At 35.9% G+C, this 144,179-nt stretch overlaps 5 protein-coding genes across 7 annotated transcripts in view; 1 reads left to right on the top strand and 4 right to left on the bottom strand.

Moving 5' to 3' along the window:
- The window catches only part of LOC141390767 (uncharacterized), a 116,885-nt gene extending 77,629 nt beyond the window's left edge, over nt 1–39,256 (bottom strand). The window contains exons 1-2 of the mRNA XM_073963733.1: nt 38,645–39,256; nt 37,331–38,396 (exon numbers count right to left, since the gene is read on the bottom strand). The gene's annotated coding sequence lies outside the window, so the exon portion shown is untranslated. The remainder of the gene's footprint in view (nt 1–37,330; nt 38,397–38,644) is intronic.
- Nucleotides 39,257–51,821: 12,565 nt separating this feature from the next.
- On the bottom strand, nt 51,822–53,511 carry LOC141390768 (uncharacterized). The gene is made up of 2 exons (XM_073963734.1): nt 52,643–53,511; nt 51,822–52,537 (listed from the first exon to the last, which is right to left on the bottom strand). Exons 1-2 carry the CDS (start codon nt 52,976–52,978, stop codon nt 52,040–52,042), a joined length of 834 nt encoding a protein of 277 aa, XP_073819835.1. The 5' UTR covers nt 52,979–53,511; the 3' UTR covers nt 51,822–52,039.
- An 18,307-nt stretch (nt 53,512–71,818) lies between these two features.
- LOC141399106 (uncharacterized) lies at nt 71,819–72,406 on the bottom strand. The gene has a single exon (XM_073977242.1). The coding sequence runs from the start codon at nt 72,404–72,406 to the stop codon at nt 71,819–71,821; it is 588 nt and encodes a 195-aa protein (XP_073833343.1).
- Nucleotides 72,407–76,940: 4,534 nt separating this feature from the next.
- Ccm3 (programmed cell death protein 10 Ccm3) lies at nt 76,941–81,247 on the bottom strand. Its single transcript, XM_073963735.1, has 5 exons — nt 81,011–81,247; nt 80,704–80,881; nt 80,506–80,638; nt 78,263–78,427; nt 76,941–77,894 (listed from the first exon to the last, which is right to left on the bottom strand). Exons 1-5 carry the CDS (start codon nt 81,230–81,232, stop codon nt 77,810–77,812), a joined length of 783 nt encoding a protein of 260 aa, XP_073819836.1. The 5' UTR covers nt 81,233–81,247; the 3' UTR covers nt 76,941–77,809.
- Nucleotides 81,248–95,990: 14,743 nt separating this feature from the next.
- LOC141404893 (cullin-5-like) lies at nt 95,991–112,184 on the top strand. 3 transcript variants are annotated; one of them, XM_073988727.1, is made up of 8 exons: nt 95,991–96,075; nt 96,236–96,420; nt 96,546–98,017; nt 98,770–98,890; nt 98,970–99,327; nt 99,402–99,577; nt 99,649–99,798; nt 109,952–112,184. In XM_073988727.1, the coding sequence occupies exons 2-8, from the start codon at nt 96,412–96,414 to the stop codon at nt 110,087–110,089; spliced, it is 2,424 nt and encodes an 807-aa protein (XP_073844828.1). In that variant the 5' UTR covers nt 95,991–96,075; nt 96,236–96,411; the 3' UTR covers nt 110,090–112,184. The 3 variants fall into 3 exon arrangements, with proteins under 3 accessions (XP_073844828.1, XP_073844836.1, XP_073844820.1); XM_073988735.1 differs by having other exon boundaries at nt 96,038–96,071; XM_073988719.1 differs by having other exon boundaries at nt 96,045–96,149.
- Nucleotides 112,185–144,179: the final 31,995 nt, after the last annotated feature.

The following is a 144,179-nucleotide window of genomic DNA, read 5'->3' on the forward strand; positions in this document are numbered from 1 at the left end:
TCAAAAAATTGGTGGTGAAGACTTTTGCTACCTAAACCATGAATATTGTATATCAAGATGTTCAATGTATACGTTTCATTTTGCTTAGAAAATTCTGTATGATATTTTGTTAAAATTTGATTGTCTTTATTAATAATTGTACTTCTAGTTGATATGTTTCTTGTTAAAAGTTTTTTGAACCTAATTTAGCTGCAAGATCACTGTAGTTCAAGTTTATATTCTGAATACATTCCCCGAAAATATTGTTCAGTACTTCCATGCCACTACTTTTACCACACATTAGCTTATTTTCAGCATCCCAGTGAAAGGATCTTCCCTCAATTAGTAGCTGTTCTCCTCTTACGGCAATCTTTTTATCTTTGCTGATTTTCTGTAATTCTTTCTTCACCAAAAGCATAACTCTTTTTTTCTGTAAACGACCACCAGATAAATCGCGTTCGATGTAAATGGATGTGCCAGCCAACATTCTCGTAGACTTCATAACTTCTATCACTGACTTCGTCGAAGTGAAGTCAACCAAAACTGTCATTTTATTGTTAATTTCATGGACCTTTTTTACTTTTTCAATTTCTGACTCCAAATTCAGTTTCATGGTCTTACGTAGAAGGTTGTTAACGGCTCCATATAACGAATTCTGGCTTGGCAATCCCCGAATAATTATCTTTTTACGTCCTATCTCGTCTTCCAACCTTTGCAGTCTTTTGGAATCTTCTTCTTTCACTTCTCTCAGCATTTTTATTTCCGCCTTCAGCTCTTCATTTTCTGTTGACAATCGTTTAACCTCTTCTTTAACGCCTGTAATATCTTCTTTAATGTCAGCTATATCTGATTTCGTGGCTAAATTTTCTAGTTTCTCGTCTAAAAGTTTTGACATAGACTCATGCATAATTTTCATTAACTCCATGGTTGACATACTTCCTACCATAACTGAGTTATCTGGCGATGTTTCCACCAGTTTGCGTTTTACTTTTTGTTCGACATGTCCCATTGTGCTGGTACTGCTGAAAGGAGAATTAGCTGCCGAATTTGACATACTTTTAGGCGGTAACAATTATAAGTTTGAATTTAACTGATATATGTCGTTCTTCTTCTTCTTCCTTATTTTGCTTTGTGAGATGGTATTCCAATGTGGACGATGTGGCAACTTTTCACTTCTCCCAGTATTTGCCAGAAAGAGTTAATTTAATCCAAGCTGAAGTGTTCTTGATTCATCTGCTAAATGAGTTTGATATTGCCTTCCCATCACCAGTTATGATTTCGACATGTACTCCAACAGCACTCCATTGGGAAATTTTCTTACCGAAAAAATGTTCGCAAATTAAATATTTTTTTATATTAACAAATTTTTGGAAATGTTAACACGCTTATCTCTTTTTGGAAAATGCCGGATGTTGTTAAAATGTGGCAAGTGGATGTGATTCTTTGGATTGCACCAAATGCAGTTAAAATGTGAGGAATGGAGTGCCTTTTTCACGACTCCGTTTGAACTGCTTCAAAACATGCCGTGAAAGAACTAGTCCACATTGTTCTACTTCCAATTTATTTTGCTGGGAATGTATGCTAAAAACTTTCAAAGCTTCTTGTTTCACCAACGAAAATAGCATATACTTAAAATTAGGGATCCGTTCATTGTCCATGTAGGTCCACCACTGAGGGTACTTTCCTAAACCGATTGATTTTTTTATGTTATAATAGGGAAACCTTATCGGATAGTAGAATCGTCTTAGTGGTCAAAACTTCAATCTAAACATTCGGCTTGTTATGTTAGCCTTATACCTTCTTAGCATGTCGCTGAAATAATTTCTTCTTTATTCAAACATAAACCTAGGCCAACACCATAACGAATCCTGCGACTTATCCATCTGATGACTACAAAACAAAATAAATAAATATGCATGTTGATAGATTTTATTCCAAATAAAAATTTTCCATTTAATTTATTTGATAACCACATTTGCCAAAAAAATGAAACAGCCCCAAAGAAGCAGCATAAAAACCAGAAAATGGGAAAAACACGAAAACGAAAATTAGGTTAATAGTGTATAAAGGCGACGACGGCGACGACGACGAAGAAAGCAATGACTCAAGTAGAATCTAAACCAGGAGCAAAGGGAGAGATAGAAAGAGGGAGAAAAGAAAAAAATGAGAAAGATTAATAATAAAGCAAGCAGGCAAATTGTGGGCCTAACGCCATACCGAAAAAATGAATAAATATAACGACAAGAATGAATGTCGATGACGTTGAATGCTGTCTAAACATGTCGATGGAGTGCCTATGTGTGTGTGTAATTGCAATACATTCAACATTGAGTTAGTTGTAAGGGGCTCCTGAATTTTTTTACTTGCCCCTGTGTTTGTCTGTTTGTGTGGACAGGATGAATTAAGCAACCAAACAAGGGAGAAGATGATGACAAAAAAGAAAAAGAAGAGAATGCTTAAATAAATGAAATTTCCATCATGACACTTCAAAAGTTTTCAAGGAAGGCGTATAACAGCGTCAAATTATAACCATAACATTGTCCACAAAACGAACACAAACACACACATATACATATTTATATACCCGTCAAGTGTGTCTTTAGGCCCTCTGAGCCCTTATAAAAAAACACTTTGGGCAAATGACATGGCATCTTGAAAAGTCAAGCTAATCTCTGTATAGTCCGCGACAGATAGAAGCAACAACAACAGCAAAAAGCCTAGGAAATTGCGGAAAGAAATACTACAAAAAAAGAACCACAATCATAAATGATATGATAAAGTTATTTTTTTATCGCGAACAGGCAAACAACCGATTCAAGAGTCAAATGAAGGAACGAAAAAACGAAGAATGTTGGAGTAATTGCTTCTAATGCAAAGTGCCTGTTTTTTCTTTCGTACTTTGTAAGTAAAGTAAAAAAACGCCAACTTGTTTATCAGTTGAACATGTGTTTTTGACTGGTATTTTCCCATGCCCCTACACACAGGGAATGCGATGGTTATGTAAATACATATATCTGTTTTTGTGCGTGTGTATTGCTTAAAGTAATATCAATGAAATATAACAATTATGTTAACTGGAAATGAGTTATTGGCGTACTTTATTAATCACCAAGAGCTGCAATATAGCTGCCATGGAACCCAATAATCTACGAATGTAAAGAGGCATAGAATTTGTTAAGACAATATATCATACAATATATGGTAACATGGGGCGCCTTCGCCACGTTTTTTTCAAAATGTTCTCATATCGACATCATTAAATTTTTTCCAAATATTATTTTTGGTAAGAATATTAGCATGTCTTAACTATAAGTTTTGATAAATAAATGATTATAAGTTTGTTTTTAAAATGTTATTTTTGAGCATTTACAAAATGTCTAAAAAGTGGCGAAGCCTCCCCACCCATGGGGTAGCTTCGCCATCGACATAGGACATATATCAACGGACTCTAAAAATGGCATTTATCATACTTCCTCCCTAAATATCAACATTATGCATAAAAGGAACATGTTTTCTATTTAATAATCAAAAATGATTCTAAAATTTACAAAAAGAAAGATATTCTAGCCGTTAATTGAAGTAGGTACCTTGAATTTAGGCATAAAAATGAAAATTTTGCCAAATTAGATAGGTTTAGCACAATATTTGATTTCAACTTCACATTATAGCGTGGTATATCAATAGCATAAACAATTTAAGTTAAACCTGACATATTTCTCACATTAACCCACAACACCCCTATCATGGTGTAGCCGCCCCACCCCCTACATAGTTCATAATATGAATATATTGACATTTATAATTACTTTTATCATGCAAATTATTTGGATTTATATTCTTCAGTAGTTGTCTATTAACGGTATAAAATATAATTTTGATATCACAAAAGGTATACAAGATATCACAAAATATACCTACCATAAATATTTTTCGCAATACCCCAAAAACATGAAACCGCGTGCATCAGCAATCATATATTTGATAGAAATGCCAATTTTTGGGAGATGAAAGATCTTGGTTAAACTCACAATTTTTCCTTTAACGGCATTTCTGTAGCAGTTATAATTATCAAGAAAATCGGTGCTGGCGAAGGCGCCCCAGTGGCGAAGCCGCCCCATGTTACCATATATACTGAATGTCCGATTTCGATTCAAAGGCCAGGCAACATCAATTTTCCACGGTGGCAAAAATACCCCTCAGTAAAATGTTGGCTATATTTCCTGAATATTTCAGCCATGTAAAACTTCTCTACAAGTGGTTTCTTAAGACACGCCCTTAGGACCCAGCCCTAAAAAGTAGGACCCATGTCATTGACCAAATATGAATAGGGGTGTACTCATTGGTATGAGAGAAGTCTCCCTTGTTACTTTCAGGATGTTTGTGGAACGATTATATTATGCTACACAAAAACCAAATGATTGCAAATGTAGTGATGATTCTACATCGTTGAAAGCAGCAAATTCGATGGTCAAAATTGACATAAGACAGATACGAATAGGTAGTGGGCCAACGTGTGCCACCTGTTCACTAGGGTTATGACTTTTTGACATTTTTCCTCAAAAATGATTTCCTGTAGCAGGGATGAATGAACTTTTGCCTATTAATCACTATGCTATCGTTTATTCCATTGAAATATAAAAAAAGTTCACGCACAAATCGATTTTAAAAAAATAATTTTTTGAAAAAATATATGAAATGAAAAAAATAAATTTTTCAAAAAATTATTTTTTGTTGCACAAATTAATAAATATAAGCCTAATAATAACTATAATAACGTTTATTTCATTCAAATATGAAAAAAGTCGCGAAAAAAGTCACTTTGAAAAATTTTTAAATTTTTTGTTTTTTGTTAAAAAATTATATTTTTGAATAAAAGCGTTTACGACATTTTTACGATTCTCAGAATTGAAGAAAAATAGTGAGAAATAAATTGTATGTCATTTTAATTATCTCATGTGGCTCTAAAGCTTATTTTCAATTATATATCTGTTTTCAGTGACTTAAAAAAATTGTCCATCATTTTGATAAATTCAAATTTTAAAATCATTTTGTGCGTGAGGTTTTTTCACCTAATCACCTTATAATTAAGATTTTATGTAATCTTATGGCAAAACTCATCACGCTATGATACAGGGATATGAGGTTGTAAAAAAGTCATAACCCTACTGTTCACCCATAAGAATTATAAAAACTTGGACAGAGCATCGGGTTACTAACAAGGAAGAAGAAAAAGTTGACGACCCCCCAAACTTTTTTAGGGTCATGATCTGCTAATCTGAAGCTGGAATTTCAGGCTTGTAGTTTGTTGGAGGATTTGTCAGATTTGTAGTTGGTTGGAGGTTAAGATATCTAGTCTCGAGCTTCACCATGGTGAATGACCAGGAGTGTAGTGCTGCTACCAACGAAAACAAGTAAGAGCGGTGTTAAGTTCGACTGGGCTAAACTTTTTTTACCCTCCAGCACGAACTGTATTGAAGTATATAGAAAAAATTGGTTTCCTTTCGTTTATGAAAGTATGTACTTTTCTATTTATTCATCAACACACAATATTAAATTGCAGCAACCTCGGTTCGAAAATTAGAAGAAAAAAAACAAATAAAAACGTATCAGTCGGCTTTGCCGAAAGAGGCATACCCTCAGCCTGTGTGAATTGAAATACCTACTTCCCAAAACAACGTTTGTATTTAGGGGGTCTTCAGAGTTTTGGGGCCTATGAACTTGCCGTCTTATCTTATTTTGGAAGTCATTCCTCTTCCATTATATCACGAAACATGGACTTGCCCACGAAAAACATCGTATCGCTGTAAACAGGGCTACTAGGAGAACCTTCGGTAAAAATTTGCAAAGGATTCTCGCACTGACTTTTAACTGCACTTGTACAAAAATGCTGCTCATTTGTGTGGGTGGTACCCTAAAGAATGGACCGATAGGGCCACTTTTGAACATAATCTAAGTTTGGACAAAATATTTCGAGATCCAAAGTTTGGACCAAATTCTTTGATCCGTTTATGATATATTGCGCTTACCATTTTAGCGGATATTTTCGAACTTTTGTGGGGGAGGTACCCGAAGGAGTGGACCTATAAGCACCATCTTCGAATTTCATTCAAAGTGTGGATCCACTACACATGCTGCCGTAGGGTTATTTTACAGTTTTCGGGTCATTTTCTCAAGAAGTATGGACTTGCACTGAAAAAACTTGTACCATCGTAATAGGGGCCTTGAGCGCAACCTGTTGCAAGAAAAAATCAAAACTATTCGAGAAGAGGTGCTAACCCGCACTTTTCCGAAATTCTAACCTGATCGATATCTCGTAAAAATATTACGATGCCCAAAGTATGGACCAAATCGGTTACTGCCTTCGAGAGTTATCGTGCGCACCATTTTAGCGAAAAGTTTTGAACTTTTGTGGGAAGGTACCCAATGGAGAGTTGAACTTTGGGCAAAATATTATGATTGCCGAATTTTGGATCGAATCGGTTCATCCGTTCGAGAGTTACCGCGCGCTCCATCCACAACACATGGTGCCATAGGGGGTTTTTACAGCTTTCAGGCCATTTTCTCAGGAAGTAGGGACTTGCCATTGAAAAAACTTGCACTGTCGTAATGGGGGCAGCGATTGCATGTTGTTAGAACAATCAAAAGGATTCGAGAGGAGATCTTAAACTTAAACTGACGGAGTAATCCATATAATACATATTCGAACTTAATCTATGTCTAGTAGAAATATTACGATATGCAAAGTATGGGTCAAATCGGTTACTCCTTTCGAGTTATGGTGCGCATAATTTTTGCGAAAAAATTTGAACTTTTGGTTCAAAACTTAGTTTGGACAAAATATTACGAAAGCCAAATTTGATCCATATCGGTTTATCGGTTCGACATCCAGAAAAACAGAAAAACGGACAGACGGACTTACGGACTTACGGGCATGGCTGAATCGATTTCAAATTGTCTGAAACGGATTTTGTCCAAACATACTTGGGGTCTAAAACCATTATTTCGATTAAGCACATTTTGCCCGTATGAAAGTGTATATACCCTCGTTAGCATAAATGCTGAGGGTATAAAAACCTCAAAATACGTAAAATTGGACAATAGCGCCTAAACTTAAACCTGAAAATACATATATGGATAGTTTTTTTGGGAACACAAAATTCCAATTAACAATCAATTCTGTAGAAAAATGTGTACCGATAAATTTCTTGGGGAAAGTTTTGTAACTGCAACGAAGACTTAATGCCAAAATTTAATAAAAGTTCGGATCTGTTAGTCATTATGTAACCCATTACAAAGTAATGTAAACAAAAATAACTCCTTACTTACCCAGCAAAAAGTTTGCCTCCAAAGAGGCAGTTAAATGATATGTACAAGTGATCTGGAAGTGCATCAAATTATGCATTTTCACTCATGATTTTTACAAGAGCGTGACTACGGAAAGAGGCACTCCATTGCACTGCATTTTAACTGACCCTTTGGCACTGCATTTTAACTGACGCTCTGGCACTGCATTTTAACTGACCCTTTGGCATTGCATTTTAACTAATCCTTTGGGGTAGAATAGGAGGCAGTCCAAAGCACGTGTTTTGATACAGGCATTCTGCGGAAATTGTACAAGCCATTACAAAATATCCCAGAACAAATAAAATGCATTTATTATTTGTGTAAAACAAAAATATTAACAACTTTATTACATTAACACAAATTATGAAAATTCTCCATTGAATTCAATCGCAAGCATGCGTGTTTCCTCCGCTTGCATTTGTTCCAAGCTGAACTGTTTTTGCTTCATTTGCTAAATGGGTTGTCTTCCCATCACCAGTTAAGATTTCGACACGTACTCCAACAGCACTCCATTCGGAAATTTTCTTCTCGTGAGTTGCCGGAAAAATTGTCACAAATTAAATATTATTTAAATATTAAATATTATTTAGTTTGTATTAACAAATGTTTGGACATGTTAACACGCTTATCTCTTTTTGGAAAATGTAAGCCGCTGCTTGTAGAGATTTACAATCTGATTTATGTACATGTAGGGATCTCTAACAACTGCTAATAAAATGTAGCGAACGGAGTGCCTTTTTCACGACTCCGTTTGGACTGCATCCGGATGCTGTTAAATTGTGAGGAATTGGAGTGCCTTTTTCACGACTCCGTTGAACTGCATCCGGATGTTGTTAAAATGTGACAAGTGGATGTGATTCTTTGGATTGCATCCAAATGCGATTAAAATGTGAGGACTGGAGTGCCTTTTTCATGACTCCAGTTGAACTGCATCAAAACATGCCGTGACAGAACTAGTCCACATTGCACTACTTCCAATTTATTTTGCTGGGTAGTTATGAGTACGGTGGCACAGAGCGTGTGTGTCCGACTACAAATTCTAGGGTTGTGTGTTCAACGCTCACCGTCGGCACGCAAGCTTTTTCTTGACAAAATAAAGAACAGATGGTGGTGCACATGTTAGCGTTTAAACAACCCTTAATCTGCGTACGCGTGGCCGAGTGTGTAGTGTGTTCGGCAAGAAATCAGAAGTCTCATGATCAAATCCAGCAGAGAGCGAAATAAGAAAATAAAATAAAAATATGAAGTGTGTTGAAATTCCACCTCAACTGTTTTAAAAATAGACATTTTATAACTTAGTGTCCACAGAATAACTAGTAATTCAGTGCGACAAGCCCTTGTTAAAATAATGGGTTAGTAGGGGGTTTTGTAAGTAGTAACGGCTACCAAAAAGTGCTATAAAAACCCCATTATTTAGTAAGGTTTTTTAGCTGGTATAATGTGGCTAAGACCTTCAAAATGAGATTACCGTTGTATGGGGGACAAATTTTTGGTGGAAATTATATAACCCCAACGAAAACTAAATTCCAAATTTCAGCCATTTCGATGGGATCTTGAGGCCACAACCTTCAACATACCGAAAATCGGGAGATACCGTTCTATACCGAAAAAAATCAGGTGGAAAGTCTAATACCTCCAACGAAGGCTAAATACCAAATTTTAGCTATTTCGATGGAGAATTGAGGCCACACCCTTCAAAATATCTTTCTGTGGGGGCTATATGAAGGCGTCTACTGATATAGACCCTTTTCAATACCAAACATCCTAGGAGTAATGGAAACTTTTATAACAAATTATAAAGCTCCACCTAAAAAATTGCGAGCTGTATCTTGATTTCAACAGACAACGGACATGGCTATTTCGACTTAGAATTATATACTGATCAAGAATATATATATACTTTATAGGGTCTCCGGTGAATATTTTGATGTGTTGGCCTCTAAGATGATCGGAAGGTCTCTAAGATGAAGCCAACTTACTACGAAAAACACATCAGGACCGACCATGTCTTAATTTTATATTACCGCACAACGCATTTGCCTTTGTAAGATATCCTGGTCCTCGGCTAAAACAAGAAAAAACCTCACCTTAGTTCGCCTTATAGAACAAATATTCTGTAGAGAGGCAACTATGTGAATAAGAAAATATTTGTTCCAGACATAGATCAAGTTTGAATTTGAACTATATCGTTTCACTCCTTTGAGTACCTCACACACAAGATTAATAAAAGATTAGCAGAATGCAGATTAGCAGAATGCAGATCGTTTTGAATTTTTTGCAGCATGTAGTAGTACTTGCACCCCCTATTACAATAATATAATCGTTTTGGGAGCGAGTCCATAATTTCTGAGGTAATAACCAAAAGCTCCCGCCACCAACTAAAATGACTGATGAGCACAATAACTTACGAATTGAGTATCCGATTTGGCCGATTCGCACATCATAAAAGTGGTTTGAAACGTACATCAAGTTCGATGGAGGTCTATATCGAAAAACATATTCGGGTACCCCCTTCACAAACATTCAAATTTTTCGTTTAAGTGCAGTTTAAGGGCTGTTCTAGGATCATTTTTTACCGAAGATACTCTTTGTGGTACTGTTTCGTGGGCAAATCTATTCTTCACAACAGGTCCAAATGCTCAAAAAATTCCTATGGTAACCAATAAAATTGTTAGTGGCACCATAACTATCGAAAGGAATGACTAACTGACGTTGCACAGTGGATACGCTCAACGACAAAAATCAAAAAAAAAATCATATCATTTAAAAAAAATGAGGATGCAAATCGCTTCTAAACATTCCAAATTTTCAAAACTCAACTTATTTTTACCATTTTCCCGGTACTTCAGAAGAAAAAGGCTTTTAAATATGACTAATTTTGGAGAAAAAATTGATTTTTAAAGTGAAAAAATGGTAATATTATAAGCGAGTTTCTGAAACAAAGGACTATTATTTCGCCTTAACTTAAGGTGAATGATTTAGTAAATATCCTGAGCTTTGTTTTCCTAATTATAACAATTCCTCTAATTTGCAAGGTTTACCAAATATTTTAGTTATAATATTGGTTGAAATCAAAATATTTAATATAGATGTATGGATTTCCTTAAAGTTTTAGTAATTTACCAAGCATCTGCAAACATCGCCACCAGTACCAAAATTAAGCCAAGAGTTTGTAGATTTTAAAATTGTTTAGACTTTTTGCGGACTATATAGTTCGATCTTTAGGTGCTGAATTTATATTTTTTGGAATATTTTTAAGTAGTTTTATTATCCTTTCTGATATGTTGTATATTCAATACAATGTTTTTTGTGCTATTCTCATGGTAACTGGAGAATAGCGCTGAAAACTAGTGAAAAAAAGTTTTGGAGATAATAAATAATTTTTCTTTTTCGGGACATCCTAATGTTGGACCACGCCAAAGTGGCGATTTTCCCCGCACTGAGAACCAAAATACATGATTACAGGTAATTCTCCAGAAAAGGGTAATTAAATCTTCTAAAGCACCGAAAAATGGATGGTAACCCTACATGGAGGCTGTGGTCAAAAGTGGTGGTAACAGCACAATACGGGAAAAATTGGACCTTAAACTGCAATATTTTTGTTACAACGTTTCTAGGACACCGGAACCCGTTGATAAAAATTTCAGTTCGATAAATTATCTAGAAGTATTTTTGTTACACCTGCCCATGTAAGTGCCAGCACAGTGCGTTGGTCCAACCTTGCCAAATCGTTATATTTCTCTCAAACTTTAATCAAGTTCTATATTGAGTCCACATTAGACAACTCCTTTATGTACTTCTTTTACAAAAGTTTAAAATTTCGCTTAAGTGCAGTTTAAGAACTATTCGAGGATTGCTTTGAAATGTTCGTAGAATGTAGTCCCTGTGTTTTGTGTTTACAGCGATACAACTATGTTCGAGTACAAGACCATGTTTCTTGGCCTACTGACCCACAAACTCTTAGGGCGACATAATAAAATGGCAGATGATCGCGACAAATATTAAAAGGAGTGACCTACATTGGTCTGTAAATTTTGATATTTCCCTAAAAAACTTAAAACACTTTTGAAAATAGACCATAGCAAACAACGTTATCACAAAAGTTCAAAATTTTATTTTAAAATCAGTTAAAGGGTTCTTCGAGGGTTGTTTTGATGATAGTGCTTGTGATTCAAATTACAACCATATTTTTTCATGACAGGTCCATGCTGTCATAATGGCTCAAATAAGAGACAATATGTGTGTCCATTTTTTCAGGCATCGCCTCCGCAAAAGGAGCCTGAAACAGCCGCAGTTTAAAGTCACTTCTCGCATCGTGTTGAAATTTTATCAGCGGGTTGTTGTAATTATGTCTACAATACAATTTTTTATTGTGGAGCCAATACTTCCTGAGATATGGACCCAAGAAAGTCCCAAAATTTGTGGTCACTTCATAGTCTTTGTGCTATAATTTTATTCTACATATTTCTCTTGACAATGTGCCTAAAGCTCCAAAAACCACTCCCAAGTGTCATTCTTGCACTTGAGGTTTTGTTAATTGGGTCTGTCAGTGGAATAACTAGGTCCAGTGTTTATAACACCTACTCCACAAGTCCATATGTAGAATGCGGCTTAGCAGCAGATGTCCGGATCGATTTCATAGACGTACGACCTATGGGCATTGAGATTTCAAGAATACTGATAATGACGAGTGTCGTGAACCGAAGTTACAGGCAATAAGGAGAGCGAATGACTCAATAATACTCATAGAAATTGAGGATATGTCGCAGAAATGACGTCAAGTATTTTTTGAACAACGTGTCACTATCTCATTTCAACATCGATATAACAGTAATGACCTGTTCATCATATAATGGCAGGGAATACCAGAGCAATGTCATCACTACACGCCCCAACGTGTTGGGCAAGATTATCCTATCTCGCACTCCTTTTCCAGATTTCCAGAAAATTATTTATTTGGGTGAGATAATCCTGTCAAAATTACTTTTCACGGTTATAAGTTTGTAAAGAATCAACCTATAATTTACTTCTTCTTTACCATTTTTAAACTTACCTCTTCCCTATTATGTGTTCTTAGGTTTTCGATGTGCTAGACATAAGTAATACCGATATAGCAGAAATCAGGAGCTACTAAAAAACTAAAACATTTTAAGATGGATTTATCAAAAATTAGTTGGATATTTTTTTATTCTCTCTACTCCCAACTCAATTACACTTCTAAACGTGGCTCTAAAGTCTATTTTCGTATTTTTTTCAAATTCTGAGAACTAATACCTCCCTCTAAAAATGCAGTAATTATCTATGATGGTCCATTATTTGTATAATTTATCGATAGGCGTTACAAAAAAAAACACTAATTATTTCAAACTTTTTAAACATTCAAAAGCTAAACCCATTACTCGGAATATTTTCTTACAATCACGGAGTAATTTCATGCTTTAAAAGTAATAATCCAACTAAGTAGCTCAGCAACCAATATTTCTAGTCCACCTTTAAAAATAAACTCGACGTCACATCTGCTCCATTTGACATGGAATATTAAAAAAGGAGTGAGTGAGCGTCATCAATATGACACAAGACTACGTGACAGCATTTGAGAAACTATCTTTACAACTGGCGTTGTTCTTTTTCTTCTATTTTGAGGAGAGCTGAGGGGGCGTCTTTTGATTTAAAACACGAATTTGATTGTATGATGTTTGCCATGTGACTGGTTTTCAAAAATATGTATACATACGTATATACAGATTAAATAATATTAGAGTGGGTTGGAATGAATTATAAAGAACATTACTTTTTTATACAAGAATGTGAGAACTGATAACCATGTGTAGCTACGATACGTCTGAAACTATTATCTTCTCTACCTCCGCTCGTAGTTATACCAGAAATCGGAACTTGTTAATGTAGCGCCAAAACTTAGGTCTATTTTTGTTGAGGTATCCTTAGAGTACAGGTTGCCACCATGGTGCAATGATATGCACGCTGAATGTCGTGAGTTCGATTCCCCGGCCAGTCAACATCAAATTTTCAACGGTGACAAAATACACCACACCGAAATGTTGGCGATATTTCTTGAGTATTTCAGCCATGTAAATCTTCTCTAAAAGTAGTGTCTTCGGACACGCCGTTCAGACTCGGCGATAAACAGAAGGTCCCATATCATTGAGCTAAATATGAATCGGTGTGCACTCATTGATATGAGAGAAGTCTCCCATGTCCCGTATGGAATGTCTGTGGAACAATTATTATATTATACTTAGAGTACAGAAATTGAATCCAAAAAAAATTTTTTCAAAAGATTAAAGATGTACAAAGTGACAGAAAAAGCATATTCCTTTATAAGATGGGAATTTGGGTTCCATGGTGCGTATAAGTGTTGACAACACTTATACGTCACCAGAAATGTTATGAAATTATTAGAATATTAAATTTCCTAATGCAATGCCACATCTTCCACCAGCCATGCGGTGGAGCCTATTTCCTAAAATATAAAAATTAGATTCCATATATTTAATCTATGCTTCAAATCTCTCTTTTCACTACCACCCAATACACATCAATATGTCTAACTCGTGTTCAATATCGTGGGAAGTAAGTTTCCTTTCTTTTTTTGTGGGTATTACCGAAAACACTTTTCATTTCTTTTTCTTAAGTTGCTAGCTTTGCATGATGCATTTTGGGCACGTAATAGGGACATAATATATCAAACATATAAACTTTTTTCTTCGGCAAACATATCACACGCCTCTCATATCAAAAAAAAAAAAAACCTCTACGAATCGTCAAAGTCTACAATGTCTTGGTTTAAGAAAAAGAAACCCCATAAGAGGAGTGAAATGTGTAAATGGTACCAAAGAAGAAAAAAGCGAAGAAAGTCAAGAAGAAAAAATATTCTTTGTATATAAATGGCATGACACGGTTATATAAATATAAACAGCCTTGTGAAATATGAATTTATGGTGTTAATAAAATAAAAAAAACGAAGAAAGCTACGTAGGCAAACAAGAATAACTTTTATCGCCACCATCACTACATACCACCGTCATTACCAACAACTAACGCAAAAAAACTCTGACAATGAGTAAAAAAATATTTAGAATTTTTTTATTCTGTGCATAAATTATATGAATTTTATACAAAATACACAATCATACATACCAATTCTTTATAAACAAAAAAACAGGACCCCTCAACATGAACAGAACCTGTTCAAATTGTATTCACAAAAAGAAACCACACATACCTTGGTAGACTGAACGAACGCCCACTATTTGGATATTCATTTGAATTTTTTGAATAGGTTTTATTTACGTACAAGCCCTGCACGCACGCACTTGCCACTGGCATAGCATACCACCACAACCGCATTCGCCTTAGTCTCAAAAGCAACGAAGACGTCAATAAGTGGCATATTTTACTTGTAATGTCATAAAATGTCTATGCTCGAAAAAAGAAGCACTGAATCTTAAGTATAAAACTTAGTGGTTATGCTTGAAGTTTTTAATGTTAATATTTTTTAATGCTGGCCACCACAGTGGATAATCTGCTTTTGATTAAGTCACAGCTGGAAAGCGATCATATTTTATTGGTCGTTTAGTTCGAAGTGTATTCATTTGCTGTAATCCTCCAAGTGTACTCAAAAACGATTCCCCTGATTAAACAATTAACAATTTTAAACAAAAAATCTACAAAAATTTGAACTTATTTCTGTTTCAACAAAAAAAGCAAAGAGAATTGATGTGAAACATTTCACCTCTCTGAGCAGGGCTGTTCAAGAGTCATGATTATGTAGGGAGAATAGTATTATGAGAATGCTCCGCATTCCTTAAAAAGGGATGACGGGCTTAACGACCCCGCGGACCCCACGTGAATCCCGTGTGCGACTGTCTCGGAGCGAGCGGCTCATGGTTCAGCCTCTGTTTTCCCATGATGCAGCGTCTGTCTGCCATGTTAGGTGCAGCTGGCAGCAAGCATCTGCTTCGAATCGAACGGCCCGTTATAAAATATTCAAAACGTGTCTTTGGACTCATCACCCATCGACTTAGAATACTGATGTTTTTAAGCATGGAAAGAACAACTATAGAGAATATACTACTCCAAGGGGTAATCGTATGAGAAATCCCCCTGCTTCGGCAGCTGGCACAAGGATTTTGGAGGTGTCTAATATATGCAAAAACATTTCGATGAATAAAACCGAACAGGCCCTATGCTCCACAGAGAGTGAAGGATAACAGAAGAAGAGTCATCCAAAGGCAAATTAGTACCATGGAGCGTATAAGTATTGACACTAGTCATATGACACCAAGAATTCTAAAAAATGTATATTATTTGGAAGTAAGACAAATTCCATTATTGTATTAATAGAAACATGTTTTGAAACAAGTAAAACGGATCATTCGACACTCATCTAAAAAAAACTATGCACGGTTCCCTTATTTTAAAAGTAAATAAGATTTTTGTAGATGGCAAAAAAAGTTTTGATAGTTTCCAGCGTATCGTAAGAAGTGGTCCCAAATATTCCACAGACACACAGCCTACACAACAAGTAAAAAAGTATCAGTCGACTTTGCCGACAGAGATATACCCTCAGCCTGTGTATATTAAAACAATTTTTTTTCCCAAAAACGTATGTATTTAGGGGGTTTTAAAAAATTTGGGCGTTTGAACCGACAAAAATGATGATTAGGATTAAAGATCAAAAGTTTTGCGGAGGAGATACTAAAAGGAAAGGATCGACATTGACCATTATGGAAGTGGATCTCCAGCCACTACATATGGTGCCATAGGGGGTTTTTACACCCTTCGAGCTGTTTGCTCAAGAGGTATGGACTTGCCCCTGAAAAAACGTTTACCATCGTAATTGAGGCAGCGATTGCAAGTTGCCTCTACAAAAAACAAAGTGATTCGATAGCAGGTCTTAAAGTGAATTTATCCGAAATTTTGTGTGGGAGGTACCGGATGGATTGGACAAATATAGTCCATATTTGAACCTTATCTATATCTAGTAGATATATTAGGATGTGTAAAGTATGGACCAATTCGGCCACTCCCTTTAAGAGTTACCGTATGAACAAATTTTCCGAACATTTTTGAACTTTTGTGGGGGAGGTACATGAAGGAGGGGACCGATATGGCTTATCTTCAATTTTAGACTATGTTTGGACAAAATATTACTAAGGCCAAATTTTGGACCGAATCGGCAGATCCGTTCTAGAGTTATTTTGCGCTCCAACCACCTCACACGGTGTCATAGGGGTTTTTTTACAACTTTCAGGCTATTTTCTCAGGAAGTATGGACTTGCCCCTGATGAAACTTGTACTGTCGTATGGCGGGCAGTGAATACAAGCTGCTAAAACAAAAATCAAAGCGATTCGAGAGATGGCCCTAAACTGAACTATTCCGAAATTTTGTGTGAGAGGTACCCGAAAGAGTGGACCGATTGAGTCCATATAGGAACCGCATCTAAGTTTGGTAGAAATTACACGATGTGCAAAGTATGGACCAAATCGGTTATTCCCTACAAGAGTTATCGTGCGCACAAGTTTTGCGACAATTTTTGAACATTTGTGGGGGAGGTGCCTGAAGGAGTGGACCTATATGGCCCATCTTCGAACTTAAATCGAATCTGGACAAAATATTTCGATACTCAAAATTTGAACCGAATCGATTGATCCGTTCGAGAGTTATCGTGCGCACCAGCCTGCCAGACAGACAGACAGACAGACGGACGGACATTGCTAGATCTACTCAAAATTTTCTGAAACGGATATCGTACAAACATACTTGGGGTCTAAAACCATTATTTCCATGAGGCACATTTTTGGTCGTATCAAAGTGTAAATACCATCTTTAGCCTAAAGGCTGAGGGTATAAAAAAATACATACACATGTTCCCACAACAACCCCGAAGGGACATGGGAGTCTTCTTTCATATCAATGAGATTCATATTAGCTGAATGTCCTACTTTTTATCAGCGAGTCCGAACGACACCTTTTGTAGAGAAATTTTCAATGGCTGAAATACTCAGAAAATGTAAACCAGCATTACACTGAGAAAATGTTTGATCTTCCTGTCAGGGATTGAACCGCAGACCCTCTGACTGCAAGGTAGACGTTATGGCTCCCAAAGAACACTTCTTCTTATATTGCAAGAATACCACTTGGACGGAATTGCAGGGATATTTGGGCCAATATCGAGAGATGTGTGGAAGTAAATTTATAGCGTTTTGACACAGACAACTCAAAGCTTAAGTGTGAGAAGTGTATGACAGATTGGACCTAAATCTTGGGACATTTCGTAGCCCAAATCACAATGAGTATTGGCTTCCCTTAAAACAAAAATTATAATTTTGTAGTCATGATAGTCATAATCCCAATGACTACCCGTCATTAACATTTCAACAAGATCCGAAAATTGGTCCTAAATTATTATGGATTAAAGTAAAAGACTGTTGAACTTTTGCGGAGGAGGTAGCTGCAGAAATGGACCGACTAGTCCATCAGTCCATCGTGAAACTGGATCTAATTTTAAGAGTCAATCTTTTGTTTTCGTGCCAACAAGCCATTTGAGTTAATCACGGTAGGGTGTTTTAGATCTTTCGGATTATTATATCCGATAGCATGCTCTTGCCCAAAAAAAGAAAGTATATCGTTGGACTACCTTCAATGAATATTTCAAAAGTGTCCTATAGCAGCCCTTAATCTGCACTTAAGCGACAATTTTAAACTTTAGTGAGGACTTGTCCGATGGTTCACATTTCACATCGAAATATTGCTCTCAAACTTAAATCAAGTTTGATGATGTCATACATTGGACAACTCCCTCCGTTACCTCCTTCACAAAAGTTCAAAATTTTCTCTTATATGCACTTAAAGGCCTGTTCGAGAATTATTTTGAAATAGTAGATAATCCTGGTGATTTAGATTACAACGATATAATTTTTTTGTGGGCAGTCCATGCTTCCTGACTTAATAACCCATACGTTTCTACGGTGACCGACTAAAATGGCTGGTTGGAACGGGCCAAAAAAATTGAACTTTTGTGAAGGAGGTACCGAAGGGAGCTGTCCGATATATGCCATCTTCAAACTTGATTTAAGTGTGAGAGAAATGTTACGATATGAAATGGTTGGACTAATGTGAGCAACTGCTTTGCATTGATGAACTTAACTTTTTGTATGGCGATGAAGCGCCATCCTTTAGCACTTTGAAAAACTGGTTTAATGAATTCAATGGTCTACGTTCGCTCAAAACTGGCCATTGTGCCAGTGAACACTGATGCCGTGCATGAACTGATAATGCAAAATCGTCATGTGACATACCGTTATTTAAATTCAGTTTTGGGAAGAGGAAAATGTTAGTAGGGGCCAAGTCCGGTGAATACGGAGTTTGATAACATGATAACGGTTCTGTTTTTGGCCGAACCAGCATCGATGTGTAAGCTGGTGCCCTATCATGGTGCAAACTCCATTATTGATTGTTTTTCCACAATTCTGTGGGTTTCTGACGAATTTATTCGCAATAATTCAGATAAAGCTTTATAATTTGGTACAGAAGTTTATATTACTCCTCACGGTGTGCCTTAACCAAATTTAAATGGAAGGTGCTTACACCTGGGAAGTTTGTGCAGATTCTGAAACTACAATGCTCATAGATGAGAAATATCAAGAAACAAAAAAATCGCCGGAGGGATTTTCAAATAAATCGCGATTTAAGTCCACATTTTAGGGGTTCTTTACGTTTTCACGATTTTGCTTAGAAACCGCAAGTCCCATGTAAATGGGCCTAAAAAAAATGTTGTAGCTGTGAAAATTCTCCACAAAATTGGCCTTTATGATATTCTCGTAGGTTTTACCGTTTTTGAGATATAGAAGTTCAAATTGAGGTAATGCACTGACTGTATCGCCTCCTTATAATACAATATTATGCTAAGTGCGCCTTAACTAACTTTTGATGAAAACCGCTTACACATGGGAAGATTTCGGGGATTCTGAAACAGCAATGTTCATAGATAAGAAAAATAAAAAAAAAAAAAACAGAAAAAATCGCCGGAGGGATTTTTAAATAAATCGCGATCAAAATTCACAATTTTATGGGTTTTTTAGGTTTTCATGATTTTGCTTGGAAACCGCAAGTCGTATCGACATGAGCCTAAAGAAAATGTTGTAGCTGTGAAAATTCTCTACAAGACTGACGTATAGGTTTTTTCGTAAGTTTTACCATTTTTGAGATATAGAGGTTCAGTTCAAATTGTTAGGTTTTTATCTTAAGTCTTCAAGATTTTGCTTGGAAACCGCAATCATATCAAAATGGGACTAAAGAAAATGTTGAAGCTGTGAAAATTCTCTACAAGACTGGATGATTTATTTTTTCCTAGGTTGTACCTATTTCAAGATATATAAGTTTAATTTAAGAAATTGCAGTAATTACATTGTTTTATAAGGAGGCGATACAGTCAGTGCATTGTCTCAATTAGAACTTCTATATCTCAAAAACGGTAAAACTTACGAAAATACCGTAGAGATCAATCTTGTGGAGAAATTTCACAGCTACAACATTTTCCTTAGGCCCATTTACATAGGACTCGCCGTTTCCAAGCAAAATCGTGAAAACCTAAAGAACCCCTTAAATTGTGAACTTAAATCGCGATTTATTTGAAAATCCCTCCGGCGATTTTTTTTTTTTTTTGTTTCTTGATATTTCTCATCTATGAGCACTGTAGTTTCAGAATCTGCAAAAACTTCCCAGGTGTAAGCACCTTCCATTTAAAATTATTTAAGGCGCACCGTGTCCTAGGATGTTTGGTATTTAATGGGCTATATCAGTCCACGTTTTTACATAGCCCCCATAGAACAATACGTCCCGATTTTCGGAATTTTGAAGGTTCTAGCCTCATTATCAAACCGAAATGCCTGAAATTTCGTATTTAGTCTTCCTTGGGGCTACAAAACTTTCTCACAGAAATTTGTCAGTATAGGTCCACCTGTTGATATATATAATACAAAGTGGCGCAAAAGTAATCCTCCTATCAGAAAATGCTATAATTGTTGCGATTGGCCCCTAATGTCAGTTCTGTTTTGACATTTTTGTAGTAAACACATGCAAAATACACGTTAATAAACAATGTTACGCTTCACTGCTCCAGAACGCGGAATATTGGTCACTATTTATTTGACCAATAATCGGTCGGTGACTTTGGCACAACGTGAATTTCGTCGCAGATGTTTAGCCGCTCGCCTCGAAGAAACTGGCACAACACGAGATGCTGCCAGGCATGGCAGACCCCGGAGTATCCGTTCGGCAGAGAATATTGCTGCTGTAGCCGAGGATGTCATGGAAGCGCCGTCGACATAGACCAGACGACGTGCCACGCAAATGGGTATCAGTTGACGGTCTTTACAGCGAATTTTGGTACAAGATTTGAAGATGTTTCCGTACAAAGTCCAGACGGTGCATCAGCTGTTTGATGCTGACCGCCAATCGCGTCTAACATACGATCAAGCCATCCTTAATCACCACCAAGAGGAAGATGATTTTTCATCAAAAATAATCATGAGTGATGAGGCTTTTGAAGTCGCTGGTTTATGTCAACAATCCTCAGACTCTTTCAGCTCTTTAAGACAATATCCGCCAAGAATGTGAGGACCTATCGCCGGAAGTTTTGGCCAAAGTGATGAAAATCCCATAAAAAGGGCTCAAATGACAATAAACTGTGGCGGCGGCCATTTATCTGATATCATATTCTCGACTTGATATAAAAAAAAATTAAAAGACTAATAAAAATAATCCACAAGAAGAATCAAACTTTTTCATCTTTTTTTTTTTTTTAAATTACAGCCAAAAAACATCGGAAGATTACTTTTGCGCCACCTTGTATAATAGTTCCACAAACATCCCATAAGGGACAAGGGAGATTTCTCTCATATCAATGAGTGCACCCCGATGCATATCAGCTCAATGATATGGAACCTACAGTTTATCGCCGAGTCCGATCGGCGTGTGTAAGACACCACTTTTTTTAGAGAAGTTTTCCATGGCTGAAATACTCAGGAAATGTCGCCAACATTACTGAGGGGTATTTTGCCACCGTTGAAAAGTGTTTTGATCTTGCCTGGCCGGGGAATCGAACCCACGACCTAATGTGTGCAAGGCGGGTGTGCATACCATTGCAGCACGGTGGCACCCAACCTGTTGATATAGTACCTCTCGATTTTCGATATTTTGAAGTTTTTAGCAGCATTATCTCACCATAAATGACAGAAAGTTGGGACTACAAAACTTTCTGCCAGAAATTTGTCAGTATAGCCTAACCACACAATCTTACCAAAATGGTTAAAATTTGATATATAGTCTTTTGTTATAGCCCCTATAGAATGGAACATTCCGATTTTCCGTATTTTGAAGGTTTTAGCCTAGCCACATTATCTTAGCAAAACTTTTCCCCAGAAACTTGTATAGTATAGGTCCGCGTGTAGATATAGATCCCATAGAACGGAACCTCCCGATTTTCTGTATTATCAAAGGTTTAATCACATTACTTTTCAGTATTTTGCAGGACTTAGCCGCCTTATTCCACCGAAATGACTGAACTTTGGTATTTAGTATTCGATATGGGCATAAAACATGCCTACAGAGAATTTTGGATATAGATAAACGCTTTAATAGACCCCTCCTACAAGTGGTATTGCCGTACCAATTGATGTGAAGTTTTTGAAAGGATGTGAAGTTTTTGAAAGGATTATTTTACTGTATTTTTCAATGGGTAGAAAAGCTCCACGAAAAATAATGATTAATATATTCTCATATTTTGGTATATTCCCCCCAATATGATGGTACCTTAAGATTTTATGTCAAAAAAGAAATTGCTAAGAAAGGCAATATTCTTCTGTTAACGTGGCACAAGAGCTTAGAACGAAAGGAAACTACTTTTTCCATTTTACTTGAATACAACTCATGGTGGAGGGTATAAAAAGTTCGAGGCTCGGGCTTTATGACATGAGCTATTGTTTTGCGTCAGAGTTCAAATGTTTTTCAAAATATGAACATGAAAAAATGAAACATTATCCTACCGAAATGACTGAAATTCGATATTTAGTATTCGATATGGGTACAAAACATGCCTAAAGAGAATTGTGAGTATAGATGTGTTTTAATATAACTCCATTTGAAGAGGTACATATAGCGGGTTCTCAGATTGGAGGTACTACGATGCATAGACTTTTAAAGGATTGGACTAAGGAACTGACTGTAACTTGCCATTTTAAACTCTCTATGGGTAGAAAACCTCCACGCAGAAGTTGAACAATACCTGCAGATTTTACGTTGTATGATGGTTGTACACGCATAGTCCAAATGGAATGACTGTAACATGGTATTTCAGATTCTGTAGTGCGATTCCCTAACTCATTTTTTATGTTACCGACAAAAATCGATAAAATTTAAACTATTATAATTTCAGTAATTAATGAAATTTGTCCTACCGATTACAACATTGTCGCCACTTTTTAGAACTTTTCTTTCATAATTTTGGGTTTTAATCGAAATAAATTGTCCCATTTTACTTCAATACTCGTGGTGGATGGTATAAAAAAATTCGGGCATGTCGAACTGAACTCTCTTCTTACTTGTTAATCATAACTCATATCATTTTATCAATTTCAAATATAATAAATAAAATAAATAATAATTTTCTATTTAATGATTTTACTAGTTAGTTCGGCAGATGATTTTTTTCAGCATACTATAATCCTAGTTCTTAACATATTATTTCTGGCATGAATTAAGCAGCAGTTTTCTTAACGCCTTTGCGTCTATATGTTACAAATTTCCCATAAAAAATATGCAGTAATTTATCTGCATATCTAATATTTACAAAAAAATTACCACAAATTCATGGAATTTACATTTACAGCAAATGTAAGAAAAGTAAACAGAAAAGAAGAAGCCCTTTCGACATTATTTGCACCGTTTTTTTTATATTTATACAAATAAAACCAAAGACCAACACCATAAAAGGACCACTGCTAATTTACCTAAAAAGGAAAGAAAAGAAGAAAATAAATAAAAGCCAACCAATTTGGCCTACTAATGCGTGACTGACTGTTCTGTTTTGGCAAACGATAAATGTAGGACTCAGGTTGTTTTTAGCCATTAACAGCAAAGGTTCAAAAACCTTATGACTTATCTTTAGCCAGTTGTGTTTTTTTCTTTATTATGTGGTTACCTCTCTTCCGTTCCCTCAGTCTCTGTGTGGCAATTTTTTTTTACTGCAAATTCCGTCGATTGTGGGTAACCTGTATTATGTTTTGTGTAATGGAGGGGCGAAGCTCTGGCATTTAATTACAAGAAATTATTATACACTACCATTCGCTTTTGCACCCCTTTTGACCCCCATTATCAACACTACATACTGCCATCACCGCCACCAGTTCCACCTCCACCCCCAACTACCAATTTCCACTTTTGACATTTCCACTTAACTTAATAGTCGCGTGTCTCAAATTTATGTATGAATTTTGTTGTTGTTGTTTGTTTGTTGTTTATGCAATAACAATACGCCATCGATAAGGTATTGAACTAATCATTACGCATTTAGTAGTTTTCTATGTAGAGCAAATAGTTTGATTATGTTTTTCCTTTTAATTTTCATCATTCGTTTTGCTTTAATTTTATCTTTTTTTTTTGTTCATTCATTTCACATACATACATCGAGGAGTTATTCATTCCAATGGCAAAAAAAAAGAAAATATGACACGCACATAAGACCCCTATTTAACCCCCCATTATAGTAACTGGATAACACAACACACACGCGCGTACATACGTTACACAGAATACAAAAATAGTGTGAGCATTACAGAGATACAACAAGGCACATGAAATAACTGTTATCTCTCTCATATGGACAAGCAGCGCCAAAAACAAAACGCATAACGTCAGTCGCCAGTACGATACAAAAAATTGGGGTAGCTGCCATAGAAAAAAAATCATTGCATATCTTTGGGGGAGGAAGTCATCTAATGAATGGGTGTGTGAGTTTAACTTTAACGGAACAAGTGTAGTGTGTTGTTCTCTTTTCGTTTTTCTCTCATTTATTCAATGTGCCAACTAAGAGCACATGTATTTTTGCATTGAGGGTTGCCATAACAATGGTTGCTATTTTGGGCATTTAAATAACGTGTTAGTGTATGTTGTTTTGATCAAAACTCTAAATCTTCTATCGACTAAATAGAACACACGTGCCCTCAGAGAGAGTTTTTATCTCTGTACATCCAATTCAACTAACTAAAAATAATTATGCCGTATTTAAAATATATTTGTTTTAAAATTTTTACGTACCGTAATGTGGGGCTGTATATTTAATTACGTTAAACTAATTTTGGAAAAAATGTTGAAAAAGTTTTAGAGTTATCTTGCATAATAGCCATTTAGATGTGTGGCAGGGTTTTGGAGCTTTTGGGACATTATCTCATGAATTATTTACTTACTCCGGAAAAAATTAGGCCGCTAGAACAACCTACTGAAAAAGAATCAAAACGATGCAAGAGGAGCTCCTAAACTTAACTTTTCCCGAATTTTGTGTGAGAGGTACCCAAAGGACTGGACCGATATAGTCCATATTCCAACCTGACACATGACTGGAAGAAATAATACGATATGCAAATTATGCACCATTCAGAAACTCCCTGCGAGAATTATTTTGCGGATTTGCCATTTTGGTTGGTGACGTTAGGGTTTCTTAGAGGTTTTATGCCAATATCTCAGGAAGTATGGACTTGCGCAAAAAAAAAAATGGTACCGTCGTAAAGGGAGCCGCAAGGACAATCTACCAAAAACAAAAATCAGAACTATCCGATAGGAGCTCTTAAACTTCACTTTATTCGAATTTTGTGTGGAAAGTACCCGAAGGAGTGAACCGATATAGTCCATTTTGAAACTGATCTATATTTGAAAGGAATAATACGATGTGGAAAGTTTGGACCACATCGATATATCAGACAACACCTTCGGATGTTAAGATAAATATCCAAAAAGTCTCGATATTTTATCGGAAAGTTCATACGTTCAAACAAGCCCAAAACATTCTCAGAACTCTCTAAATACATAAAAGGACATCGGTTGTGTAACTGTTGTTCGATCCATAGACGTATCAATTCACACAGGCTGATAGTGTATCTCTTAGTTAGTTGTCTGGCAAAAGTAGTGTTGAGAGTAGTCGTTGACTGAATTTTTTTAATTTTGTCCAAACATAGTTTATGTTCAAAGATAGGCTATATCGGTCCACTCCTTCCAGTACCTCCCCCACAAAAGTTCAACAATTTTCGCTAAAATGGTGCGCACAATAACTCTCCGAGGGAGTAACCGAATTGGTCATAATTATGCATATGGTAATATTACATTCAGGTTTGAATATGTTCTAAATTTGTATATTCCTTCGTCTACCTTCCACACGTAATTTGGAAAAAGTACAGTTTAACAGATCGTCTCGGATGGTTTTGATATTTATTGGCAACAAGTTCTTTTTGTGAGCCCTTTTACGACGGCGCATTTTTTTCGGAGGCTAGTCCATACTTCCTGAGATAATGACCCAAAAGCTCCAAACTTTAAAAATCGTATTATCGTATTATATTTACTCCTTCGGATCACTCTTTCGAATACCTCCCACGCAAGGTTTGGAAAGAGTACAGTTAGGGGACTCGCCTATGATCCTTTTTAAATTTTTTGGCAACATGTTGTGTATGCGGCTATAAATACGACGATACAATTTTTTCGGGGGTATGCCCATACTTCCTGAGAAATTGAACCAAAACACACACAAAACCCCTACAGACTTCTGACGTCGGTTTACTTATTTTCTTTAGTTCCGAGGCTGAGGGTATATTTCTGTCGGCACAGCAGACTGATACATTCTTACTTGTTATGTTACTGTCTTGGTTGTTATAGCTTTCATTGTTATTGTAATATCCGTAAGGACTTTAAATGTAGTTGGCCTCGAGTTAGCATTAATAAAGTTCAGACACTCTGTAAACGCTTACTGCTCTCCCAGAATTATCTTGTTGTGATTCGCCAGTGGGAGAGAGATTTTCCGGGTTTTCCTATTCTCCCCCTTGCATCTACCCATCAGTGTAATAGATATTTCCAGCAGGAATTGTGCTAGGGATCAGTTAATTAACTGACTCTTTTCTTTGTTCTAAACATAAATCATGTCATGTCATGATGAAGAAAAGAAGAAGTTGAAGGTATTATTTTTTCTGAGACAATTGGCATCAACACAATGATCAAAGGTTTATCCTTTGCAATAACACTATGCAACACTGAAAATGTAAACAACTTCAGGTATGCATTTTTTGAAAGGACATATTGAGACTACAAAAACACTAGTTGGGGTTTGTCTCATCTAAACCGGGCTAAAATTAAATTTTTTGCATTTATAGGGTCTTTATCTCAGAAACGAATAGGAATTTGGCCTTGATGTCTTCAGCAATACTGTAGCCCTAAAGAAGTAGAAATTATCTGGTGAAGAGATAGCATAAGAAAACCCCCCATTTAGGTCATCAAAATCGATAAAAAAAATAGAAAATGTTACACAATTTCGGTAAAATTAAAATTATTATAATCTCGGTAACTAACTAATGTTCGGTAAGTTAGCGACCAAAAATATAGTCGTAAAGTTCTACCGATAGCAAGAGTGCTGTCAAATTTTATTTGAAATTTTCATTCATAATTTTGCGTTTTTATTTTACCGAATTTTGTCGGTAAATCAAAAAATGAGTTAGATAATCGCTCTACCGTTAAAAGAATAAAGAACGACCCAGCCAAATTTGAACTAGGTTGCCCCTCGCCTTTTTGTCCTTTACCTGGGAAATTTTGTTCTATGAAAATTGTAACTGAAAAATATTTTCTATATTATTTTTCTATATTCATTACATAGACATTAAACGACGTAAAATCACGAGTTCTATAATCCTATTACGAGTATGGAATATTATCTTGTTGCGCGTCCGCATTATTAAAAAAAAAAAATCAAAAAACACCGAAATTCCGGCTTCAAAATGTCAGCATAAATTGTAGGTGGATGCAGTGGATATATCGAAAAATCATGCACTAATATCATGTTGTCTATGGAGTATTCTGTGATTCTTTCTTTTGGCATAAGTCTTTAAAATGTAAGGTTAAGCCAGAAATCGGAAGGGAACATAAAAAACTTGTTGGCTTCAACCCATTTTTACTTTCTACATTGACGCCAACACAGCTTCCACGAAAATTAATTTTAATGTTCAACATTATGGGATCCCTCCTAAAACACTTCATTTTAAACAATTTCAGGCATACTATATAGAATATGTTAACAGTTCGCTAATTCTGAATGGGTGAAACTCGGATTCATCGATTGTAAAACATTTTTGGTTTTTACCATATAGTAACCATAACCACTATAGAGTTCGCAGTTGTAGTTTAATACTGACAAATTTTTACACAAGGTAAGAATTTTGGTCAAGGAAGATGCCAACAATTTTGGATAATGAGCGGATAGTTCTTTGCAGGTGAACATTTAAAGGAAAAATATCCAAATTCAATTCTTGGTCTATTTTTTATTTCGGCAATCTACGAAAATAAACTTGAAACCCAACATGAATATATCGGTTAGATAACTGAACTACTACCATGGCACAATTACCCAGGTAGCGGTATCGTAAAATTTTGAATATGTTATGTCAAAATGTTCTTTATGTTGTTGGGGAAATTACAACAAAAATAATTTTTTATAAAGGGAGTTGACTTTTCATATTCGAACAGCTGGTGTGATACCACTACCTTGGTAATTGTGTAAAAAGTAATGTAATAGTACCACGAAATATTTGTCTTTTTTCATTGATCGATTCGATAAAAATCACCGAAAACTATTTCTCAATCCATTTCCATTTCAGACAATTTGGAGTCGATTTACTTATGCCCGTCTGTCTGTCTGACTGGCTGGTGCGCACGATAACTCTCGAAGAATCAACCTATTTGGTTCAAATTGTAGGTCTCGTAAATTATTCCCAAACTTAGTTTATTACTTCCATAGACTATATCGGCCCACTCCTTTGGGAAAAGTCTAACAGCTCTTCTCGAACCCTTTTCAATTGGTTTAATAGATGTTCGCCTTGTGGTCCCTTTTACGACGGTGCATTTTTTGGGGCACTTCCACATACTTCCTTAGACGACGCACAGTGGTTCAGAATCGTTTTTTCCTGGTCAAAATTCTGTAACTTTTGAACGGATAGAGATATTTTCATAATTCTTTTTTTGTTAGACAGATAACACAATCAACTTTCAGAAAAAATTATAAGCGTTCAAATTCGGTCTGATAGTTGCAGAGAAATTCAAGGACAAAGTTAAACTTTTGAGTTTTTTACATATTTTTCATCAAGTGTTTTTGTGGTTTCTATATCTTCCTATGTATTAAAGATGGTCAAACACCAATAAATAAACAAAAAAAAAAACTATAAAAAACTAAAAAAATCGAAAAAAATTTCGAAAGTATTTTTATCAAAATTTTAAAAAAAAAATTACAACAAAATTTAAATTTTTTCAAAAATTAAACAAAAAATTCTCCTTGGGTTTTCATAAAACTTGTATAACTTGTATAAAAACTCATATGCTCAACAAAAATTTTAATTTGTGTCAAAAAGCTGTAAGTCGTATGGAAACAGTATATAAAAACACACATTTTTACCCATATAATTTCAATAAATTGAAAAAAGTGTTAAACGGACGGAACGGGACGGGTACAAAAGTATATATGGACTGAAAGGGGAGACTCTCGGGCATATTTTTGGGAAACAGAACTTTGTTCCATGTTGTTCCACAAAAGTTCTAGTCCACTAAATTTGGTATTTCATAAAATTTAGTACCTGAGGAAAAACGCTACGTGTAAACGCTACGGTAATTTACTAAAACTATTTTTAAAGGCCACAATCCTACCTACCTCACAAAAACAATGGACACAATATCTGTTATAGTTTCCGAGAAATAGCTTCGTCTTTCTCCAGAAATTTGCAAAAATTACGTATTTCCCAAAAATGGGGAAAATGTTCGTCTTTAGAGGCACACCACACCCACACCTTCCAATATTTGCGCCTAATTTTTTGGTTTCCTTAGTTTCAATATGTTTACTATCGAATCCTATATAGAAATTAAATATCTTTGACAAAACAAAGTTTTGATTTTTGGCCAGGAAAATCGATTCCTGAACCATTGTGCGACGCCAACTAAACTGACTAGTGCCTAGAGATGGACAGTGGGTAAATACCCAATGGGTAAATACCCGGTAAATTGGGTAAATTGGGTAAATACCGGGTAAATACCCATTTGTGGGTATTTATTTGGGTATTTACTATATTGAGTCGCTAATACAACATCTTAGACCCTATTTCTGGGTTTAGGCTATGAAATCGATTCAAAATGGATAGTTTTACAATACTTTAAACAAGTGGGTAAATACTTGGGTAAATACCCGAGTATTTACCCAAGTGTTGGGTAAAAACTCTTTAACTGCCGAACCACTTGACGTAGGCTGACAAAATTTGGCTCAAATCTTACTTATGTCAAGAGAATATCTAGCATTGAAAATGGGGTCTCTGGATCCATGTTTTGATATAGCGCCCATATAACCGTACCTCCCGATTTAAGGTATTTTTTGTCTATTAGCCTCATTGTACAATCATATTGGCTGAAATTTGGCATAGTGAGTTCTCAATATGTAGAAAATACCCTTGCAATAACTTGTCAACATAGGTCCACATTTTCTAATAGCCCCCATATATGGGTACCCCGATTTCGAGTATTTACCCAAATTTTGGGTAAAAACTCTTTAACTGCCGAACCACTTGACGTAGGCAGACAAAACTTGGCATAAATCTTTCTTATGCCAAAAGAACTTCTGGTACTGAACATGGGGTCTCTGGGTCCATGTTTTGATATAGCCCCCATATATCCGTACCTCCCGATTTAAGGTATTTTTTACCTATTAGCCTCATTGTACAATCATATTGGCTGAAATTTGGCATAGTGAGTTCTCAATATGTAGAAAATACCCTTGCAAAAACTTGTCAACATAGGTCCACGTTTTCTAATAGCCCCCATATAAGGGTACCCCGATTTCGAGTATTTACCCAAATTTTGGGTAAAAACTCTTTAACTGCCGAACCACTTGACGTAGGCTGACAAAACTTGGCATAAATCTTTCTTATTTCAAGAGAACTTCTAGTACTGAACATGGGGTCTCTGGGTCCATGTTTTGATATAGCCCCCATATATCCGTACCTCCCGATTTAAGGTATTTTTTACCTATTAGCCTCATTGTACAATCATATTGGCTGAAATTTGGAATAGTGAGTTCTCAATATGTAGAAAATACCCTTGCAAAAACTTGTCAACATAGGTCCACGTTTTCTAATAGCCCCCATATAAGGGGACCCCAATTTCGAATATTTACCCAAATATTGGGTAAAAACTCCTTATCTGCCGAACCACTTGACGTAGGCTGACGAAATTTGACTCAAATCTTTATAATATCAATAGTAATAAAGGTATTGCAAATGATATAGCCCCCATATAGCCGTACCTCCCGATTTAAGGTATTTTTCATCCATTAGCCAAATTTTACAACCAACTTGGCTGTAATTTGGCACAGTGAGTCCTCAAGGAGTATAATATATCCTTGCACATATTTGTCAACGTAGGTCCAAGCTTTCTTGCAGCCGCCATATAAGGGTATTGAAAATGGTTCCACTTTTTGATATAGCCTCCCGATTTCAGAAACCCATATTGGGGCTACAAGAAAACGTGGACCTACGTCGAAAATTTTTTGCAAGGATATTTTATACATATTGGGAACTCATTGTACCAAAACTACAGTCAGTATGATTGTAGAATGTGGCTAATAGTTAAAAATACCTTAAATCGGGAGGTACGGCTATATGGGGGCTATATCAAAACATGGACCCAGGGAATCCATTTGCAATACCTTTATTACTATTGATATTATAAAGATTTGAATCAAATTTCGTCAGCCTACGTCAAGTGGTTCGGCAGATAAGGAGTTTTTACCCAATATTTGGGTAAATATTCGAAATCGGGGTACCCTTATATGGGGGCTATTAGAAAACGTGGACTGACAAATTTTTGCAGGGATATTTTCTACTCCTTGAGGACTCACTGTGCCAAATTACAGCCAGTTTGGTTGTAAAATGTGGCTAATAGATGAAAAATACCTTAAATCGGGAGGTACGGCTATATGGGGGCTATATCAAAACATGGACCCAGAGACCCCATGTTCAGTACCAGAAGTTATGTTGACATAAGAAAGATGTAAGCCAAATTTTGTCAGCCTACGTCAAGTGGTTCGGCAGTTAATGAGTTTTTACCCAACACTTGGGTAAATACTCGGGTATTTACCCAAGTATTTACCCACTACATAGTTTAAAGTATTGTAAAACTATCCACTTTGAAACGAATTTACAACCTAAACCCAGGAATAGGGTGTAAAATGTTGTATTTGCCATTCAATATAGTAAATACCCAAATAAATACCCACAAATGGGTATTTACCCACCGTGTGGGTATTTACCGGGTAAATACCCGGTAAATACCATCTCTACTAGTGCCTAAGATAACCCTCAAAGGGAGAAACCGGTTTGGTCTTAATTTTGTACATCGTATTATTTCATAGAGACTTGGATTACGTCCGAATATTGACTACATCGGAACACTCCTTCGAGTGCCTCCCACACAAATTTTGGAAAGAGTGCCGTTTTGGGACTCGACTCGAATTGTGTCAATTCGTCCATTATTCTAGGAAAATTGGGCCAACATTTAAAAAAACCCGTAGATTTAGAAGTATTGAGTTTACTTATTTTCTTTGTGTGCAAGGCTAAGGGTATATCTCCGTCGGCACAGCTGACTGATATTTTCTAACTTGTTTTAATAATATGTAGCGAAAAAGTCCCTAGTGGTCATTATAAAATACGGAAAATAATACCTTACGTTTCCAGTAAAGACGGTGTATATATGTATGTATGTTCTGTATCTCTGGCATGTTAGCATGTATATCAACTTATGACCGGACGGCTAAAATATGTCGCAATCATACATATAAAAGAAATCCTTGGAAAATAGTGCCCAGGTGCCGTGTCCGACTATAACCATCTCTTACTTGTTTTTATTTATTGTTGTTTGTTCGACATTTTTATTGGTTTCAAATAAAGCAAATATTTTTTGAGCCGGGGTGTCATGGTTTTGTTTTATTTTTTCCAATATTTCGCAATTTCTCTAAATTGCATCTTCAGGGAAAATATTTATAACTTATAAAGTGCAATGACAGACAGATGACAGAGTGCAATATTTACACTCGACGACGACGATAGTGAAATTTTAGACACTGCAGATATTGATATGAGTAGGGATTTTTAGTGCATCTAGAGGATTAGTTTTTGAGAAATATGTGGCTCTTATGTCTTGAAGATGTCCGTCACTTCAAGACATAAGAGCAACATATTTCTCAAAAACTAATCCTCTGGATGCACTAAAAATCCCCTAAATGTTCAGATGGTAGGTAGTTAAAGTTGATCTATTCCAGAATTCGCATATTAGTGGTAGGATTTGATGAGCAACTATGCTCAATTAAAAGTAGTCTTTATCAATGGTAAAACTGAGATTAAGGAAAAGGTCACCTGTTTATCAAGTTTATGGTGCTTTAGCAAATTTTAGTTTCAATAAAAACAGTTTAAATGTGGCCTATTTTGGTCCATATTTTGATAAACCTCCTAAAAATAGTAATAGCATCATTTCTGGTATTTTAGAACAGTTGGTTAAACTGCTGCTTGCAGGAAAACATCATTAATGGACCACGTCTCATGGTATCCCATATATTATGTAGCTATATCCTCGATTTCCTTGATTATCTTGAGATTTGTCCTCTCTGACAAAATTGTACTTTTTTCAGGTTATGCAGCTATTTTTCATAAATGCAACTATAACTTTCGACATATAAAATGTAAGGCCGCGAATATTAACCGTTATTCTTTTCCTTTTTATTCCCTACACCACACGGTAAAGGGTATTATGTCTTTGTGTATTAGTTTGTAACAAGAAAAAAGGAAACGAGATAGACCCATGTTCCTTTTAGGGATATACACTACCGCTCACTTGAATAGAACCCCCCTGCAAAATTTTTTTCAACCTCCATTTTTTCCAAATTATGCAAGATATGAAATTATTAAGTTTTATTATATTTTGCTTCATGTGTTTGGAGTAAACTTGTCATTCATTTGCATTCAAATCTAATTTTTATAAGAATTATGCAAGGAAAACAAAATAAAGTCAAAAATTGAAGTAAAAAAATTGGCTCATTTGAATAGAACCCCCCTTTAAAACTTGGGAATACAGAAAGATTGTAGTAGAATATCGATGCAAATTTACTCTATATTGAAAACGAAGTACTTTCAGTAATATTCAGTAAAAGTATATCCCTCCTGATTAAGGATACACCCGTATATCCTGCTTTGGCAAGGATTCTTTAAATAATCAGGTGTTATGCCCAACAAACCTTGCTTTTTTCATTCAACAAGTTTATTTTTGGAAGCGTGCTGTCTCCTTTAGTCGTATATTTTACGCATAAATCATTCCCATACATTTTAGAGAATATTTACAACTGTAGAATATGGCGGTCCAGCAAGGACAACCGCATTTCTTTTCAAAATTTTAAGTTTTTATGACTCGAAGTGTACAAACGTTTATAAAATAGTGATGAAATTTCCACACGGGATATCCAAAAATGTTACTCACTACTGGATATGTCTGTTTCAGAACTCCTTTGTAAATTGTCGTGCGCATTTAGGGTGAAAGAAATTGACGCCCAAGTCCTTCATAATTAGTAAGGACTATCCTTATTAAGTAAACAATTGCATAACTATATAACTATTTTTTTCGCGTCTATTGAATGGAAGACCATCTTCTTAATTGTTTCTGTAGCGATGAATGTGCTTTTATGGTGCTGGAAGGCATTACTAATTATTAAGGACATGAGCGTCAATTTTCTTCACCTTAATGCGTACGGCAATTTATAAAGGAGTTCTGAAACAGACATATCTAGTAGTGAGTAACATTTTAAGATATCCCGTGTGGAAATTTCATCACGATTTTATAAACTTTGGACACTTCGAGTCATAACAACTTAAAATTTTGAAAAGAAATGCGAAAATCCTTGCGGGTCCGCCATATTCTACAGTGGTAAATATTCTCTAAAATGTATGGGAATGATTTATGCGTAAAATATATGACTAAAGGAGACAGAACGCTTCCAAAAATAAACTTGTTGAATGAAAAAAGCAAGCTTTGTTGGGCATTACACCCGATTATTTAAAGAATCCTTGCCAAAGCAGGATATACGGGTGTATCCTTAATCAGGAGGGATATACTTTAACTGAATATTACTGAAAGTACTTCGTTTTCAATATAGAGTAAATATGCATCGATATTCTACTACAATCTTTCTGTATTCCCAAGTTTTAAAGGGGGGTTCTATTCAAATGAGCCAATTTTTTTACTTCAATTTTTGACTTTATTTTGTTTTCCTTGCATAATTCTTATAAAAATTAGATTTAAATGCAAATGAATGACTAAGTTTACTCCAAACACATGAAGCAGAATATAATAAAACTTAAAAATTGCATATTTTGTATAATTCGGAAAAAATGAAGGTTGAAAATAATTTTGCAGGGGGGTTCTATTCAAGTGAGCGGTAGTGTATATAGAATCACTTTCGGAGTCGCTTTATGCATGTCTGTCCGTCCGTCCATGTATTTTTGTGATCAAGATACAGGTCGCATTTATTGTCCGATTGAGCTGAAAATTGGGGAAGATCACTTTTTTAGCCAAAGGAAGAAAGCTACGAATTTGGACTAGAAATAAGTGTGCCAAATTATACGGAAATTGGTTCAAAATTGGATATAGCTCCCATATATATGTTCGCCCGATTTCATATATTTGGTTCAGTAAACACCCAAATTCTGTCCAATTTTGATGAGATTTGGAAAATATCACCGAATTCAGACTAGAAACAAGTTTGTAAAATTTTATGGAAATCGCTTCGAATTTGGATATAGCTCCCATATATACATTCGCCCGATTTCATGTATTTGGTGAACCAAACACCCGAATTCTGCCAATTTTGATGAAATTTGGAAAATGTATTTGAATTCAATCTAGAAATAAGTGTGCCAAATTGTACACAAATTGGTTCAGATTTGAATATAGCCGATTGCCGGATTTGAGATATTTGGTGCACCAAACACAAATTCTGTTCATTTTTCACTTGGTTTTTCGGCTGATTTCATGTATTTGATGCACTAAACACAAAATTATACAGATATTTTGAAGAAATCTGGTAATATAGTCTAAAAACAACTAAAAAATATCATTCGGCTTTACCGACAGAGATATACCCTCAGACTGTGTGGATTGAAAACTTATGTATTTATGGGGGTTTTCAAAATGTTGGCCGTACGAACCAAAAAAGTATGGATAGGATTAAAGCTCAAAAGCTTGCGGGGATATCGATAGAAAGATACCATTGGTAAAAATGTCCAAAGGATCCTCGAACAGACCCTTAACCACACACAAATGTTGAACATTTGTGTGGGTGGTACCACAAGGATTGGACAGATAGCGTCCAAATTTGAACATAAGCTAAGTTTCGACAATATTTAGATATCCAAAGTTTGGACCAAATCGGTTGATAAATCTATGAGATATCGCGCGTACCATTTCAGCGAATATTTTCGAACTTTTGTGAGGGAGGTACCGGAAGGCACCACCTTCGAATTTCATTTAATATTCGAAGAAATAGTGGCTTTCCGGCCACTACATTTGGTGCCATAGGGGCTTTTTACAACTTTCGGGCTGGCTTCTTAAGAAGTATGGACTTGCCTCTGAAAAAACTTTTACTGTCGTAATTGAGGCAGCGAATTCAACAAAAATAAAAGTGATTCGACAGCAGGTCTTAAAGTGAATTTATCCAAAATTTTGTGTGGGAGGTACCCGTAGGGGTGGACAAATATAGTCCATATTCGAACCTGATCTATATCTGTTAGATATATTAGGATGTGTAAAGAATGGGCCAAATCGGTCACTACCATCAATAGTTATCGTGCGCACAAATTTTCCGAACATTTGTTAACTTTTGTGGGGGAGGTATCTGAAGGAGTGGACCGATATGGCTCATCTTCGAACTTAAACTAAGTTTGCACAAAATATTACGAAGGCCACATTTTGGACCGAATCGGCAGATCCGTTCGAGAGTTATCTTGCACTCCAACCACTACACACGGTGTCATAGTGGTTTTTCGTACCTTTCAGGGTACTTTCTCAGGAAGGATGGACTTTGCGGACATGGCTAAATCAACTCCAAATTGTCTGAAACACATTTCGTCCAAACATACTTGGAGTCTAAAACCATTATTTCGATGAGGCACATTTTTAGCAAAAATGCTGAGGGTATAAAAATGTCGTCAAATTACGTGGTGGTGTAGGGTATTATATAGTCGGCTCCGACCTACTTTAATGCTGTCCTTACTGTTTTGTTATGTGTTTGGGTTTTCAATATGTCAGAAAAACCAAATATTTTTTCAAAATACATTTTTTATCCGGAATTTAGCAGGTATTTACCCCGTGCAAAATCCCATCAATACAAATGTTATTTTCTTGATATTTCAGATAAAGCTATTGAGAAATTATATTTATGATAATATAACGTGGTAACACTGGCAAAGTCCTCAATATTTCATTATCACAAAGTTGTTGTTTTTCTCTTTAACATATAATCTCTTTCATTTGTGTTCTCTCTTTTAACAAGACACATTTGTGACAGAATAGTATAACTGTGTGCGTAAATGGAGCACAAGAAATTTTTAAAACAAATGTGATTTTAAACTAGATAGAAAATCCGTATGAATTATTACTTACTGTTCCCTCGTTTGTAGATGGAGAGTATGTTGACAATGTGGTTGGTTGTTTCCTTTGTTATTTTTTTGTAGTTTCCTAGCTTTTTGGGGTTGGTTATACTATTTGTTGTCCGTGTTTAAAACTGTTGACAATTCTACTTGTTTTTGTTCATTTGACGTTCACGTTGACGTTGGATGACAGTTTAGTTATGTGATTTGTGTGAAATAATGACAAAAATGTCAACGACATTTGTGAACGAAACACTCATACACACGATATACACGATGACGTTTTTAATAACAGTAACCGTAATATGAGCGGAATATGCTTGTCCTCCAATATAACATACATACGAACATAAGCGAGCATTTTGACATGTTTCTCTCTTTTCGTTGCTGCTGCTCCTGCTGCTGATACTGACTGTCAATGGATGTTTATGAGCACGGCGGCCATGTGTAACACGACGACGAATTTAGCGAATTTTCTTAAGTTTCGGTGTGTATGAGATAGAGAAATGTGAGTGATTTCTCAGAGTATGTAAATGTGTGTGACAGAGAGCGGGAGCCCGAATGGTGCATTTGTGAGAGTGAGTGTTCCTTTTTGTATTTCTTTTGAAGAAGAGATGTGAAAATATTAGTGTAATACTTTTTTCCTGCTACAGAAGGAATTGGTTCTGCTGCTGCCTCTTCTTCGTCGTCGTCGTTTTTACACTTTTATCGATATGTTTTTCAAACACGAAAGGAATTTTTACTTTTTTTTAAAGCTACTGCTTCTGCTGCTTCTACTAACTTTGCAAAATGACTCCTTCTTCTTCTTCTCTTCACACACTTTTGTTTCGTTTCACTTAATTAATTTTTACACTATATTAATTAATTATAACGAATATGCTTCTTTTTCTTATTTGTATTTAGATTTTATAGGTTACAATACATTTAATACTATAAATGCAATTATTTTTGTATTTCATAGCTTTGGTTTGAACTACTAACTACTGGATATTGAGAAGATTTCCTTTTTTAATTTTGGATATTTTTTGAGTTGAGTTGTTGTTTTATTACATTTGTTGTTTGTTTTTGTTAATTTTTATCTACAATATACACACCCGCACACAAAGAAACAAAAAGGTGGAATATTATTTCACGTTCACTGGTGGCTTGGATTGTTCATCAACCTTTTAAGGTTCTCGTATGGGGGGTGGGGTTTTCACAAGATTTCATATTGCGTTAACCCACATCTGGATCTGGATGAAACTCTTTTAGATTTTCACACACAATTCCTATCATGGAATGCGTTTATCTTGATGTCTCGAAAAAAATCAGTATACCAACCAAGCACCTTCAAAATCCGTACTACAATAAATGTTCTGCTGCTCCGCCTCGTTTCCGTTCCATACTTGAATCATTTGCCAGCAGCTATTGTGACATATACACACACACGCATATTTTATTGGGAATCCAATGAACGAACCAACGAACGAAAAAAACTCATCCAAGAAAGTGTGCCAATATTCCCGTTATGTTGAAGGGCCATAAACCTCAATGGTGACAAGGAAAAAAAAATAACTAAGCAGACATCAATAATTGTGGAGCTTTTTCACTTTTTTACTTTTAATATTTGTGTGTAGATCGAAATTTTTTAGCAAATTCCCACAGTTTTTCTTTCTTTTTTCACACCTTTTATTGTATATCACTCTTTAAGTTATAAACTTTTTGGTATTTCATCTACAATTTTCTTTTTCTAAATACAATACAAATTGAATTATTTTACAGAAAACTTTTCACTTTTTCACTATTCTTAACTGGTCACAATTAACTTCTTTTCTTTTTTCTACTATGTGTGTTTCTTTTTTTCTAATTAGAAAAAAATTATTTTAGTTGAATGCGAAAAAACCCCAAAAGTGGGTCATCTTCGGTCGTTCGGTTCGGTCTACTTGTATTTTTCATCTACACTAGCCAGCACACACAGCAATCGATTTTTGCTGTATATGCCTTACATTTTGTGGCAAACAGCGTACGGGCATTCTCTCGCTCTCTCTCCGTATTTCGCAGTGTGTCACTGTTAACATAACTGTTATGGATAACGGTACAATTGTTTGTGTAGAAGAGAGCATTATTGTTACTCTTAAATGTGTCAATGGAATAGTTCCGTTGGGTATTTCACATCCGTTTTGTTTCACACTTGCTAAAAGTGTTGCCTACCTTCAGGCGTTAAATTGTAAACAAATTTTATGTCAATCATTGTTTGTGGCAAACAACAGTGGGGGGTTAACAGAAAATCATAACCTATGATAAAAATAAATCACAAAAATTATTTCGAAGGAATTAAAATACATTTTGGAAGGACTGACAGAGTTGCATGTTTACATTTACATTTAATCTCTTTTACTAAATTCAGTGAAACCAAAGGTTTATAATATAACAATAAACATACAGTTAGTCAACTAATTTATTGCAAACGATGAAGTTTTGAGAATTTAGATTTTCAATTAGGAATTACAACAATAAATTATTTCAATAATGTTGGGATTTTTGTACATATGGGTTGATTTAATTGTTTATGACACCTTCAAAGCAATAAATGCATAAATCGGTCGGACATAACAAAAACAACAGACACAAAAGATAAGTACATACCTATTTTTTTGGTGTGAACTAAAAATTGCAAAATGAAATCGCGTAATTTCCGCGATTTTTTTTTCAACTAAGGATTTTTATGATTTTAATTGTATATGGATATGTAATCTCTTGACGCGTGATAATGTGTTGTCATTAGTAGTGTACATATATTAGAAACACCCAATGATGGGTAAACGCGCTTCGGAAAATTTGATACATATTGCCCATTCCAATTACACTGTACAACACTGAAAATGCAAACAACTTATAATTTGCATTTTCTGAAAGTACATATTATAATATAATAATTGTTCCACAAACATCTGATACGGGACAAGGGAGACTTCTCACATATCAATGAGTGCACCCCGATTCATATTAGCTCAATGGGGACCTACTGTTTATTGCCGAGTCCGAACGGCGTGTCTTAAGACACCACTTGTAGAGGAGTTTACATGGCTAAAATACTCAGGAAATGTCGCCAACATTACTGAGGGGTATTTTGCCACCGTTGAAATTGTTAATGTTGCCTGTCCTGGGAATTGAACCCACGATTTTCAGCGTGCAAGGCGGGTGTGCATACCATTGCACCACCGTGGCACCCAAGTACATAGTACATATTAAGAATACAAAAACCCTAGTTGGGTTTTGCATTGTTAGATCGGGTATGGATTTCACAGCCTCATCTAAACCAGGCTAAAACTACCATTTTTCCATTGTTCGAGGCTTTATCTCAAAAACTAATAAGAATTTTGCTTTGTGGTCTTCATCTATATTATAGCCTTAAAGTAGTACAACTTTTGTGTCGAACGGATGAACTAGGAGAAACTGCATCTAGCTGGTGAAAATCGATAAAATACATGAATGTGTACATAATTTCTGGAACTCTGGTCAGTAGCAGCTAAACTATTGGGAGTCGAACCAAGTAACCTGTCGGAAAAACTTTCCAAATAATGTGCTCAACATTTCTTCAGAACATTCTGAAAGTCTAAAATACTTATTTCATTTGTTTATTCGGTATTTCATATTATACTTTCTACAACATATATTTCAAAGAATGTTCACACTGCCTGTTTATTTTCATATTTGGGATTTCAATGCATTGTTAATATATTTATCAAACTGTATTTGAAAAATATGCTAGAAACAGCCTGATAGAGGCATTTTACAAGAATGCAATGTTCTGAAGACTTGTGAATAACATTCCAGTGGCTAATTTTACTAAAGATAAGTCAACGAATAATGTAACAGTTTTGGAGATATGGTGCGATATATACAAAATAATGGAGATTTCAGATATATCATGGATTTTGTGGCAATAAATGCAGTTTTTCGAGTTGACTATTTTCCTAAATATTTTCGTCATGCTCTTATCTACAAGTTTGCTTAAGACGTTTAGACAAGATTCGAATTGGTTTCAGAGATATTGCCTCGATTTGCTATAAAAAGTCAATATTTAGCCATGTTTAGAGGATGCCATAAAATTTAAACCCGATGTAACAACACAAAACCCAAATATGGTTTTTGTCGACTGGATCTGTACTTTCATGAAATTGGTATTAGAAGTTGTTTGCACACAATTACCTTGAAAATGTTGCGCAGTGTTTTAAAAAGGTAAATCCACCCGAGTAATCGCCGAAATCACCTCCCTTAAGCTGAGGAATGTGTAGAACATCATATGCCGCGCCTGTCAGACCAAAAACAGTGACCCCACTAATTGAAAGAAGAATAATTAAAGAAATCAACGATAGACCCAAACCAGCCTCAGAAAATTGGCTCTTCAAATTGAAAACGATTTTTGAGTAAGTGTGTCACATGAAAAAGTCAGAAAAGTGATGCATGACATCAAGTATTCATCACGAGTGCCTAGGAAAAAGTCATTACTCTCCCAGCAATATATAAAGAAGCGATTCAGATTTGCTACGGAGAACATTTGACGTTCACTGGAGTATTGGGATGAAGTTATGTTTTCTGATGAGACGAAAATTATATCATACTATCACGATGGACTCCAAAATATATGGCGAAAACATCTCACTGGGTATGGGGTTGTATGTATATCAAGCAGACGCGTTGGTAACATGTGATTTTTGGAATAATCAATGACAACGGATGTTTATTTGGATGTTTAAAAAACGGTTTATCCAACAACGTCAAGAAATCTGGGTTTGAAAGTGAAAGTGAAACAAAATGCAATATAAACATAATTTTTTTATGTAGGAATTGGTTGTTTTACAACTGCACCAAAGTCATCGATACCCACCTCGAAGTCTAGATAATAACCCCATCGAAAATTTATGGGTACATTGTGGAGACGCATAACAGTGGGAGTAGTTAATTTGGTTCGCATATGCGACTACGAGAGTTTTTGAATATTTCTGTTGAATTCGCATTTAAATGAGTTCGTCGGTCACATTTATTCTTGAGTTCGAGTCGTCATAAAATTGGAGAAGAGTTCTTTGCTTCAATGCAAGGAACTAAGAGAACTGATGATTCCATGAGTCCAAATTTAAGAAAATTTGTAGTAAAATTTAGCTATTTTCCTGTTTCATTTTACTAATAAAATTGTGTAAGAATTAAACTGTTAACAAATATATTAATAATGTTATTCATTTCTAATCTTCTTCATTTCTTTCTAACGTTGTTTTATTAAAAATTTTGTAATAATTTTGGTTTTGCGATAATTTAGTTGACTAACTGTATAAATAAAGTTTCCTAGAATTTTAGAAGAATGCCCCATAACGGAAAGATTATGCGCTCTAGAAAAAAGTTATTTCTTAGAAAATGCTTAAAATCTTTAAAATCTAATTTTTATACCCTCAGCATTTATGGTAACGAACTTTCATACGGGCAAAGTGTGCCTCATCGAAATAAAGGTTTAGACCCCAAGTAAATTCCAATATTTAAAAAATGTCACTTAAATGGTATGCACGATATCTCTTGAACGGTCCAAAAGTGATACGATGACCCACTGAAATGACTAATGGTCGCGATATCTATCGAAAAGATATGACTCCCAAAATAAGATCAAATTCCATAATGGACGAAGTCGGTGCATTCTTGAAGTACCTCCTCCGCAACACTTTTGAACTTTATTCCTAATCCACATTTTTGTCGGCAAGCTCAAATGTCGAAAAAAGGCCACAAAATTCTGAATAGACCCTAATACATTCGATCTGTCCGTAGATGAAAGTTTCAATTCACATAGGCAACTGGCCGACTGATACTTTTTTACTGGTTATACATAATTTAAAGTTTTCACCAAAACGCGACACATAGTGTGTCTTTGTTCGGTTGAGGCATTTGTTGTTGTTTAACACAATACAAGCACAATGTTTAGTTTTCACTTGTGAGGTTGTCCGATACTGGTTTAGTCACATTAAGGTACCTTCCGATTTTCGGTTATTTTGAAGGTTTTAGAAAACTGAAATTTGGTAGTTAGTTTTCTTTGGAGGCAACAAAATTTCCCCCACTGAAATTTGTCAGTATACGTCCAAGTGTTGATATAGCCCTCATAGAACGGTTTTCGGTATTTGAAGGGTTTAACCACAATCAATCTTACCAAAATGGCTGAAATTTTGTATTTAGTTTTCTTTGGAGCTACAAGAAATTTATTTTCTATGGGGCTACAAAATTTTCGCTACCCAAATTTGTGAGTAGAGGTCCACTTTTTGATATAGCCCCCATAGAACGGTAACTCATGATTTTCAGTATTTTGAAGGTTAATAATATGGTTAATTATCTAAACGAAATGGCTGAAATTTGGAATTTAGTCTTCTTTGGGGCTACAAAACTTTACCCCAGAAATGTTTCAGTATAGGTCAACGTGTTGATATAGCCCCCATAGAAGAGTATCTCCCGATTTTCGGTATTTTTAAGGGTTTTAGCCACATTATCATACCAAATTGGCTAAAATTTTGTACTTAGTCTTTCAAAAATCATAGTCAGTTCCTCACGGAAAAGGATGAATAGCTTAATCACCTACCCAAGACATAAATACCACGTCGACGGGTTCCTTGACGCCGGGTTGACCCGGAACCACATTACATCAACGTTCCGGCCAGCTCCTGCGAACCCATTGTATATGCCTTTGAATTGGTTTTCCGTGTTGAGAGCAGCATATCCCGGAATGCCAGTTCCGGATACTTTTGGTCCACGCCGGGACGGAAGATAACCCAACACCAATTTGGATGTGGTCGGTTTGTCACATCAAGGCTCCAGTGAGTCGTCGTCGTGTAATTGCATTGCAGACGGAATAAGTATATTGTAGGCCACGCATAAGTCCTCGCTTACGTTAAACGACAATTTATTGAGCGCTTCGGGAATGAAGGCGAAGGAAAGAGCAGTACGTCCCATTATATATATTCCTGTTATTCTAATAATTGTATTGTGAATAGTTCTCTCCCACCCAGGATCTCTGTGATCTAGTGATAAAAGTCCAACTTTACAAGAAAAAATCCCGATATCAGCATTCGCAGATGCCGAAAATATCTATCGTGTAAATACGATCCTCAGAGTATTTCCTCTATCTCCGCAGCTGAAGAACGTCAGTTAGCAGAATAGTTTTGTCTCATGCCGTCTAAATTCTTATAGGGAAAGATTTGATTACACTTTAACCCAAAACATCTGTCCAGCTGCGGTACAGGCCCGCACAAGTCACTGGGCCTTTTCAACTGCCTTGCCAAACGTACTTAAGTAACTCCAGTAGCTCTGTGGCTACAGACGTCGTAAGTGGAACGTCGGTCGGAGCCGACAGACTTGTTCTTCCCAAGCAGGACGCCTTGGAGGACGAGGATGTGGATGAAGAGATGGATCATTCTCTCATCCGCAGCACCCAAGAGAAGAGCTATTCCAAATTTGTGGATAAATCCCCGGTGGAAATCTCACAGGCTGAATTCCGCGAGATAAGGTTGAAGCTTCGCTTCGTGAAGCACTTTGAAAGGAAGTACACCCACGTCGAGACACCGTCGCTACCTGTCGAGCGGTTTCCGCCACGGGGGCAGTCACCTGTCCCAAGACTGCGTTGACTACACCGGAGTCAATCAAGTTAAAAAAAGCCGGATCCTTTCCGAACATCGAAGGTGTCCACGGCAGTGCTGTCAACCTTTACTCCATTGACCCCAAGACACTCTAGGACTCCACCTAGGGGCACAGACGAAGCAACCACACAAGGCCCCAGCTAGTGTAACAGCTCCACCTGTGAATGCTCCTAAAGCCATGCCGTTCGCTGATATTGTTGAGGTAACGAAGTTTTTCGGCAAATCACACACACGACCCGAATGCAAAGAAAGAGCGTGCATGAGAGAGCAAATGTTTTGATTTGTTTTTGTTTTGTACAAACTTACTAACACACTGTCATAAATTGCCAATGTTTTAATACATTCACATTTTTATCTTCCCTCTTCTTGGTCGGCATTGTCCTCAAACCGCTGGAGGAGACAGAATCGGTAAATGTTCCGTAGCTCCGAATTTGCAGAAATCTGTCCAACAGTTATATGCAAACTCGACGGCAACGAATACTAACAACTCCTCGGGAAAAACATTTCGGACTCGAGGACAGTTGAGCTCACTTAACTAGGACGGCCTGTTAAGGCAGCCCATGCCTGCGAGGGTGGCCGCACCAGATGACCTTCTGTTAGCATACATCGTCTGAGAAAGGTCATAACTTCTGACGAGTTGGAGAGTAGGAAGACCTACCAGGATAAGGAGTCGAAAAATTTCCTTATCCAAACAGTGAATGGCTCTGACGAACTTTGCGAGGGCTTCAAGCGAATCCTACTGCCGAAATTCCTGGCAGAGTTGCAGTCGCACCTTGGGTGCCACCTTCAAATTCGGATGTGGCAGAGGTGTTGAAGCTGATCCGTAAGCACAATAGAGGCCTCTAACCCGACAGTTTGAAGCTGATGAACTCCTTCCGGTTTGGAAGTAAGCTCAAGAAGGGCCTTTGTGCTAGCCTCGGTCTACATGCCGTATGAAGTACCAGACCCACCTAATCATTTGGTACGTAAACTAGTGGACGAGATATCGGGCAGTTGCAGTTTGATAATGGCTCATCATGGGGTGAATAGAGTGGCCTTAAATTTAATGGCGGATATTTGCATATTCGTCGTGTGGAAAAAAGTTTTAAGATCAGTCAAATAGGAGTTCAGGCTTTCACAAATGACATCAAGGAAGATACTTGGCTCCAAGATCGTGCAATTATCCGCATACGTTACGATCTCAATGTCGTCCGGAGGTGGAGAAAAAAGAGGTAGAGATCAAAATGTTCCAGAGATATCACCCCACCCTGTTTCACTCTACGGGGCTTGGACTTCTTGTTCCTGAATTCCCCATACAACTGCCCTCCACACATATAATTGATTATCCAACGTTTCAAAATTTGCCGGAGAGTAGACTACTCAATGTCCTCAAATAGCGTGGAGTGCTTGACAGTATCAAAGGCTTTTGATAAATCGAGCGCCAAGGGTCTTTGCTACGGGCGACAAAAGCGAAATCGGTCTGTAGCATTCGCCTTTACTGGCATCCTTGTCTGGCTTCAGTAGCTGGACCATCCTGTCCGTTTTCCAAACTTCGGTGGCTAGCGGCACGTTGAGAACTTTAGTGAGATACTCGATTCCCGGTTTATTTATCTGTTTGAGAATTAACATGGAGATTCCATCAGGGCCCAATGATTCGGATGATTTAGCGTTCCTGATGACATTCGCAACATCATCCATTGTTAATTGTGATGGTTCATGCTCGGCAGGAAGAAATCTAATGCGACGTATTACTCTTTTCTTCGCCCTGTAACTTGCGCTTGCCAAAGGAGACAGAGGTCCTGTCTTCCTTCTTTCTTGGGTTCGAGAGTGACTAAATCGTTGCCCACAATACACTTATTCCGGCTCTAATGTTGAAACTCTTCAGATGATTTAACCACTTGTTCCGCTTATGCTCACCGACCAATCTGTTAACATCCAGCTCATTGACTCGGGTCACTGGGGTTGGCACGACGTAGTTCATCACGCTCATTTGCTTATCCCGTTGCCTCTGCTGAGAAATTTTGTCCCACTTCGGGTATATGATGGGCGGCTGCAGCAGTGATGATGTCTTGGAACATCCTTTCTGCTACCCGAACAGCAGAAGAGTTGGACAGGTCTCTAAAGCGATGATTAGTGAACTCTCTTAAACTCAGCCAATTAGAGTTCATAGGTGATGAAACCGAACACTCTGCTAATGTAGACAATTATGGGGAGATAGTCTAAATCGGCGTCAGGCACCATACTTTTCTATTGCATACTTTAGGGGGTGCCATTGTGTGAGTGCATGCTTTTCAATTGGTTGAATTGTGTGTGTGGAAAGAACAACGTTCAATGAACGCACGTGGGCGCTTTCTCCCCTGACGCTGGTCTAAATCAGTGTTAATCACCACCGGGCTCGCGAGTCGTGTCTGTGTGAACACACACAATCTCAATTGTGGTGAGTTTGAACGTTGCTCTCACCACCGATCATCTTCTTTGTTTTAGCAATGAACTAATGCACACGATGTTTATCTAGAACGGAGCGGTTGCTTTTGTAGTTGTTGGTGAACACTGCTCTAAATCAAATGTGTTCTTCTTTGACACAGCGGTGCCGAAGTTTTTCGGCAATTTACACACATACGACCCGAATGCATAGAAAGAGCGTACGAAAAAGACACAATGTTTTGATTTGTTTTTGTTTTGTAGCGTGCGTGCATAAAAACACACTAACACACAGTCATAAGTTGCCAATAGTTTGAATACATTCACATTTTGGGCTGTTCTCTTTTTGGTCACGTCTGCTCTAAATCAGTGTTCACAAGCAACAACAAATTCAACCGCTGCGTTTGTGTTAGCCACACACACGAGATTATCTATCCCTCTCTAGATAAGCATCGTGTGCGTTAATTCATTTCTAAAACAAAGAAGATGATCGGTGGTGAGAGCAACGTTCAAACTCACCACAATTGAGATTGTGTGTGTTCAAACAGACACGGCTCGCGAGCCCAGTGGTGATTAACACTGGTCTAAATCAAGAGAAACGACGGGTTGTCATGTGGCGTCATTTACCAGACCAGGTGACACGATGGTTATATCCGGCGGTAGGGTGCCCTCATTGACCGTGCAAAAGGTAGAGCTATCAATCTGCTCAACCAGCACTATACCCCTCTGGTCGTTTCCGAGGACCGAATGCCATAACTCATAACAAACATTAAAGTCCCCCAGACCAGACGGTTATGGCCTTCCAGAAGCGGTCTAATGCTGGGCCTCTAACCTGAAGTAAAGCTATTTATCGGCGTGATGTATACGTTCAGCAACTCTACCTCGGCATTTCCACATCTGACTGCTACCCCCATACATTCCATGTACGGGTCATTAGAGCCAGGCTCCAGCGATATAGGTCTGTATTGAACAGAATGGTACAATAGGAATGCTAATACCCCATCTCCACTTCTAATGCTTCAGTACGTTGTAACCATCACAACTCTCTAAGCTGCAGTTGTTGTTGAGCCGCGACCGGTGACCGTTGCCATTAAATTGCAAAAAGGATGCATTGTCAGAGATTGAGTGCTGCGTGTGCGGCTGCTGGTGGGGGGACTGTGGGGGAGCCGCGTATTCTGATGATGCAGCAACATAGTTAGGGTGTCCAAAACCGAAACCGGTTAACCGGTTACCCGGTTTTGAGTTACAAAACCGAAACCGGTTTTCGCCAAAAGCGTCATTTTCGGTTAACCGACAAAACCGGTTATTTGTGTCGGTTAACCGGTTTTAAAAAATAGTGATATTTTTAATATTTTGTTTTTTTCAAAATAGTCTGGCTTAATCCCATTGTTGTTGTTTTAATATTTTAAAACAACTATTTTATTAGTGTAAAAGATTTGGCATTGTTCGCCAAGGGGTAAGGCAGGGAATACTATAGTTTCGATCCACGCCACTGGATCTCATCAGTTCCCTTGTTTCTTGTTTGTGGATATTCTCCACCGAAGTTATTTTTCAATAACTTCTTCAACAAGAAACTTTTTATACCCAAACATCAATCGTCAGCTCGAAGTATAAAGATAAGCAAAGAAAAAAGTTCAATGAGAAGTTTTTCCTTGGCAACCTCATACAACTCCGACGAAAGTGTTTGCGAAAACAATTCAAACCTCTTCCACTTGTGTGTGTCGTCGAATTTCGACAAATGGACACACCAAAATTTGGTTGGTCTGCTTTACAGCAAAAACAACACACGTCGTGCCAGTGTCTTCAATTTGAAGCATTGTGGCGTTTTTTTATTGGGATAGCGTATAACGAGTGGTTTTGTCTAAGGCTGAGGTAAGCTCAGTCGTCTCCAGGGTCAACTCAAGGACCCACAAACCTTAAGTGATAACACGAGTTGTATAAGTTTCAATTCTTTATTTAACTCCTTGGTGTTATTAAGTAGAATAGTATGTAAGTGGAATTTCAGATATAGTTGGATATTTCAGATATAGAATATAGAATATTATGGTTGGGTATCAAATATTTATATGTATATATATGATGGTACAAATCCGGTGGAAAATCGGACCCTCGGTTCTTCTAATTCGGTGTACGGATGCGTTCGGGGAATTTACACGGGCCTTGTTGAATATTCTGGTGCTGTAAGCGTACTGACAGTGAGCTGGTAGGATATCACAAGCTGCTGATTATGAACACGGCGATGGCTGCAAGCGAGTAGCTGGCCGCGAACGTTAGTGGGGCGGCAAACTGAATGTGGACGAGCAGCAGAATACGAGCGTTGAGCGAGTGCCTGGCCACAAGCGTTGTCAAATCAGGGCAGCGAGCGGACGGCAAGCGGGTTGTCGACTGCGCACGTCAAGCTGACTGCGAGCGGCGGGCTAGCTGCGGACGGTAGGCTGGCAGCAATCGTTCGGCGGCAGGGTGGTCACAAGCGGGCTAGCTGCGGACGGCAAGCTGACTGCGGACGACAGGCCGGCTGCGAGCGGCGGGCTAGCTGCGGACGGTAGGCTGGCAGCAGAAGCTGGGCGGCAGGCTAGTCACAAGCGTGCTGGTTGCGGATGGCGAGCTGACTGCGGACGACAGCGGGCGGTGAGCTGGCAGCAAGCGTTCGGCGGCAGACTGGTCACAAGCGAGTAGCTGGTTGCAAGCGTTGTGGCGGTGAGAGGGTACTAGGAGCTGGCATCGAGCAAGGAAGCTGGCAACGAGCGGGTGAGCTGGCAACGAGCGGGAGAGCTGGCAACGAGCGGGTGAGCTGGCAACGAGCGGGAGAGCTGGCGACGAGCGGGAGAGCTGGCAACGAGCGGGAGAGCTGGCAACGAGCGGGTGAGCTGGCAACGAGCGGGAGAGCTGGCGACGAGCGGGTGAGCTGGCAAAGAGCAGGTAGCTGGCTATAAATAGCTGGCCACGGTTATTATGGAGCTGGCTAAGAGCAGGGGAGCTGGCAAAGAGCAGGTAGCTGGCTATAATTAGCTGGCCACGGTTGTTATAGAGCTGGCAAGAGCAAGGGAGCTGGCAACGAGCAGGTGACTGGCTACACAATTAGCTGGCCACAGTAGCTGGCTATGAATAGCTGGCTACGGGGTCGGATGACTTAAGATCACTAACAGGCAACTGGGATTGCGGACAAGCCACACATCACTATGCTTGTTTCACGGTAAAGTCTCTCGACGACCCCTCTATGATGGAAAACTGAACATCTTATATATATGCGGTTACAGAGTGAATGAGAAGTACATGTGCCGCGAGATGTCAATAAACACACCAGAATCAATATTGCCATTAGGGCTGTAGTACGAATGGTGGTGTTAAATTACAATTCGTTGTTAAGCCAGTGATGTGTGGTGTGTGTTTGTATGTTGTTGCCTTTGACTCAAACGTATGCTAGGGTGGGCAGTGTTGACAAATGAATAAATGCTTATGCTTGTTGTTGTCAGTACGAGTGGGGAATATTGTGTGTGGTTTTGTGTGTAGTACCACGAACGAATTGAATATTAGGATGGGTAGTGGCGATGGAGATAAAACCACTATTGGTTTTATTTCGTAATTACTATTGTAAATCACTATTGTTATTACTGATATTATATTGATATTGTTATATTATACTGGTAACATTTTATTATATTATTATATTTTATTGGTATTATTAGATTATACGGGTAACATTTTATTATATTATTTTGTAAATGTTATGTTAATATTGTATTATATTGTTATTATATGATATTATATATTGATAAGAAGGAGTTGTTGCTGGTTTTAGTAAAAAAAAGAAAAACGGGCGTGTAGGTAGGTGGATTGATTGTAACGGTCACGTTACAACTCCCCCCTCACTTAGAGAAAAAAAAGAAAAAGAAAAGAAAAAAAAGGAATTTTCCCATCAATTATTTTGGAATACCGCATTGTTTGAGTTTTGGCCTAATGGCCCGCACCACCTATTTAATAGGTGAAGTTTACTCCTCATAGAAGAGCTCATGTCAACTTTTTTTTTTTTTTTTTTTGTTTTATTATGCCATAGTGAGGTTGGGTTCTAAGGCTGTCCTACAGCTTTGACTTACAAAGTAAATATATTTTTTTTATTGTTTTTTTTTTCTTGTTGTTTTTTTTTTTTTGTTTTTTTTTTTTTTTTTTTTTTTGTTATATGGAAGTTTATTTTATATATTTTTTTTTGTATTTTTTAATATAATTCTAAGGCTGTTCTACAGCTTTGACTTACAAAGTGAATATATATTTTTTTATGCTTTTTATTTCTTGTTTTGTTTTGTTTTTTTTTTCCGAATTATTTTTGTAATGGAAGTTTATTTTTATTTTTTTCTATAATAATTTTTTTTTTTTTTTGTTTTTCAATATAATTCTAAGGCTGTTCTACAGCTTTTACAAAGTTTTTTTTTTTGTTTTTTTTTTGTTAATGTATTGTTATATATATATATTTTTTTTTCCTAGTTATACAATACATGTTGGTATATAGATATTTCTTTAATCCTACTTTAGGCGGTATTTTGGGGCTGTCCTACAGCTTGTGTAAATCATTACGGGAGAAACTAAAAAGTAGATGAGATCCTGCTGTTCTACAGCTTTGAAAAAAAAAATCAAATATTACTGTTCTACAGTTTTGCGAAAGACAAGATAAACAAATGGACCTAAGAGTTACGTCCCGGACGGTTCCGGGGGTCGTTCCTGTGTAGTAGGGGAACCAACACCGAAACACCTCCACACTGGAGTCGGGCCCTTCCCGATATTAAAAATGTGACCTTTACCGGGGGTCGGTTGGGAAAGTGCATTACGGTTTGATGCCTGCGTCCCCGTGGTCGTAGTATGCGCAGTGAACTCAACCATCGCGCCATTTCCTGCTCTCGGCTGGGAGCATGAAGGAAGGCTGCTGCTGCTGGACGCCAGTTCGCCACCGCTGGTTGCCTAGCTGCCCAGTTGTTGTTCGGTGGGGGCATTCCACGTTGTCGATCCAGAGTTGGTGGCCGCCTGTTGGTATCCCGGAAATTTGCGGGTGGTTGACCCGAGGTGCGGGCTCCCTCGTCCAGCGGTGCTAATGCTCCACCCTCCTGAGCTTTCTGTCTACCCATGGTGCCGTTTCGCTGTAGAGAAGGGGGTGGTGGCGGCGATTCCGGACTTTCAATGGCGACCTGCCGCTGGGAAGATGGCCCTGGTGGTGATGACCCCAGACCTTCTATGTTGCCCTGTAGCTGGAGAGATGGTGGTGGCGGCGATTCTGGACTTTCCATGGCGACCTGCCGCTGGGAAGATGGCCCTGGTGCCGATGACTCCAGACTTCTCTGCTGCTGGAGAGATGGTGGCGGCGATTCCGGGCTTTCCATGGCGACCTGCCGCTGGGGAGATGGCTCTGTTGTTGATGACTCCTGGCTTGCCATGGAGACCTGCCGCTGGGAAGATTGTCCTTGTTGCGATGACTGCAGACTATTGCCCGTTCCGGCCGATGGTCCATTCCCCAACCGGATCACCCGGTTTGATAGAATTCTTGGTCTGGCCTCGAATGGTGGTGCATATGGCTGTGGTCGTTGAGGGGTTGAGGATACCTTCCGTGGTCTCGTCGATTTGCGCTCCATCCTTGCTGCCAGCTACTAACCGAATGAATTTATGTTGATGAACAACTGACCATGAAACCTCGGATTTAGTTGTGATGTTAGCCTTGTTCTCTTTTCACTCAATCCTTGAGTACCCACTTTCGAGTGTTCTGGTGTCTGGATCTCACGTGTATTATCTCTCTCTCTTTCAGCGGGGCAAATGGATTCACTGAGTATGGACGGTCTCTCTCTCGAGCGGTTTATCGGTTAACGGTTTATTTCTTTCCGCAACGCAGAGAGTGATCGTGGTTGTCGAATGGAGCCGGTTGTGCTGCTGGTTGAAAATTGCAGAGTACGTTTTTCCCCTCAGTCGAGTGAATTACTGCGTGTTAGGCGGCTTACTTGAGTGGAGTTTGTGAATACGTCTCGATGTGTTTGGCTTGATGTTTGAGTGAGGATTCCCACTCATGTAATTTTAGAGTTTCAGGACAAATGAGAATTTTGTTGCAGAGCGCGTTTTTCGTTTCCTCAGTTGAGTGAATTACTGCGTGCGGGGCGGCTTACTTGAGTGGAGTTGATGTTTCGATGTGTTTGGCTTGACGTTTGAGTGAGGATTCCCACTCATGTAATTTTTGGAGTGTCAGGACAAATGAAAATTTTGTTAGGAACAACTATTTTGTCAGCCTTCCTGGCGTTTTGTAATTTAAATGTAGACGATTTTTTTTGTCGATTTTTGTAATTTTAAGGGAGACGGTTTTGTTTTGGTACAATACTTCATTGTGACAGTGTTTTCGAGTTATGACAGGGTTTTAGATCCTGTATATTTACCCTTTTTACTTTTCCCATTTTATCTTTCACCTCCAAAATATTCTGGTGTATAATGGAAGAGATAATGTAAGGACCGGAGTATTTGGGCGCAAGTTTCTGATTAAATTTATCCACTGCTGACGAAATTTGTCTCTCCCTTACCCAAACCTCACTTCCAACCGTTGGGGACCACTTTCTGCGCCGGAGGTTGTAATACCGTTGCTGTGTGCGGCTTGCTTTTCCGCTATTCTCCCTCGCGTTTTCCCAAAGTTCTTTGAACATTCGGTTAGTCCTCGGTTGATCTATACAGGGTATAGGTATCGCTTTTGGGAAAATGGGATTGCGGCCGAAAACTATCTCGGCGGGCGAGTATCCGGACGACTCGCTGACCGCGGTATTTATAGCATACGCAATTTCTGGAAGGTGTTGATCCCATAGCCTGTGGTCGGAACCCGTATTGTGGGCAATCATTGTTTTTACCACACGATTGGCACGTTCGGTGGGATTTTCATGTGGGGCGTATAAGGCTGTAGTTCGGTGTTCGATGTGATGGGAATCTAGAAAGGATTTCAAAGCATGGCTCATAAACTGGACACCGTTGTCCGTCAGCAGAGTTTTCGGGCATCCAAATTTGTACACGATCCGCTCCTTGAGAGCCTTGACGACGTCCTGAGCCGTGGCGCGTCTGGTGGGTATCAATTCCACCCACCGGCTAAACTTATCTAAGAGGACCAGTAACGATGTATTCCCAAGTTTGGATCGAGGAAGAGGTCCCACGAAGTCCGCGCACAGGAGTTCCCAAGGGCCGGCGCATTGCATCGTGTGCATGTATCCGTAGGGCGCCTTTTGTTCCACCTTATACTGTGCGCAGGTTGCACAGTTCCGTATGTGTTGTCGAACATCTCGTGACATTCCTGGCCAATAATAATTTTCCTGTATTCTTTTCAGTGTTTTGAATACACCTAGATGTCCGGCGTGGAGGGAGTCGTGGTTGTCCTGAAGAACGGCGGGGCGCATATCTGGAGGTACGCATTGTTTCCATTCAGCTCGTGGATCGTACGCATTCTTGCGTGGAAAGTGTTTATAGAGATGTCCGTCTATAATTTGCAGGTCTGGACATTTGTGACAATCATCGGTGACCTTCTCCAACATTTTCTTATACCAGTCGGACCGGACAGTGGAAATTGCGAAGCACTCCTCCGTAGCTGGTAACGGGGCCCTGGACAGTGCGTCGGCTACCACGTTGAGGCTGCCCTTCCTATGCTCAATACTGAAGTCGAATTGCTGCAATTCGAGCGCCCATCGTGCTAATCGACCGGAGGGGTTCTGTAGGGAGTGTAACCATTTTAATGAATGATGGTCGGTGATTACCGTAAATCTGTAGCCCTCAAGATAGGGTCTCATTTTCCGTATGCCCCATAGAATTGCGAGGCACTCCTGCTCGGTAGTCGAGTACTTTTTCTCGAGATCGGTTAGGGATCGGCTGGCGTAGGCGATAACGGCTTCATGGTCGGAATGTCGCTGAAAAAGGACCACCCCGAGACCCTCACCGCTGGCATCGGTCTGTAGATAGAAGGGGCGATTGAAGTCCGGGCACACTAGGACTGGGGCCTCGGTTAGGATTCGCTTCAGGTTTTCGAATGCTTCGGCTTGCTCAGGACCCCACTCCCACTTTGCTGACTTCTTCTGTAGGCGGTTCAACGGGCTGGTAATTTTCGAAAAGCTTGGAATGAATCGTCGGTACCACGACGCCATTCCCAGGAACCGGCGGAGTTCTTTAAGGCTAGTTGGGGGAGGGATCTTTTGCACCGCTTCGACCTTGTCGGGATCGGTTCTAATTCCGTCTGGGGTCACGACGTGTCCTAGATATTTAATTGACTTCTGCACGAATTCGCATTTATCCACGTTCAATTGCATCCCGGCTTTATTTAGTCTTTCAAAAATGATCTCCAACGTCTTCAGGTGCTCAGGGAAGGTTCGACCCAGGACGATTATGTCGTCTAAATACACAAACATCAGAGGATACAGATCGGATCCTACAATCTGGTCTAATGCCCTTTGGAATGTGGCGGGAGCAGAATGCAGGCCGAAAGGCATGACCTTCCACTGGAACAGGCCCCTACCGGGAACGGTAAATGCCGTGCAGGGCCTCGAAGCTTCTTCCAGGGGTATTTGCCAGTACCCGTTTTTCAAATCAAGAGTCGATATAAATTTGGCCTCCCTCAGTTGGTCCAGAATGGGATTAATTTGTGGTAGAGGGTAGGCGTCCGGTTCGCTGGCTTCATTCAATTTCCGGTAGTCGATACACATCCTCCAGCCACCTTGTTTCTTCCTCGCCAGGACAATGGGAGAGCTATAAGGGCTTCGAGATGGTTCGATCTTGTCTTGGGCCAGGAGCTTGTCGATTTCTTCGTTGATCACGCTCATCATGGCTGGGTTACGCGGGAAATATCGTTGTTTTATGGGTTCCTTGTGTTTCAGTTTGATTGTGTGCTTCGCCACCAGGCACCGTCCATCACTCTGAGAGAACTTTTCGGTGTACCGTGATATTAACCTGTCTAACTCGCGCTCCTGGTCCTCGGTGAGAAATGTTCGAGCTGTTATGGAGTGTACACAATCCATGGTTCGACCAGCTAGCGGTTCGACTAGGGAACGGATGACGATTTCCCCATCTAGACTTAATTTGCAGTTCCTGTCCACAAGAAAATCCATCCCCAAGATCATACGTTCCGCCAAGGTCGGGATGACGGTTACAGATAGACTCGACGATTTACCTTTGTATTCTACCTTTACTTCCAGCCCAGATTCACAATATTCGACCCGCTGATCGGCCATTTGGATTTTCCGGGTGGTAGTTCCTCGCGGTAACCCTTTTGAATGGAGTATCCTCCCCAAGGACTCATCGATGTAGCTTATAGTAGCCCCTGTATCGACGAGGGCATGGACTTGGACTCCTTCTACGTTAACCGGTAGGAAATAACGGCTGATTGGTCCCGGTGTTGGTGAAGTTTTTCCTTTTGCGCATTTTACGGCGCAACTACAGTCACGGGAATAGATGTTGTCCTGGCCACAATGGGAGCAGAATATACGGGGGGTTTCGTGGCACTGCCATCGGACGTGACCTGATCGCTTGCAACGCCAACAATGTGTCTCCCTGGAATACGGGAAGTCCGGGGCGTGTAACATGTGAGAGGTGTGCGGTCTCTCCAATCGAGATTCGTCTCGCTTCAACAACTCGAACTCATCTGTCAGATCTATGAGGTCATCGAGGGTTTTAAAGTCGTGCCTGCGGACGTAGTGACGGTATTCGGGGCGCAGGCCATCATAGATTCGGTCTAAGTGGTTCATGTTCCTCAGCTGCGGGTGTCGACGGGAATTTGTTAGCATAGTCAGGATATAATCCTTAGCTTTTTCTCGGGGGTGTTGTCTACGGTTATAAAAATTTAGCTCTATCTGGCTTAGGTATCTTTTGGGGAGAAAAAATTTTTCGGCCTCAGCCCGGAAATCGGCCCACGTTTTGATATCGGTCCGTTTGACCCGGTACCACTTCAGCGCGTTGCCTTCCAGTATGGTGAGCAAGGACGGGAGGAGACGGTCCGGATTGATGGAGTGACACTCCGCCAATTCCTCGAGACGCTCCAGGAAGTCGGTCAGGTCCTGTTCACCGGTATATTTTAGCGACCATCTGTGGACGGTGTTCATGATGTCGGCATCGGGGGCCATGGCTGGCTTGGGCTGGTTCTGCACTGGGACGTCGATCGTAGTTTCGGTATAGAACTCGGAGGTCGAGGCCTTTACTTCCTTTTCTAGTTCCAGGAGCAGGTTCTCGGCAGATGCTCTGGTTCGTTTGTCTCTGATATGTTTACTGAGTTGCTTCCGGAGATGTTCCACGGTCAACCCTTCGGTACTTATTCCGGCAGCTTTGCACCTTTCTATTAATTTGTCCTTCCGGAGGAGATATATCCAACTAAGAGACTCAGGTGTTAGGTAGTCCTCTGTTTCCAACTTTCCACTACTACTATTCATGGACCTCGACGAATCTTCGCTGGCGGTGGTTGAATTTTTTCCGCAATTCGTGTCTTCGTCGGGTCCCTGCTCGGGCGCCATATATAACGAGTGGTTTTGTCTAAGGCTGAGGTAAGCTCAGTCGTCTCCAGGGTCAACTCAAGGACCCACAAACCTTAAGTGATAACACGAGTTGTATAAGTTTCAATTCTTTATTTAACTCCTTGGTGTTATTAAGTAGAATAGTATGTAAGTGGAATTTCAGATATAGTTGGATATTTCAGATATAGAATATAGAATATTATGGTTGGGTATCAAATATTTATATGTATATATATGATGGTACAAATCCGGTGGAAAATCGGACCCTCGGTTCTTCTAATTCGGTGTACGGATGCGTTCGGGGAATTTACACGGGCCTTGTTGAATATTCTGGTGCTGTAAGCGTACTGACAGTGAGCTGGTAGGATATCACAAGCTGCTGATTATGAACACGGCGATGGCTGCAAGCGAGTAGCTGGCCGCGAACGTTAGTGGGGCGGCAAACTGAATGTGGACGAGCAGCAGAATACGAGCGTTGAGCGAGTGCCAGGCCACAAGCGTTGTCAAATCAGGGCAGCGAGCGGACGGCAAGCGGGTTGTCGACTGCGCACGTCAAGCTGACTGCGAGCGGCGGGCTAGCTGCGGACGGTAGGCTGGCAGCAATCGTTCGGCGGCAGGGTGGTCACAAGCGGGCTGGCTGCGGACGGCAAGCTGACTGCGGACGACAGGCCGGCTGCGAGCGGCGGGCTAGCTGCGGACGGTAGGCTGGCAGCAGAAGCTGGGCGGCAGGCTAGTCACAAGCGTGCTGGTTGCGGATGGCGAGCTGACTGCGGACGACAGCGGGCGGTGAGCTGGCAGCAAGCGTTCGGCGGCAGACTGGTCACAAGCGAGTAGCTGGTTGCAAGCGTTGTGGCGGTGAGAGGGTACTAGGAGCTGGCATCGAGCAAGGAAGCTGGCAACGAGCGGGTGAGCTGGCAACGAGCGGGAGAGCTGGCAACGAGCGGGAGAGCTGGCAACGAGCGGGAGAGCTGGCAACGAGCGGGAGAGCTGGCAACGAGCGGGTGAGCTGGCAACGAGCGGGAGAGCTGGCAACGAGCGGGTGAGCTGGCAAAGAGCAGGTAGCTGGCTACGGTTATGGAGCTGGCAAAGAGCAGGGGAGCTGGCAAAGAGCAGGTAGCTGGCTGTAAATAGCTGGCTACGGTTATGGAGCTGGCTAAGAGCAGGGGAGCTGGCAAAGAGCAGGTAGCTGGCTATAAATAGCTGGCCACGGTTATGGAGCTGGCTAAGAGCAGGGGAGCTGGCAAAGAGCAGGTAGCTGGCTGTAAATAGCTGGCTACGGTTATGGAGCTGGCTAAGAGCAGGGGAGCTGGCAAAGAGCAGGTAGCTGGCTATAAATAGCTGGCCACGGTTATTATGGAGCTGGCTAAGAGCAGGGGAGCTGGCAAGGAGCAGGTAGCTGGCTATAAATAGCTGGCCACGGTTATTATAGAGCTGGCTAAGAGCAGGGGAGCTGGCAAAGAGCAGGTAGCTGGCTATAAATAGCTGGCCACGGTTATTATAGAGCTGGCTAAGAGCAGGGGAGCTGGCAAAGAGCAGGTAGCTGGCTATAAATAGCTGGCCACGGTTATTATGGAGCTGGCTAAGAGCAGGGGAGCTGGCAAAGACCAGGTAGCTGGCTATAATTAGCTGGCCACGGTTGTTATAGAGCTGGCAAGAGCAAGGGTGCTGGCAACGAGCAGGTGACTGGCTATAAATAGCTGGCCACGGTTATTATGGAGCTGGCTAAGAGCAGGGGAGCTGGCAAGGAGCAGGTAGCTGGCTATAAATAGCTGGCCACGGTTATTATAGAGCTGGCTAAGAGCAGGGGAGCTGGCAAAGAGCAGGTAGCTGGCTATAAATAGCTGGCCACGGTTATTATAGAGCTGGCTAAGAGCAGGGGAGCTGGCAAAGAGCAGGTAGCTGGCTATAAATAGCTGGCCACGGTTATTATGGAGCTGGCTAAGAGCAGGGGAGCTGGCAAAGACCAGGTAGCTGGCTATAATTAGCTGGCCACGGTTGTTATAGAGCTGGCAAGAGCAAGGGTGCTGGCAACGAGCAGGTGACTGGCTACACAATTAGCTGGCCACAGTAGCTGGCCACAGTAGCTGGCTATGAATAGCTGGCTACGGGGTCGGATGACTTAAGATCACTAACAGGCAACTGGGATTGCGGACAAGCCACACATCACTATGCTTGTTTCACGGTAAAGTCTCTCGACGACCCCTCTATGATGGAAAACTGAACATCTTATATATATGCGGTTACAGAGTGAATGAGAAGTACATGTGCCGCGAGATGTCAATAAACACACCAGAATCAATATTGCCATTAGGGCTGTAGTACGAATGGTGGTGTTAAATTACAATTCGTTGTTAAGCCAGTGATGTGTGGTGTGTGTTTGTATGTTGTTGCCTTTGACTCAAACGTATGCTAGGGTGGGCAGTGTTGACAAATGAATAAATGCTTATGCTTGTTGTTGTCAGTACGAGTGGGGAATATTGTGTGTGGTTTTGTGTGTAGTACCACGAACGAATTGAATATTAGGATGGGTAGTGGCGATGGAGATAAAACCACTATTGGTTTTATTTCGTAATTACTATTGTAAATCACTATTGATATTACTGATATTATATTGATATTGTTATATTATACTGGTAACATTTTATTATATTATTATATTTTATTGGTATTATTAGATTATACGGGTAACATTTTATTATATTATTTTGTAAATGTTATGTTAATATTGTATTATATTGTTATTATATGATATTATATATTGATAAGAAGGAGTTGTTGCTGGTTTTAGTAAAAACAAGTAAGAAAAGCGTTAAGTTCGGTCGGGCCGAACAAAATAAATGTTGGATTCAGACATTTCACGATAACTTGAGGTTGGCAAAGCGAGACGAAGAATCCGGACTTAATGAAATGTAAACTTAATTCTTTTGGTACACAATTTTATATTTGTATGGTTTACCATTGTTAGAGCACAATTTCTGTCTTAATTTTGCAGCACCCATTTCGAGGTTGAATACCAAATAAAAAGGATATTTTGAGATAATTATATAATAACGAAGTCATTATGCTTAATTTACCCCTTGTCGCGTATTTTTAATCAACTATTTATAAATTATGAGTAATTTTGTTCCTATTTAACAAAACAGGTTTAAACCGGTTAACCGGTTTTGGCAAATGCTGAAACCCGAAAACCGGTTTTTGAAAAAATTTAAAATTTCGGTTCACCGAAAACCGTTTTGTTTGGAAAAACCGGTTTTTTGGACACCCTAAACATAGTCCCTCGCATGGACGATTCCAGAACACCCCTGACAAAAAACTCTTCCGACATCTATTGCATCCCACCGAAGTTTGAGTGTGATGGATGCGTGACAAACTAAGCATGAATATATTGGTCCTGGATTTTTTCCTCCGACCCGGCACTGGCCAATAGAATCCGAAGCAGGCATTCCGGGATATGCTGTTCCCAACACAGAAAAACGATACAAATACAAACATGTGCACAAACATGAACACCGATGTTTTGTGGTTCCGGGTCAATCCGGTACGAATGCATGAAATAAGTCGATCACCTGACTCTTTAAAACATTGCAATTGAATGGCAGGCTTTGGAATGAGATTTCTTCTGTTGAAATGGAGATTATGGGCATTGTGCACTGCATCTAGAAGAATAGGCGAGTTGCCAGTCAAACACCGACTCAAATCAAAATACTTCCGGTTAATACAGCTGTCGCTGGGATGACAATCCCTGGCAAATGTTCCTCCAGGTGTATAGATCCGACTGTCGTCGAAACGAATTGTTGCAAACAAAAAAGGAGCCGACTACACGGCAGATATGTATTAGATATTCTTACTTTCTTATCAGACAAAGATGCTATTGGTGTGTAGAGGTGAGATAAGGCCGGGTTTTTTTAAATTCGAACTTGAAGGGTACGAAAATTACTAAATATAGTACCCTTTATATTAGCAAACGGGAAGAGCTAGAATTCTGAAATTTTGAATGAGGGTCACTGACGGTGAGTTAGAAAGATGTAGCAAAGGGTTTTGGAAATTCGAACTACAAGTGTACGAAAAGTACTAAAAGTTACTACATTTGGTACATTTGGATTTGTAGGCGATATAGCTAGAATCTTGGAGTTTGGTATGGAAATCAAAGTTGAAAAGTGGTGTTAATATATGGAAATGGTTTTGGAAATTCGTACTAATGTGTACGAAAATTATTAAATGGTACTAAACTTAGTACAACTAGGATTTAGGTGAACGGATAGATCTGGAAACCTGAAATTGGAATTTAGATTACTGTTGGAGTGTAGGAGTGAGATATGGAGGTAGTTTTGGTATTTCGTACTTATGTTTACGAAAAGTACTAAATGGTACTAATTTTGGTACAGTTTGGATTTGAGCGAACGGATAGAGCTAGAATCCTGATATGTGGAAGTAAGATTACTGTTGTAGTGTAATATTGAGGAAGTTTTGGAAATTCGTCCTTATGAGTACGAAAATTACTAAATGGTACTAAGTTTGGTACAATTTGGAATCCAGAAATTCGAAACTAAGAATACCGTTGGACTTTTAGGATTGAGGAAGTTTTGGAAGTTCGTACTTATAGGTATGGAATGTACTAAATTTGATACAATTTGGATTTGAGCGAACGGATAGTGCTGGGATCCTGAAATGTGAAAATAAGATTACTGTTGTAGTGTAATATTGAGGAAATTTTGGAAATTCGTACTTTTGGGTACGAAAAGTACTAAATTGTACTATGTTTGGTACAATTTGGATTTGAGTGAACGGATAGAGCTGGAACTCAGAAATTCAGAACTAAGAATACTGTTGGACGAAAAGCACTAACTGGTAGTTAATTTGATACAATTTGGATTTATGTGAAAGAAAAGTGCTGGAACCCTGAAATTTGAAATTAGGATGAAATTTGAAATAAATTTGGTACCGTTTTGGTGTTGCATAAAGGGATATAGCTGGAATTTCAAATTTTTGTATTAGGGTCTGCATTGGTGTTTGGATAAGGAGTTTTTGAAAGGGATACAAATTCGGAAATTAGGTATGGAGGTCGCATAGGGCTGATTTATTGACATAGTGAAACAGAACCTAAGTGAACCGATAAATAAAATTTGTTATGACGATAATTGTTAAGATTGGATCAAAATGTTAATGAAAATCCGCCTTTAAAATGTATGAAATGTTTATACATGTAATACCATTGGCATTGGGTGAACAAGTATAGCTAAACGCGAAGGCGGTTTCTTAATAATGCACTAAAATCAAAAAGTCAAACAAGCGTACATATCTTTTTTTATTCTGAATTATGTACTAAGTAAGTTCATTTGAAAACGTACAACTATTGTTTTACAAGAAGGTTTTTACCCCTAGAGCCCTAAATTAAAATGTCTCAAAACATTAACTGTTGTATAGAGGACATGTCAAAGCGTGCGCATTAAGTAAAAACGCAAAATTTAATGTATAAGGGACAAAGAGCGATATAAGTTATTGAAGACAACAAACAAGGTGAAATTTGAAATTAATACCCCGGTTGCACCTAATCGTATTAACCCAGTGGTTTTGGGTTTCAAATGTCAATTTCATAGCGCCAATGTCAAATAAATCCTCATGAAGTGGGTTAACCCGCAAAAAACTAAAATGTAACCGTACTATAATATTACTGTTAATGTGAAGGTTTGAGGTAGTTGTGGAAAATCGTAATTATTGGTACGAAGGGTATTAAATGGGATTAAGTTTTGTACAATTTGGAATCCTGAACTTTGGAATTAAGATTACTGTTATTATTTAGTACTATTGTCAGTGTATGGTTGAGACATGTGGTTGTCGAAATACGTACCATAAGTATATGAAAATTACAAAAATGGTACTCAATTTGTTACTGGGTGTAGGACAGAGCTGGAATCTGTAATTTTTATAGTTAGAGTGAATATTGCTTTGTAACGTTGGTATATGGACGTGTTTTCATAAATACGTACCATAACACTGTGCAACATTTTTAAGGTGATCTTGTGCAAACAATTCGAACTGTGGATTTTTTGAAAGTACAGACCCAAACGAAAAAACCCCTAGTTGGGTTTTGTTGTGTCAGATCCAGCTCGGATTTTATGGCCCCATCTAAATATGGTTAAATATTGCGTTTTTAATGAAATTCGGGGCTATATCTCTGAAACCAATGCGAATCTTCTTCTGACCTCTGAAGCAAATTTGTAGATAAGGACAAGAATAAAATATTTGGAGAAATAATAAACTCGAATAACTACATTTATTGCCTCAAATTTCAAAATATATGCCAAAATTCAACAATTTTTATACATTTCGCACCGTATCTCCAAAACCGTTAATTTTTTTCTGAATATTTTCTTTTGCAAAAATTTTCCCTGGAATGTAATACACAACTCTTCAGAACATGTCATTGTTGTAAAATGCCTCTATGCCGTTGTTTTCAGTACATTTTGCAACGACGATTTAATAAAAATGTCAATTATGTAGTGAAATCCGAAATGCGAGAATAAACTGTTGGTGTGAACTGTGTTTGAAATACGTGTTGTAAAAGATATGATGTAAAATACCGCTGAAACAACATGAAGTAAGCATTTTAGAGTTTCAGAATGTTCTGAAGAATTGCTGAGAACATTATATGGATGATTTTTGCAAAAGGTTACTTGGTTCAACTCCCAATAGTTTAGCTGATACCAACCAGAATTCCAGAAATTATGTAAAATTTTCCATATTTTATCGATTTTGATGCCCTAGATGAAGTTTTTCTAGTGTAGTGTGTTCAACTAGTTAAGGGCTACAATATTGCTAAAGCCAGCATGGCCGAATTCCTATTCGTTTCTGAGATAAAGGCCTGATAAATGCAAAAAAGTGTAGTTTTATCCCGGTTTAGATGAGGCCATAAAATCCGAACTGGATCTGACAGGACAAAACCCAACTAGGGTTTCAGTAGTCTAAACATGTACTTTCAAAAAATCCATATTAAAAGTTGTTTGCATTTTCAGTGTTGCATAGTGTAATTTTACGAAAAGTACTAAATCGCTCTACCACTGCAATCCCACCGCAGCGGGTTCTTTCGTACCGCATTGACCATGAACCACACAACATCAGAGTTCCGGCCAGCGACTGCCACCTCAGTGTACATGTGTTCGTATTTGTTTCGTTTTTCTGTGTTGGGAGCAGGAATGCAGGAATGCCTGCTCCGAATTCTCTTAGTCCGGGACGGAGGAACACCCAGGACCAATTTATTTGTGCTCAGTTTGTCACATTCGCATCTTCACCCATATCCAACCTTCGTCATCGGATTACGAAACTCCCTCGTCGTCTGATTATGAAACTCCCCCGCAGTCCCATCGACAACATGAGTCAGAAGAACATCAAGGTCGCGGCGCACTGTGGTTTAGCTTGTATGGGAGAGAGCGACAAAAATATTTCTAATCAAGATATCGATCTGAAAAATTTCCGTAAACTCGTAGTGACTAGAAGATAATTTTCCCCAACAACTTCAGGATTGGTCCACTTTTAGGTATAACGGTACTTCCAGTTTTTTAATAATTTCAATATTTTGTCTATATTTTCAAATTTGTGAATTCGCTGTAATTTGACATTTTGTGTTCTTTGGTGGTATTAAATATCTTGCGTAGGTCTATGGTCGATAGAGGTCCATGTTTTGGGAGATATAGACGTACCACCCGTTTTTTTATTATTTCACGATTTTGGCCATATTTTCCAACTGAATGTGCTGCAATTTGACATTTCGAGTTTATAATCTGTATTAAACATTCTTGCCAATTTGTAGACATCGATTTTTGTATTTTTGTCGCGGGCTGGGGCCACAATGCGGCGGTGCAAGAAACCAAGCTCAACAACAACGGTAGCTTACAACGTTGTGATGGTTACAACGTGTTAAGGAAGGATCACACCAGATGTGGAGGTGGGGGATTAGCTTTTCTATTGCACCAGTCTGTCCAATACAGACCTATCTCGCTTGAGCCTGTCTCTAATGGCCCGTACATGGAATGTATGGGGGTAGCAGTCAGGTGTGGAACTGCCGAGATAGATCTGCTGAACGTATACATCCCGCCGAGAAATAGCTGTATCTCAGATTACTTTGGAACGTCATAATCGTCTGGTCCTGGGGGACTATAATGCGCATCATGAGATGTGGCATTCGGCCCTCGGAAACGACCAGAGGGGTACAGCGATGGCTGAGCAGATTGATAGCTCTACGTTTTGCACGGTTAATGAGGACACCCCTACCAGAATTAGAAGAGAGTGTCACAGTTCGCCAGACATAACCATCGTGTCACCTGGTCTGACAAATGACGTTACCTGGCAACCCGTCATTTCCCTTGGATCAGACCATCTCCCCATAATTGTCTCCATTAGCAGACCACCCGACTTCATCACCTCTGAACGCCGCACGTTCGTCAATCATAAAAAAGCTGATTGGCCGAGTTTCAGAGAGTTCACCAATCACCGCTTCAGAGAATTGCCCAATCCTTCTGATGTTCGGGTAGCAGAAAGGACGTTCCGGGACATCATCACTGCTGCAGCCGCTCGCCATATCCCTGCTGGTCGAATACCCGAAGTAACACCAAATTTCCCAGCAGAGGCGACGGGATTAGCAAATGAGCGTGATGAGCTTCGTCGTATCAACCCCAATGACCCCAGAGTCAGGGAGCTGACACTGGAAGTTAACAGGCTGGTCGGCGAGCATAAGCGGAACACATGGTTAAATCATCTGAAGAGCTGCAACATTGGAGCCGGTATAGGTGAATTGTGGGCAACGGTTAAGTCACTCTCGAACCCTGGAAGAAGGGAAGATAGGACCTCAGTCACGTTTGGCGACGTTACGTTGACTGACCCGAAGAGGTGCGCAAGTAATTTCAATCGACAGTTTGTCGAGCATCCCGAGAGTGACAGGGCGAAGAGAAGAGTATTACGTCGCATTAGATCTCTTCCTGCCGAGGATGAACCACCACAATTTACCATGGATGATGTTGCCAATGCCATCAGGATCGCTAAATCATCCAAAGCGTTGGGCCCTGATGGAATCTCCATGGTAATGTTGAAGCAGCTGGATGAGCCGGGAGTCGAGTATCTCACCAAAGTCTTCAACTTGTCGCTAGCCACCCTCGTTGTTCCCGAAGTCTGGAAAATGGGCAGGGTGGTCCCACTACGGAAGCCAGGCAAGGATGCCAGCAAAAGTGAATCGTACAGACCGATTTCGCTTTTGTCGCCCGTAGCAAAGACACTTGAGGCCTTGCTCCTCCCCAGTATCAGAAATAGCTATCAAGTTGCCGATCATCAACATGGATTCCGTAAGCAGCACAGCGCGACAACTGCGCTGCACGCCATTACCACACATATTTGTCGTTGGATAGTCAACTACATGGGGCCACCGTGGTGCAATGGTTAGCACGTCCGCCTTGCACTCATAAGGTCTGCGGTTCGAATCCCAGGCCAAACAACATCAAATTTTCAACGGTGGCAAAATTCCCCCTCAGTAATGCTGGCGACATTTCCTGAGTATTTAAGCCATGAAAAACTTCTCTACAAGTGGTGTCGTAAGTCACGCCGTTCGGACTCGGCAATAAAAAGTAGGTCCCATATCATTGAGCCAATATGAATCGGCGTGCACTCATTGATATGAGAGAAGTCTCCCTTGTCCCATCGGGATGTTTGTGGAACAATTATTATATTATAGTCAACTACATGTGCGGACGCCAGTCGTACGTGGAATTCAGGAATAAGAAGTCCAAACCCCGTAGAGTGAAACAGGGAGTTCCCCAAGGTGGGGTGATATCTCCGGAACTGTTTAACCTCTACCTCTCCTGTATTCCACCCCCTCCAGACGGCATTGAGATCGTGACGTATGCGGATGATTGCACGATCCTGGCGTCGGGTACCTATCCTGATGACATCTGTGAGAGACTGAACAACTAGTTAACCGATCTTACCACCTTTTTCCATTCGAGGAATAATCAGATTTCCGCCACAAAATCTACAGCCACTCTGTTCACCACATGGACAGCGCAGTTTGGAAGAGAATTGAATGTCGTGGTCGACGGTAGCAGAATTCCGACCACAAGGTGCCCCAAAATTTTAGGGGTCACATTCGACACTCCTTTCAAGTTGTGCGCGGTCCTCAAGTCCCTAGCCGGCAGCACTTGGGGTGCAGATAAAGAAACTATGTTGACCACATATAACGCGATAGGTCGTTCTGTGGTAAGCTATGCGGCACCAGTTTGGTCCCCGATATTGTTTGACAAGAATTGGAAAAAGATTCAAACCTGTCAGAATGCCGCCCTGAGAACAGCAACAGGGTGCCTCGTCAAGTCTTCAGTGGACCATCTACATGAGGAGACAAAGATTCTTCCAGTAAAGCAACACAATGAGATGCTTTCGTTGCAGTACTTGCTTGCGTGTTACCGTGAGAGCCAATCCAATCAGCATCTGCTGGCTAGGCCCGACACATTCAGGCATATCAGGAAGGATATTCATGCTCTAGACAGGGAGGTCCAACAATATAGGAGAGAACCCCTAAATCCAATTTTGTTGCGGCTCTGTAGATCGCAATAATAGTCTGATCAACGCGAAATTTTATGATCGAAAGGTGTGAAATGGACCAAACCCACAATTTTTACCCGACTTTGTAGCTGTCCTGTAGATCGCAGTAATATTCCGATCGGCGCGAAGTTTAAAGAATGAATTGAATTTAAGACAAAGAAGAAGCTTGTTTTAATGGATCAAAACTTTTGGGTGAAATCTTATATATAAAAGACAATGCGTGTATGTTTGTATGTCCTGCATAGACTCAAAAACGGCTAAACCGATTTTTTTTTTGAAAATTTCAGAGAATATACAAAAATTTACGAACGATTCCGTTTCCACAATCCTGGGTACATATTTTAGCAATAAGACCCGACCACTCCCACTTTCTTAAATATGCTACAAATCAATGGAAATACCAGATGTTATGCATAACGAAGCTTTTGTCTTATTGGAAAGCAAGTGTTTAGATTAGAAGGGAAAATATCGATAGCTATAGTTCCATCAGGTATATAAGATACATTATATAAATGTGGACACAGTCGGCATGCCTCAAGTCATCAGTTATTTGGCGGTATGTAAAAATTGCATATCGACACCAACATTTCTGAAGATTTTTATAAACTCCACCATAATATGGAGGGTATAATAAAATTGGTAATTCAGTTTGTAACATATCGATATATTCAGCGGAGACCCTATAAATTATATATATTCTTGATCAGAGTAAAATTCTAAGTGGGTATAACCATGACCGTCTGTCCGTCTTTTGAAATTAAGATACAGCTCCCAATTTTTAAGATAGCTCTTCGTGATTTGGTATAGAAGTTTCTATATCTAGGATGATTGGTATTGAAAAGGGTGTATATCGGTCCACGTTTTGATATAGCCCCCGTAGAACGGTACCTCCTGATGTTCGGTATTTTCAAAGTTTTAGCTTCATTATCCCATCAAAATGTCTGAAATTTGGTATTTAGTCTTCCCCTAGAATGTTGTCTATATAGGTCCACGCCTTCATATAGCCCCATAGAACGGTGCCTCCCGAATTTCGGTATTTTGAAGGTTAGCCACATTGTTTTACCGAAATTGCTGAAATTTGATATTTAAACGAAAGGAAACTAATTGAAGTGAAATTCAATATAACTCATGTTGGAGGGTATAGTTCGGCCTGGCCGAATTTAACGACGTTCTTACTTGTTATTGATAGTCACTTGCCTATCCCAACTAATTTGCGATGCAAAAAATAAAATTGACATAAGAAAAGGTAACATAAACTCTTTCAAGGGCCAGCAACGTGGACCGGTTCGGCTAATATTTAATATAAAACATGACACGTTGTACTTACGACCTTGTATTTTTGCTTTACGACCTTTTCCTTCAATTAAATTTCATGATTAATTCCGTTAATGTACGTGGTTTCTTAGATACATTGTAATCCCAAATAGTGTCCTTTTTGCCTTCAGTCAAAATTCATACTGCTCTTTGTTAGCAAAAACCATGATGTCTTCTTAGTTTAATAACATTTCAATCAATTATTATTTTAGAATCATTTAATAATATAAACATTGACCTTACCCGTCCGTTAGAAGGTATTACTTTATTGAATTCAGAATACAAACTAATCTCGTTATGTGAATAAATGTCCCTAGAGAAACCACAAAATATATATATATATATATATATATATATATATATATATATATATATATATATATATATGTCCTTTATTTACATCAGTATATCTTACATAAAAAAATTGCATTAATTACATAAAAAGCAGATGTAAAAAGTTCAGGTAGAACAAGCTCTCTCCATCTCCTTCTATCATTGGCCAGATGTTTTGCCTGGCCCCAGGATATATGGGCTGATTCAAGCTCTCTTTTTGTACAACGGATCCATGTGTTTCTTGGGCGTCCTCTCTTACGTTGTCCTTGCGGATTCCAGTCTAGAACTGTTCTGGCGATGTCACTGTGTGGTCCCCGAAAGATGTGCCCTATCCAAGTCCATTTCCTCCTTCGAATTTCTACCTCGACAGGGCTACAATTGGTTCGGAGTAGTAGTTCCGAATTTGATATTTTATTAGGCCAGAAGATTCTTAGAAGTTGGCGTAGGCACCGATTGATAAATACTTGGAGCTTTCTAGTGGTCGCTTGCGTAAAACTCCAAGTCGTACAACCATACAGTAGAATAGATTTGACACTGCAGTTAAATATCCTAATTTTAGTTGTGATTGATATGGAACTACACCTCCAGACTTTATTGAGTGATCGGAACGCATTTCTAGCTTTGTTAATACGATCGTTGATATCTGCTTCTGATCCGCCGTCTTTGGTAATCTTGCTACCTAAGTAACAGAAGTGTTCTACGTCTTCGATAATTTGCCCGTTTATTGAGAGTGGCGTTTGACATGTTGTGCCTAATCTCATAAGCTTTGTCTTTGCGGTGTTTATTTTTAGACCAACTTTTGAGGCATTTCGGGTAAGCGATTCCAATTTGGTTTTGATGTGGTCGAAGTTGTGAGCGAAAAAGCAAATGTCATCTGCATAATCGATGTCGCCAAGGAAATCATTTACATTCCAACGAATGCCATGGGGGGCCTCGATGTTTGTTGTCTCTAGAACAGAATCTAGAAGTATAAGGAAAAGTGTGGGGGACAAGAGACATCCTTGCTTTACTCCCTTACTGGTTTCGAAGGGTATACTTTCTTTGCCGTTGAAACGGACGGACGTTTTGGCATCTCTATAGAGTTCCCTGATTAGGGATACAATTTTAGGAGGGAGGCCTTTATTTATAAGGGCGTTCCACATAGCATCTCGGTAAACGGTATCAAAAGCTCGCTCGAAATCCACGAATAAAAGATAGAGAGGTGAGTTTAATTCAGCAGACTGTTCTATAATTGTACGTAAGGAGTTGATGTGATCTGCACACGATCGACCAGGGCGAAAACCCGCCTGTTCCTTCCGTAAAATTGTATCGAGCACTGGAGATATGCGGTGTAGTATAAGTTGTGCCATTACCTTGCTAATTGCGTTTAACAATGTTATTCCTCGCCAATTTTTACACTGGGTCAAATCACCTTTTTTTGGGATTGTAACAATTGTGCCATTTTTCCATTCGTTGGGAAAGACATTTGTTTTCCACACGTCTCTTATAATTGGGGTGATAGTTTGCGCAATGGGTTCCGCTCCATACTTGAGTAGTTCCGAGGGTATGTTATCCGGACCAGCTGCCTTTCCATTTTTGAGTGACTTTAGAGCTCTTAATACTTCTTCATACGTAGGTGGATCTGTATTTACATCTCTCCTCGGGTTGCGGCGTAATGTAGAAGTAGAAGTATTTGGCTGTGTCTCATTATCTGAAAGATTTTCAGTGCTGAAAAACCGACGCCAGCGATCTATTTGCTCATCAGGGCTGCTTAATTCCTGTCCGTTCATCCTTGATTGTTGAAATAGGCCTAATATTGTTGCCACTCATTATCTTAATTGTTTCGTATACACCACGAATATTGCCAATATTAGAAGCTTGTTCTGCTTGTTCAGCTAGCTTATTGTAATATAAACGTTTGTCTCTACGAGCTAAACGCTTAACAGTATTTGCGGCGGTACGGTAGTTAGCTTTGGCCTGTGTTTTTGCTTCATTTGTTTTGGATTTTAGGAATATATTGCGTAGGCGCTTACGGTGTTTTATTGCCTCGAGAGTCTTGCTTGTTATCCATGGCTTCAGAGTTTGCTTTGCAGTTCCAATGACGGTGGTCGCTGCTTCTCTGCACGTTTCTGCTATATTTTCCCATGTATTCGAGTTGCTTCCTTGGAGCCTTTCAGTAAGCATTAGCTTATATCTGTGCGCGACTTCTGGGTTTTGCAGTTGCAGAAGATTTAGTTTATTGCGCTTTTGATGTTGACGCTTTACAACGGCCGGGCGTAAACGTAGAGTAGCAACTAACAGCATGTGATCACTATCGATATCGGCACCGCGTCTCGTTTTTACATCCATCAGCGATCCCAGGAAAAGTTTGCTGATGAGAATATGGTCAATCTGGTTTCGTGTGTGACCATCTGGGGATTCCCATGTGTATTTGTGAATATTTTTATGTGCAAACTTTGTGCCCCCAATAAATAAACGGTGTCTAGCACAGAAGTCAACCAGTCTATCGCCGTTTTCGTTTCTTATGTCCCCAAGGCCTTGTGTGCCCATGACAGTGCTTAAATTGCTGTTATTGCAACCCACTTTTGCGTTAAAATCACCGATAATAAGCTTGATGTCCCCCTTCGGTAGAGAGTTAATAACTGCATCAAGCTGAGAGTAGAATAGGTCTTTTGATTCTTCATCGTCTGCTTCCGTTGGGGCATAGCACTGTACGATGGATATCTTGCGAAATTTTGAGTTAAGCCTTACCATGATTATGCGCTCGGATATGGTCTTATATCCAAGGAGGGCTTTGTTCGCCTTTGGTGATAATATTATCCCGACCCCATTTTTTCTGCTAATAGCATTCCCAGAGAAAATGAAATTGTATCCGTTTTTGAGTGATAGTGTTCCGGAATTCGTCCAGCGGACTTCACTTAGTCCAAGAACATCTAAACGGTAGTTTGACATTTCGCTCTGGACTTGGTAGAGTCTCGATGTTTCAGAGAGAGTTCCTACATTCCATGTTCCAATCATAAACCGGGTTTTAAATCCATATGTCGTCATCGAGGGGTTATCAGTTCTTATATTGCTTGTTGATGTTTCTGTAATCTGGTGTTTTAAAGATGGGTGGCTGATTGGGCCATCGCATCCGCACCTAGCCATCGAAACCACAAAATACCAGTTGATAAATTAAGTAAGATATACGACAGTAAAAACAGTAAAAATTTTGATGTTTTTTAAAATTTTTTCAATATATGAGGTATTTGAACTCATACAGCATCCCAATTTGTATCAATGAAAAGGCCAGAAGTCCATCTTTCATAATCAGTTCGCTTATAGGGGAAAATAAATTTCAAATGTAAATTTTCGTTGCAATATACAAATTATCACATTTTTGTTCAAAAGTTTGGTCCACAGGCTCCGCTAAATATAATCCGATTATCATCCAAAGGTATAGGCTAGTTCTTTACATTGTACCCCAACCATGGATGACGTTAAACATTATATGTATCTGAACTACATTAGCTGTAGTGTTCTTTTAAAGTATACTTTTTCCTGTGGACTTACGACCTTTTCGTACTCAAATTTGTACGTTTTGTGGACTTACGACCTTTTCCGACAGGGGCAAAACATATAGAAAAACGCGACATACTACCATTTTCTTTGTATCATACGACGAGTTTTGACTTGTACTATCATCCTGTAACAAAAACGCGATTTCCAAAAAAAGTGGACTTACGACCTTTTCCGACGGAGCAGACGATATATACTTTATAGGGTAGCAAATGATTATTTTAATACGTTACAAAGGGAAAAACAATAAATAGCAAAAACGATGTCCAGCAAAGTTAATAACTCCTCTTCTGTAACATTATACCAAATGTAGAGAATGCTGTCTGAACAAAAATCATGGAGTTTTATATGTTGTAGCATTTTGTCAGGAAGTAGCAAAATGTTTCTGAAAGTTGGATCCTGACATTGTTTTTTGAGATATTTGTTATGTTTTTGGCAAAGGCCAAACATGAGTTTCGTAGTCTCAAACAGTACTGCGAGTAGGATTCGGAGTCATTCAGGTATGTGATGAATTTCGAATCGATTTGGTATGAAAACGATTTGTCCAAAACGAGTGAATTGTATTTAGATGTGATGGGAACCGCATCGAATTTCAATTCCACGTTGTTTCAATTTCATTAAATTCCCACATACTAAATACGGACTAGTGATCCCGAAACTCCAGCTGAAAGCGACATAAAATACTTTTTGTTTTGGCGAAGGCAAACGCCGAAGTAAAATTTAAGCTAATGCTTGGTTTACATTTACGAAATCCACTCGATTTCATCTGTCAATTCCATAGCTCAAACGTCAAATGAAATCCCATCTGAAATCCATTGGATTTCATTTGACGTTTAACCTATGGATTTGACAGATGAAATCGAGTGGATTTCGTAAATGTAAACATAGCATTAATGGAAAATAAATGTGTGTTCTTATTTACATTGGCCTATAGTGAGGAAATTTTGGTGCTATTACATGATGAGAACTACAAACAGCGCATAACAACATATTAAGCGGGTGTCTTCACCAATTTGGAGAAACTACGGATGTTAAAAGTAGATTTTTTGTTCTGTGCTTTTTTTATAAAAATATCAAATATTTTGTTAACAAAATATTCAAAAATAAGGAAAATAAATGTTAATTTATCTTTTTATTTCCGTTCTTACAGTTCAAACTTTTTCTCATAAAAAATCTATCCAAATTTATTACATCGTTTTTCAATCGACCACAAAAATATGACCGTTTTCAAAACGAGAAAAATAAACGATTATCGGATTGCATCACACGTCTTTTTCTATCAATTTTTCCATAGAACAAAATGGAATATGAAACCGATATCGAAAACAATTCGATGTCGGAAAATATACATGCATCACACCTACAGTCGTTTTTGACTCGTTTTGAGCTCGAAATCGATTTTCGTCACATACCTGTATGAACCGTAGTCCTTTTCTCCCGTCTCCGTGCATAAAACATTCCTATTTTTTTAATGTAAATTTGTTTATTTTTTTTTAGTTGGCTTGCACGGACTATCAATTCTAGCAATATTTTGGTGTTTTGATGCATAAAAGAGTATTATTTTCTTACGTTATCGACACAATAGGTGTGTCTTTTTACGTGATAATTTGTAATAATTATTACGAAATGTTAGTCCATATTTACATTAGGCAATTTTCCTTGCGGCAATTGTCAGTTTGAAGAAGAGAGAGGTGAGGCATATGGTAACCCTTTGCCTCTCAACACCCTCTCTCATCGACAAACTGACAATTGTCGCAAGGAAAATTGCCTAATGTAAATATGGACTTACTAAACGCTGTCTTTTTACACAAAAGTTCAGTAAAAGAGAGCGAAGTGAGAGAAGAATTTTGACAGTTGTTTGCTGAGAAATTGCTAAAAGTTGCAGAAAGAATTTTTCCCAGCAACTTTTAGCAAGTTCGATCAGCTGTTTTTTAATCATCTGCTAATGGTCAGCTGCTCAATGTTTATCTTATTTTTGTGGAAAAATACTATAAATATTACGATTCAGCTACATTTATTGATTATTTTATTAATATATTAATTATTTTTTATTTATTTTGCTCAAAATTGAAGAACTTTTCATTGCTTTGGAGTTAGTTTTTCTTTCATGCATTGGCGCCAATGTTTTTGTTTTGGTTATCAACTGTTATCTTGCTAAAGTTTACTAAATGCTGTCTTTTTACTTTTTTCTCTATTTTCGTATCAAAGAGTAAAATCTCTCTTACTCTCTGAAAAGAAGTTACTGAATAATTATTACTGAAAAAGTAAAAAGACACAACTAATAACTGGAAATATTCAATACAAGTCCAATCTGCATTCGCGGATTCGAATTATTCAAGTTTTTGGTGGTACCTAATTCTAAGAAGTCGTTTAGGTTGCATCCTTGAGTTGCATCTGCTGAGTCTATTCAGATAAATATATAAAAATATATAAATAAAATATATAAAAGTAGTTTATAGAGATAAAAATACTGAGTTAATAAAATACCATGTCGGATTAAACGGTTATAATCATTAAACGGTTTATAAGATGGTAGTAATGGTTAAATGTCGAAAATTTGTTCAATTAAAAACTTTTTGAAATAAGGCACTGGATATGAACTTTAAAGAAGAAAAACCGAACATTTTATAACCTCTATGAAATCAATCCCCTTTGTAACTCTATTCGACATATTCGTGAATGGAATTATATCGGGATTGCATTTAGATTCTGCAAACCGAAAGGAATCCCAAAATCCGTGTTATAGCCGATGTTCTTAAAAAATTGATTAAGGTCTTCGAAATACTCAAAATCTTGCTATAGCGAAAATAATGACAATTCTCTGCTGGAATTAGAACATAATATGCCTATTAAGAGCGAATGTGTTTAACAATTTTGGGATACATGTATGTACCAAGACGAGAACATATATGGTTTAACATTTCAAAATACCGAAAACCGGGCAGAACTTTTTTGTATAGGGACTGTACCGTGGTCTGATATGGTTCATTTTCATTTGGTACAAGTTTCAAAATTGTATCTTAAATATTGTTAACTTTGTCTTTATTGAATTTATATACATTGTATCAATAATTCATATAAAATCAACTAACTACACCTTAAAGTGGCTTTATGTAACGCTACACAACGTTTTAAATTTTCATGATTTTTGGTCAAGTTGGGGCCCCCCCGAAATGAAATCCTGCGTACGTCCCTGACTTCCTACACATCAATAGCCCGGAAATTTCTACCTTCACCAAAACAATTATACTCTACAAACCTTACCTAATATTCTTACCATGGTCTTTCATCGCACAGTTCTATATAAAGAAAAATTTGACTCGTTGTTTGGTTATAAATAGATGTTTATTTGTCTTTATCAATTTTGTTATGTAATTTTTCTTTTAGTTATTGTTTAACATAAAAACAAAATAATGAAATACATATTATGTTATAAATGTATGTATAGATTTCTACATGTATGTATGTATAATAATAATGAGTTTATATTTAGTTTGTTTCATTCTTTAATACAGTTTTGAATTCATTCTTTTCCTTTAGTTTTTTGTTGCTCTTGTCTTCTTCTTAGTCAATCCTGATGTAGATTTAAACGGGAAATTTCTATTCAATTTGGAATATTTATTTTTTTCGATTTTACAAAAACAAATATTGATAACAAAGAAAAAAATCAATCAGTAGGATGAAACAACAACAGAAAATGTATTAGAAACAAAAGGAGAAACTAATAGATATTTACATTTTTTATAAAATGGTTATTTAAGGTGTTTTTTTTTATTTCTAAAACTACATAAACAATTTGAATAAACACAGAGGTTTATAAGATTTGTTGTAATAATAAACTGTTGTGTGTTTTGATATTAATCAAAAATAACATTGTTTGTTGTTCTCTTTGTTGTAAAACTTTAAATGAAATAACAATTCACTGATTCTAATTTTGTTTTGGCTGTTGCAGCAGCTGCTTCTGGATTTTTTATTTCAAATTAAACTAAGTCACTTTTTTATTTTCTGCTATTAGTTCAGATTTTCGTTTTGTTTTTTTGTTTAAAGAAGGAGTGTGTGTTAGTTTGGAAAATAAGTTCGCTTTCATAATACAATTATAGCTTTTTCATTCAATAATAAAATAGTTAATTTATAATAATTAAAAAAAAATAATAATTATATAAAAAAATGCCACTAATTTTAGCACAAATTGTTCTATTCGCATTTACTTTTTACCGTTAGCATAATTTGATTTGTTTGTCGTATTAAATACAGGGCACTTATGAATACTGCATTGGGCCTGGAAATGAATATAAAAAATAGATAAATCAATTAAAGGTATTTTTGTAATTTTTGTTTAGTGTCATGTTAAGGAAAACAACTTTTAGTAAGAAGGTTTTATGATTGATTCCCCTTTTTGCTAGTCTCCCGAATATCACAACCTTAGAAGATTAGCCACAAAACACCTCTTAATGTTAATAATTAAATATCAATCAAATATGTTTTGTGATTCACAACAGAATTTCAAATATGTATCTACATAAAGATAAGCGCACACACACACCAAATAGTGTGTGCTTATCTCTAGTATTTCCCCAATTGACCGGCACGTGATAAGATTCCATTAAATTTTATATCAAAACTGAAAACAAGCTATTCAATACTTACTGTCCTTCTTTGAAATATTCTTTAAGTGTTGTACTGAACTTTTTCGAATATTTCACAAATTCCTTTTTTCGCTGTTCGACCGCTTGTTTGCCAGTCACACCGGGTATGAAATTTCCTATTTCATTAACAACATCCAAGAGTTTTTTAATGGCGCTGGCAATTTCTCTGGAAAAGGAGGGGAATGAATTAGTTTACGTAATATTTTGTACAATATTCGATTTCTAAAGGAGGTGTATTATTCGAAATCTGTATTTCTATGCACAAAAGTATTATTCAGTGTTCCGGAATGTAGTAACGGATGAGTTTTATCTAAACTTAAAAAAGGACTATTTTAATCCCATATCTCAATTGTGGAAAATTATCTGCCCGTGATTTTATCAGAGGTAGCTACTTCTAGGAAAAAATAATGTATGCCGCGTTTAAAAGCGTTGTTGTTTTAGCCTTGTTGTTGTTGTAACAGCGCATGACATGTTTGTATGGTCGTTTTCAGTTCAATCAGCCTCTATATCTTGGTCTTGGAATGCGGCTGTTTCGATGGGTTATAACTAGACAGCGGAATCTTATGCAACCCCTATTTTTGGTCCGATTCATTTCAAATTTTGGGACTGGGCATATTTTTGGCTCCTGACTAAATTGCAATCGAAACATATGACATATGCAAAATTATGCAAAATGCATAAATGCAAAATGTATGCATTTTACATATTTTCTTATGCAACAAATATTTCAATAATAGGTACAAAAATGCTTGTATGTAAATTTTTCTGATTAAAATTCTTTTCAGACAAGTCAATAAAATAGAGAAATGTATAACCACAGCTTCAACCTTCAAAATACCGAAAATCGGGGGTTTCGTTCTTAGGGGCTATATGAAGGCCTGAACCTAAACCGACAAATTTTAGGTGGGAAGTTGTTTACCCCCAACGAAGACTTAATACAAAGTTTCACCCATTTCGGAGGGATATTGAGGCCACAACATTCAAAATACCGGAAATCTGGGGGTACCGTTCTATGGGGACTATATGAAGACGTGGACTCATGCGGACAAATTTTAGGTGTAGTTTTATACCCCTATCGAAGACTTAATACCACATTTCAGCCATTTCGGTGGGATTTTTAGACTAAAAATCCTTGTATATATTTTTGTATATGCAAATATGTCAAAATATGCACGATATGCAAAATATGCAAACATTTCTGGGGCTAATTCGTTTTATTTTGTGATGAAACGAGTTTCTGTCTAATCAGATTTTCTCTACGACCATCCTAACCATATATGCATTTGCATAGGATTCCGCTGTCTAGATATAACCACAAAGCTAGTGGAGTTAGTTGAGTAGGACCGTTGGACCATCATGACCGTAGTTGAGCCACAGGAGAGCACGTCATTGTTTTGCCGGACTGGAAGAATCTTCGTTTCCTTATGCAGATGATCAATTGAAGACATATAGAGGCACCCTGTTGCAATTCTCAGGCTAGAGACTTGAGGACCTTCACCCTACATCCCAGCTTGTCTCAGATTGATGTGGCATACGCGAACGACGTGAGCATGCAGGCAAATGTTACAAATGCAAAGCATTGGGCAAGTATACAAATAAAGCGAATCTGATATTGAAAGAAATTGTCTCAAGAAATAGTCAAAAAGGGGAGGGGTATGTACATGGTATGTACACCCGCCTTGCACGCTGAATGTCGTGTGTTCGATTCCCCGGCCAAGCAACATATTTTCAACGATGACAAAATACTCCTCAGTAATGTAGGCGACATTTCCTGAGTATTTCAGCCGTGTAAAACTTCTCTACAATTGGTGTCTTAAGACACTACGTTCGGACTCGGCAATAAACAGTAGGTCTCATATCACTGAGCTAATATGAATCGGGGTACACCCATTATTATGAGAGAAGTCTCCATTATCCCTTGTGGGATGTTTGTGGAACAATTATATCATTATTAAAGTTTCGAAAAAAATATTGGCTAGTTACAATTTAAAATATTTTGTATGGCCGACATGGCCAGTTGAAACAAGTGTTAACTTTCTGCAAAAGATGTCATTGTGATTTAAGTACCACAGTTTTCAGATTCGATAGTGAGTATATTATTTCCAAATACCTTGATGGTAAAACCTATAAATTTCGCTATTATAGGTAGGTAATCTCTTATGGATAAAAGCTTTCTCGATTACTGATATCTTTTGTAAAACATTTTGACTGTACGGGTGTGAAGAAAACATATTAATCACTTACTTTATGGTTTCTAAAAATGTTTTTCTATCCTGGATTTCATCCGGTATGCGACTCAATATCACTTTAAGTGCCACTGATTTACGATTTAATTCCTGGAATGGTTCTTCTGTACGGGTTAAACGATATTCATTTACTGCAAAACAAAACAAATTATTTCAAAAGGAACACATTGAATATTATTGCCATTTCTTTCCCTACAGTCTGTTTCCGGCAAATTTCCCTGTAATCTCAGCACACATTCATTTAAATTAACATTCAGTTCAGCCCTTCGGACTATGGCCATAATAAAATCATAACAAAATCCTGGATTATTTTGTTCTGTTTTTAGAATTGATGAACGCAGAGATTGTGCTGCTCCCACATCACGTCGTTCCAACTGCAACGAAACCAAGAAAAAACACACATTATGCAAATTAGATCAATTGAATTTGAAAGCCACTGTTTGTTGTTAATCTTTATAACTACAACAACTTTCTTTAACTTCAATGAATACCGTCCAACTCACCTGTGCCAAAATAGGTCTCAATATTACGGGCAAAACAAGAGCTGGTGTTGGCATTTCTCTCATTTCTCCCATATTGCTGATGTTACTATTGGTGTTGTGGGATAGATATGATGGTATTTGCATAGAATGTTTGAACAAAATTTGAAGGGATATTGAATTGATTTCAAACACGGAAGAACAATCAAAGAAAAAAATATCTTTCACACAGAAATAAAAAACCATACAAAATACACTTATCAGTTCAAGATGAGTAACTTCTAATAAGAGGAAGCATTTATGACGAGTAGAGTTGTACAATCTAGTTCATTTGAAAGATCTAGTTCAATAGTTCAGCTCTTTTAACTGAACTAGTTCAGTAATCTAGTTCATAGTTCACTATCCAGTTCATTCGGATCATAATCGGTCAATCAAACGCACACATACACCAAATAAATAGAAACAAACAATAGAATAATATGATTTAAACAATAGAATAATATAATTTATAAATGGAATAAAAAACGTAAATGTAATTTTTTTTGTTCTGGTGTAGTTAAATCATATTATTCTATTGTTTGTTTCTATGTATTTGGTTTGGTGTATGTGTGCGTTTGATTGACCGATTATGATCCGAATGAACTGGATAGTGAACTATGAACTAGATTACTGAACTAGTTCAGTTAAAAGAGCTGAACTATTGAACTAGATCTTTCAAATGAACTAGATTGTACAACTCTAATGTGAACTAGATTGTGAATGGTTCGTTCGTTGATCGTACGGTCGCCGACTGATTATAGTTCAGTGAACTATTGAACTATAATGAACTATATCGACTGATCTAGTTCATACGCTCTATTCAATGAATCGTTCAATTGAACTAGTTCGTTCATGAACTATACAACTCTAATGACGAGCACTCAATTCAATGTGAGTAATACGCACAAAGCTGTGTTTAGTAGGTTTATTCAATACGCCCATACCTAATATTCAACGTATCGTACTTAAATAATTCTTGGGACGTTACCCAAACACGATATGACCGAAATCCCGTTTAAAACGCAAAACAGCGATTAAACATATTATAGCTCATTTAGACTAGCCATAAATCCTCGACTGGATTTAATAAATCCAGTACAAATCTCATTGCATTTAGATCATTGATGTCCAAAATAAATGAGAGAGAATTGATGGGAGAGTAATGTGCCTTTGTTAAACAATGGCTGACATGGCTCTCATTTGAATTCGTTATTCTCTGTTGTTACGACAACGTGCAGGCGTGTACATCATAGATTTAGATATATGTACATTTTGGAGGATTTAAATGGCAGTCAGCTGATTTTTGTTCATAGGCCCGTGTTTAGACACACGTGAAAGTAAATTCAGTTTTTAGGCAATAGGGGGTAAGAAAGAGTATCGAAGAGCTCTTTCCTCTCCGCTCTCTCCCAAAAACTCAATTTACTTTCCCGAGAAATTTGTGTGTCTAAACACAGACTAGCACAATTACCAAGGTGGATGCATCAGCCCATCTGATCGAATTTGAAACGTTTTTTGTAAATTGAATTCGTCTCAAAAAACATACGTCAAATTACATATTTATTGTTTAATACTGAAAATGTTAGCACATTATGCTACTAATGCTAACTAACGAGCAAATAAAGAATTATTTTATCGCAGTTTGCCCATCTAAAATAAATAAACTAATTATTTTTATCGTTTAGACATCGTAAATATTAGTCTTGGTTGATTAAAATCAACTTTGTACATCAAAACAAATTTAATTTTTCCGCCTTGTTTACAAATTTTTACATTTTAAATTATTTTTAGTGTAGCAATTCACCGATGCATCTACCTTGTTTCTTGTGCCAGCTTGCAACTTTTTGTATTTTCTAGCAACATGTTGCAAAAAACAGAGTTGTATACGAGAATTTATGCCAGAGTTAAAACAAATCCACTCAATACGAGGATTTATTTTTGTACGGGAAATCTGGTAGATTTTGGCTGGTTTTAGCAAATAAAACCTGATAATGTGCTAAATCCGGCTAATGAAGTCATATCTAAATGGGCTATTAAACCCTTTTCCATTCGTAGACACAAATGATTTTCCTTTACACTAAATTGATTTTCATGATTTGTTTGGCTTTTGTTTTCAAAATAAAAAATCACACATACATAGACTAACCCCCTGTTTTTGTAACTATTTTTTTGTTCGTTCGTCTATATTCGTAGTAATTTAGGCATCCACAGCTCAGCCCCCAGATGACATACGGACCTAATTTTCCGTAAACGCGTTCCATATGTAGTTAAGAAATGCTCTTTTAAAAATCAGAGCTCTACATTTGCAGTGATGCGAGTAAATCGATCTACAAAATTTGACAGTTCGTGTGAGAAGAATAAAAACTTTTACAAAAACAGGGGGTTAAGGTACATACGTGTATATGTCTGTTCCAGAACTGCAAGAAACTACTAATTTTCACTATTTTTCCAACAACATAAAGGAAAAAATGTTATCGTAGTAAAAAATAGTAGCTTCTTACAGGTTCTGGAACAGAAATCGAGTGGATTTCAAGTGTCAATTCTTTTGTCGAAGGTCACACTAGAGAGTTTCATTGAAACAATTTCATGAAAACAAGGGTTCCTAGGTCAAGTTTCACAGTAGAGTGATATCATTAAGTTGCTGTAGTGGGGAACTCGATCTATAAATACCTAAAAGTTTCACGAAAACCACTCTATTGTGACCTTCGACTTTGCGTATACGTCAAATTAAACCTCATCTGAAATTAATTGGATTTCATTTGACGTTTAAGCAAATGAATTGACTGTTGAAATCGAGTGGATTTCGTAAATGTAAACCAAGCATTAGTCTTATGCCAGACTATGAACATTTTCATTAGAAAATTATTTGTTATTCTCTTTTAAATTTTCATTGAGGTCCACACAAATATATGAAATCATATGAAAAATTTGACATTTTCATTGCTTTGCATTGGTTTGAGAGTTATAGTACGGTTACACTACAGTTTTTTTTGCCGGGTTAACCCACTTCATGAGGATTTATTGCTTAATCTGGTCAAATCTGACCAGATTTGCCACACAAAAATTAAATCCTCTCACGACTGGGTTTATTTTAAATCCGGCACAAATCCACCAAAAATACAGTGTTGTATTCGGTATTTGTGCAAAAAAATCCAACTCTACTCAAAAAGTACCAAAAATTGCAACTGTTTTTGCAACAGAGTTTGTCGTGTTTTACACGTATACGATTGGTCGCATGAGATTTTATGGAGTTAATAAATCTAAAGTTATTTGAAAATCATAAAATTATTTATTTTTTTACATTAGACACTTTTTTAACAAAAAGTACGCTTGATACCATGATATAAAATGCATCCCTGTGTGTAAAATATACCAATATGAGCAAAGAGGGGACGATATCTCATACGAGAAATTGTAAAAGTGTAAAACACGACTTTATTAGTTATTTTGTATGTATACGTAAACAAACATCAGCTGACAGTTTATATCCTCGAAAAGCTAAGTGTAACCAGCAAAGATTAACCCACTGGATCTATTAAACCCAGTGGGTTAACCTTTAATAGTGTAACCGGGGTATTACGAATTTAAACACAAAGAATAATTTCAGATTACAGAACCTTGTGTACAGAGTTTCACCCCCTTCACACCTCTAACACCCGGTCCACACTAGAGTGATTTCATTGACAAAATTTCATGAAATTATGCATTTCTAGATCGAGTTCCATAGTCCCCGTCCACACTAGAGTGATTTCATTGAAAAAATTGTATAAAATTATGTGTCTCTAGATCGACCTCCATAGTAGAGAAAAATCATAAAATTGCTGTAGTGGGGAACACCTAATTTCATGACATTTTTTCAATGAAATCGCTCTAGTGTGGACCGGGACTTACCTATAAACTCATTTTCATGTTAATGAAAATTATCATAGTCTGACATAATACTTATGAAACTTGTACAACGCAAGGCATCTTTATATAAGGTAGAAGTGACAATCAGCTGTATTCTTACTTTTTTTGTAAATTTAGTTTTCAAAATGTAGACCCTATCTTATAGTACGGTTACACTACAGTTTTTTTGCCGGGTTAACCCACTTCATGAGGATTTATTGCTTAATCTGGTCAAATCTGACCAGATTTGCCATACAAAAATTAAATCCTCTCACGACTGGGTTTATTTTAAATCCGGCACAAATCCACCAAAAATACAGTGTTGTATTCGGTATTTGTGCAAAAAAATCCAACTCTACTCAAAAAGTACCAAAAATTGCAACTGTTTTTGCAACAGAGTTTGTCGTGTTTTACACGTATACGATTGGTCGCATGAGATTTTATGGAGTTAATAAATCTAAAGTTATTTGAAAATCATAAAATTATTTATTTTTTTACATTAGACACTTTTTTAACAAAAAGTACGCTTGATACCATGATATAAAATGCATCCCTGTGTGTAAAATATACCAATATGAGCAAAGAGGGGACGATATCTCATACGAGAAATTGTAAAAGTGTAAAACACGACTTTATTAGTTATTTTGTATGTATACGTAAACAAACATCAGCTGACAGTTTATATCCTCGAAAAGCTAAGTGTAACCAGCAAAGATTAAACCACTGGATCTATTAAACCCAGTGGGTTAACCTTTAATAGTGTAACCGGGGTATTACGAATTTAAACACAAAGAATAATTTCAGATTACAGAACCTTGTGTACAGAGTTTCACCCCCTTCACACCTCTAACACCCGGTCCACACTAGAGTGATTTCATTGACAAAATTTCATGAAATTATGCATTTCTAGATCGAGTTCCATAGTCCCCGTCCACACTAGAGTGATTTCATTGAAAAAATTGTATAAAATTATGTGTCTCTAGATCGACCTCCATAGTAGAGAAAAATCATAAAATTGCTGTAGTGGGGAACACCTAATTTCATGACATTTTTTCAATGAAATCGCTCTAGTGTGGACCGGGACTTACCTATAAACTCATTTTCATGTTAATGAAAATTATCATAGTCTGACATAATACTTATGAAACTTGTACAACGCAAGGCATCTTTATATAAGGTAGAAGTGACAATCAGCTGTATTCTTACTTTTTTTGTAAATTTAGTTTTCAAAATGTAGACCCTATCTCATGAAACTTCGAAATTTGTTACCATAAAATACTGATTTTCATCCTAAACGTGTAATAAAAATTACCTACGAGAGTTCTGAATGCGTTATATTTACATTTTAAATTTTAATTTCTTCTATTTTTCAAAATGTATTAATGTTTTCCTGAACAACATTTTGAAACGACCCTATTATGCTTAGTTTACATTTGGCGTCATTTCGTGATTTCGAAGACGTTTCGTGATTTCGCGCGGAATCAAGCAAAATTTATCATGATTTTGCATACAAAAATGAAATCATCTCATTTCGTGATTTTGGCGAAATCAACATCAAAATCACAGTACACATGATATACAACCCTGTTTTTGCCTAAAAAATTACCAAAAGTTGCAACACTTTTCACGTATCACAATAAACAAGGTAGATGGTCAATTGCTGCAACAAAAAATTTTGGTATCAAAATTTGTAAACAATGTGAAAAAATATTAAATTACTTTGTTACAATGCTATTTTTCATTGTGTTCCCGTACTTTTGTAATGGTAATGTTAGAAAAAAGAGCGAATTGTCAAATATTGCTTCCCCATACAAATTTCTTAAAAAATACAGGAATGGAAAAATTACGGAAATTGCAAAAACAACAGCATAAATGTCAAAATCAACGTATCAGCTATCATATTAGATGCCAATGAACATGCTTGCTGCTATTTTCTACTAGGCCAAAATTGTATGGCAGAAAACAAGAGAAGAGGGTGTTATTCGGCGCTATTTTTGTTTAATGAGAAGTGGAAGTCTTGCTAGATTTCGGAGCAAGGGAACGCATTTTTAACACTAAACGGGAAAACTACTACAAGTAGTAATATTTTGCAGGTTCTGAGCACAACTTTTATCTATCAAAATTTATTATAACGAAGTTTTAACGATAAAATCATTTTTTTTTATTTTTTCATTTGTTAGTACTATACACAATTAATACGATATATAGATAATTTTACGATAATTTTCCATATAAAGTTGTAAAGTTCTATATTGTCGTATATTTTTGATGATTAATTCAGTTTACAACAACTTTGAAAATTCATGTTCGATCAGCTGCGCATATGCATCTACCTTGATCATTGTGATATGTTTGAAATCAACAAAAAATAAGTGTAAACACCAGGGTGTATTTCAGGATTTCGTGAAATCCAGTGGATTTTGGAGCGCAAGTGTAAACTTGGCATTATTCAATATTTTCTTTGACGATTAATTTTCAATAATGTCGAAACCTAAAACATTGCGTGTTGCGTATGCGTTAAAAAAAAAAAACAAAAAACATATACTTGAAATTGATATACATGTACATATTTTGTTGTTTTGAACGCACACGCAACACGCAATGTTTTAGGTTTCGACCTAAAGCTGAAAACACATACAACGTTTGGGTAAAGTTTTGTGTCGTTTTGGCCGTTTTTACACTGTTGGGCATGATGCCGAAAAATTCAAATTCATTTGAAATATATGCCGGCAAACACATCAACGCCGGACTTTGGTGTCGGCGTCGCCCTGTTGTTGTTGTTTTTTGTCAGCGCCCAAGGGAAAAATTTACTCAAACGTTGTATGTGTTTTCAGCTTAAGAAAAATGTTGTTTTTTAGCCGAAGCGCTCGGCACATACGGTCCGTTTAGTGACACGTTGGGACACGCGTTGTCCCAAAACAGTTAAATTATGTTTAACTTTAATGCGTCAGCCATATTGTTGTTTTTCAAAAAACTTGGCTTCACTTACACTTTTTTCATGTGGTTGTTGTACCGCAACGCTCAACGCATCGTATGTGCCATAATTTAATTGGGGAAATTAATATGTATTTACATTTAAGGCTCTTTAGGCTGAATACTACTGGTACCTATGAGGGAGATGTAGTTTGCCGTTAAACAGAGCTCAATTTTTTAGACACTCAACATTAGAATGAACGAGGGTGATAGATATAAATTAAAAATAGTTTCTGCTCATTAGATGTGTTCTACTGTTCCGCAGAGGGAGTTGTAGATATACATATGCTGAGCTGAAGGGTTCTTAACAGGCACAAGTAGTTTACAGAACAAAAGATTCTAAACTAAGTTACTAAAAATGTTAATACTACATTAAAGAGGATTGGCAACCTGCTTGTTCATACATTAAGAATGCAATATTAATTTTTTTAAAGTATGTCATGGTAGAACAAGAAAAGGTAGCAGCAATACCCAGCTGACTGAACTGGGTTGTAGTGTTAGTGTCAAATTTCATATGACATTTTATACATTCATTTCTATTTCGATGTACATTAGGTACATATATTTTTTGAGAAAAAAAATATATCATTCGGAAAAAACCATTTCCCAGAAAGACTTCTTCATATCAATGATATGTAACCTCCTCCAAGTTCGAACGATAAGCCGCGCAGTAAATCACCGCTTGTAGAGGCGATACAACGTTTGTTAATATGTGAGGTATTTTGTTAAAATTTAAAAAAATAAAGCCCTAATAAACATGTGCTTCTTTGATTTCTAAAACAAAACATTGAAACAGATTCTCCTTTTTCTATGAATTTCCAGCGACCCCAAACTTTTCTGCAAGAATTCTACTTTCTGCGAGAATTTATGCATTTAGTGGAATGATGTGGAACCATAAAAATTGAAAATGTAACGAATTTTCATTCATGTTTTCCAAAATATTCAACCAAATGTGAAAAATTATTAGTTTTTTAAATTCCAATAATTTATAGACATTTCCTTGTTTTGTTTACAAATACAACTGGCAGTAACGTTACAAACAAAAACAAATTCCTTTGTGGTTGTTGTTCGAGTTGTATTTGTTGTAGTATTAACTTTACCTTGTATTTGTTCTACCATGAAAGTATGTAATGGTTCAGTTAAAGGTATCGTAGTATAGATGTTATTGTATATATCACACAATGAACGTAATGGGTTATTATCTTCATAATTAGTTTTCATAGTAGGTAAATTAATTGATACAAAAATAGAGAAAAAAGTAAAAAGACAGCATTTAGTAACATTTCGTAATAATTATTACAAATTATCACGTAAAAACCAACACCTATTGTCGTTCGACACGAGTTAAGGCCTGCGTACATAAGCTGCTCTGCCTGATTGCCTTGCTTTCCTGCTTCATTTTTGACATAATAAAAGAATAAAGAAGGTCGAGGAAATTTCGAACTGGGTTGCCCTTTTCTTTTTTATTCTCTTATCAGAAATAAGCAAGGTAAGCAGGCAAGGCAGCTTATGTACGCAGGCCTTTACGTTTTCGATTTTCATGTCAAATAATTGGTATGTTCCTTTACTTTTGAAAATGGCAAAACCGGCAAAAGTAGTAAAAGTTGTAAACTGCTACCATATGAAGTGTATGGTGTCTGAAGTAAAGGAACGCTTTTCGAGTAAAAAGTGGTAAAACTTGAATATTCTTGCACGTAAAGGAACACAGCTAATACTTTACGTTATAAAATATTGCCAGATTATTATTCTTGGTTTACATTTACGAAATCCACTCGATTTCAACTGTCAAATCCATAGGTTAAACGTCAAATGAAATCCAGATGAGATTTCGTTTGACGTTTGAGCTATGGAATTGACAGTTGAAATCGAAGTTTATACTTATAAAGAAAGTAAACAAAAGAAAATTAATTGAACTGTGAACAAGTATAACATTGTGATATATTTAACAGCAGCCGTGTATTTTTTAAACGAGTTTGGAGGAAGAAAATCTATCCATGGTATAAGTAAAGAGGTAGATTTAAATGAAAAAAATCTATAGAACCCTTGTTTTTCTTGAATTCCTAAAACTTCAAAATAAAAGCAACAAGTGGGTTTATTTACAATGCATTTTTTTAACATTTTATAAAAAACGCGAAAAATGAATGAAGAGTTAAGTTTTCTCCACATAATCGTGTTGTGAATATGATAAACTGATTGTTTCAATGCAAATCTCACCAATTTCTTCCATACAAATGGTCTAAAAACAGTTTAAAAAAATCATTGAATTCGATTGTTTTTAAAATTGTTTGGCATATTATTCAAACACCACACACACATACACAGTTTGTTTATATTGTTTTGAAGTTTTAGGCATACTCGAATGAAAAAATTTAAATTGACATAAAGCTTTGGCTAACCCATGGTACAATCATTACAAGGTAGGGCACAGCAAACATCTGATTACAATTTTTTCCTGAGGTCCTCCTATTGTGTCAAAACAGTTTTGACAGAGTTGACAAACGACAAAATAAATCTATTCAAAATCAAATTGGATACAAACAAAAATAAATATAGAAAATGTACAATTTTGAAAACAGATACTTTCATTAAACAATTGGGCCAGATGGGTGGAATATGCTGTGGCTCTGTGTTGAGAGTGCAGCTTCTGTCTAACTTTCGTGTTGTGTTTGTACGTATTTTATTTGCAACCTTTAATCGGATACGTAGTACGTACCTTTGCTGCAACAATATGGTGATCCGAGTCCATGTTAGCTCCTCGGAACGATGAATGGCGAGACTCTTAAATCTGGTACTGCTAAGTACCATGTTTTTTGCGTCTGCGAAGTCTATCAACCTGATTCCTTTGTCAGAAGTTTCACGGGGGAAACTGAATTTTCGGACTGCTGGGCCAAAGTTATTCTCCTTTGCAATTTCGGCGTTAAAATCGCATAAAATAAATGTAATGTCGTGGGCAGAACAACAGTCATGCGTTTCTTATTAGCGCTTATAAAATATATCTTTGGTCTGTTCGTCCTTGTCCTCAGTGGATGCATGAGAACAAATAAAACTGATGCTGAAAAATGTTGCTTCTACGCGAATTGTAGCAAGTCATTCAATCACGGGTGTAAAGCTGGATACCAGAGCCTTTTAGGTGTTGTTGTGACACTTTCCCAATCCATCGTATTTCCTGTGTGGCAGTAATATCGGTCTTGTATTTTTCAAGACCTGTCAAAGAGTAAACTGCACTTTCTATAAAAAGTCCGAACATTACAGGTGCAGATTCGCTGTTTATGATCCATAAAACACTTCCGAGGTCGTCAAGGGGGTTGTTTTCCGTTTCCTTGTTTTTCTAGTACGATCTTTTGGAGGGATGGGTTTTGGGAATTGGGCTAATACAATACCCAACACAAATTTTCAACGTTCTTATGCATGGTAGAACAAATACAAGGTAAAGTTAATACTACAACAAATACAACTCGAACAACAACCACAAAGGAATTTGTTTTTGTTTGTAACGTTACTGCCAGTTGTATTTGTAAACAAAACAAGGAAATGTCTATAAATTATTGGAATTTAAAAAACTAATATTTTTTCACATTTGGTTGAATATTTTGGAAAACATGAATGAAAATTCGTTACATTTTCAATTTTTATGTTTCCACATCATTCCACTAAATGCATAAATTCTCGCAGAAAGTAGAATTCTTGCAGAAAAGTGTGGGTCGCTGGAAATTCATAGAAAAAGGAGAAGCTGTTTCAATGTTTTGTTTTAAAAATCAAAGAAGCACATGTTTATTAGGGCTTTATTTTTTTAAATTTTAACAAAATACCTCACATATTAACAAACGTTGTATAGCCTCTACAAGTGGTGATTTACTGCGCAGCTTATCGTTCGAACTTGGAGGAGGTTACATATCATTGATATGAAGAAGTCTTTCTGGGAAATCGTTTTTTCCGAATGATATATTTTTTTTCTCAAAAAATATATGTCCCTAATGTACATCGAAATAGAAAATAAATGTAAAAAATGTCATATGAAATTTGACACTAACGTTACAACCCAGTTCAGTCAGCTGTGTATTGCTGCTACCTTTTCTTATTCTACCATGGTTCTTATGAGTAAACATGTTAGCTCACTCCCCTTAACGGATGTTAAAGGTAGCTCCCAAGGTGGCACCACGGTGAGCTCAGTATCCACTAGGCCGGGCCGAACGTTTATATCCTCCACCGTCAAGTTTTCTGAACTAAAATCTGCAGGTACCATTATATTAGGGCTATACTATAAGTTGGACTTTATAAACAACTTTTGGTAGAAATGTGTTTTAACCTCTGCAAATAGAAAATCCCAAATTACAACGCCAAATTGGGCTAATACATGCTAAATTCCTAAAAGCGACAATTCGTGTTATATGGGACTGTACCAAAACGTGGACATACATACATAAAATATTTCAATTCAAATATTTGATATTTCAAATAAACAAAACCTGTTGCATTTGATATTAGTCATTTGAAGTTATAAGCAAACCGGCATCAGAGTTGTTTTTTTATAATTTCATGAACTTGTCCAACCTTCTAATAATTGAACCATGGGCTAACCTTTCTTATTAAGGGGTAGTTTACACTATATGTAAATGTCATATGACACAAAATAAAATCATTCCATATCTACCCACGGAGGCAATGTGGAGACGTAGTTTTATTACATTATTGCTGGTGTGGACGCACAGAGTAAATTGCGTAAGGAAAATCTCCAATATTGCACATATTAGCGAATATATAACGATGGAAAAGTTCATGTCATATGACATTTACATATAGTGTAAACTACCCCTAAACCATGAACCTATCCATACCTCGTAAACAGTTACGAGACGCATATAACGTATTGGAAATCCCATCGAAACAGTAAGAAGCAAAATGTAAAATTCATAAGTGAATTCATAGAAAAAGATGTACTCCAACGGCACATGTACTGTACACTTGTGATTAAACTGTATCCGCGGATGCAAACTTTTTGCTGGGGTTGATTGTTTATTTGTTTCTCATCCCAGCAAAAAAGTTTGGAAGTAGTGCAATGCAGAGTTATGATTTCAATACATCTTTCGTTGCAGTCCACACGGAGTTATGAAAATGCACCGCGCTCGATAAATTTTGGAAGCACTCGCTTAAAGATCCCTAGCCAAGCAAGCCAATTTTTTGATCCCTACAGTCGCAGTCTTTTTTTCTGAACACAAGAAAGAGTGTTAAAATTCTAAAGCGCTCGGCACATACGGTGCGTTGAGCGTCGCGCTACAACAACCACATGAAAAATGTGTAAGTGATGCCAAGTTTTTGAAAAACAACAACATGGCTGACGCATTAAAGTTAAACATAAGCCCTGTTCCTTTACGTTCAAGAATCTTCAAGTTTTACAACTTTTTACTCGAAAAGCGTTCCTTTACTTCAGACACAATACAATTCATATGGGAGCAGTTTTCAACTTTTACTATTTTTGCCGGTTTTACCATTTTCAGAAGTAAAGGAACAGACCAATAATTTAACTGTTTTGGACAACGCGTGTCCCAACGTGTCACTAAACGGACCGTATGTGCCGAGGGCTTTAGAATTTGTTTTATAAAAAATAAAGAAATACAAACTAAAGTTATGAACATTCAGTTCGTCTTCGGACGGCTCAAAGAAAAGACGCATAGACGCAAATTAGATTCTACGCCCACGGGCTTTAAAATAATAACCTAAAAAACTTTAGTAATTTTAAAAATAAATAAGAAACAACAAGGTGTAAATACCTTTAACAAATTGTTGTGGAAATACCGCCGCGACCAAGAAGCCGAAAGGAACAAGGCCACTTTAAGCACAAAAAAAAAAAAAAAAAAAAAAAAAGTTATGAACATTGCTGTAAAGCTGTAAACAGATACAACGTTTGATTAAAGTTTTGTGTCGTTTTGGCCGTTTTTACACTGTTGGGCATGATGCCGAAAAATTCAAATTCATTTGAAATATATGCCGACAAACAGATAAACGCTGGACTTTGGTATCGTCGTCGCCCTGTTGTTGTTGTTTTTTTCTCGACGCCCAACGCAAAACTTTAATGAAACGTTGTATCTGTTTTCAGCTTAATTCACGAGACGCAAATTATTTTTGAAGTGGAGTTGAATTTTTTTTGGAAATCTGAACTGAAGTAGGAGGAAAAATGAAAAACCATTTGGATGATGAAGCAATATCAATTTCGATGTCATAAAAAGCAGAGTAGAGGAAGTAAACTTAGCTACGATCGAATTTAATGGAGAGTTTTTATAATTTCTGTTAATGTAATAAAGTTAATATTCTTGTTTTACACAAATAAGCAATGTATTTTATTTATTTTGGGATATTTGCAATGGCTTACATTTTATAGCATCTTTAGACTGCATTTAAATTCAATACAAAACACTACATCAAAGACTGTGATTTGGATCGAAAATGGAGTGCATCCTAGCTGTGTGCCATGGAAACAAAATGGAGTGCATCCTAGCTGCGCGCTCTCTTGTAAAATTCATAGGTGAATTCATAGGAAAAGATGTACTTCAGCGGCAATTGTTCTAGTGATTTAACTGCATCCGCGGATGCAAACTTTTTGCTGGGAATGTTCAAGAAACTAGTGTACACGGTTTCATGTGTTCTGCAATTTTGCCTTTTTTGCAATATTCGTATGAAACAAACAGACCGTTTTATTTTACATTTTCTTTTACTTTCATGTCAAATTTCAGTGAAATTACTCTTAGTGTGGACCGGGACCAAAAGACGCTGTCGAAAATGAGAAGAAGAAAAACATTGAGTTTCAAGCCACTGCAGAACAAAAATTGGAAGCGTATGATGATGAAATTCATAGATCTAGATATCAGAAAATGACATATTAGTTAATGGTCTGCCCCCTACTACCGAACCTTTGCAAATGACCTTAAATATATCAAAGGCGGTTGGGGTGAACTTGGCGGTTTCCGATGTGGATTGTTGTTTCTGGCTTGGCAAATCGAAGAAAACCATGCTTCTTAAATTCTGTTCTTCTATCAAAAGGGACGAAATTATGAAGAATTATATGTCGAAGAAGAATCTTAAGCTGAATCAAGGATTTTTCTTAATGACAATCTGCCACTTGCGGCAATCAAAATAAAGAATCTGTGCCGCGAGTTGATGAGGAGAATGGAAATTAAGGGCTTTCGCTTAGTCCCATCGGTACCTGCTGTTAATGTATTTTTCGACAGTGGTAAGAAATCGTTCTGTCGTTTGCGCCGTATTGAAGCTTTGATCCGTGATGGTGAAGGAGGATACACCTAGGTTTGGGACTCCTCATATTTTGCGATAAGTAGTCTAATTGTTATGGATGGGTAGGTGGGTTAGGTTGTAGGGATTAAGTGCTTAGCAAGATAAATACGTATGTTAAGCACTTTATCCCTGCAACAATGCGCCGGATATATGTTTTAATTTAGGCTAGATATGGATGGGTGGGTGGTTGAGTAATCGGATAAGATGACTTCTGTCATCAAATCCGATTATAGCATTTTATGTTCTCCCTCTTTTTGTTTTTTATATTTGTGTAATCAGGACCGGAAGATCTACCCATGGTAAAAATTTCAGATTTTTCTGCCAGCTGGGAGAGTATTCAACTTATGTCTAATACCCCGGTTACACTTAACCGGATTAACCCAGTGGGTTTGGATTTCAAATGCCAATTGCATAACGCAAACGTCAAATAAATCCTATCGAAGTGGGCTAACCCGGCAAAAAACTCTAGTGTAACCGTACTATAATTTATCTTGTGTAATGGGTACTTTACACGATATGTATTTTACATATGTCACTTGTTGTCACTTTTTATATACAAAATGTATACGCAAAGTGACAGCTCATATGTAAAAATCATATCGTGTAAAGTACCCATAAACTCTAGAGCTCTGTTCCAGAATTAAAAAGTTTTTACAATTTTTACCACTTTTACACATTTTGCGTTCCCGTACAGAACATTTATACGAAAATCGTTTACGACTTTTACAACTTTTACGACTTTTACCACTTTATAAAGTACGGGAACAGGCCATAGATTAATATCCTGAATCCCATAGTCATCCCTTTTTAGTGCTGATTCCTTGAATTTATCTCTTTTCGCAGCTGTTTACTATCAACGCCGTTAATTTTGTTATCAAAGGCCGTCTCTGATCTGTATTTAAATGTGTGTGAGTTTTTGCAATTTTATTTTGCAAAACAGGCAATAATGATAATTGCTTGTTCAAATAAATAAAAACAACAAGTAACGAGAAGCTAGAATGAATTAATTTAAATTTTGGCTTTGCAGTTGAATAAGATTACAAAAAATTGTTTTTTATTTTGCCAAAGCTTTCAGTGTTAATGACCATCATCGCGTCGGGAAGGCAGCTCTAGGAAGAAACAAAGCTTAAGAAATTATTGGAAATTGTTCTTGTTCTTAAATTTAATTAGCTCCAAAGAGATATACAACAACAAAATAAATGCTCAGCGTTGCGGTTGATTAGAAATAAAACTTCAAAACTAAAATGTTAAAGGTAATGATGTATGCAATCTACTTTTGTTTTATGTGCTAACTTTTTTCTTGTTCTTTTCATAATGCGGTCGTTTACTTGTGTTCGTGCGTCTGTGCGGATCGTTGTTTGTTATACGGCGCGTCTAGGGTAAAGGGACGCGTTCCTTCGAGGAAGTATGGCCAGATATGCGAATAATTGTTCTCAAACTACTAAAACAAGAAACAGTTTCACAAGTCGAATGGCAGGATTTATTCTATGGCGTCCATTTGGTCTGTTTATGGGATGAGAAAGGTGCTGCTAAAATATACGATTGCCTTCGTAACGATGTTGTGGAATTTATAGCCCATGCACAGCTTAAGGTCCAATCACAGAGGGGTGAACATGCTCTTCTCACCACCTACATTATAGAATGGCGTAAATTCTTTACTCAATCCAGCTACCTGCCTCTACCATTTCGCCAATTGGAACATTGGTTTCAATCCAAAACATCTTCGTCGTCCGGTTGTTCGGCGTCGACTTCCGCCTCAAGTTCCTCAACGTCTGCAGCATCGACATCAGCAGCAGCTGCTGCTGCCGGCACTTCCTCTACAACAGCGTCTTCATCATCGTCATCGAGCTCCAAAAAGAATCCCACCGAAGACAGCATTGTGCGTAAGCTGATGCTAGATTCTTGGAATGAGCACATATTCAAAGACATTAAAGATCGGTTGCAAGAGTCGGCCATGAAAATTGTACACGCGGAACGTAATGGTGATGCCTATGATGCCCAGTTGGTGATTGGCGTAAGGGAAAGCTACGTCAATCTATGTTCGAATCCTGAAGATAAATTACAAATCTATAGAGAAAATTTTGAAGCTGCTTATTTAAAAGCTACAACTGCCTTCTATCGTTTAAAAGCCACAGAACAACAACAAGCTAATGGTGTCTTGGCTTTTATGAAATATGCTGATGCTAAATTGCGAGAGGAGGAGGCTCGAGCCAAACGGTATCTGGAACCTAGTAGTTATGCAGTTTTGGCACAGACTTGTGTTAAAGTGCTGGTGGGAGATCACATGAACACCATTATTGCAGAATGTGCACCACTCATAAAAGAATACGAAACAGATCGTTTGAATTTAATGTTCCGCTTACTTGATAGAGTTCCAAATGGTGTTGATCCTATGTTACGTGATTTAGAGAATCATATTGTTTCGGCAGGTCTTGCTGATATGCTATCGGCGTCAGAAATCATTACTCAAGATTCGGAAAAATATGTGGAACGCTTGTTGGAATTGTTTAAGAAATTTAGTGCACTGGTTAAGAACGCCTTCAATGATGATCCACGTTTCCTTACGGCACGCGATAAGGCATTTAAGACGGTGGTTAACGATACGAGTGTCTTTAAATTGGAATTGCCCACTGGTATACAAAACCGTGGGGTAAAATATACAGCACCCGAAAGTAAATGTCCCGAATTGTTGGCAAATTACTGTGACATGTTGTTGCGTCGGACACCGTTAAGCAAACGTTTGACTAGCGAACAGATAGATGCACGTCTCAGGGATGTTTTATTGGTATTGAAATATGTTAATAATAAGGATGTATTTATGCGTTATCATAAGGTTCATTTAACAAGAAGGTGAGTTTGGTATTCTTATACATAATGATATTTTTATAATTGCGCTATTGAATATAGGCTGCGGTTTTTTTGTCATTATGCTTTTTGTGATAATCGTGTAGTCCATATGATGTCAAAGAATATTCAGTGAGTTTTCTCACTTTCTTCTTTAAGTTGAAACGGCAGAAAGACCAAACTCACGGGGAGTCTACATTCATAATCTCCTTGATAGTCTAAACATACTGGAAAACATTCGGTGCATTATAGTGGAGGGTAAAATAATACAAGACTGAATATTGCTTTAGATCGGAATATTTTTTCCTCCTCTTTAACACAATTTTATTCTACGAATTGGTAGTAGCACAGATATACTGATAACTAGATGTATACAAATTTGTATGCAACCAACATCGATTCATGGGTCATCATTGCATCTGTTCTATTTAAGCTTTGAGCTGTCAATAAAAAATCAAATTATTTAAATGACATTGGGGTCTTTGGGAACACAAAACTTTGTTCGTTATAAACGTAGTTGCTCATAACCGATGTTCGCTATATCCGAATTTTACTGTGTAATTCTTTGTTTTAGCTTACTTTTGCATATAAAGATTTATAAAAAGCCAATAAGTCCGCCGCTATTAATTTTTGCCTCAAAAACAGACCAAATTACCTATAGTGCAGTAGTTAGAATTTTCGTGACAAATAGTACAGCTATAGTTTTAAGATAATGTATGACTTGGAATAGTTAAATATTGAAATTTCCCTATTTTTAGACTAATATTGGGTACTAGTGCTGACAGTGAAAAAGAAGAAGATATTGTCGAATGGTTGCGTGAAGTTGGTATGCCCGCAGACTATGTGAATCGTTTAGCCCGTATGTTCCAAGACATTAAAGTAAGTTATAAACTCAATTTTTTAGGTATTTATGAACTCTTTAAACTATTTCTAATTTTTTTTTTCCTCTGGATCACAGGTTAGTGAAGACTTAAATACACAATTTCGCAATTCCACTGGTCGTCACGATGCCATTAATATAAAGATTTTAAATGCTGGTGCTTGGGCTCGTTGTTCGGAGCGTGTGTCAGTCAGTTTACCCCTTGAACTGGAAGACTATATACCAGATGTAGAAGAATTCTATAAGAAAAAACATTCCGGCCGTAAATTGCAATGGTATCATCATATGAGTAATGGCACAATAACATTTGTTAATAATTTTGGTCGTTATGATCTGGATGTTACGACATTTCAAATGGCCGTACTCTTTGCATGGAATCAAAGACAGCATGATAAAATTTCATATGAAAATTTAAGATTAGCCACTGAATTACCAGGTATGGTCATATAGAAGAAATTTATAAAATAATCGTAATACGAAATGATTATATATTTTTCCCCTTTTTCAAAGATCCGGAACTGAGGCGTACTTTGTGGTCACTGGTTGCATTTCCCAAATTGAAGAAACAAATTTTATTAATGGAACCGAATTGTCCCTCGCCTAAAGATTTTACAGAGAACACCTTGTTTTATGTTAATCAAGATTTTGCCGTTGTCAAGAATGGTAAATCACAACGCAGGGGCAGGGTAAGTCATCAAAAATGTAAAAAAAATTGTAGTGAATACCTTTGAAATTTTCTTTTATATTTTTTCACTAGTTGAATTTAATTGGCCGTTTACAACTGAGTACTGAACGTTCAATACAAGAAGACAATCAATCTATTGTTCAGCTACGTATTTTACGTGTACAGGAGGCCATTATAAAAATTATGAAAATGCGTAAACGCATGAATAATGCAACACTACAGGTGAGTTCAATATTATAACGATTTTTTAGTTTATCGAGTAAAAAGTTGTCTACAATTATAAAACTTTTGATGAAAAGTATCAAACATAAAGAAAACGGAATCGATTCGACTTTCAAAATTTTTTGTAGGATTCGTTTTTTAGCCAATGAACTGGTAAAATTTTCATCGATTGGGCCATAAATGCGTCTTTTAGCGTATCTTCGTGATAATACAACTTTGGTCCCACACAAATTACTATGGAAACAAAGATCGCTAGGTTGACACCGGTTAACCTTCTTCTTCTTCTTTATTGCGTATTCGATTTTCGAATGTTAGCGATCATATTACAATTGTCAAAAAATTACATATTTATGTTTTTATAAATTATTAACAAAATAGGAAAATATATCTCTATTTCTCGCAATGCTTATTAAATTTTCGGCGTTCTGGAATTCTGTCCATTGCTGGATATTTTGAATCCATGACATTTCTTTTCTTCCTCTGGTACGTCTTCCTTCTATGTTTGCTTGAAGTATTTCCTGGAGAATGGTGTATTTACGGTTTCGCATAATGTGCCCTAGATATGCTGTTTTCCGTTTCTTTATGTTGTTTAATAATACTCTTGTAGTATTCATTCTTCGCAATACTTCAATATTTGGTACATGCAGGACCCATGGTATTTTTAGTGCTCGACGGTACACCCACATCTCAAATGCTTCGAGTCGTTTGATATCTGCCGCTTTTAACGTCCACACTTCGACTGAATATAACAAGACTGGCCATATATACGCTTTTATGAAACGAAATTTTGTTGCAACATTTATATCATGGCTTATTAGGACTTTTTTATATTTATGAAATGCATCTCTTGCCATTTCTATGCGACATTTGATTTCTTTTGAGTAGTCCCATTGATCATTTAGTAAAACTCCCAGGTATTTGAAACTTTGTACCCTCTCAATTTGGAAATTTTGTATTTTTAAAATCAACTCGTTATGAGCGTTGTTCTTACTTATTATCATAAATTTTGTTTTGAGGGTGTTTATTTTTAGCCCATACAACTCACTACTTGATGTTAGTCTATCAACAAGATTTTGTAGGCCTGATATGCTGTCGGATATTAAAGTAGTGTCATCAGCATATCTGATATTATTTAGGTAATTGTTGTTTATCAATATACCTTCTTGGATGCCATCTACTGCTTCGTGAAAAATTTTTTGGGAGTAAATGTTGAAGAGTAGTGGAGATAAAATGCATCCTTGTCGAACTCCTTTAGATATTGCTACATCTTCAGTTAAATCTCCATTTATGTTGACTTGGGCAGTCTGGTGCCAGTATAAGCTTTTAATACACCTTATCTCTTTCTCATCGATTCCAATTGCTGTGAGAATTTCCATGAGCTTATCATGCTCCACAGTGTCGAATGCTTTTTCGTAATCTATAAAGCATAAAAATACGTCTTTGTGGACATTTCTACATTTTTGAACGAGTATTTGTATGCAGAATAAAGCCTCACGGGTTCCTTTTCCTTCCTTAAAACCAAATTGAGTTTCTCCCATTTCCTTTTCACATTTCTCATATATTCTCTTCTGGATAATTTTAAGAAAAATTTTAAGAGCATGACTCATTAAACTAATGAGACGATAGTCATTGCATTTTTTGGCATGGGGTTTTTTTGGTATTGTTATGAAGGTGGATTTTAGCCAATCCTGTGGGTATATACCAGTATCGTAGATGTAGTTAAACAGTTTTGTCAGTAGCTCAATGTTGCTGTTATTTAGCATTTTTAATAATTCAATTGGAATTTCATCAGGTCCTGTAGCTTTTCCATCTCGAAGGGATTTTATTGCTGATTCTACTTCATTATTTGTGATGCTGTTTCCTGTCATATAATCTGATGCATTGTTAACGTAGCTTGATCTGTTATCATCCTTAAATAGTGTTTGGATATATTCTTTCCAGATATGTTTCTTTTCTGCAATTTCAAAGACCGGTTCATTGTTGTTATTGAAAAGGACAGATGGATTTGTATTCCTATATTGTCCAGATGCTTCTTTCAACTTCTTATGCAGGTTGAAATCGTCATGTAGGCTCATAAGTCTTTCAATTTCCTGACATTGAGTATTTAGGTGATTATTTTTAGCATTACGTATCTCTCTTTGAATTTCTCTATTTAGTTCCCAGTATTTTTCGTAATCTTTATTTTTAAATGCTCTTCTTTCATCCATTAGCTGCAGTATTTCTTGAGTCATCCAAGTTTTGGTCTTTGGTTTTATAAAATTGCCTAGGGTGTTTCTGGCTATTGAGTTTATAGTATTCTTTACATTATTCCATATATTTTCTATATCTTCGCTGTCGACATTATTCAGCTCTGTATTTAGTTTTGTACATACATCCGATTTTAGTGTTTGGTTTTGAAGTTTTCCTAAGTCAAGTTTTTTACTTTGTGCCTTTTTAGAATGAGTTTTTAGTTTTATGCGTATCTTTGCCATTAAAAGGTTATGATCAGATGGTACATCAGCACTCGGATATGTTGAGGCCTTCCTAATTGATGAGCAGTGTCGCCTGTTGATAAGAATGAAGTCTATTTGGTTTCTAATGATGTTGCCAATTCTGTCCTGTGGAGATTTCCAAGTGTAGAGCTTTCTTGGTGGTAGAGTGAAAAGTGTATTTGCTATCTTCATGTTGAATTCTTGACAGAATTGAATGAGTCGTTCGCCTCTTTCATTTCTTTCGCCCAATCCATATCGTCCTGTAACACCAGTTACTTCACCTCTCCCTACTTTTGCATTAAAATCACCTTGGATGATATTTATATCATGTGGTTTTGTAAGTTTAACAAGACTTTCTATTTCATCATAAAACATTTCTACTTCTTCATTGCTTCTGTGTGATGTGGGAGCATATACTTGAATTATATTGATGTTGAGCGGCCTTGCTTTTATTTTGATCATCATGGTCCTATCTGACTTTGGAAAAAATCCTACCTCGCTTTTGGAAATGTTCCCTCTAATGATAATCCCAACACCATTCCTATGATTCTTGTTCGAATTTCCAGAGAAGAAGATTTTGGCACCATGGGATACGAATTCCGAAACATTCGGCCACCAGGTTTCGCATACACCTAGGATATCTATATTCAGTCTTTCCATTTCGGATATTGTGTTGCTTAGTTTGCCTGACTCATAAAGGCTTCTAACATTCCAAGTACCAATGTTAAGCGTCGTTTTAGTTTTACCTCCGGGGATTCTTAGCACCCTCGAGTTACCGGAGATTGAGGGCCATATGTTTGTTTCTGCATTCATTGTAATATGGTTTTCAAGGGATAATACATCAGTGATTTCCCCTTATCTTCTGATGGGTTGTAAGTTTTCCGTCCTCGTTTCAGCCGCTCTTCTTAGAGTACAGACGCTGTTTGCAGCCGCCCACTGTGGAAACAGACACCGCTACCTGTTGGTCCGCGAGAGGTATTTGATTTCCCTCTTACCACCCATATCTGGGAAGCATTCCCCTATCCGCCACCTGGGGACGCGTCCTCTAGGGGTTACAGGCTCCCCCGAGGACGGTTAACCTTAAGCGATAGTTATAAAATTTCATACGTAAATAGCCTGTTCCCGTACTTTATAAAGTGGTAAAAGTCGTAAAAGTTGTAAAAGTCGTAAACGATTTTCATATAAATTTAAAAAGTGGTAAAAATTGTAAAAACTTTTTAGTTCTGGAACAGAGCTAAAGTTTTTGGATCAAATGGAAAAAAGTAGTTTTGTGTCATTTTATAAAATATCAAAACAAAAAATATTTATAAAAATGTTCTGCTTCTACAGGAGAAGCCTACAATAAGCGTACATATTAAATATTTTCCATGGGATACCGTTTAGATAATTTTCTAGTTATTACACATGCAATTTAAAACTTTTTTGTAATATTATCTCAAGTAATTTTAGTATGCTGGGTTGTCTTTTGCCATAGAAAAAATGTGTATTGAAAATTGTCATTTCAAAAACAAAAGCTCTCTTTTTTAATTGTGTGAGTGAGCGAATTGACACACACCGACAGCAGAAGGGCGGCCTTTGAACAGCCCTAAATTAAAATTAAGTATTCTGAATTTTAAACGAAGAATTCTGAATATGATTTTTAAATGAAATTTCGGAAAATCAGGTAATGCATTGGTCATGCCTATTATTCTATATTGTGCTGAAGTATATTCTGGGGCTTTGGGGTTTGTTTTTAGCAAACTTCAGCATGTGTTTAATAGACTTATACGTTTTGTATATTCACTTAATGTACGTCAACATGTGTCTTCATTTGTGTGTGATTTTCTTGGATGTAGTTTTCGCGATTTTATAACGTTACGCAACATGCTGCATTTTTATAAAGTAATAAGGTGTCAGTCTCCGCAGTTTTTAATTCATGAGCTTGTCTTCTTTAGATCAATAAGGAACCCCCAATTAATAATTCCGAGGTTAACGCCTTTTCTAGAGAGGTCATTTCAAGTGCGAGTCTCTAGAACATATAATACATTACCGATGTGCTTAAGAATTTTTAATTTGTCGCCTTGTGCTTACCGTAAAAAGCTCTGCGCCCATTTCTTATCAGTAAGGAATGCAATGAATGTTATTTCATAGTGATTGCACAGCTGTCTTTCTGCCTTTTGGCAGTTACCGGAGTAGTATTAATTCTTTCCTAAAAATTTTTAGGGCTAAATTAATTGCCTTCATTGTTTACTTTTTTATACTCATGATAAAATATTTTATTGTTTACTCTTTATTGTGGTTGAATTATTTATGTAAGTTTTTTTTTTTTTAACTTGATAGTCAGGATATGTTTTGTATGACGCTTTAAATATGTTATGTTCAATTTTATGTTGGAACTATTTCTGCTCGTTTATTCGAGTAGACTTTAGTAGTTTTTTTGTGTGTATTGTGGATATATTAACTGCTACTTTCGCTAATTGGAGCGCTTTTTAAATAAATCGCGATCAAAGTTCACATTTTTAGGTTTTATTTAGGTTTTCACGATTTTGCTTGGAAACCGCAAGTCCTATTGAAATGGGACTAAAGAAAATGTTGTAGCTATGAAAATTCTCTACAAGATTGTAGTATTTTCGTAGGTTTTACTTAAACTTATATATCTCAAAAATGTTACAACCTAGGAAAAAGATACAAAAGCCAATCTTTAGTCCCATTCCGATGGGACTTGCGGCTTTCAAGCAAAATCCTGAAGACCTGAGAAAAAATCTGAATGATTGATCTGAACTTCTATATCTCAAAACGGTAAAACCTACGAAAATATTAGGCAGGTCAGTCTTGTACAGAATTTTCACTGCTACAACATTTTCTTTTGTCCCATGTCAATAGGACTTGCGGTTTCCAAGCAAAATCGTGAAAACCTAAATAAAACCTAAAAATGTGAACTTTGACCGCGATTCATTTAAAAATCCCTCCAGCAATTTTTTCTCACCTATGAACTTTGCTGTTTCAAAATCCGCAAAAACTTCCCAGGTGTAAGCGGTTTTCAGTGAAAACTTTTCACTTAAAGTTAGTTAAGGCGCACCATGTATAACATTGTTTTTTTAAGGTAGCGGTACATTCAATGCATTTTCCCAATTTGAACTTTTATATCTCAATAACGGCAAAACCTACGAAATTATCATAAAGGTCAATCTGGTAGAGAATTTTCATAGCTACAACATTTTAAAGCAAAATCGAAAACCTAAAAAACCCTAAAAATGTCAACTAGAATCCAATAAAAAAATCTGAATTTTAATTGGTATTTTCTGAGTTTTAAAGAAAAATATAATTAAAATATTTTATTTTAATTTTTGTTGACCTTTGGACTGTCTATCTTTGTTGGTTTTGTTCGGCTTTTAGGTCAGAAATAAAAAACAAGGTTTTCGTTTTTTATTTTATTTTTATTTCTCCAATATTTCGAACGTCATCGACGATCATCATCAGGGATTTTCTTTTAAGGATAAACAAATAACATTTTATTATAAAAATATATAAACAAAAATATTTGTCTAATAATTACGTTTTCTTTTTTCTCTTTACCGACTATCGGTATCCATCTCCACTTGCTCACAACAAATTTCCAACTGATTAAAACTTTTTGTGTTTCTCAATAATATTTCTATATATCTGGGCACAGTGTTCTGTGTCCATTTTGTAGTTCATGCGCTTTTCTACTGGTACATTTATTATATGCAGCATTTCTTGCATGTATCTGCGTCTACCATTGCTTTCTTGAGTTAGAACATCCACATCCTTGAAGTTGGGTGTGTGCCCAGTCTGTGCACAATGGGCCGCAAGAGCTGTTTTTTGCTCCAAGGGCTTGTTTTTTATTTTATGATCCGATTTATGACCACTCAATCTCGTCTTTAATTTGTTTTTGGTTGTGCCAATATATACTTTTTGGCAAACGTTCGTCGAATCACCATTACACTTTATTCTATAGACAACATTAGATTTTTCTTCAACAGGCGTTGTCGATTTAGTCCGACTGAAGAATTTATTGTTTGTATTGTTGCTCTTTAGAGCCAATTGATATCGTTCCTTGTCATAGAGATTTGAACATGTAAACCTTTCTGAAAACCCTGGTATATATGTGAACCTTTAGAATATCTTTTGTTCTTTGTGTTCTTTATTGTTGAGACTTTGGAATTTTGTCTGTTGGATCAATTTTTCAATAGTTTTGTAAGGAAAATCATTCATTCTCAAGATTTGTCGTATCTTTTTTATGTTCTGTGGATGGAAAACATTGTCGCTGATGCTTAAGACTCTTCGTATAAAATTCGTGGCGGTGTTTATTTTTATTCTCCTAGGGTGTTTCGAATAGAAATTGATTAGTCTGCCCGATGATGTGGGCTTCTGATACCAATCTAGTAGTAATTTGTTACCTTTTCTGTGAATAATGGAGTCTAAATATGGCAGTTTGTTACTGGATTCACACTCCATTGTGAACCGTATTTGTTTGTGGTATGTGTTTAAAGTTGTAAGAGTTTTATCAATATGGTCCTTCTTAACTATACAAAATATATCATCAACATATTTTGTTAATGTCCTTGGTTTAATGGTTAATTTTTCCATCGTTTCGTCAAGCAGTTTCTCCATTATAATGTCCGCAATGATTGGGGAAATAGGTGAGCCCATTGGCATCCCTTTTAATTGTTCATAGTATTTGTCGTTATGAAGAAAGTATCTAGAATCCTTGATACATAAACTTACTATCTCTATGAAAAGGTTTTGAGGAATGTTCGTGTGATCCTTTATGATGTTCTACTTTTCCTTTATGGTGTTAATTGCTAGGTTTACTGGAACACTAGGGAATAAGGATACAACATCAAAAGAGATCAACACTTCATCATCAGCAATGTACTGATTATTGACTTTGGATTTAAAGTCGATTGCGTCTTTTATATTATACTTTGATTCCATCGTTATAACTTTCAAAACTCTCCCTATATATTTAGAAATTGCGTATGTCGGTGAATTCACAAAGGAACATATAGGACGCAATGGAGTTCCTTCCTTATGAATTTTCGGAAGTCCGTATATTTTTGGAGGTACCGAAGTTCTGTTAATAAGTTGGTTTTTGTCTGTTTCGTTAATTATTTTTAGGTCAAATAGTTTTGTGATTAATTTGTTGCTTTTTTCCTGCAGTCCAGTGGTAGGATCTTTTCTTAGACGCCTATAAGTACATATGTCATTAAGAATTTGTTGCATTTTTGTTTCATATTCCGTTTTTAGCATGGCTACTGTCTTTCCGCCTTTATCTGCATTGAGTATATAAATATGTTTATTTTGTTTTAGGAAGGTTGCCGTTTGACCCACTGTCTCCAAAATAAATCACTAGACCAAAGAGATCGTTTTATTTTGGAGACAGTGGGTCAAACGGCAACCTTCCTGAAACAAAATAAACATATTTATATACTCAATGCAGATAAAGGCGGAAAGACAGTAGCCATGCTAAAAACGGAATATGAAACAAAAATGCAACAAATTCTTAATGACATATGTACTTATAGGCGTCTAAGAAAAGATCCTACCACTGGACTGCAGGAAAAAAGCAACAAATTAATCACAAAACTATTTGACCTAAAAATAATTAACGAAACAGACAAAAACCAACTTATTAACAGAACTTCGGTACCTCCAAAAATATACGGACTTCCGAAAATTCATAAGGAAGGAACTCCATTGCGTCCTATATGTTCCTTTGTGAATTCACCGACATACGCAATTTCTAAATATATAGGGAGAGTTTTGAAAGTTATAACGATGGAATCAAAGTATAATATAAAAGACGCAATCGACTTTAAATCCAAAGTCAATAATCAGTACATTGCTGATGATGAAGTGTTGATCTCTTTTGATGTTGTATCCTTATTCCCTAGTGTTCCAGTAAACCTAGCAATTAACACCATAAAGGAAAAGTAGAACATCATAAAGGATCACACGAACATTCCTCAAAACCTTTTCATAGAGATAGTAAGTTTATGTATCAAGGATTCTAGATACTTTCTTCATAACGACAAATACTATGAACAATTAAAAGGGATGCCAATGGGCTCACCTATTTCCCCAATCATTGCGGACATTATAATGGAGAAACTGCTTGACGAAACGATGGAAAAATTAACCATTAAACCAAGGACATTAACAAAATATGTTGATGATATATTTTGTATAGTTAAGAAGGACCATATTGATAAAACTCTTACAACTTTAAACACATACCACAAACAAATACGGTTCACAATGGAGTGTGAATCCAGTAACAAACTGCCATATTTAGACTCCATTATTCACAGAAAAGGTAACAAATTACTACTAGATTGGTATCAGAAGCCCACATCATCGGGCAGACTAATCAATTTCTATTCGAAACACCCTAGGAGAATAAAAATAAACACCGCCACGAATTTTATACGAAGAGTCTTAAGCATCAGCGACAATGTTTTCCATCCACAGAACATAAAAAAGATACGACAAATCTTGAGAATGAATGATTTTCCTTACAAAACTATTGAAAAATTGATCCAACAGACAAAATTCCAAAGTCTCAACAATAAAGAACACAAAGAACAAAAGATATTCAAAAGGTTCACATATATACCAGGGTTTTCAGAAAGGTTTACATGTTCAAATCTCTATGACAAGGAACGATATCAATTGGCTCTAAAGAGCAACAATACAAACAATAAATTCTTCAGTCGGACTAAATCGACAACGCCTGTTGAAGAAAAATCTAATGTTGTCTATAGAATAAAGTGTAATGGTGATTCGACGAACGTTTGCCAAAAAGTATATATTGGCACAACCAAAAACAAATTAAAGACGAGATTGAGTGGTCATAAATCGGATCATAAAATAAAAAACAAGCCCTTGGAGCAAAAAACAGCTCTTGCGGCCGATTGTGCACAGACTGGGCACACACCCAACTTCAAGGATGTGGATGTTCTAACTCAAGAAAGCAATGGTAGACGCAGATACATGCAAGAAATGCTGCATATAATAAATGTACCAGTAGAAAAGCGCATGAACTACAAAATGGACACAGAACACTGTGCCCAGATATATAGAAATATTATTGAGAAACACAAAAAGTTTTAATCAGTTGGAAATTTGTTGTGAGCAAGTGGAGATGGATACCGATAGTCGGTAAAGAGAAAAAAGAAAACGTAATTATTAGACAAATATTTTTGTTTATATATTTTTATAATAAAATGTTATTTGTTTATCCTTAAAAGAAAATCCCTGATGATGATCGTCGATGACGTTCGAAATATTGGAGAAATAAAAATAAAATAAAAAACGAAAACCATGTTTTTTATTTCTGACCTAAAAGCCGAACAAAACCAACAAAGATATAATTAAAATAACTAAATTAAAATTAAATTGTCAGGCTATAAAAATTTAAAAGACAAATAAAAAACACATCTATATGCAGATGAGCATACATATATATATAATATAATTGTTCCACAAACATCCCAGATGGGACAAGGGAGACTTCTCGCAGATGAGCATACACTGATGTATAAAATAAACGTGTTTACAATTTATACAATTATTTAAATTACACAAAAGTAAATTAAAAAAAAAATTAATTTAAATTTCTCACATGACAAAAAATTTCCCTTTATGATAAAATATTTGTTTTTCTTTTTTCTTTACAGGCCGAATTAATTGATATTTTAAAAAATATGTTTTTACCTTCAAAGAAAATGATCAAAGAGCAATTGGAATGGCTTATCGAACATAAATACATGCGACGTGATGATGATGACATCAACACTTTTATATATATGGCTTAAGTTTATATAACATGGTTTTTTACACTAATACATACACATTCAAAAAGTATATTCTAACTAAATTATATCTATTTACACAGGAAAGCAGAGCGAAGGGAATATTTTATTAGTTATGCTCGAATGAAAATAAATAAACATACATTTTTATTTGCTTCAACTACACAGAACTCAGCATGCCCACACACAAAGAAATAATTTACAGGAATTCTGTTTAGAAAAGTGGCATGATAAATTCATTCTTATAAAGAAATTTAACAAATCTAAAGGTCTTGTAAATGGTTGCAAACATCTGAGTAAAAATCAAGACTCTAAATTAAATTGAGAATATTTTTGTCTGTTATTGTAAGTTGTAATTGCCTTAGTTCAAAACTACATTATTTTGATTTCACAATCTAAAAAGTTTTTTTCTCATTGTCATGAATCTATAATAACAACTCAACACATTGTGACTTTCCAAAATATCCCTTAACCACAAACAGTGATAAAAATTTATCTTGTTTTGATTTTTTTATGGAATACGTGGTTCACTGTTAACAGTAATATATTTATTATCCCTGTTATATTTTATTGGTGTGTTCTTCTAATATTGGGAGTTTTCGTTTCCCAACGAAGTTTTTTATGATAATGACTAAAAAGTCAGAATTTCGGTTGAAAAATGTACAGATTACATATATCATTGCTAGCAAGTATTGTTTTTGGCAACATTTGAGATGTATACTTTTTATAAGAAAATATTCTCTATATTATGTGTTTTCGTTTACTCAGAATTTGTACAAATTGTTACTGGATGTTGTTCGTTTTCTCTACAGTACAAAGCGAAATACTTTAGTCGTTTAACGTATTGTAATATTGGACTTGTACAAAGTGCTGAGTATACGAACTCACATATTGTTGACCCTGTACCAGAAAGTCTAGATAGTAATGATATTTATTTAAACAGTATACCCCTCATTGGCAAATAAAATTGATTCTCTGTGATTTTTACAATGTAATACATTCTTCTCTTATTTTTCCTATATGTAAAATGTTGAAGTTCTAGTTTCCAATTGTTCTGCTCCATAACCAGCAAGAATCTACTATTTATGAAATTTCTGTCAAATTTATAAAGGAAAATTTTGTAAAAAATGTCAAAACAGTAGAACTGGTGAAATATTAGCAGTTTAAAATAATTTCCCTTTAGTCTTTATAAATAATATTTTTTAAAATTTTGTGAAATTAAGTGTGTTTTTTATTTTGTTATTATTTTATTTTTTGTATTTTTAGTGCGCTCATATCTTTATACCCTTTATTATTATGTAAAAAATTATATGAAAATATTTTACGTTAGAATAAGAATATGTTTTAAATGTATATTATTTCATTTATTTCTAAGATTTTTAAATTATATTTCTCTCTAAAACAAATACAAAACTTGGTAAAACATTTAAATCATTTTGTTTTCAGTGTGTTCACATGAAAATGTATTTTCGTATATGCTCAACGTATTTGTAATGAAAAATTGAAACACAGCTTCTTTCTCTTCTCTGAATTGGATAAGCTTACAACGCTTAACATTGAATGTTATTACATTTTTTAGACCTCAAGGTCGAAAAATGTCAGAATAAAACACTTATTTCTGTTTTATGAGATGGATGTATTGTAAAGTTACAATTCTTTTTAAATTTGTATTTAATTTCTCTATTTCAACTTATTTACAACAAAAACTGTTTTATGAAAAAAGAGAAAAGTCGGCGTAGATGTATATTTCATTCTAAGATTTATTTATATTTACCTATTTTCTGAAAAAAAAACTTATACAAAAATAATTTCTTAATACTCCTTATAAATATTTCTTGTTTATAGAAAGATGTCCTTTCAAACCTTATATTATTCACAAATCTAAAATGCGGTAAAACCCTTAGAAAAAATGTGGAAAGTCTGCCCAATAGTTTTTAAATTGTAAACAAGTTATGTTCTTATTATGGATTAAATCGAAAGCAAATAAAACACCTAACTTCATGTAGAAATAAGAAAATTCATTTACATTAACATTAAATGAAACAAAAAAGGATGTTCGAGTTTAATAAAGAAAAAATATTATGAAAATAAAAAGAAATTACTTTATTCTTAGTTACAGGGGTTTTCAGACGTTATTACAACTTGAATATTGGCTGTACATATTTGTTATAGTTGTACAGAATAATAGATATTAGTTGCAAAGGAATTGAATGACATAAATGAACTGCATCTACCACAGGTCACCAGCTATCTGATGTGATTAATCTTTAGTGTTTCTTCGTTATCGAGTTTTAACATAAGGAATATATAATATACTTCCTTGTTCAGACAGTTAAGGACATTGAGTCTCTTTGGTAAGGCGGCAATCTGTCAGTTGTGCCTCTGGATGAGATACTATGTGGAATGGGGACTTCAGTATGGGTCCCTCCTACTTCAATGGAGCTAGGACGAAAACTGAGGTCGGTTGCGAAATAGACCATCGGTCTCCAGATTGGGAATTGGAGGATTCTCAACTGCTTCAAGAAGAACGACGGACTGGTCATAAAAATTCGCCACCGACATGTCTGGAGAGGACTTTTTAAGAAGTCGAGGAGGGATGCTTAACTTTGTGTTAGGAAGATTATGCTTCCGAATCCCTCCGAAGCACCAATAGGTAGGAAGCAGCAAAAGCTTAGCATTGTGCAGATAAATCTGCATCATTGCAAGGCTGCTGCTGGACTACTAAAAACCCTCTCGACCCTCGATATCGCCCTAGTCCAGGAACATTATTTACATATATAAAAATAAGGTGAGTGGACCAAGCGTCAACGCCTATACTGTGTTCGCCGCCTCGAATGGGTAGTGGTGATATCACGACAGTACGGATGGAAGAAGGTCGGAGCAGACCCTTGATACTGTCTTTGATATACAGTTTGTCAAGGTATTGTTTTCGAACCAAGAACACTAACATTTTTCTGTATTAATTTATGAAAAATTACAGATAATTATAATAAAAATGTCGGATTTTTTGCAAAAATTTGTTGGAGGACTTATTTAAGACAAGGTAGGATAAATAAATAAAAAATTAACCCACGTAGTTCAACAAAAAATAACGAAAATCAATAACCACATGTAATGCAAGTTGTCAAATAAATGTTTTCAAAATGTAATGGTGGTTCCAAAATACCCCATATTTTCGGTAAATACTTGAAAATCATAACAATTTATGAATTTTATTCATAACAGGGATTTACTCTCAACAAGTATCAACAATATTAGGCATCGAATATCCGTACAAGGAGGGTTACCATATGGACCAAGGGAGTACAAGGTCATATTACATGTAAACAGGGTTCTGTAGCTCTTAAACCGGGAATATCTAAAAACTAAGACGTTTTATGAGTTTCATTAGTTCACTAGGATGGATTGCCATCAACTAAAATAAATATCACCTTTAGAATAATTAGATCAGGATGGCTGTCAGATCTACTAAAAACGGATTTCTAGTGATCCTTCTTCCGTTTAAAGGGGTGATTAATATCTTTAGAACAAGTTATTATTTGTTTAAATCGGTTAACAAATGGCTAAGTTATAGTGGTTTAAGTCTGAAACCCCCTCAAAAAAACTATAACTGAATTTCTCATAATTTTGAAAATAATTATTGAACAAAACAAAAAAACATTATATTTTTGAAAATTATGAGAAATTCAGTTATACTTTTTTGAACAGGATTTTCAGACTTAAACCACTATAACTTAGCCATTTGTTAACCGATTTAAATAAATAATAACTTGTTCTAAAGATATTAATCACCCCTTTAAACGGAAGAAGGATCACTAGAAATCCGTTGTGAAAAAAAGAAGATATGTCCGTTTAAATTTGAAAATGTAAGAAACCCAGATTTTCACTACTTTTACCGTTATAAAAAAATAATACGAAGTGACCCCAACGAACTAAAGGCATTGTCGTTGTCCATGGATCCCACCACGATATAATTTTGCATCAGAACACTTGAATATTTTTCTGGTCAACTTTTGTAGCACAGTGTCATTTATCGACATTTTTCGAAAAGTTTGCACCTTCTCAAGGGCAAAACTGCCTGAAGGAGCGTTCCAATGCTTTCGCGATGTATTAGAGAGTTCTTAATTACTGTATTGGCTACAATTGTATTTGTGTTGGATCGAAAATCTCAATGATTTGGCTGGTATATGCCAAAATATCCAAAAAACGTCAATAAAAAACTTAAAGTCAAAATCGGGAGGCTCGATTTTCACGGTAGATATATGGTCCAGTGGACTTTTTTGCTCAGTTCAATCCCAGGAATCAGAAACGCGAAGGGCTCATTAAGGTTTTCAAATCGCCCCGGCCTAATGGGGTATTTTGGAACCTCTATTACATTTCGAAAACATTTATTTGACAACTTGCATTAAATGTAGTTATTGGTTTTCGTTATTTTTGTTGGACTACGTGGGTTAATTTTTTCTTTATTCATCCTGTCTTGTCTTAAGTAAGTCGTCCAACTAATTTTTGCAAAAAACCCGACATTTTTATCATAATTATCAGCCATTTTTCATAAATTAATACAGAAAAAAATTAGTTTTCTTGTTTCGAAAACAATTACTTGACAAACTGTATGTACATGCCGTATGAGGACCCCGAACCGCCTGGCAAGATCACGCAGGAGCTGATGGATGAACTGCGGTTTTAATCAATTAACTTATTTCGAACACAGGGATCCGATTACTCCGATACTTAATAAAAGTAACCAACTTCATCTGCCTTTCTTGCTGACTTCTCTGTTTAAAGTGATTTGTATGCAGAATCCGAATTTAAATTAGAGGGGCGCACTCGTCTTGTTTATCTCTGAATTAGATGCAATGGCTCTGGTAACACGGACAACTGCGGTATTTGTATCTATATCACAAATTAATATGTCGCCCGTACCTTCTATTTCTTGCTGTTTATACCCTCAGCATTTAGGCTAAATGTGCCTCATCGAAATAATAGTTTTATACCCCAAGAGTGTTTGGACGAAGTTCTTTCAGACAATTTGGAGTCTATTTAGCCCTGTCCGTCTGTCTGGCTGGTGTGCACGATAACTCTCGAACGGATCAATCGAACCAATTTTTGAACTTCGTAATACCTTGCCCAAACTTAGTTTAAGTTCGAAGTTAACCCATATCGATCCACTCCTTCGGGTACCTCCCCCTCTTTCTGGATATAGATCGGGTTTGAATGTGGACCATATCAATCTACTCCTTCGTGTACCTACCACAAACAATTCGGAATAAATGAATTTTTGGAGCTTCTCACGGATGGGTTTGAATTGTTTTTCAGCAGATTGTCCTTGCGGCCCCTTTACCAAGGTACAATTTTTTCGGAGGCAAGTCCATGTTTTCTGAGATAATGGTCTAAAAACTCCAAGAAACCCTGACGGCAGCATCTAAAATGTCAAATCCTGAAGATAACTCTCGCAGGGAGTTTTTGATTGGTCCAAACCGACGAGTCCAGTCGGTCCAGTCCTTCGGGAACCTCCCACACAAAATTTGGAAAAAGTGGACTTTGAGTACTCGTCTCGGATCTATTTGATTTTTTTGCAGAAGGTTGTTTCCACTATTCCTATTACAGCGGTACAATTTTTTCCGGAGTAAGTCCATGACACCCTGCCGGCACATACTTAACTATATAACTATACTTTTTTTCCAAACTTGGTTTAAACTCGCTGTTTAAACTTGTGTTTGCTGATTGAATTCATACTCCTTTTCAGTGGGGATATCATTTTATAGTAACATGACAGGACCTGGACAGTATCAATGTATATCTGGTACTGCTCAAATTTTATTCGACATAAATCGGAAGTTGATCTTTCGAAGATGTTTTTACTTACGGTTTAAAAGTATACATATGTATGTATGTATATGCCACAACCTCATTTCCAATGAAATTACCTTCGAACTCTAGATTTTTCAAATAACAGACCAATTTTGTGGATTTTGTACTTTTTTCCTCAAAACTGTGGAAACCATTTCCTGCGTTATCATCTTCATCTTCCTAATCGGAATCTGACCGAAACCACTACTAATCTTTACCAAAACTCTAAACTAAACTCTCTTTTTTAACAATGTTTTCGCTGTTAATTTTCTAAAAAGCCGCTTAAAAATAAATGAAAATCGATTTGATTGTGAATGAAAAAATGTCTATACAACTTTCAGAAATTGACAAAACAGAGTAGTACAATGGACCCGACAGTTGGTACATATACAATTTTTGCCAAAAACTGTCAAAAAAAGTGTCACGGTATACTCCCAACACGAAGCTACATAAAAATGTGTCAAAAAATTTAAAAAAAAATATTTTTGAAAATTTTCGCAGATTTTCGCGATTTTTAGGTTTTATCCTTTTCTGTCATGAGATCATTCCGAATTGGTGCGAATTGTTAAGCTGTTCTTCAGTTATAAGCGTAGTAACTAACATCATTTCCTTTTATATATGTATATGTATATAGATTTAAGCTTGATGTGATAAGGTGGCAAAATCCACAAAGTGGTGTAGGGTATCACATGGTCGGCCCCGTCCGGCTATAGTCTTTGCTTGCTTGTTTTAATTTAATTTTTAATTTTCTTCGGTGTTTGGCTATCCACGTAGATAATCATTGCAGAAGAATTCAAGGTCAAAGTTAAAATTTTGTATTTTTTCATATTTTGCAATCTATTATATGAGATCAAACCCAATGAAAATAAACTATAAAAATGCAAAAATTTTAAAAAAAAATGTTGCAAGTAATCATTTAATCTTAAATTTAAACTATTGTAATTTTTAAAAATATATGTATTTTATATTGTATTTGTTCATATGGAATAAATCGGATTTCAGGACCTTGAAATTTAATTATTTACCTAACCTGACACTCGTCATTTTATCCTCCTCCTCCATTATAATAATGTTTATATTTTTTCTACTGGGTATTGTGAATTCAAATGTACAAACACGCGAAGTGACACAGCAGATTTTAAATAACATACATATGTACATACATACATGTGTATGCCTTAATAGTGGACCCGGCGAACTTCGTCTCCCTCTTGGTTTGATTATTTCAATTCAAATATATGTATGTATGTTCTTTGAGATTGCTACAATGATGAACAAAATAATATGTGTGACTGCAGTATTTGTGCCATGAATCGGCGCTAGAGTACTGCTTTGTTCATAGCTGGATTGCTATCACTTAAAAAGGTCAATTGCACAGTGAAATTGAAGACAATGTAGGTATAATGTTTTAAACACTAAGAGTTATTTCGAGTAATTCTCAAGTAATCGTAGGCATTGTGAGTAGCAATTATATTCGGAACCTCGTTGATGAAATTATGAAAACTTTTCGGTAACAAAATTTATACATTTATTGTGTCGAAAGAAAAGGATTTTATTTAATAATCTCCATCATAAGATGGAAGGTATAAACAATTCGCCACACTGGAAATATTCTTCAGAAATCATATACATACATATGTATAGCATACAAAATGTCTGTTCCGGAACTGCAAAAATCTACTAATTTTTAAAGGAAAATTGGTATGGTAGCAAAAATTTGTAGATTTTTGCAGGCTCTGGAACATACACATATATTCTTAATCAAAACAAGTAAGAGAAGGCTATAGTCGAACGGGGCCGATCATGTGATACCCTACACCACTAAACCTGGGTACTAGTTTTCCACGGAAGTTATTTGATATGACTGCGGCATATCTTAACCTTCCGTCCATACATACATAAGTTGACATACATACATGATGACTAGGCTGGCTTTAACTCAATGGGAAAAATCGGCGACACCCCTATAAAATTATTAGTTTTGTTAAATTTTAAGATTGGCAATGTTTGAACATTGGAATATGTTAACACGTACCACTTGGGTCTCAAAGTTTCCATAGTAATTTGCATGGTGCACGAAACTTTGGCAATCTGAAAATCCAAAGAAAGTAATCAATTTAGGAGTGTGCCGCCTAAAAATCCGGCATCGATTTTTTAAAACCACCCTAATGATAACATTTTATAAGGGATAGACGGATTAAAAAAATAAAATTTGTATAGAGGGAAAATATCAAAAGGTCTTATATGATCTTAATATGACCCCAAAAATTAAAACAGGTTCGTAAATTTAAATTAGGATATTTTTACCACAAAAGTTATGGCCAATTTCACCCGCAAAGTACTATCTGATCATTATCCAAAACTATTGACATCTTCCTTGACTAAAACTCTTACATTACCCAGCAAAATTTGACGGAAAGGGTTCTTTGCGATGACGTGATTTCATGTCATCTTTTGCATTGGTTCAAAGGAAGTCGTGGAAGATCCGATCTTTTCATTAGGATTTGAACCAATGCAAAGGAAGTCGTGAAAGATCCGATCTTTTCATCAGCATTTGTAACCATTCCATCGATCCAATAGAGATGATGTTTGTGTTTTTATTTACACACCTGTTTATTTTCATTTTGGTATGTTCCAGTACTGCAAAAATCTACTAATTTTTACTATTTTTTCCGATAACATAAAGGAAAAATTGTTATCGTAGTAAAAATAAGTAGATTCTTGCAGTTTCTGGAACAGACAAAAGTTGTTAGAACTGTCGTCGTGATGTTGTCTTACATTTCCTGCATATCAAACAACTAAAACTTCTAAACAATTGGTATTATATGAAGTCCCAACCATCGAGCTAAAAATAGAATCGGACTGCACACATTGCTATTTTAAAAGTTCCCTTGTCTGTTCTAAATCTGACATAGATGCTCTGTTCCAGAACCTGCAAGAAGCTACTATTTTTACAACGATAACATTTTTTCCTTTATGTTATCGGAAAAATTGTAAAAATTAGTAGATTCTTGCAGTACTGGAACACACCAAGGATGAAATCAATCAAATCTCGCTTCTTGGAATTTGAAAAAAAGTCCGAAACGAAAAGGAACAAGAATCTGAAAATAAAGAAGAAACTACTTTTGGAAAGAAACAATTAAAAATAAATTAATTAAGCATAAATGGTATTTTCCATAAAAAGTCTCTCCTCCCCGTTCGTTACATTTTGTTCTTAGAGATCCCTAAAGCAAGCCGGGTTGTAGATCCCAACATATTTCCGTCACTAAACAAAAGAGTATAAATTACCAAAATGTTGTTATAACATAACAAAATTATAAAATAAAAGTAATTTACGAAATAAAAATACTTAAAGGAGTGCATTTGGAGTCCATGTCGAAATCTGAACTGGTGATGGGAAGATAATTGAAAAAACCTTTTGTAAGATGAAAGAATATCAGTTGCGGAGAACGGAGGAAGTAATCTTTTGCGTTGCAGCGGTGGTGATTACATTGCAATTTTGGATGTAAACTTTTGAAAAACTAAACTGATAAATTAATTGCAGTTATTTCATGAATTCGTTTGAATTAATAAAGAGTTTTGTTTTTTATGAAAACCATATTTCAATACAGCATTTCCATTTTCCAAACAATATGAAAATTTCATGCCAAGGGGTTGGTGAAAATGACATGCCAAAGCATTGGTTAAAATGACATGTCAAAGCATGGGTGAAAATGACGTGTCAAAGCATTGGTGAAAATGACATGTCAAATCATTGGTGGAAATGACATGCCAAAGCATTGGTGGAAATGACATGTCAACGCATTGGTTAAAATGACATGCTTAGGATCCAGAAAAGAACGTCATCTTTTGGGGTCCACGCTCATATAAAATTCATCGATGATGATGCTAAAAAGATGACATGCTAGATCACTTGCACCCATGATTGAATGTCATCTTTGGCATCGAACATTTTGCTGGGTATGCAAAATTTTGTCAGTTTGGAGCTATAACTGCGACCTCTAGCGTGATTATTGTTACACTACACACAATTAAAACTGTGGAATCTCTGCATATACTAGGCTATAACTCTGTTATCTGACCACGTACATCAGCATTATTAACACCAGTGGAAAGGTTACAAATTCGTCTTCCGAATGCGACTGACGGGGGCGGAATGTATCTTCCAGGAATGAAGATATAAGATGTATATTACAAATTTTACCAATTTTCACACAAAAGTTTCGGTCCATTTAACAAGCTAAATATTATCTGATCATTATCTTAAATTGCAAGCTTCATCCTTATTATAAATCCTACTTTTTCTTAAAATTTCACGCAGATCGGACTATTATTGTGGCCTATAGAGCAGCTACAAAATCGAATAAAAATTTGGTTTTTGTCCAATTTTTTTGGACGTATGGACGGACGGACACCCTTCTCAAAATCGCTTTATCTCGTCGAGATATGAATTTTGGTATTCCATATGTGGGGTCTACGACGAATATTTCGCGGTGTTACATGAAATTTCGGAAAAACAAACTTATAATACCCTTTCCACATAGTGTGTAGGGTATAATAAAATGATAAGTCGATATTACTGGATCCATCCGTCTTCTGGAATGAAAATAAAATTAAGCTCGCAATATATAATATAGACCTCTTCCACGTTTTACATAGAAATATATTTTGAAATGGCTAATTTGATCTTCGCTTTCTGGTATGTATGTATATAACTTTCTCGCAAAACCTATACCGACAGGTCAACATTTTTGTATAAACTTCCATAGAACAGTACCACTATATTTTAATTAACGTTGTCAATCCGTTTGTAACACATTGAAATATGCGTCGAGAATAAAATTCAAAGCGATATAACGATGTCCGTTTTTTTTTTTTGGTAAAAAACTTATTTATTACTCCTAGGATGTTTAGTATTTAAAATAGGTTATATCGGTCCATATTTGATATAGCCCCCATTTAACGCTATTGCCCGCTTTCGGTAGGAAGGTTTTAGAATCATTATACAATTTGTTATTTGATATTCGAAATGGCTGAAATTTGTTGGTTAGTCTTCCCTGGGTTTATGAAACATTCTTCCAGATGTTTGTCGCTACAGGTCCACATTTTAATATAGTCCCTTATAGAACGGTACCGCCCGATTCAAACATTTTCAAGGTTTTAACCTCATTATACTACTAGAATAGCATAAATATGGAATATAGTCATCATTGGGAGTATAAAATATATAACATATTCCCACAGAAAATTGGATAAAATTCGTTACTTGGTTCCGTAGAGGTATAAAACTTCCTTGTACAAAATTGTTGGCAAAACTCGTTCAGATATAGTACCAATAGAACGACCCCTCCCGGTATTTACTCTCTGTCATTGATTCCGACAGAAAGAATAATGTCACTGACGTAATTTTGCATGATCGTATTTAGTTTCCCTTTGTAGGCAATTTGGCTAGAAATTTTTAGTTTTTGAAGTTATTTTCCAACAAATGACTATGAAAAATCATTAAGGGTTATGCCCAGAGTACGCACAAACAATCTAATAATATATGTAAAGTCCCGTATTAGCCAGGCTTGCCCCATACTAGGCTAGCCTTTAACGGCATTGTCCTGATAGAGGAAAAAATAGGATATAGAACAAAAGTCTTTGCACTTTTCTTTAAAAATAGTTTTTAGAAACATTGTTAACAATAGGTGTGTACGATAACCCAATAATTTGTACAAATTCGTACAAATTTTTGCTGAATGCTGTTCGATAACAAAATTATCCAGCAAAAGAGAGCGAGTTTGGAGAGATTTTTGTGACTGAGAACTTGCAAATTTTGCTGGGAAAATTTGTCCCGCAAAAATTTGCAAGTCTGATCAGCTGACTTTTAATCACATGTTCAATGTAAACAAATCGAAATGTTAACATTTTCGACCAAGAAAATTTCACGATTGCACATTTTTTTTAGATTCTAAAGCGTTGTGGATAGGATTAAAGCATTAAATAAGTAAAGTGCAATTTTAAAATTTATGTTTTTGTTCCGTTTGGTTTAAAATATCAAAAGAAACAAAAACAAATTTCATACATTTTCGGAAACAGCTGACTTTCTTGCAAGTTTTTGCAAAATGCTGTTCGATAACTTTCTACAATTTTTCTTGCTTGAGAGAGTAAAATGCACTGAGAGAGGTTGCTGGAACTGACTGAGTAATTATTGCTGGGAAAGTTATCGTACACACCTAATAGGTCTGTACGATAACCCAAAAGTATGTATAAATTTGCACAAACTTTTACAAAATGCTGTTCGATAACAAACATGTAAAGAAAAAGAGAGCGAATTTGGAGACAATTGTGAGAGAATTTTGGAGAGTCTTGGAGAGTTTTGTTTACAAGTTTTTGCAAGAAAAATTTTTCTTGCAAGTTTGATCAGCTGATTTAAATTCGAATGTTTTGTGGCGGACTTCTTGGCAAAAACATAAACAAACGTTTGGCTATTAAAATAAATAGAAATAAAAAAGGGAAGAAATTATTAAATAAATTATAAATTATTATGCCATCATTATAGTATTTAGGACCATGCCAAAATCATGGATGTTAGGACTCGTATGTCAGATGTATATTCACTGGACAATAGCCGTAGACTATCCCCGAATTTTCACATACAATATCAGGAACCTACGACTTATCCTGATGACTTTATTTTAGTTTATAGTACTAAAATACGTCATTTTACAAAGTCCGATCTGGGTTGTCAATATTTTCCCTATATATATTCATCATAGATATTTCAAAAACAGTTTGGATAGAGCACACATAATCTTCTGAAAGAATTTATTATGAAAAAACATCAATAAAATATATTTTGTGACCGCAGATAACGAAAATGTGAATAAAAACGGTAGACTATGGTCCTAAATCATATATAAAAAGCAAAAGCTTCGGGAGATGTTAAATATTATAGCTACAAATTTCATTTGTTCAGAGACTCATAATTAAATTTGATTTGGAATATTTCTTCTTTTGACACAATCCCCAAAAAGTGAAGTATTTTAGGAGATTTTGACTCAGTATGGAATAAATTTTAATTAACCCAGATATGCCCAATGTCCTATATATAGGACACACAAAATTCTTGCTAATTTGATATGTTAAGTTTATCAAAGTACCGTTTATTTTGGTGATATACTCAGTACACATCTGTAGCTCTTGGGATATTATGTGATTCCATTATTTTGAGCTACTATTTTTGAGTTTTGAGGTCTAGTTCATCGAAGTTTAGTTTTTACAATGATTTACGTTATGACCGATTAATTACACTGTGCAACAAAATTCAATTCTTTTCAAAATGATGGGAAAAATCGAGTAGATTATGAAAGTTAATGGTTTTTCGTTATAAATTCATACAGAAGATGTTGTGTGTTCAATTTAAATAGCTTTAAAACATTTGTGGTGAACATATATTTGAAAAATATAGTAAACCCAGATCGGACCTGCCAAAATTGCGTATTTTTAATACTTTTAACTTAAATTACGTATTAAGGATAAGCCATTGGTTGCTTATATTGTATGTGAAAATACATTAGAGGTCTACGGCTATGGTCCAGTGAAAATATAGGTGTCATATGGGCTCTCACATGTACAATTTGGTGTGGTCCAAAAAACTACAATGATGGGACTCACTCCTACTTTGGTGGCATTTACGGAATTAACACTAGCATTTAACGTATATAGCTGTATCATGAATGACCATAACGAACCCAGTTAGGATATATTAATTTATGTCAATTGCTATAGTTAATTTCGTAAATGCCACCAAAGTAGGAGTGAGTCCCATCATTGTAGTTTTTTGGACCACACCAAATTGTACATGTGAGAGCCCATATGACACCTATATTTTCACTGGACCATAGCCGTAGACCTCTAATGTATTTTCACATACAATATAAGCAACCAATGGCTTATCCTAAATACGTAATTTAAGTTAAAAGTATTAAAAATACGCAATTTTGGCAGGTCCGATCTGGGTTTACTATATTTTTCAAATATATGTTCACCACAAATGTTTTAAAGCTATTTAAATTGCACACACAACATCTTCTGTATGAATTTATAACGAAAAACCATCAATAAGTTATTTCTGTTTTTTAATCACAACGACAATCTGGTTAAAAATTGTAAAATGCGGTCCTAAACCCTACACCAAAAACAAGGGCTGCTAAGAATGTTATACGTTATGGTTAGAGATTTCTTTTATTCAGAGACTCACAATGAAATTTCTTTTGGAACATTTCTTTCTTTAACAATATTCCCAAAAAGTAAAGGATTTTGCTAGATTTTGATCCAGTATGGAATTATGTAAAATTAACAGTCCAAAATTAATACATATAATTTCATCTTAATATATATAAATTTGTAATCTATTTTTTTAAGGAAATAGTATACATAGACATATGGTTTATTTTCAAACTCATATTGAAATTTTGTGTAGAAATTTTCATCTTTTGACACTTTTCACCTATAACCAAGTTTTATATTACTTCCATGTATCAACTCGAAAAAAGAAGGAAAAAATTTTCATCAAAAAAATTGGGTAATATTTTCATGGTTTTTCAGCAAAATTGATACTGATATTTTCATGCTACAAAATGTAAATAGACATTTCATTTCTTTGGTCACCCATAGTGAAATTTGATGAAGAATATTTTTGTCTCTGACATCAACTCTCTAAAATTATGTTTTGTAGGTCAATTTTTAATAAACTCAGATGAAGTCCGACTTTAACCCTAAAACGTGTTTTTCATTTTTAGAGATTCCTGGCGATTAGACATGAGTTACAGATTTGGTGTATTCTGAGACCTATAGTAAAATTTTATGGCGAACAATTTTGTAGAATATTTGGATTTGGTACGATCACATTTTTAAGGGGTTTTTGAAAGATTTTCAAAAAAAGGACAAAAAAGACCCCTTTGACGAACCGCATGAGGGTTAAAATTTTTATCAAAAATATTCCCCATACCCTTCTGAGTAAAGTTGCTGAAGACACTATATACCTGAAATGCACGGATTCCAAGATATCTTAATTCGAATATTTCGAAGAAATTAAAAATGGGCGGAACTTGCCCCGCCTATTTTGGTTACCTTCCGACGTAAACTTTAAAAACGCCGATACACGTGTCTCATATTTTTAGCTCTACTTTCATAATCTACTCGATTTTCCTTGTCATTTTTTTTTTGTTGTCGCACAGTGTTATTGGGTAGTTTTATAACGAAAACATACACGATGTGGAGCCTACTACGAAAAAAACGTTAACTAGATGCAGAAAAGGTGTCTTTGGACTATATGTCAAATGTTTTGTGTCCCATAACTCCCAGTTATAAGATAAAACCCTGTATCCAAAAGTGGCCTCAAAAACCACTTTTTTCAAAAAAATTTTAAAAAACATATAAACATACATATTATTTCACATTTGCTTCGAAAATAATATAAAAATACTTTTAAAATGATCACGATCGAGCAATGGGCATATCTGGGTTAAGAGTCTAAAAGTTTAACAAATAATATCTACTATAATATCTAGTTTTGTAACGTCATTTTCTTAACAAAGTGTCTTACTTAGATATATAGTTTGTTCTGGGACTTATAGTGAAATTTTGTGTAGAATATTTCTTTTTTTAACAACTTTCGTCTAAAACTAAATTTCATGTTACTTTCATGCATCAACCCGAAAAAAGAACAAAACTAATTTATTCAAAAAATATTTGGGTGTTTTGTTGGCAAATTTGATGTATATATTTTCTTGATATATATTGTAAATACATATTTCATTTATTCGGCGACATATATTGAAATTTGATGGAGAATATTTTTGTCTTTGACGTCTTCTGTCTAGAATGAATTTTTGTGGGACAAAACTTAATAAACTCAGATAAAGTACAACATTAACCCTAAAACGGTATTTTACTTTTGGCAGATTCCTGTCGTTTAGGTATGATTTAGAGTTTTGGAGTATTCGGGGACCTATAGTAAAATTTTATGACAAATAATTTTGTGGAATATTTTGATCTGATACGATTTCATTTTAAAGGAGTTTTAAACGTTTTTGAAAAAATTGACCAAAAAGACCCACTTAGTGACTAGCATGAGGGTTAATTTTTTTCATAAAAATATACCTCGCATTGTTGTCAGTGTAATCATAGAGTTTTCATGAGAAAGGATCGGGTAAAAGTGATAAAGGACAATGTCGATTTCTTGTCCTAGTGGACCGACCCTCTATAAAATTTTCCTAGCAACATTTTTGTAGAATATTTTCATGCACGAAATCTCATCGTTTGCTAATTTTTCAGTTCCAAAAAACATCCATCTGCCTACGCGCTGAGTGGTGTACACAATAGGTGTGTCTTTTTACTTACCCAGCAAAATTAAATGGAAGTGATTCCATGTGAAATCATGATTTCACTGGTTCTTTTGCATGAGTGCGAAAGGAGTCGTGAAAGATCCCATCTTTTTCATCGAATTTTCATGAGTGCAATTGAAGTCGTGAAAGGTCCGATCTTTTTCATCGAATTTTCATGAGTGCAATCGAAGTCATGAAATATCCGATTTTTTTCATCGAATTTTCATGAGTGCAATTGATGTCGTGAAAGATCCGATCTTTGTCACAATATTATCATGAGTTTAAATAAATTGATAAGTAACCGCACAATAAATTATCAAATACTCATATACCCGAATAATTGTGTACTTGCAAAAGTAATTGTTAAAATTAAAATAAAAGTCAGATGAAAGTGGTCGATAGTGGCAAAATTTACATATTTTAATTAAAAATACAATGTAAATTGATATAAAACAAAAGAAAAATATATTTTGTGTTTGGAAACCTGTTTCGTTTTGTGGATATTAAAAAGAAGTATGAAAAAAACCCGGTCTATAAACCACGAGCTTCCCCAGCCGACCAACACCGATATAGTAAAACATATCGAGCTGCAATTATTGGGTTGGTTGGGCCATGTTAACAGGATGGATAAAGATGCCACCGGCATATGAATACGAGCCATTTGACGTTATGCGACCCGAGGGAACAAAACTCCAATGGAAAGATCACGATATCACAAGCATGGCATGCAAAGTGAGAGAAGCAAAGTAGGAGATCGGTAAAATAAGTATACAAGAGACCATAACGTGGTAACTATTACAGGATAAGCTTTTTCTTTTGAAATAAAATAACAGAATTCAAATTTATACTAGATTTCCCAAACGATGAGCTTGGTTCAGAGATTGACACATAATTTATCGAATATTGGAAAAACGGAACCCCCAAGTTGAAAGAAGTATCTTGCAGCCATCGGAAGAGATAAATATGATATTGCAGATTAATATAATATATAATTTTGAAAATTACATACAAAATAAAGAAAAATAACATCTGGCGATACAAATCATCTGCGCATTGTATTCTTATTAATTCAACAAATTACATAATTGTATTGCGAATTTTATTTCTGATTGGCAAAAATCCGGATCCAAAGCATTGGTGCAAGAAGCCATGACGATGAACTGGTGCAAGAAGCCATGACAATGAACTGGTGCAAAATGTCATGACAATGAACTGGTGCAAAATGCCGTGACAATGAACTGGTGCAAAATGCCATGACAATGAACAGGTGAAATCAGGTGTCACTCCCTTGTAAATTTCATCGGTGATTCACCTAAATTTGCACCTATGACAAGTCACTTGCACCTATGATTCAACTCATGATCTGTCATCGAACATTTTGCTGGGTACTAAATGTTGCTGAAACATTTTTTCAACAACTTTTTCTTTACACAACTGTTAAACACACCAAAGTTTAAAAATGTGAGCGCTGAATTTTAGTTTAAGGGGTGATCCCTATTTATAAATTTCAGAAAAAAGTAAAAAGTGTAAATAGCATAGAATATGTGGTAAAATGTTCGATCGGAACAATATTGCCTCAGTATGAGCGTTGGATGGGAACAATTTATTTTATTTTGTATGCAGCATATAAACTGTGTTTTTCTTGAAATCGGCTACAAAAATATATGACAATTGTTTTATTAGTTTTGAGTTGACATCGCAAAATGCTTTAATAAAAACAGGGTTTCGTAGACGGCCTCATAATATTTTTCTCTTTTAAGGCTAAGCACAATAAAATGTTGGCTTACATCCAGTTTGAAACTTGGTCGTGAATTGCTTATAGTTTTTATTGCATGTAGTCCTTACGATTTGTATTGCCCCATCATTTTCACATATTTTGAAAGCTTAAAGATTTTCTCACGCGGAAGAATTCCGTCCAGAATATACTCGTACAAAAAAGGAAAACCGACAATATATATATATATATATATATATATATATTATTATTATTATTATTATTTTTATTATTATTATTATTATTATTATTATTATTATTATTATTAAAAATTATAAGATTCGGCAGAAACAGTATTGATATGTTCGAATGTATTCGAACGAATGCCCTTTCTAATGAATATGTAAGGAAAAACTAACACATTAGCCTATATAGGCCAAAATATAGCAAACAGTTACAATGTTGTGCACATTTTATTCATTTTTAGTGGTATAGGAATTCACTCTCGGACTCCGAAACCCTGGGTACAAGTTTCATCAGGAGCAAGTCCATACTTCCTGAGAAAATAGCCCGAAAGGTGCAAAAACCCCTATGACACCGTGTGTAATGGTTGGATCGCAAGATAACTCTCGAACGGATCCGCCGATTCGGTCCAAAATTTAACCTTCTTAATATTTTGTCCAAACATAGTTTAAGTTCGAACATAAGCCATATCGGTCCATTGCTTCAGGTACCTCCCCCACAAAAGTTCAAAAATATTCGGAAAAATTGTTCGCCCGATAACTCTTGAAGGGAGTGAGCGATTTGGTCCATACTTTACACATCCTAATATATCTATCAGATATAGATGAGGTTCGAGTATGGACTATATTTGTCCACTACTTCGGGTACCTATCACACAAAATTACGGATAAGTTCACTTTAAGACCTGCTCTCGAATCACTTTGATTTTTATTGAAGCAGCTTGCATTCGCTGCATCAATTACGACGGTAAAAGTTATTTTCGGGGGCTAGTCCATACTTCTTGAGAAAACAGCCCGAAAGATGAAAAAAACCCTATGGCACCATATGTAGTGTGTGGAGAACACAATATATCTCGAACTGATCAACCGATTTGGTACAAAAGTTTGGCCTTTGCCATATCATAGTTTTAGTTCGAAGATAGGCAATACCGGTCCACAACTTCCGGTACTTCACCCGAATATTTAAAAAAAAATGTCACTTAAATTGTATGCACTATATATCTTGATCAAATTTAGTCCAAACGTTGGATCTCCTAATATTTTGTCCATATTTAGTTTAACTGCAACACTTTTGAACTTTTATCCTAATCCATATTTTCGTCGGCAAGTTCAAAAAAGGCCTCAAAATACTGAAAAGACCCTAAATACATTCGATCTGTCTGAAGATGAAAGTTTCAATTCACATAGGCTGAGGGTATATCTCTGTCGGCAAAGCCGACTGATACTTTTTTACTTGTTGGATGTAAAGTAACTAGGATCAATGAGTAACTAGTTACATAACTATCTCAAAGTAGACAATTGCTATTTGTTGAACAACTGGGTACTTACGGTTACAAAATATATCATGAACACCTAAATGTATTTAGGTTCCCAAATCATTCTCTAAAAAGTGACTTTACATGACACCGCTAATAATGGCAATTTGATCTTCGTCGTTTCTTCAAATAATTTCAAAGAAAATAAAATGTATTTTAAGGCCAAACCTATAACTCTGCGTGTTGCAGGTGCGTTCAAAAATACAAAAACAAAATACATGTATTACATTTGAAAAACTGTATGTGACATTTTTTCATATATGTACATTTTTCGTTAAAAATTGAAAAACAAAATGCAAAGACATAAATCGAATAAACCAATAAATGCTCCAAAGAAATGTGTGGAAAAATTGACTTTCTCCAAAATATTTTTGCATATTTTTTTCGCAATTTTTTTAGGTTTTATCCTTTTCTGCCATGAGACGATTCCAAATTGTTGTGAGTTGTAAAAAACAGTTCAGCCCTTTTTAAATTAAAATATATTTATGTATATAAAAAGTAATTTGAAAAAAATTAAGATACAATGTTTTATCTATAAATGCACCAGAAATTAGAAAATAATTTTTCGCTTAGCCTCAATAATTATATTCTTCTTCATGATGGAATCTTTCAAATAAAACGTTTGGCGTTTTATTGTGTCACCATTTTTAATTCAAATGCAAGCGTTTTATTTAAAAGATTCCATCATGAGGCTAAACGAAAAATTATTTTCTAGTTTCTAGTGCATTTATAGATAAAACATTGTATCTTAATTTTTTTAAATTACTTTTTATTTTTAACTTTTTAGTAAATTAATTTTTTTGACCACTGAGAATCCCATAACCAAATTACAGCCAATTTAGGCCGAAATATAGATACAAAATTTAAAATGCCTGAAATCGGGTGGTACCGCTATATGGGGGATATACCAAAACCTTGACCTATATCCAAAATTTTTGGTGGGGAAGTTTCTGTACCATTGGAAACTCCAAATGCCAAAGTACAGCCAATTCGGACTAAAAATGAAGATAAAATCTCCAAAATACCTAAAATCGGGTGGTACCGCTAATGGAATCTATAGGAAATAATGGACCCATATTGGTTTTGGTTTCATATTCATGTATTGTCCTCCAAATCTGAAAAGTGTGCAAAGTTTCAGTTCGATTGGTCAACCGCAACTGTGTGAAAAATGAGTTACTAGATTTGAACTAAACAGACAACAAAGCAAGTCAAATAAAACATTGTAAAAACTATTCAAAATGAAAATTTAAAAATTTTTACAGTTTTCTATTTATTTTTTAGTATATTTTGGCGTACGCTGTATGTAAATATGAGCTGAACTTTTTTAAGTAACATCTAGTGAACCGTATATGTGCAGTCTCTATATCAAAAGAACATCGGATTCAATGCCAAATTGCATCCAAATAAAAAAATTGTATAGAAATTTTAATTTACAAAAATTTAAAACTATGCATTCGTCATTTAGAATAAAATAGCTCCACAAATCTATTGTACCTACTGTGTACATACATGACAATACATACATATATGTATATATATATAATTAATATTTGCTATATCACTTTGAGTGTTCGTGCAAAAAATAATTATTTATTGAGCACTAAGTACTCTAGAATACGCAATACCCAGTGGGAAATATAAACAATATTTGTTCAGTTCCTTTATTTTTTTAAATAGTAAAAATTGCAAAAAATGGTAAGAGTTCCGAGTTGCTCCTATAAGAAATGTGTGTTTTTGAAGTAAACACTGTTCGAGTAAAAAGTGGTAAAAACTGGAAAACTTTGGTTCGTAAAAGCTATTATTAATTGTGTTCATATATACATAAATATTAACAAAAACATGTATCACATAATTAAAATGTGAGAAAAAAATATATTTAAACACGTTTGCTCCATTTTCCGGGAAAATCAAATATGTGTAATGCCCATCACGTATGATCGAGATCCGACTGTAAATATTGTATTTCAGCAATCTATGTAGTCTGTTTTCGCATTAGGGCTTTTTATAAGTATTTAAATCAACATTCCAACCAATAAAATTAACGAAAACAAAAAGTAATCACACACATACATACATACATGTATACATATATTTGCAGTGATGTCATTTTAGCTTAAATATGAAATTCGAGATAATTACGACTATTTTAGACAATTACAGTTTACTAGTTTTTAATTAAAAGACAAATTGCTAGAAATTACATATGTATGTATCTCCCAGAATGCAATAAATGTGAGTCAAAAAAATATGGGACAAACATATCTCACACACATCGGCTACTTAAATATCTCCACACTTTTTGGAAAGACAAAAGTAAAATAGGTCTGTTCGATAACTTTGTAAGTAAAAAGTACTTACAAGTTCTTGCAACTACTTCTCATTTCTCTTTTTTACTGAACAAGTTTATTATCGAACAGCATTTTGTAAAAGTTTGTAAAAATTTTTACAAACTTTTGTGTTACACGATGCAACACTGAAAATGCAAACAACTTCTAGTATGCCTTTTTTGAAAGTACATATTTAGACTACAAAAACCCTAGTAGAGGTTTGTCCTGTCAGATCCAGTTCGGATTTTATGGCCTCATCTAAACCGGGCTAAATCTACACTTTTTTGCATTTGTCAGGCCTTTATCTCAGAAACGAATAGGAATTTGGCTTTGCTGTCTTTAGCTATATTGTAGCCCTAAACTAGTAGAACTTATCTTTTGGAAAAACCAACTAACAAAAACTCCATCTAGGGCATCAAAACATATAAATTATAGAAAATTGTACATAATTGCTGAAATTCTGGTCAGTATCGGCTAAACTGTTGGGAGTTGAACCAAGTAACCTTTTGCAAAAATCTTCCAAATAAAGTTCTCAACAGTTTTTTAGAACATTCTGAAACTCTAACATGCTTACTTCATGTTGTTTCAGCGGTATTTGCATCATATCTTTTACAACATGTATTTCAAACACAGTTCACACCGACAGTTTATTCTCGCATTTCGGATTTCACTACATTATTGACATTTTTATTAAATCGTCGTTGAAAAATGTACTGAAAACAACGGCATAGAGGCATTTTACAACAATGACAGGTTCTGAAGAGTTGTATATTACATTCCATGGAATATTTTTCCAAAAGAAAATATTCAGAAAAAATTAACGGTTTTGGAGATACGGTGGGAAATGTATAAAAATTGTGGAATCTGTGCATATATTTTGAAATTTGAGGCAATAAATGTAGTTTTTCGAATCCTAATTTCTCTAAATATTTTATTCTTGTCCTTATCTACAAAATTGCTTCAGAGGTCAGAAGAAGATTCGCATTGGTTTCAGAGATATAGCCCCGAATTTCTTTAAAATCTCAATATTTAACCATGTTTAGATGGGGCTATAAAATCCGAGCTGGATCTGACACAACAAAACCCAACTAGGGTTTCTTGTCGTTTGGGTCTGTACTTTCAAAAAATCCTCAGTTCGAATTGTTTGCACAAGATCACCTTAAAAATGTTGCACATTGTTATCGAACAGTGAAAATAAAAAAATACGTTTTTTATTAATTCCTAGAACTATCGCGGGAATGATTTTCTAGAAGCTTCGCCGAATTGACTTTCAAGAAGTGGCGGCACACTTAAGTCACTTCTGCGATAGTTGTTCCTTGCAGGGACCATACCAAGGCACATTTATATAAGGTAGATGCATCATGCATGAATTACAACAACTAACAAATTTACAAAAACAATTATTGAAAATTACAGCTGTGTTCCTTTACTTATACTATGTTTACATTTACGAAATCCACTCGATTTCAACTGTCAATTCCATTGCTCAAACGTCAAATGAAATCCAATCGATTTCAGATGAGTTTTCATTTGACGTATACACAAAGGAATTGACAGATGAAATCGAGTGGATTTCGTAAATGTAAACATAGTATTACCTGAGGTTACCATTTTTAACATTTGTTACCATTTTTAACCTGCAAAGCGTTCCTTATCCCCGAAAAGTGGCAAAACTGGAAGCAATTTTTAAGAGAGTGAGAGAGGAGAGAGAGCGAAAATGGCTTTCTCTTCTACCACAGGCTACCAGCAAAATTTCTGAAGGTAAAAAATGTCGAACGCTGACAAAACTAAATTAAAAACTGTGAAATAAAAGACGAAAATTGATTTTTTTATGTTTATTTTTGACATTGCTGCCAGATCTACTATTTTTCCGTTCCTTTACTTTTCTGGTAAAAATGTTCATGAGAGAGCAATTTTGAGCAATATTGACACTTTTCTCTTTTACCACTCTTACCATTAAAAAAGTAAAGGAACATAGCCATGGTAGAACAAATACAAGGTAAAGTTAATACTACAACAAATACAACTCGAACAACAACCACAAAGGAATTTGTTTTTGTTTGTAAACCTTAGTGTCAACGTAAATGTAAACAAAACAAGGAAATGTCTATAAATTATTGGAATTTAAAAAACTAATAATTTTTCACATTTTATTGAATATTTTGGAAAACATGAATGAAAACTAGATAGATTTTCAATTTGAATATTTCCATATCATTCCACTAAATGCATAATTTCTCGCAGAAAGTAGAATACTTGCAAAAATGTTTCGGTTCGCTGGTAATTCATTGAAAAAAGAGAAGCTGTTTCAATCATTTGCTTTTGAAAACAAAAAAGCACATGTTTATTAGGGCTTTATTCTTTTCAAGTTTAACAAAATACCACACATATTAACAAATATTGTTCCGCCTCTATAAGCGGTGTTTTAGTGTGCGGCATGTCGTTCGGACCTGGAGGAGGTTACATGTCAATGAAATGAAGCCGTCTTTATGGGAAATAGTTTTTTTTCTGATGAATAAATTTGTTCTTCATAAATATATATTCCTAATATACATCGAACATAGAAATAAATTCATAAAATGTCGTATGGAATTTGACACTAACACTACAACCCAGTTCAGTCAGCTGGGTATTGCTGCTACCTTTTCTTGTTCTACCATGGAACATAGCTTAAATTTCAAAAAATATTGAATAATAGGGTCGTTCTAAAAATTTGCTCAGGAAAAACATAAATACATTTTCGGAATCCTCTAAAATAGAACAAATTTGAATCAAACTGTAAATATAAAGCATTCAGAACTGCCGTAGGCCATTTTTATTACACGTTTAGGATGAAAAGAAATATTTTATGGTAGAAAATTTCGACATTTACATTTAAATTTTTAAACCAAATTTACAAAGAAGTAAAAATACCGCTGATTGTCACTTCTACCTTATATAAATGTGCCTTCCACCATACTATGTCATTCCATTTGTAACTTCGGAATAATCACTGTGGAAATCACACTAGCATCCGAATTTTGGTGAAATCTATTGTAGGTTCGTAGAACTTTTCTTATTGAATATGGTATATATAGGTGAAGGTTTTAGCTATATTATCCTAACAAAATGGGGAAATTTAATATTTAGACTTCTTTTTAGTTACAAAACTTTCCTCAAGAAATTTGTTAGTATAGGTCCACGTTTTGATATAGCTATAGATATAGGTATGGGTGAAATTCGGTATATAGTCTTCGGTGGAGATATACAGCATTCATGCATAGAATAGTCGGTCGGCATACCCCCCCATTTTAGGTATTTTTAAGGTTTTAGCCACATTATCCTACCGAAATATCTCAAATTTGATTTTTATTCCAATCCTACAGAGAATTGTGGGCATAGATGCAAGTTTTAATATAGAGGATTTTAGCTCAGTAATTCGACATTTAAGGTTCCAAGAGGTCAGACAGGATATCTACGAAAAGTTGACGCAGTATGTCCACATTTTGGTATTACCCCCAAGACAGGTACTTCACGATATTAACTACTGTGAGGACTGAAATTTGGTATTTCGGATTCTCAATGGGTAGAGAACCACCACTCATCAATATAGGTTCTTATCTTGGTTTATACTCCATTTTACGTATTTTAAAGGTTGTACATACATCGTCCAAATGGAATGAATGTAACATGTTGTTTCGGATTTTGAATGGTTAGAAAACATTGATGTCGAATTAATCCCTGTGAAAAGAAAGTGATACTCTTCAGTTAGCATAATACACTACTCATAGGGATAACCTTGACGTGACGAAAGAGCTTATGGCCTGTTTCTCTAAAAAGATTCGAAACAAAACTCGTTCGAAGTACTACCAAACTCCTGTCATTGAAAACAATTTTGGTTTGATTGAAAACAAAATTGAATTAAACAGTAAAAAACCAGAAGTTTTGTCGTAATTCGAAAGAATTGGGTTTCGAATCGTCTTAGTGAAACTGGGGGTTAGTATTTTTATAAACGATACTATAATACTTCAACACAAATCGTGATGGAGGGTGTACAAAGTTCGGCCCGACCGAACAAAATTGTTATTAGCAGACCCCGGTCCGCGTTTCTGTCCCGTCGTTTTGTTTTTTAATATTAACTTTTTATGCCTTTTTTACTTTACAATTCAAAAATAGGTATTTTCGACTTCATTTCACAACCCCCGTTGTCTCGCAAATTAATTTGCAAGCCGATGCGTGTATAATGTATGCAAATATAGCGCTTATAAAACAATAGGGCCCTCTGAAATTCATCAACAAATATACAGCCTCTTTTCTACACGGGACATTCCTGAACACTTTCTGATAATTTCATGAAATTAGGTTCAGTAATTTTGTAAAGAGGGGTCGTGGTCATCATTTTCCAAGTATAATTTATTCAAAAAAGTGGACATGGTTGGGTTGTCAGTTACAAATAAGTACCTACCACTTCGAAATTTATAAACATATACATTATCACGGTAAACCTTGAACATTTTTTGTTCATTTTATGAAAAACGGTTCAGTAGTTTTGAAGATTCAACATAGGCATGGTAGGTTCTTTAGGCTCCAAAGAAATACCTAGATTCTGAAATGCAACCACCATTTTTCTGCAAATTAATATTCCAGCGTTGGCGTGATACCAACGATAGCCCAGGATGAAAAGAGAAGAAAATAAAAACAAGACGAGTGTATCAATTCCAATATTTTCAGTGTTAATTATTGGTATTGGATTTCGTAGAATACGAAACAGTATGGTCGACTAGGAAACGATATGCAATAGGAGTGTGGCTCCTTCGAGAGCTAAAGAACAAGTGTCGTTGCAAAGAGGGCGAAAAAGCGATCAAAGGGTGTGACAATCAACTATGACCGCCAGTGTTTGAAAACACCAAAAAATATGCTGTTGCTATCCTGCGCTAGTTTTTTGTTTCAATAGCAAATGATATTGACGTGCTGTGCTGCAAACATTGAAAGAGCATAGCTCATGATTAGACAGCGGAATTTTATCCAACCCCTATTTTTGGTCCGATTCATGTCAAATTTTGCGACTGGGCATATTTTTGGCTTCTGAATAAATTGCAATCGAAACATATGACATATGCAAAATTTATGCATTTTACAAATTTTCTTATGCAACAAATATTTCAATAATAGGTACAAAAATGTTTGTATGTACAATTTTTCTATTTAAAATTCTTTTCAGACAAGTCAATAAGATAGAGAAATGTGTAACAACAGCCTTAACCTTCAAAATACCGAAAATCAGGAGGTATCGTTCTATGGGGGCTATACGACAAAACCGACAAATTTTAGGTGGAGAGTTGTCTACCCCCAAGGAAGACTTAATACCAAATTTCAGCCATTTTGGTGGGATATTGAGGTCACAACCTTCAAAATACCGGAAATCGAGAGGTAGCGTACTATGGGGGCTATATGAAAACGTGGACCAATACCGACAAATTTCAGGTGGAAAGTTTTATACCCTCTAGGAAGACTTAATACCAAATTTCACCCATTTCGGAGGGATACTGAGGCCACAAGCTTCTAAATACCAGAAATCCGGGCTATGGGGGGCTATATGAAGACGTAGACCCATACCGACAAATTTCAGGTGGAAAGTTTAATACCCCTAACGAAGACTTACTACCACATTTCAGTCCTTTCGGTGGGATTTTTAGACCACAAATCCTTGTATATATTTCTGCATATGGTTTTGCATATGCTCATTTTATGCAAATATGTACAAATATGTCAAAATATGCACAATATGCAAATATGCAAAAATTTCTGGGCCTAATTCGTTTTATTTTGTGATAAAACGAGTTTCTGTCTAATCAGATTTTTTCTACGACCATCCTAACCATATATGCATTTGCATAGGATTCCGCTGTTTACTCATGATATATGCTACGGCTTTAAAATCTTCACAGCGCATAGCATAGTCAACAAAATCAAAAATGAATGCTATTGCTATGCTGTTATCAAAAACAAAACCGAAAACTTTTGCTGTGCTGTGCTACGAACATGAAAGTAGCAAAACACATGGTCTATGCTGTACTTGTGTACTACAAAAACGGATGCTATTGCTATTTCAACAGCATAGCATTGCTGCACTGTGCTATGAACAAAATCAACAGCATAGCATCAAACATAACCCAGAAAAATGTGTAATGGCAAAGAAATATGTAGTTGAATCATAAGTGAAAGTGATCTTGGACAACATTTTTGCATAATACGTTCGAGTGAATATAAAATAACTTGCTATTGAGCAGTGAAACCATGATTAATTGCACATTTCGAGAGTGAATTTCATTATAAAATTTCATCAAATTAGGTGTTCTTAGGTTGAATTCCCCACTACAGCAATTTCATGATGTTACTCTTCTATGGAACTCGATCTATAGACGCATAATTTCATGTCAAAATGTCCATGAAATTAATCTAGTGTGGCCCGGGACTATTACACCAGTATTAGTTTGACCGCAACTATAGCTCTGTTCCAGAACCTGCAACAGTCTACTATTTTTGAAATGTTGACACGTTTTGTTTTATAAATTTGTCAAAAAATTCAAAAATGGCAGATACTTGCAGGTTCTGGAACAGAGTAATTTTTGTTATAGATAACAAAATGCCACTGAAAATATTGAATAATTGTTCTAAAAACGTTCTTAGGAAAAATATAAAACATTTCAAAAGTGTGCTAAAATATAAAAGATTTGAGTCAAAATATAATAATGTAATGGATTTTGTATTATAACTAAGTAGATAACACCAAGGTAAACAAAAATTATTATTAAATATTTAATACATTTTGAGTGGTGGAAAAGTGGACTGGAGTCGGAGTCTGACCAATGGTCGGAGTCGAGCCAGTTTTGGTCTGGTTTAGACCCCACGTATGTTTGTTTCAGACAATTTGGAGTCGGTTTAGCCATGTCCGTCTGTCTGGCTGTCTGGTGCACGCGATAACTCATGAACGAAGCAACCGATTGGGTCCCAAAATTTGGCATGTGGGTTAGGCCGTTTTGGTGCTGAGCGCCTTATATAATCATTTGATTCCATATACCGATTTCCCGCTTATGATTTTAACTTTGACAGGAGAATGTGTTTTATTTCACAACTAACGAGAATAGTACAACGATGATTCTATATTTTTGTTTTCTTCTTTTTAAAAGTGTGACACTAGATTATTTACTTTTTTTTATAAACTATTCTATTCCTTTTTTCTTTCATTAAAGTCTGTTATGTATTTCTTGTGCGATATGGAATTTTGCGTAAGTATCTACGCGTCTATTGTTACTTTTGTGTTTTGTATTTCTATGCCTTTCGATAAAAGAAAAAAACACCATTCATAAATGTGTATGTCGGTGAATATTGCGAAAAGACTTGTTTCTGTGTCCCGACGCATTTAAGGTTAAAAATATTGAAAAAAATTAATCTTAGAAACGGAATAAGTAAAACAAATGGTCTTAAACGAGGCTTGAAAATCAAAATAAAATATTCTACATATTTATATGAAAACAAGTAAGCAAAGGCTATAGTCGGACGGGGCCGACCATGTGATACCCTACACCACAACCTGTAGGAATTAGCTATGTGCAACCGCCTTGCACGCTGAATGTCCGGGTTCGATTCCCATCAAATTGTCTACGGTGGCAAAATACTCCTTAGTAATGTTGGCGATATTTCCTGAGTATTTCAGCCATGAAAAACGTCTCTACAAGTGGCAACTTAGGACACGCCGTTTGGACTCGGCGATAAAAACTAGGTCACATATCAATAACATAATATGAATCCATTGAGAAGAAGAGAAGCCTCCCTTGTCTTTACTGGGATGTTTGTGGAAAAATATATAAATTATACATTTCTAAATAATATTCAAAAATTGAAAAATTCACATTGATTAGCCCCTCCTGCTACATCTTCCTTTTTGGAATACACCTAAAATAAATACATATATATACCATGCAATTTGGTATATTTGATAGGACCAGAATAGAAAGGGACCAGAATAGGGACCGTAAAAAAAAAAAAAAAAAAAAAAAAAATAATAATAATAATAATAATAATAATAATAATAATAATCTTCTTTATATATAAAACTCAATTGTCGTTTGTTGGTAATTGAATCAGTTGAAAACGGCTGGAGCGATTTGGATAATTTTTTGTGGAAATGTTAGTCATAGTCCAGTTTAGGTTTTTATGCAAAGAAAAATTGGCCACGCCCACTTTTCCGCCCACTTTTATAAATATATTATATCTACGAAACTACTCAACAGATTTTTCTGAAATTTTCAGGGAACGTAGAGTGATGGCGCCCGGTTGAAATAGGCTACATATTTGGTTGAATTTCGGATCGGGCGGGGTACCTCCCCTATGCCCTATTTTTGTAAAAATGCAATATTTGCAACAATTACAAATGTATCGCTTTGAAAATTAATTTCCGAGTCAATGGCGATTGTGTCTCCGACCTTACGTGCTTATTTGGGGCATTAAGACTGGACAACGCCCACTTTTTTAAATATGTTATATCTACGAAACTACTGAATCGATTTTCCTGAAACTTTCAGCGAATGTACAGGATTGGTCCCCGATAAAAATAGGCTACACATTTCTGGACTTTCGGATCGGGCGGGTACCTCCCCTATGCCCTATTTTTGTAAAAATGCAATATTTGCAACAAATACGAATGTATCGGTTTCGGATTTTATTGCGAGTCAATGGCGATTGTGTCTCCAACCTTACGTACTTAGTTTGGGACTTAAGATCCGACCACGCTCACTTTCTAATTAGGTTATATCTACAAAACTACTGTAAGGTTTTTCAAGGAAATCGCGATTTGTCTAAACTTTTAAATCTTTAAAAATAAAAATCAAATGTCGTTCGTTGGTCATGGCATCAGTTGAGAACGGCTGGACCGATTTCGATAATTTTTTCTGTAAAATGTGCGCCATAGCCCGATTTGGGTTTTTATGCAAAGAAAATTTACGACCACTTTTTTCAATTTTCAATTTTTATCATTTCTACAAGAACTACTGAACCGATTTTCCTGAAATTGCCAGGAAATGTACAAGGATGGCCCCCGCTTAAAATAGGCTACAAATTCAGTTGAATTTCGGAAGGGCGGGGTACTTCCCCTATACCCTACTGTTTTAAAAATGTTATATTTACAATCATTACGAATGTATCTATTTCGGAAGACCTTACCCACTTTTTTTAGAATCTAATGACTTGACCACACCCACTTTTTAAAATATGTTACATCTACAAAACTACTGAACCGATTTTCCTGAAAATGTCAGGGAATGTACGGGCATATTTTCTTGAATTTTGAAGGGGGCATATTTAAAAAAAAACGCCTTACCTTTATGAATAAAAATCAAATGCTGTTATAACCCAACTTAGGTTTTTTGGAAAGAAAAGTTTACCACGCCTACCGAAAACAGGTTACATATTTTATTGAATTCCAGAGGGAGCGGGGTACCTCCCCTATGCGATATTTTTAAAAAACGTTATATTTGCAAAAATTATGCATGTATCGGATTAAAAATTTACGGATTAATCTATAATCTAGGTACTTCTTTAGGGCCTATAGGCCCGACCACGCCTGTTTTGTTTTTTAATATGTCATAACTGAAAGGATTTCCACAAAATTTGCGCCAAAAGCTCAATGTTTGCCGTTGTTATGGATATTTTATGAATTTCGGAAGAGGTGGGGTACCTTCCCCATGCCTTTCTGTTAAACGCTATACATAGAAGCCAAACGTATGATTATATCGGTTTCAGCATACATTTTGGTAGGCAATGAAGTTATGTGCCCCCTAGGTACATATTTGGAGCCAAAATACCGGATCAGGCCTACTTTTTTAATATGTTATATCTTGAAAACAGATGATCACGCCCACTCTCAAAACATTATTTTTCCAAAACTACTGAACCTAATATTCAGAAAATGTTCAGGAATGTCCCGTGGTCCAAAATGCTATATATTTGTAGACGAATTTCGGGGCCTATTATTTTATAATCACTATATTTGCTAAACTTATGAGTGCATCGGGTTGCAAATTAGTTTTCGAGACAACCGTAGTTGCGCCCACGATCAAGAAGAACTATATATTTACAAATTTACTTGAATGGTGAGGATCAATGGTCCATCAGCCATGAAAAGCTAAAACTTATAAGTCTCAATAAGCGGGAGAATTCGATTTAACCATTTTTTTAACTTTTATAATTAGATCGCTTTAGGATAAAGACAGGGACATGGACGATAATAAATCCTAAAAAGCATAAATTGGCGAAAAATCCGACAAAGTCCGTAAGAGAAAAGAAAGGCTACAGACAAAAAATCCTTCTCGGTTTGACAATGGAGCGAAGAAGTGAGGTAGAAAATACCTATTTTTGAATTGTCAAGCATAAAGTCGATAAAAAGTTGTCATTAAAACTCATTACGACGGGCCAGCAACGCGGACCGGGGTCTGCTAGTAATAATAATAATAATAATAATAATAATAATAATAATAATAATAATAATAATAATAATAATAATAATAATAATAATAATAATAATAATAATAATAATAATAATAATAATAATAATAATAATAATAATAATAATAATAATAATAATAATAATAATAATAATAATAATAATAATAATAATAATAATAATAATAATAATAATAATAATAATAATAATAATAATAATAATAATAATAATAATAATAATAATAATAATAATAATAATAATAATAATAATAATAATAATAATAATAATAATAATAATAATAATAATAATAATAATAATAATAATAATAATAATAATAATAATAATAATAATAATAATAATAATAATAATAATAATAATAATAATAATAATAATAATAATAATAATAATAATAATAATAATAATAATAATAATAATAATAATAATAATAATAATAATAATAATAATAATAATAATAATAATAATAATAATAATAATAATAATAATAATAATAATAATAATAATAATAATAATAATAATAATAATAATAATAATAATAATAATAATAATAATAATAATAATAATAATAATAATAATAATAATAATAATAATAATAATAATAATAATAATAATAATAATAATAATAATAATAATAATAATAATAATAATAATAATAATAATAATAATAATAATAATAATAATAATAATAATAATAATAATAATAATAATAATAATAATAATAATAATAATAATAATAATAATAATAATAATAATAATAATAATAATAATAATAATAATAATAATAATAATAATAATAATAATAATAATAATAATAATAATAATAATAATAATAATAATAATAATAATAATAATAATAATAATAATAATAATAATAATAATAATAATAATAATAATAATAATAATAATAATAATAATAATAATAATAATAATAATAATAATAATAATAATAATAATAATAATAATAATAATAATAATAATAATAATAATAATAATAATAATAATAATAATAATAATAATAATAATAATAATAATAATAATAATAATAATAATAATAATAATAATAATAATAATAATAATAATAATAATAATAATAATAATAATAATAATAATAATAATAATAATAATAATAATAATAATAATAATAATAATAATAATAATAATAATAATAATAATAATAATAATAATAATAATAATAATAATAATAATAATAATAATAATAATAATAATAATAATAATAATAATAATAATAATAATAATAATAATAATAATAATAATAATAATAATAATAATAATAATAATAATAATAATAATAATAATAATAATAATAATAATAATAATCTTTATATATAAAACTCAATTGTCGTTTGTTGGTAATTGAATCAGTTGAAAACGGCTGGAGCGATTTGGATAATTTTTTGTGGAAATGTTAGACATAGTCCAGTTTAGGTTTTTATGCAAAGAAAAATTGGCCACGCCCACTTTTCCGCCCACTTTTATAAATATGTTATATCTACGAAACTACTCAACAGATTTTCCTGAAATTTTCAGGGAACGTAGAGTGATGGCCCCCGGTTAAAATAGACTACATATTTGGTTGAATTTCGGATCGGGCGGGGTCGGGCCCTATTTTTGTAAAAATGCAATATTTGCAACAATTACAAATGTATCGCTTTGAAAATTAATTTCCGAGTCAATGGCGATTGTGTCTCCGACCTTACGTGCTTATTTGGGGCATTAAGACTGGACAACGCCCACTTTTTTAAATATGTTATA

The sequence above is a fragment of the Musca autumnalis genome, unplaced genomic scaffold (assembly GCF_047663935.1).
Source record: "Musca autumnalis isolate F117 unplaced genomic scaffold, ASM4766393v1 scaffold_1, whole genome shotgun sequence".
Classification (NCBI taxonomy): Eukaryota; Metazoa; Arthropoda; class Insecta; order Diptera; family Muscidae; genus Musca; species Musca autumnalis.

Coding starts and splice junctions, on each gene's coding strand:
- Ccm3 (XM_073963735.1), bottom strand. CDS start 81,232: ATGGTTTTTTATTTCTGTGTGAAAGATATTTTTTTCTTTGATTGTTCT. Junction 80,882..81,010: donor TGAGACCTATTTTGGCACAG/GTGAGTTGGACG, acceptor GTTTCGTTGCAG/TTGGAACGACGTGATGTGGG. Junction 78,428..80,505: donor ACATTTTTAGAAACCATAAA/GTAAGTGATTAA, acceptor CTCCTTTTCCAG/AGAAATTGCCAGCGCCATTA.
- LOC141390768 (XM_073963734.1), bottom strand. CDS start 52,978: ATGGAGCGCAAATCGACGAGACCACGGAAGGTATCCTCAACCCCTCAA. Junction 52,538..52,642: donor GGCCATCTTCCCAGCGGCAG/GTCGCCATGGAA, acceptor TCCCAGCGGCAG/GTCGCCATTGAAAGTCCGGA.
- LOC141404893 (XM_073988727.1), top strand. Junction 99,328..99,401: donor ATTAGCCACTGAATTACCAG/GTATGGTCATAT, acceptor CCTTTTTCAAAG/ATCCGGAACTGAGGCGTACT. Junction 99,799..109,951: donor TGAATAATGCAACACTACAG/GTGAGTTCAATA, acceptor TTTTCTTTACAG/GCCGAATTAATTGATATTTT.
- LOC141399106 (XM_073977242.1), bottom strand. CDS start 72,406: ATGGATGTAAAAACGAGACGCGGTGCCGATATCGATAGTGATCACATG.